The 140,513-nt window shown below is 48.0% G+C and overlaps 6 protein-coding genes and 1 pseudogene across 30 annotated transcripts; 3 read left to right on the forward strand and 4 right to left on the reverse strand.

The window, feature by feature from the left end:
- The first annotated feature begins 22,813 nt into the window (after positions 1–22,813).
- Positions 22,814–32,011, forward strand: LOC117979304 (uncharacterized). Its single transcript, XM_055108387.1, is given in 12 exon segments — positions 22,814–23,102; positions 23,876–23,971; positions 24,928–25,103; positions 30,209–30,317; positions 30,617–30,795; positions 30,797–30,871; positions 30,873–30,918; positions 30,921–31,000; positions 31,003–31,112; positions 31,114–31,172; positions 31,877–31,931; positions 31,933–32,011. Coding segments are annotated over 12 exon segments (1,353 nt in total).
- A 1,518-nt stretch (positions 32,012–33,529) lies between these two features.
- On the reverse strand, positions 33,530–41,828 carry LOC117978448 (coiled-coil domain-containing protein 74A-like). Of its 6 annotated transcripts, none has more exons than XM_055109365.2 (8): positions 38,965–40,565; positions 37,499–37,543; positions 36,363–36,475; positions 35,388–35,464; positions 34,414–34,606; positions 34,258–34,331; positions 34,127–34,183; positions 33,530–33,927 (listed from the first exon to the last, which is right to left on the reverse strand). In XM_055109365.2, the coding sequence occupies exons 1-8, from the start codon at positions 39,212–39,214 to the stop codon at positions 33,798–33,800; spliced, it is 939 nt and encodes a 312-aa protein (XP_054965340.1). In that variant the 5' UTR covers positions 39,215–40,565; the 3' UTR covers positions 33,530–33,797. The 6 variants fall into 6 exon arrangements, with proteins under 6 accessions (XP_054965340.1, XP_054965338.1, XP_054965339.1 ...); XM_055109363.2 differs by having other exon boundaries at positions 35,388–35,526; positions 36,363–36,611; positions 38,965–40,546; XM_055109364.2 differs by having other exon boundaries at positions 35,388–35,526; positions 36,363–36,413; positions 38,965–40,542.
- A 3,785-nt stretch (positions 41,829–45,613) lies between these two features.
- LOC117979357 (sphingomyelin phosphodiesterase 4-like) lies at positions 45,614–74,138 on the reverse strand. 6 transcript variants are annotated; one of them, XM_034954125.2, is made up of 19 exons: positions 74,000–74,067; positions 70,143–70,226; positions 68,482–68,568; positions 67,089–67,231; positions 66,867–66,942; positions 66,378–66,486; positions 66,216–66,268; positions 65,940–66,091; positions 60,698–60,828; positions 58,527–58,615; positions 51,357–51,502; positions 50,700–50,790; positions 50,151–50,251; positions 49,228–49,391; positions 48,535–48,740; positions 47,904–48,137; positions 47,521–47,652; positions 47,245–47,373; positions 45,614–47,086 (listed from the first exon to the last, which is right to left on the reverse strand). In XM_034954125.2, the coding sequence occupies exons 2-19, from the start codon at positions 70,179–70,181 to the stop codon at positions 46,757–46,759; spliced, it is 2,412 nt and encodes an 803-aa protein (XP_034810016.2). In that variant the 5' UTR covers positions 70,182–70,226; positions 74,000–74,067; the 3' UTR covers positions 45,614–46,756. The 6 variants fall into 6 exon arrangements, with proteins under 6 accessions (XP_034810016.2, XP_034810014.2, XP_054965334.1 ...); XM_034954123.2 differs by lacking the exons at positions 60,698–60,828; positions 65,940–66,091 and having other exon boundaries at positions 58,527–58,598; positions 74,000–74,138; XM_055109359.1 differs by lacking the exons at positions 60,698–60,828; positions 65,940–66,091; positions 74,000–74,067 and adding an exon at positions 73,766–73,965 and having other exon boundaries at positions 58,527–58,598.
- LOC100980778 (mitotic-spindle organizing protein 2B-like) lies at positions 74,059–97,379 on the forward strand. Of its 14 annotated transcripts, none has more exons than XR_010109442.1 (8): positions 74,059–74,148; positions 74,423–74,934; positions 75,120–75,268; positions 76,269–76,426; positions 82,919–83,173; positions 94,128–94,339; positions 94,931–95,045; positions 96,758–96,791. XR_010109442.1 is itself a non-coding variant. In XM_055109369.1 (8 exons), exons 2-8 carry the CDS (start codon positions 74,612–74,614, stop codon positions 96,783–96,785), a joined length of 1,164 nt encoding a protein of 387 aa, XP_054965344.1. In that variant the 5' UTR covers positions 74,059–74,148; positions 74,423–74,611; the 3' UTR covers positions 96,786–97,379. The 14 variants fall into 14 exon arrangements, 10 of the variants coding, with proteins under 10 accessions (XP_054965344.1, XP_063451431.1, XP_063451430.1 ...); XM_055109369.1 differs by having other exon boundaries at positions 94,204–94,339; positions 96,758–97,379; XM_034954139.3 differs by lacking the exon at positions 74,059–74,148 and adding an exon at positions 74,257–74,272 and having other exon boundaries at positions 94,204–94,339; positions 96,758–97,379.
- Positions 83,180–88,988, reverse strand: LOC129397330 (tubulin alpha-3 chain-like). 2 transcript variants are annotated; one of them, XM_055109367.2, is made up of 4 exons: positions 88,749–88,988; positions 87,679–87,827; positions 86,387–87,067; positions 83,180–84,592 (listed from the first exon to the last, which is right to left on the reverse strand). In XM_055109367.2, exons 1-4 carry the CDS (start codon positions 88,948–88,950, stop codon positions 84,296–84,298), a joined length of 1,329 nt encoding a protein of 442 aa, XP_054965342.2. In that variant the 5' UTR covers positions 88,951–88,988; the 3' UTR covers positions 83,180–84,295. The 2 variants fall into 2 exon arrangements, with proteins under 2 accessions (XP_054965342.2, XP_054965343.1); XM_055109368.2 differs by lacking the exon at positions 88,749–88,988 and adding an exon at positions 87,943–88,040.
- A 6,085-nt stretch (positions 97,380–103,464) lies between the features above and the next one.
- On the reverse strand, positions 103,465–106,128 carry LOC129397333 (rho-related GTP-binding protein RhoQ-like; annotated as a pseudogene).
- Positions 106,129–122,118: 15,990 nt separating this feature from the next.
- Positions 122,119–124,404, forward strand: LOC117979356 (nucleolar complex protein 2 homolog). The gene is given in 2 exon segments (XM_034954122.3): positions 122,119–122,488; positions 122,491–124,404. Coding segments are annotated over 2 exon segments (2,226 nt in total). The 3' UTR covers positions 124,347–124,404.
- Positions 124,405–140,513: the final 16,109 nt, after the last annotated feature.

The following is a 140,513-nucleotide window of genomic DNA, read 5'->3' on the forward strand; positions in this document are numbered from 1 at the left end:
CTGAGTGACTTCAACAATGCAGACACACCCAAAGTCAAAATACCACAGGGCTACCCAGTGCTGCAAGGCTGGGACTGGGTTCCCGTGACACTGTCTTAAGGCAGTGGGATTTCTGATGCAACTGTGGGCATAAGCATATGTCCCCATACCCCACTCCCACTACTCACTGTAGGAACAGCAGTGTAACATTTGTCCTGGCTAACAATGACAAACAATACCCAAGTCCCAATGGAAACCAACAGTGCTGGGGCCACACAGTGGCCTGAGCAACATACATATGGGTAGTAACTGAGAAGACATTTCCAAGGGATTGCCATTCCAACAGGCATGGGAAACGCTCAACATCACTAATCATCAGAGATGAGGTACCAGTGCCATCACACGCTGGTCAGAGTGGCCATTTGTCCTAAGTCAAAACATAACATGCTGGTGTGGCAGCAGAGAAAAGCAAACATGGCTATTCTCTTGGAGATAATGCAAACTGATCTCAAACTGTGGAAACCAGTCTGAAGATTTCTGGGAAAAAAAAAAAGGGATAGAAAGCAGAGCTACGCTTTGACACAGCAATCCCACCCCGAGCATCTACCCACGGGAAAAATACATGCGTCTCTCAAAAACACACAGACACTCACATGTCCACGGGAGTGTTACTGACAGGAATAAAGATGTGGAACTTACCTAGATGCCCACCAACAGAAAACTGGATTTTTAAAAACGTGGTTCCTATACATTACAGAATGCTAAAAAGCCACTAAGGAAAATCAAACACAGAAACAAAATCATGCCCTCGGTAGGAACATGGGTGGAACTGGAGGCCACTCTGCTAAGCAACTGAGGCAAGAACAGAAGACCAAACACTGCAGGTTCTCATTTATAAGTGGGAGCCCAATACCCAATACACATCAACATAACGATGAAATCAACAGACGTTGGGTACTTCCAGACAGAAAAAGGAGGGAGACAGGGAGCCTTGGAGGAAGAAAGACCCAACTGGTGCTGTGTTCACCACCTGGGTGACAGGTACGTTAGGACCCCAAGCATCAAAATTCTACTGTATAGCCATGTAGTGAAATGAACCGGCAGGCATACCACTCGATCACAATAAAAGTAGCTATCATTTTAGAAAACCCAGCTTTGGAAACAGAAATAGAAAAAAAGGAAGAAAATAAAAGAAAACACACAAAACAAAGAGCCTACAGTGGCCCAATCCATCCATTATGGCATGAACACAGAAAGATAACCGAATGGACACAATGAAGGAGCCAAATAATCAACCCACAATGACAAATGCTGAACCCATGGGATTCTTGCTTTTCTCCCAAAAGCACACCAAAGGCACAATGGTTGAGGGAACTGGGGGGGTCACGTGCAAAGGATCGAGCCCTTCCTTTACCCAAGACACAAAAAGCGACACAAAATCTACTGAACATCTTAAGTTCAATCCTGAAACCAAAATCTCCAAGGAAAACGCATAGGGTGTATGTCTACTGTGGGGAAACTTGAACCTCTGAACCTAAGCCACAAACAGAAAACACATAGGAATCAAATACCCATAGACCATACAATGGCTTCACCATCTCGCTTTTCTTCTCAAAGAGACACAGAAATCACCGCTAAGAAAACCTAATGTGACCATGTGAGACTAAGGACAACTTCAGAGCTTCACACAGCTTCAACACTGGAGTGAAAATAGTGAACCCAAATAAAAGGCATCTTGCAGACTAGAAGAAAATTATGGAAAACTGTGGATCTGGAAGGGCTTCTTATCTAACATATTCAAGAAACTAATGGTCCTAAGTGGACAAAAACCAATACACACACTAAAAATGCCCAAAAGACTGGCACAGGCATTTCTGAAAAAACCTGAAACAGACTCTCAGGTAATAGAAAAGTTTCTCTACATCAGTAATCATCCCCCAAATGTAAATCCCAACCACACTCAGATACTGCCAAACTCCCCAGAGAACTAGTATGACCAGGAACAGCAATAAAACTTTGTGAAGATAAGAGCAGTGTAGATTTGCAGACAGAGGAATTCCTACATACTACTGGTGAGAATGCAAATTCGTATACCCACTGGGAGAGACAGCTGGAGGTTTCTGAAACAATTAACAACACAAGTACCAGTTCCCTCTAGCCATCCCAACACTGGGCATACCTGCAAAGCCAAGGAAACCTACCTTAAGGAGGTATCTCCCTTCCTATGTTTCATGAAGTACTCTGGACAATAACTAAGGTGTGGAATCAACCTACTTGTCTTTCCACAGATGAAAAAATGCAGGAATTGAAGGATATATGCACAATGGTGTACTCTTCAGCCATCAAACTTCCGGACATCAGTTCACTACCAGAAAGATGGAGAAACCTGAAGGACATTAAGTTAAAAAACATGAACCAGGCAGAGGAAGACAAACACAAATACTGCACAATCTCATGCACGTGGAATCTAATAAAGCGAATCTCATAGAGTAGCAATGTCAACAGTGGGTACCAGAGGCTGGGGGGAGGATTGGAAATGGCTTCAAAGGGATGCTCAGGTGAGATGCAGGTACTCTGGTGTTCTGTGGCACAGCAGGGTGACTAGGCTTAACAATATCATAGCATAATATTCAATATTGCTGGAAAGGATTTGGAATGCTCTCTCCATCAAGAAATCCTCACTGTAGCATGAAACAGATGCTAGGTCCTGCAGTTTCATTGATTCATGTAAAAAAGTCCGTTGCACCCTTTAAATAAAAACATAGACCATTAATATTTTTGTTTTCCAAACAGGATCACAACACACTACTAAAAATCCCGTGGGACAATGAAATGCCCCGCATTCCCAAAGCAGTTCCTACACACACAAAGTCGGTGGAGTGCCATCACACTCTTCCACTTTACATTACTTCCCAAAGCTTTAGTTACCCAAGCCATTCGTGATAAGCATTAAAAGGGAAACACAGCCCAATGAACACAATGAGGGTGTCCAGCAGCAAACTCAAATGAAGGTCTCAGTTAATTTAGAAAGTTTATTTTGCCAAGGTTGAGAACACACTCGTGACACAGCTTCAGGGTCATGATGACATGTGCCCAAGGTGGTCAGGGCACAGCTTGGTTTTATACATTTTAGGGAGACATGAGACAACAATCAATATATGTAAGAAGTACATTGCTTTGGTCTAGAAAGATGTGACAACTTGAAGCAAATGCAGGAAGACTGGAAGCAGGGAGGGAGCTTCCAGGTCACAGATCAGTGATACACAAATGGTTACATTCTTTTGAGTTTCTGATTCATCTCCAAAGGAGGCAACCAGATATGCATCTATCTCAGGGAGCACAGTGGCGACTTTGAATAGAACGGGAGGCAGGTTGGCCCTAAGCAGTTTCCAGTCTGAGTTTTCCTTAGTGATTTTAGGGGCCCAAGATATTTTCCTTTCACATCTCCCCCCTTTTCTTTTTAAAAAATCGTTTGGAAAAAGCATTTTACAGGAAAATGAGTCTCTGGTCTCGGGTTTCATCTGATCTCTCATGGCTAGGAGGGTTTATTCCTAGATAGGTAGGTCCGAAAAGCTCATTTTTAGCAGGTTATGAAGTCTCACATCCTGTGAAGTTAAAATAGTGGGGAGGAAGGGAGAAAAAACAACAACAAACAAAAGAACAATCCTGGAAAAATCAATATAAGCCACATTACTCTGTAGTCCATACCTCAGTAGGAAGGTATGAAAGTGGCTTTTGTATGTAAACAGGTTGCTGTTATTTTCTTCTGAACTTTAAGTAGTCTGGCTTCAGTTCACAGGGTTTTAAGAAAGCACAGCTTCATTTAGGAATAATTGAAAAAAATTGAAAACATTACTTTGAAGACTTGTAGCCAAGAAAAATTAGAATTCGGTCCAAACTGTAGAAAATAATAAAAATTGAAAAAACATTAGGCAAGACTAGAATCTAAAAACAGGTCCACTGTAGTTTTGAAACATAATTTTTTCTCTCTCCAGTTTTCCATTTTTACTAAAGATAAATCATGTTAGAACTGATTTGCTTTATTATTCTTGGCCTAATTATTTGCATACAGTGCAACAACAATAATTATTTTTTACACAGGCTTTTAAATTGGCTTTGATGGAACTTTGTTTCATAGGAGGAATCTTAGATATCTAAGACTTTTTTAAAGCCAAGCCCAGCCATGGATTTGTGCCATCAAATACCTATGATTTCCATGAATTTCCTCTCCTCTTCAGGTTCCAAGATAAACCTGGGTCTTCTGCACCTGTTGGAAAGTGACATTCTTTATTTACCACAGGTCAAAACCCTGTACAGGCACTGTGTGCACAAAATATGAGGCCAGTTTTTCCAAGGGCTTTATTGGCTTCTATAAGTCAGGTTTGATTCCTAAAGGAAAGCACACCATTTCCGTCAAACCCTTGATAAAACAACCAAATTCTCCAACTGTGTCCTATTGCAAAATAAAACAGATTCTTATTACACTTATGTAAATAACTATATTGCCATAAATTAAGAATACCCGCAGTTTCCAAATTCTGGAGAAATTAGGTAGAGAAAAACAAAGATGCTCCAAATTTTGTTCACAGGAATATACTTTATTGTTAAAAGCTGTTACTAGCTTAAAAGAAAAGTTTTCTTGACTCTGAAAAACTAAAAGTATCAGCAATGTTTTAAGCAAAAAGTCAAAAAGATTACTTCAGTTTTCTATTGGTTCAGTTATTTCAGTTAAATCCTGTTCTGTTTGATAGTCATGAACATTTCAGCTCTCCATGAGAGTTCTGAAATTTTTTGCTTTATTCCAATTTAACAATTTCCAAAATTATCAGAAAACCTGAATTTAAGTGCACCTGTTAGAGTCCTACAGCTGATTATAAACCCACCTTATAAAGAGGGTTTAAAACAAGACAAAACAAGACAACTGTCTGTGGATGAAAAAAAAGTTAAGGCAGCCATAGTTAAAAGACACAATTGACAAGGGAATTTGTTACCTCCGTGGCATGCGATAATTTTAACATAACAATTATGACTATTACAAATAATGTACACTAAGTTATATCAGAATTACAGGAGTTTCCCATCATTTTGGAACACATATCAATAACATATTCATACAAATGGATATGAAAGAAAGCCAAACACCGTTTCTTATTTGACAATGCTTCTGGTATAAATTTTATGCCAAATAAGCCAAATTAAGTCATTTTTAGACTTTAGAGAACCTAATGTTCTATTTAGGATAGAAAAAGACATAATATATAATTTAATTTGGAAAGTTTGTCAAACATAAAATGTTTAAAACACTTGATATTAAAAATAGGATTACAGGTCATTGTAAAGTCATTTATTTCACCAAAGTGATAATTCAAGGATTTTTTAAAAAGTGAAAACCTTCATTATTTGAGACAGGAGACTTAATTTTCTAAACAAGAAGCCCTAATAAAAACAGCATGAAGCCAATTACATTTGTTTTTAAAAATTATTTAAACAATCTATAAAATGTCATCTTGATTATAAAATATAATTTCCATAAGCCTTTTATAACCTGTACTAAGGAGTTGGTTAATGCTTCAAAAAAACCTTGTTAATCTGACACAGGGGTCCATATACTGGTTTTGCATCAGTGTGCCTTTGACATTAATAATTAATGTACAGAGAAACTGAACCTACTTTATCTTTCAAAATCGGCCCTTACAATCTTATGCTCCCACCTCTTTCACAATAGTCCCTGGGTCTTGAGGAGTTGAATAGCTTTCATTTCTTGCCCTGTGTCTCAGGAATGCAGCAGTTTATTTAAATTGGCATCTTCTATGGGGCCTGAAGATGAGGCTTTAATTGCAGTGGGTGTTTAAGATTTAGCAGGACTTGGTTTTCGTTTTTAGACCTAGGAGTTAAAACCCCTGTAACTCAATGTTGCAAGGATTTTGAAAGCATATACAGGAAGATACATGGATGTAATAACCTCAATTTTTAAAAATCTCAATTTTTTTCCTAAGCAAACCAAAACTTAGTATGACAACTTTATTATATAAAAGTTTTTGGATTTTTTAAATATATAAATCCTTATTGTGACTTACACTGACTGTTCATGACATGGTCAGACTTTCTGATTTGTTCTGAACATTGCTTCTTTTTAAACAACCAGTTATTTTATTTTAGGACTAAACTTACTATACAGGATTCTTTCTTATATAGTTAATATTTCTCTTTAAGCTCTTTTTACCTCAAAAACTACCTCTTTACAACTTTCTTTACATCTTTTTTTTATGTCCTGGTTCCTTTTACCTTGTTTTATGCATGACTTTAAATAAGCTTTGAATTAGACAAAACGTGTTCATCTTTTTTTTTAAGAAAAAAGGACACACTTTATTGGCAAGAATGTTTTCCTACAATATATGTGTATTGGAAAATACCCAAATAATGAAATATCTATTATTTAACTTAACTTTACTCTAAATTGTGACCAGTTTGTCTACAAGTATTTATCCCATTACATTTACCTAATTATTTTAATTGTTTACCTAGATTATTTATGAAATCTGTGATAGTCATGATTTAAAGTTATGAAACCACCATTGCAAAATTATAACTGAGACAGTGAAAAAAAGATTTGACCTAACTGGCTCCATCTTGCTCATAACCTCCAAACCGTCCTTGTTAATTCCTGTGCATAGGCCGAACTAACACTGAGAGGAACCTGGTTTATAGTTTAGATTTGAAACAAAGGCAGTAACAGTCCTTTCCTTACTGTCTGTGGACTAGACTGCCAAACGCCACAGGATTAGAAGTTGAATTTAGTAATGTTACTAAATTCAACATGCAGCTGTTTTTATTAAACCCATTATCAATGTCTTAATTATTAAAAATTACACAAGTAAAGATCATTCTGTTTTGGGCTGGGTTTATACTTTTGAAACCCCAATGCCAAATTTTGACACCTTATAGTATTTGGCAGGAATATGTATGAAATTGGTTGATTACTAAATGTAAACAAAAATGTATGCTGCCAATTCTTAAGGTATGTCTAATATTATTTTACCAATAATTTTAAAGCTAGCTTATTTATTAAAGATTTTGCTTCAGTTACATAAAGTTGAAAAAGCATTTGACAAGTCTTTCTTAGCATCTAACTTAAGCGCCTTTATTTTTCTTTAAGCCAATTAATTAAAGCTTTTATATATTTTTAGTAGTTCAACATTCTGTACACAACACATAAATACATCTAAAAATCTATCAGGCATATCTACAGAAGTACTGAAACCGCCTTTGCAAAACTGTAACTAAGGAAATTATGACAGTGAAAGAAATCAGACCTAACCTACTCTATCTTGCTTCCAACCCTTAAGCTGTTCTTGTTCCTTCCTGGGTGTAAGCTCAACTAACTTTGGGAAGGAATTTGGTTCACAGTTTGACTCTGAAAGCAAACTGGTAATAGCCCTTTCTTGAAAAGAACCCCTTCTTGCCTGGGGAGCAGTCTGCCTTTGCAGGACTAACATATCAGCTACAAGATTAGAATGTACAGTTTAGGGGTCATGCAGTCTCTGGCTCCAAAAGTCTGAACCTCCCCAAACTGCTCCTGCAGGTAACATCACATCACTACTGTAAAACCTAAGATCAGGGCTTGTTATGTGTTGCAGACCCTGCCCAGGCCGGTAATCTGGCCCAACCAGTTGTGCCATCATACCCATGAATAGAAGACAGCAACAAAACCTCATTTTGACCCCCTATGATTCCATCTCCAACCTGATTAATCAGCACTCCCCACTTCCAAAGCCCCTACCCACCAAATATCTTTAAAAACTCTGATCCCCGAATGCTCGGGGAGACCGATTTGAGTAATAAACTTTGGTCTGCCACACAGCCGGCTCTGTGTGAGTTACTCCTTCTCCACTGCAATTCCTCTGTCTTGATAAATCGGTTCTTTCTAGGCAGCGGGAAAGGTGAACGCATTGGGCTGTCACAGTACATTTTATAGATTTAAAGACCTCCCCCCTTTTTTTCTATCTTAGACTTTCAGATTCTTGATAACTTGTTTCACAACCCTAGGCAGTTGTCAACTAAACAGCCTTAAATTTGAACATTAAAGGAAACAACTGAGGTGAAAATCAAATAGCAAAATTTACTTCATGAAGCACAGAAAGAAAAAGTCTGGTGGTGCTACAGGGAGACACTAATATTTTTCTTCTAGCCAAATTAAGCATAAAATTAAACTACACTCTTCCTTAAAAACCCAAGAGTAGCCTCTGTTGCAATAACTATTTTAGTCAAGAAAAATCAAGTGAAAACAATTCAGTCAACTGAGGAAAAAAAGACAAAAAAAAAAAACATGTTTGCTCAACAACAAAAAGACAAGGTCTTAGGATAGTAAAACAAACAAAAAAACCAAAAACATGAAGGCCTTTCAAACACAAACATGCACACATGCACACACATCTGGATGTTACCCTTTTAATAAAGCTGACTTTTACACAATTATGCTCCTTTAAACAAAACTCTTTTAATCTTATTACCATATTTCAGCTAGGATAAAATACTGCTAAATTAACCATGGTCACACAAATTATATGATTTCTGAGCACTCCAAGTGTAAGCAGAAATTAACACTGGCTGGTTGTTAAGTGTTAACTTTATTCTTTAAAAGGAATTTGCAAGACAGAATCCAAAACTAGTTTCTTACCTAGTGATGGGTCTCAGGCTGTAAACTGCTCTCTACCATCCTAGAAGCAGGGGGAAAAAAACAAAAAACAAAAAACAAAAATGTGCCTATTAGAAGTGAGCTCAAACTCCATAAAGGAGTTACCTGCCTTCCAACATCACGGAGGTACAAAAACTTGTCTTGTTGGATGGAAGTAAAACTCCAAAAAAAAAAAGAGGAGTTGTACAGCAAAATAAACTTTAGATCTTGACCAAATTTTTGGAGATGAGGGATTCTCTGGAGGGGGTGCTCTCAGAACTCCGCAAATTGTCCTATTGGTTTGGGTCATAAAGTGAGCTCACGCTGGTCCCAAGCACTGACAGGAGATTTGCCAAAGGTCAGGGGCATCTCCACTCAGAATTCCCCCGTGGTTACCAAAAGGTGAACCCTGAAAATCAGAAACAGGTATCAGTTAATTTAGAAAGTTTATTTTGCCAAGGTTGAGGACACACTCGTGACAATGCCTCAGAAAGTCATGACAACATGTGCCCAAGGTGGTCAGGGCACAGCTTGGTTTTATACATTTTAGGGAGACATGAGACATCAATCAATATATGTTAAGAGTATATAGGTTCGTTCTGGAAAGGTGGAACAACTTTAAGCAAAGGCAGGAAGACTGGGAGCAGGGAGGGAGCTTCAAGGTCACGGATAAGTGATACACAAATAATTACATTATTTAGAGTTTTTGGTTAGCTTCTCCAAAGCAGGCAAACAGATATGCATCTACCTCAGTGAGCAGAGGGGTGACTTTGAATAGAATGGGAGGCAGGTTGGCCCTAAGCAGTTTCCAGCCTGAGTTTTCCTTAGTGATTTTGGGGGACAACAATATTTTCCTTTCACAACATAACAGAAGGCACATGTTTGAAAAGAACCACAAAAGTCACCCTGGGAAGGGAGAGTCTGTCCAATACAGTGTTCGGGGAACTGGATATCCCTAGGCAAAATAACATAGGATACTTATTGTGCGAAATTCACAGTAATTCATTCAATATGAATGAAAGACCTAAATCCAAAATTGATAAAAGTCACTCTCTAAGAAGAAAGCATATAGTGTGCAGATACCAGGGTCAACCTGGATCTATGCTCACAGTTTGCAAAAAGGAAAACAGAAAAAATAAAGAAGACAAAAAAGAACACAAACAAGCAACAACCAAAACTCACTGGCAACAGACTGATATATATGCTAGTGAATTTCTCTAACTTCATCAGTCACCAACAAAACGGAAAACCAGAACACTGCACACACCTGAAACCGCATCAGACTACATGGCTTGTGGGCAAGAAAGAATGAAAAACATGAATGAAAAGAAACAAACATACAAAGGATCATAAGAAGCATTTGGAGAAAAACACAGCTGATGAGGCATTTTTTGGAAAAGGTGTAAGTAACTAACATTGCTAACTAGCAAAAAAACACCAGAAAACAGAAATTAATTACCAAACCAAAACTGGATAAAGAAACCAAAGAGGCTTTTCTGCAAATAACACATAAAACTGAAAACAAGTATGCTTGTTAACACCTGGTTAACATCACTAAGGGAACTGAACAATGAGAACACATGGGCACAGGAAGGGGAACATCACACACCAGGGAGTGTTGTGGGGTTGGGGGAGGGGGGAGGGATAGCATTAGGAGATATACTTAATGCTAAATGACAAGTTAATGGGTGCAGCACACCAATATGGCACATATATACATATGTAACAAACCTAAAACTTAAACATGTACCCTAAAACTTAAAGTATAATAAAATAAAATAAAATAAAATAAAATAATCACTAATCATGGCAAAAATGAAAATCAGAACAAGACTCAGACACTGTGTCTCTCTCGGTGGAATGAGTGTAACAAAGATCTTCATGTATCTTAAAAGGGAAACCACAAATACTGCTGTGAATTTCCAAAGAGGAGAGCTCTCTTATCCACAACTGTTAACAGGTATATTAGTACACACACGACAGAGGCAGGAGGTTCCTCAGAAAACTAAAAATATGACGACCATTTCACTGAGCTGTGCTGCTACTGGAATCACATGAATCAGTACACGGAAGACACATCTGCCTTCCCACGCTGACCGTGGAACCAGTCGCAATAGCCAAGATAAGGAATCAACCTACCTGTCCACCCGCAGAGGATGGGATCCAGAAACTGCAGTATCCAGTCACAACCAGATACTCTTCAGCCAGACACGGGTACTGAAATCAGGTCATCCGTGGCAACACTGTGGAACCTGGAGGACATTATGGTAAATGAAACACACTAGGCAAGGAAAGACAAACCTAGCATCACCTCACTCATGAGGAATCTAGGAAACTTTATCTCACACAGACCTACAAAGCACCATCGTGCTTGCCAGGGTTGGAACAGAAGGCTGGGCATGGGTGGGCATAGGAAACAGGTACAAAGTGACACGTTGAGTAAGAGGAATGAAACCTGCTGTTTTATTCCTCAGCAGGATGATTAGGGAAAATTTACCAAAGGGTAGTCTTCAAGACAGCCAGAAAAGAGGGTTCTTGCTCTCCTCACTCAAAAACACGAAAACTCTACAAGGCAAAAAAGGATGCTAAATACCCTGATTTCATCCCTATACGATGCATGCATGGACCCAAATGTCCCACTCGACCCTCTAGTTGTCCATCTTTAGGACAGGGCTAATTTTGTTTCTTGAAAGCAACATAGAGAAACAATGCTAAAATTCCCATGGGACCACAAAATGCCCTGAAACTCCAAAGCCATGCTGAAACACCAAAGGTCAGGACAAAAGGCTCACTATGCAGTGAAGGGCACTGGGCTAGGTGGCTAGACACATGCAGATAAACAACACTGGAGTCTTAACTCATCAGATGCAAAACTAACCCAAGGTCAATGAAAGATTTCAGCAGAAGACCTCAAACTATAAAAGTCCTACAAAGAAACCTAGGACATATCTTTCTCAATACAGGCTTTGGAAAGCATTTAGACAAAAAGCAACAGCAAGAAAAACCAAAAGGACAAGCTGGGCCTAAGAAACTATAACACTGCCAGATAGCAAAATAAATCACCGGCACAGTAAACATACAGGCTACAGGATGGGAGAAAATGTTCCCAAACTATGCTTCTCACCAAGGTCTGATAGCCAGACTCTAATATGACCTTAAAAAAATCAAGAGGCAGAAAAACAAACCATTCAAACAATGGGTAGAGAATATGAACAAACACCTCAACATCACCATCATCAGAGAAATGCAACTCTCACGCACACTGAGATACCATCTCAAATCGGTCAGAATGGCCATTTGTCCTAAGTCCAAGCATTAATATGGTGGCAAGGCAGCGGAGGAAACCAAACCCCGCTACACGCTTGGTGGGAATAAAAACTAGTTCTCACACTATGAGAAGTGGTTTGGAGGTTCCTCAAAGAACTTAGAACTACATCCAAATGAGCAGTCACATAACTGGGTATCTACACAAAGGAAAATAAATCATAAATCCTCCTTTCAAAATAACACAGGCATGGGTATGTTCTTGGAAGTGCTATTTACATGGAAATATAAAATAACATCGACCTATGTCCCTCCTTAACAGTTGATTACATGTTTTAAAAGTGCTGTACATAGATACTGCAACATCCTACACAGCTTAAAAAAAAATTAATGGCTTTGGCAGCAATAAGGATGGACCTGCAGGTCACTATGCTAAGCAAACTAACACAATAACAGAAAACCAAATACCACATGCTCTCACTTACAGGCAAAAATACCTATACACAATACAATGACTTTGTGATCTCTTTTTTCCCCTCTCTGATTGGACACAGAAATCCCTGCTGACAAAAGCAAATATAAACCTCTGAGAGCAACACTTCAGAGCTGCTGCACTGGGGAGAAAACAATGAACCCAAAGAGAAAGCATCTTACCTTGGCGGAAAGGACGATTGGGTTAAAATTGTGGAAAATCGTAATTTTGGAAGGGGTTGTTATCTAACATATTCAAGCACTAAAGCTACTAAGTGGAGAAAAGATTAAAAAAAATACACAAGCTAAAAATATGCAAAGGACCTGCACAACCACTTCTACAAAGGCCATGAAACTGATTCACAGGTGAAAAAAAAAGTTTCTCCACATCACTAATCACTCCAAACATGTGAGTCAGAATCACACTCCAACATCAGATACCATCAAACTCCACTGAGAATGAATATTACCAGAAACAGCAATAACATTTTTGGAAAGTAGCAGCCAATGTAGATTTACAGAAAGGGAAACTCTTATATGCTGTTGATGCCAATGTGAATTAGCGAATATACTGTGAAAAAGTTGGGATGTTCCTCACACTGCATATGCATTTAAAGCAAAGGAAACCAGTACCTTAAGGAGTGACCTGCCTTCCCATGTTTCATGACAGTATTCACAATATAGAAGATATGGAATCAACCTACCTGTCCATCCACAGATGAAGGGATGAGGAAACTGCAGTATAGCTGCACAACGCAATACTCTTCATCCATAACAAACTAACGTAATTTTCATTTCGAGCCATATGGATGAACCTGGAAAATATGTTAAATAAAATAAGCCAGGCATAGAAAAACAAGCAGACTCATCTCACTTATATGGAATCTAGAAAACTTTGCCTTCTATAAGTTGAAGGCACAGTAGCGGTTTTCTGAGGAGAGGGAAGGAGGGAATGGGAGGATTGGTTATGGAAACAAAGTTGCAGTTAGTTAAGACAAATACATTCTTGTGTTCTATACCACAGCTCGGTGATTCTGGTTAACAAAATACTATATTTTTCAGAAAAGCTAGAAGGGAGCAATTCCAATGTTCTCACAAAAGAAGAATACCTGTATGAGAGAACAGATATGCCACATACCCTGATCTGATCCTTATTAAAAACATATATGAATCAAAATGTCCCAGAGGAACAACAGTCCCAGCATACTGTCTAATTATATACTTTATTATGCACAGAAATTTAAGAAATGTGAATACACAGTGCTGATGATCACACGGAACCACAAATGGCCCTGAATGTCTAAGGAACCCTGAGAAATAGAAACTAAGTTGGAGGACTCACAATCCCTGATATGCCACTGTGCTCCAGCCTGGGTAAGAGAATGAGACTCTGTCTCAAAAAAATTGTTAGAAAATTTGAGGGAATCATAGAAGTGATAACTACAGGGACTCTGTCACTCAGGCTGGAGTGCAGTGGCATGATCATGGCTCACTGCAGCCTTGACCTCTCCGGCACAAGTGATCCTCCTACCTCTGCCTCCTAAATAGCTGGAAGGAACTACAGGCACACACCACCACGCCTGGCTAATTTTTTTGTATTTTTTGTAGAGAAGAAGTTTTGCCATGTTGCCTAGGCTGGTCTCAAATTCTTTGGCTCAAGTGATCTGCCCACCTTGGCCTTGCAAAGTGCTTGGATTACAGGCATAAGCCATCGTGCCTGGCCATAAGAAAACATGCATGGCTACATCAAAGTGAAAAGCTTTTCCAAGGAAAAGGAAAAAATGAACCCAAAAAGAAAGGCTGGGAGAACGTTTTGAGGAATCACCTATTGGCTAAGGGGTTGTTATGGAAAATACACAACACATTAACAGTACTAAGTTGCAACAAAAAAACCAATGATCCACCCAAAACTGAGCAGGGACCCTGAATAGACATTTCTGCCAAGAGGACAGTAAACCACATGCAAGGTCCCCTCCCCCAGTCAGCTGGCCATGACTAGAGGGACAGAGTTAGGCAGGCACTGCAGGGAGTGGAGAAAAGTGACCCCTATGTCCCGAAGTCAGGGACACAGATTTAAAAATTCACCAGACCAGGCGCAGTAGTTCACGCCTGTAATCCCAGCACTTTGGTAAGTTGAGGCTTGAGGATTCCTTTGAGCTCAGAAGTTTGAGACAAGCCTAGACAACATGGCGAAACCCCGTCGCTACCAAAAAAAAAAAAAAAATAGCTGGGCATGGGGCATAGGCCCAGATACTGGAAAGGCTAAGGCTGGAGAATCTCTTGAGCCCAGAAAATGGAGGTTGCAGTGAACTGAGATCCACCACTGCACGCCAGCCTGGGCAACAGGGCGAGACCGTATCTCCAAAAACAGGGCGAGACCCTATCTCCAAAATTAGCAAACCCTGGAGGCTAAGTTGGATCCTTTCCTTCCACCTGGGGCTTGAAAGCAAGGCAGCCAAACTGGGGCCTGGCCCCTACACCCCACCTGGGCCGGGCTTCCCCTTCCTCCCACAGCCAGAGCCTTCCTCTCTCTCCACCTACATGGGGAGTCTCCCTCAGAAACAGCCCTAAAGCCTCCTACACATTCCAACCTCAAAAGCCCTCAGGGAATGAGTACTACTGTAAAATTAATGGTAAGATATCAAGAGAGAAAAGAAAAAGAAGTGAAAATCTAGCAGAAATACACAAAACATTCCAGAAAACGAAAGCTTCTGTACTCACCATGAAAGAAAAATGCACCAAAGAAGCTGGGCCACGGAGAAGCCACGCCGAAGCGCTGTCCTCAGCAGTCAGCACCACGGACAGGAGGTGTTTCTTCCCCAGGATGCGCCCTCAAGTTATCCCAAAGCTGCCACGGCGCCGACTCCTGATAATTCTAAAATTCATATGGAATCAAAACAGAGCCCACATAGCCAAAGCAAGACTAAGCAGAAAGAACAAATCTGGAGGCATTACATTACCTGACTTCAATCTATACTACAAGGCCATAGTCAGCAAAACAGCATAATACTGGTATAAAAATAAGCACATAGATCAATGGAATAGAATAGAGAACCCAGAAACAAACCCAAATACTTACAGCCAACTGGTCTTTGACAAAGCAAACAACGATATAAAGTGGGGAAAGGACACCCTACTCAACATATGGTGCTTGGATAATTGGCAAGCTACATCCCAAGAAATGAAACTGGATCCCCATCTCTTACCTTATTCAAAAGTCAACTTAAATCTGAGACCTGAAACCATAAAAATTCTAGAATATAACATTGGAAAACCCCTTCTACACGTTGGCTTAGGCAGAGACTTCATGACCAAGAACCCAAAACCAAGTGCAACAACAAAATGAAGATAAACAGGTGAGACAATTAAGCCAAAAAGTTTCTGCACAGCAAAAGAACAATTAGCAGAGTAAACAGACAACCCACAGAAAGGGAGAAAATCTTCACAATCTATACATCTGAGAAAGGACTAACATCCAGAATCTACAAGGTACTCAAATTAGCAGGAAAAAAAAACCAATCCCTTCAAAAAATGGCCTAAGGACTTGAATAGACAATTCTCAAAAGGAGATACAAAAAATGGCCAACAGACATGAAAAAATGCTCATCATCACTAATGATCAGGCAAATGTAAATCAAAACCACAATGTCGGGCCGGGAGCGGTGGCTCACGCCTGAAATCCCAGCACTTTTGGAGACTGAGGCAGGTGGATCAGGAGGTCAAGAGATTGAGACCACCCTGGCCAACATGGTGAAAACCACACAAAAATTAGCCGGGCATGGTGGCAGGCACCTGTAGTCCCAGCTACTTGGGAGGCTGAAGCAGGAGAATCACTTGAACCTGGGAGGTGGAAGTTGCAGTAAACGAAGGTTGCACCACTGCACTCCAGCCTGGCAACAGAGCGGACACCATCTCAAAAAAAAAAAAAAAACAAAACACCCAATGCCATGCCACCTTACTCCTACAAGAACAGCCATAATCAAAATATCAAAAAATAAAAAATATTGGTGGGCATTTGGTGAAAAGGGAACACTTTTATACTGCTAGTGGTAAACTAGTACAACCACTATGGTAAACATACTTCTTAAAGAACTAAAAGGAGAACTACCATTTAATCCAGCAATTCCATTACTGGGTATCTACCCAGAAGGGAAAAGAAATCATTATATAAAAAAGATGCTTGCATATGCAAGTTTGTAACAGCACAATTCACAATAGCAAAAGTATGTAACCAGCCCAAATGCCCATCAATGAGTAGACTAAGAAATTGTGATATATATATATATACACATATACATACATACATATATACATCTTATGGAATACTATTTAGTCATAAAAAGGAAAAAAATAATGGCATTCACAGCAACCTGGATGGGATCAGAGACTATTATTCTAAGTGAAGTAACGTAAGAATGGAAAAGCAAACATCATATGCTCTCGCTAGTAAGAGGGCGCTAAGCTATGAAGATGCAAAGGCATTAGAATACTACAACGGACTTTGGGGACTTGGGAGAAAGGGTGGGAAGGGGTGAGTAATATAAGGCTACAAATTGTATACAGTGTATACTGCATAGGTGTTGGGTGCACCAAAATCTTGTGAATCACCCTAAAGAACTTACTCATATAATCAAACACCACCTTTTCCCCAAAACCCTAGGAAATAAAATGAAGAACTTTTTGTTTATGCATACCACATATTTTTTAACTTTTTTCACAGGTTCATTGAGATATAATTTATATATTATTTAATTCACTCATTTAAAGTATAAAATTCAGTTTTTTTAAGTATATTAACTGGGTAAACAATCACCACGATTTTAGAACATTTTTATGCTCCTTAAAAGAAACTTTGTACCCATTAGCAATCTTTCCCCATTTTCCCCATTCTTCCTTTAAACCCCTCCCAGCCCTAGGCAATCATCCATCTACTTCCTAAGAATTTACCTATTCTGGAAGGATTTGCCTATTCTGGACATTTCACGTAAGTGGAATCATAATAATATAGTTACGTGTGGCTTACTACTTTCATTTATCATGTTTTCAATGTTCATCCTTTTTGGAGCATGTATTAATATGTTTTTCTTTTTCATTGCCAAGTAATATTTTATTTTATGGACAGACCATATTTTATTAATCCACTCCAAAATTCATGGACATTTCTGTTGTTTCCTACTTTTTGTTGCTATAAATACTTGTATGTGTAAGGCATTTGTTTTAATTTATTTTTGGTGTATACATAGGAGTGAATTTACTGAGTCATGTGGTAATTCCGTATTTAACCTTTTGAAGAACGGCTTCATTTTTCTGCATGTGGCTTGCCAATATGCCAGCACCATATGTTGAATAGGGTGTCCTTTCCCATTTTCTTGTTTGCTTTGTCAAAGATTAGGTAGTCTGATGCCTCCAGGTTTGTTCTTTTTGCTAAAGATTGCTTTGGTTTTTCAGCGTCTTTTGTGGTTCCATTCAGATTTTAGGACTAATTTTTCTATTTCTGTGAAGAACGACATTGGAATTTGATAGTGGTTGTATTTAATCTATAGAATGCTTTGAGTAGCACTGAAATTTTGACAATATTAATTTTTTCAATTAATATAGGATTTTTTCTATTTGTCACTTTCAATTTCTTTATCAATGTGCTATAATTTTCAGTATACAAATCATTCACATCCTACATTAAAATTACTCCTTGCTCTTTGATTTATAGATTTGTTTTGTTGCTATTATAAATGGAATGACCTTATTTTTCAGATAATAGTTTGTCATTGGTGTATAGAAACCAATGTTAATTTTGTAACTCTCAACTTTATTGAATATAGTGTTTATCAGCTGTAATGGGTTTTTTGTGGAGTCTAAAACACAGACAATCTCACCCCTTCCTTTCCTATTTAGATGCCTTTCCTTTCTTTGCTTTGTATAATTACTCTGGCAAATCAGTTACATATAATATTCTCAGCATTTGTAATTTGACATCAAATCCATCTGTTGTAATACACTGATTGTTACTTTTCAACTCGAAAACATGGACATTTATCACTACTCTCCCTTTCTCTTGGTCTAGTTCTTATAAAAAAAAAACCTATCAATGCAAACCAGGATATTTTTCTACAAAACAATTTCAAACACACTAAAAGGTTTTAATCTAACAATTTTTAAACTTTCTTTGTCAATGACTTTAAACTGTGGTCTCTCAGAACAAATCCAACACCTTTAGTAGGAAAAATTATGTTAATTCCTACATTATCATTGGGTCTAGCCAAGAGTTGACCAAAGGTGATATTAACAGATATGCTTATTTATTACCTTGTTCTCAAAGTTCTAGCATAAGTCTTGAAAAATCTCGTAAAAATTTGTAAAGACTATAATTGCACAAACTCCCTCTCTCATGAGTCACACAGGTAATCCAGAATATTATTTGTAAGTTATTGTAAAGCCAACAAGTAAATATGATGTAGTGTATAAAAATAATCCTAATTTTATTGTATATTCTGTAAGTGAAACATGCAATTGATAATATTTATGAAATATCTCATAATTATATTTACATAGAAACAAAGGAATCAAAAGCATATCGATTATCTAACATTTAAATGATTAAAAATACTTGAGATAGCATTGCGACATAAATGCTATGTAAATGCTGACAAAAGTAAAAACATCATCCCCTACATTTGCTAAATATATTGTGACACATTATAAGCATTTTTAAAATATATCACTAATGGTTGGGCCAAGTCAGCAAAAATGATTCTAAGTATTTAATTGTGGAAAAATGTAGTATAGGGGATAGTATTCATGTGATGGAAGGATTTTAAATGGAACCCAGAGATTAGCAGCAGCGTAAGTTTTAATTGCATACCAGGCGCAGAGTCTAGGATACAAGACGGAACTGTAGATAAAATCTGACTCTTTCCAGCATAGCTAGGAGACATGGCTAACCCAACCTGTCTGGAGACCTTACCCAGAAATCTAACAGCTCCAAACCAGGTAAACAAAACTATTTTCCAAAGTCAAAGAATCAATTTATGACATTAAAGCACTTCTAAAACTTAACCTCTGACTTAAATTAGACCAAATGGATAAATTTTGAAGATATTTTTATTTTACCACTGATTTTTAACACCATCTTTATTTCCCAAAGATTACTGAAGTCACATGAAATAAAAGGCATTACAGCTTCTATTTTTCTGACAAAATATTTAAGAGCTTTCATTTTCTTTTAAGCTGAGCCATTATATATACACCACATACACAACACTTCTAGACAAGAAAAGATCTAGCAGTTGTTGTTTTTCTTTCCCATTTTATGAACCATAACACAACTTCCACAGACCATCTACGACATGATTAAATTTATCTGACCAGACCTGTATTTCCCTCTTTTGTAATTAGTCACTCTACTTTAGGACAACCATTTGCCATATAAGATCCTCTCTCATATAACATTTCTTTCCTTCATAACATTTCTTACAATAAATACATCTTCATATCCACAATTTTCTTTAGATTTCTCTCCCCTACTAATTTCCGATGCCCACCCAAACCAAAAAGGTCAGACAATGCAAGGCAAAACAGAGGAGAGCCTTAGATTTTTGAGAGGGACCTGTCTGCTTAAAGTTCTTGGGGTTCCATGAGGAAAACAGAGGTTTCTTCCTAAAATGGGGTTTGTGGAACCTTCTGTTTTTCCTTAAGGAGTCCCAGGTTGTCAGAAATTACCTTAGATCCTCTCATGTGGGCATCAAGAGTGGCAACAAGAGAGACTGGGGTAATAATTCAGACAACTGAGCAGAAAAAGAAAAACTTACTACTGTCCCCACTGTAATGATGGATAAACTGAGGCACCATGCAGTTGAAAAATTCATGTTCACATAATTAAGATCCACAGCTCACGCTCTTACATAATTCTGCCAACTCTATGCCCAGTCACTGATGCACCCGTATGATGATAGCTCATGGCCCCCTTGGAACTTAGAACCTGGGTTTCATTCCTGCTCTACAGCTATATAATTTAACAATTTTCCTTTGAATTTGTTGGATTCTAACCCTGTATATCTCAAGTTTTATTAGTATTACTGAATCTTAAAGGGAGCTGTGACGTCCTTAGTCTTTAGAAATATTAAACCTATAATCAAGGACTATATGAGGTTAAAGAGTATTCAAATTTCTATATGTTTTAAAACATGGACACAATGTATTGACAAACACAACTAACGAAACTGCACCCAATCAACTCTGGACAAAAATTGAGATATTATCTCTTCAATATAAGCTATCTAGTGGTATTTATACATATTCTTCCATGTATCAACAGTATACTACATGCTCATAACCTTAAAAACAACAAGTGTCCAAATTATAGGCCTTACACATTTCTACGGGCTTGAAAAATGATACAATATAGATTGTCTTTAAAGCAGTCAAGAAAATGCATAAACTTCTAGAGGAATCAGTAAAATAAAAATAAAAAGTTCATACCGAAAGTAGTAATACTAGGAATAAAAGAGGGCTCCACACTGCAGGTTCTTAGATACAAAAGTTAATAAAGCCTTGTTTTTGGTTGTGAATCTTTGCCTTAAAATACACACAGCCGGCCGAGGTGGGTGGATCACCTGAGGTCAGGTGTTCTAGGCCAGCCTGGCCAACATGGTGAAACGCCATCTCTACTAAAAATACAAAAATTAGCCGGGCGTGGTGGTAGGCACCTATAATCCCAGCTACTCAGGGGGCCAAGGCAGGAGAACTGCTTTCACCCAGGAGGCGGGGGTTGCAGTGAGCCAAGATCAGGCCATTGTACTCCAGCCTGGGGAACAAGAGCGATACTTCATCTCAAAAAAAAAAAAAAAATTTACACACAATTCTCCCCACTTCCTTTTTCTCTTGCAAAGAGGTGGTGATGAACCAGGTTTGCTCAGGCAGATGACAATACTCTTGAAAATGGTGGCAGAGAGCCAGGCGCGGTGGCTCACACCTCCAATCCCAGCACTTTGGGAAGCTGAGGCGGGTGGATTGCTTGAAGTCGGGAGTTCAAGACCAGCCTGACCAACATAGAGAAAACCCGTCTCTACTAAAAACACAAAGTTAGCTGGGCATGGTGGCACATGCCTGCAATCCCAGTTACTCGGGAGGCTGAGGCAGGAGACTTGCTTGAATCCGGGAGGCAGAGGTTGCAGTGAGCCGAGATTGCCCCATTGCACTCCAGCCCGGGCAACAAGAGCGGAACTCTATCTCAAAAAAAAAAAAAAAAAAAAAAAAAAAGGAAATGGTGGCAGAGAAAGAAAATGAAGGCAATACAGTTCACTTAATAATCCCATAAATTAGAACTTACCCCGTGACTCTTGCATAGCTCCAAATATGTGAGAGATGAAATGGCTGTTTGCCACCAATATTTTTATGTGATGCTTCATTTTTTGATTCTCTGAATAACTACTTATAACGCATTAGCCCATTTATGCCAGAGGCTGCAATTTTTTAAATTTTTGCATGAGTGAAAAATCAGACCTTTTCAATGACCTTGAGCAGTAGGATGTAATTAACTCCCTCAGGCTTACCATTCCAATAATGGAACACTAGGCATAAGTGGGTTAACACAATCGTGAAAGCATAGCTATTCAAGTAACTAATTATACAACTGATTTTTTTCCTCATCCCTAAAACATAGTAAAGGACCAGTTATTTTAAAAATACAACACAGTGACAATTTTGGCTTGTTGTTTGTTAAGGCCATTGCTTGGCATAAAGAAAACAAAAAGAGAAGGAGAAACAAGAATAGAAACATAAAATAGAAGCAGCAGCAAAAGAAAATGAAGAGGAACAAGAAGATGAGAAGAATATACAGACTAGAAAAAGCAAAAAGAACAGGTACAGGAATTAGAAGGCCTATTATGACACCTTTAAGCCCCTCCACAATTCACGAAATTTGAAAAAGTCTAAGACTATCACAACAAAAAAGAAGGAAAAAAATGGCTGGGTGCGGTGGCTCACGCCTATAATCCTACCACTTTGGGAGGCCAAGGTGGGCGGATCATGAGGTCAGGAGATCTAGACCATCCTGGCTAACACTGTGAAACCCCGTCTCTACTAAAAATACAAAAATAAAATTGGCTGGGCGTGGTGGCAGGTGCCTGTAGTCCCAGCTACTAGGGAGGCTGAGGCAGGAGGATGGTGTGAACCCAGGAAGCAGAGCTGCAGTGAGCCGAGATCGCGCCACTGCACTCCAGCCTGGGCAAAAGAGCGAGACTCTGTCTCAAAAAAAAAAAAAAAAAGCCACACAAACACACACACACACAATCACCCCCTAAATTTTCTTAAGAATGAGACAATGCTGCCACTCATGCCTGGGTCAGAAGGAGGGCACCCTCCAGAGATTGCAAGAGAAGGGAGAGGACTCCTTTCCCTAAGTGCACCTCCACCACTGCACCGAGGCCCATGGTACAGCACCGGCAGGTTCCTCCCCACCCCGGGTCGGGCTGGGCCCTGCAGCGCTCCTACTCCCCCTTCCCGGTCCCCAGACTTGCTGCCACTACCACCAGTAGCACCAATGCCAATACAATTGCTGTCGCCGTCAATGCAGCAGCCCACCCTACAAGGTTCCTACCACCTTGCCCCCGCGGGCACCCTCCTACCACTCCTGTCGAGCTGCAGTCTCGGTGGCTGCCATCAATCACACGAGGCGAGCTGCACAGTCACGCCATATGCAGGCTCCAGCGTACCACAGGTGATTCCTTCTCCTCCTCCTCCAGCCTGGCTTGGAGCAGCTAGACGGGCAAAGCCAGAAAAGCCTAGAATGGGATGCAGGGAGTGGTAACGTTAAAGCCTCACCTTGTCACGCTGGCCACTGGGTGGCTGGGACCAGTTTCAGCTAAGGCACTCACACCCACCCGCCAAAGTCCAGCCTCTCTTTCTGGCAAAAGCTGGCCAGGAACTGGGGCGGGTGTGAGTGCCTTCGCTGAAACCGCCCCCATCCAGGTGCAACTGGCCAGAAATTGCTGGGCCCACCAGGGCTGCACTCCTCAGGGAGCAGGAGTAGGAGAAACTCAGACCCAGCCAGCCCTCCCCACTCAACTGCTGGTTCCCGTTCCTGACACCTCCACCCACAGTGCCCTGTTCCCACAGTGCCCTGCGATGCCCACTAATCCCCACCCGGTAGTCCCAGGTGGTCTCCCCAACACAGAGCATGGGGTGTGGGCGGGAGGTGCAGGCCGGAGAACCGCAGTGGGTGTGGGGGCCCTGCCCTGCTCAAGATTGCACGAGCAGGAACTCTGGAGTCTGGAAAAGAGAAAGAGTCACCCGAAGGAGCAAGGAGACCATGGCTGTTGCTGTCCCCACCACCTCTGCAGCCGACCAACACCACTGGCAGTATAGCCCCCATAGCAACCCTAACTTGACCCCTGCTGCCGGCAGTGTAGCCCCAGGACAGCACACCCAACACACCCTGTGCCAGTTGCAGGCAGTGTAACCCCAATACCCCCCCAACCACCCCCTCCACAGGCAGTGTAGCACCCGATAGTGCCCACAACCTGACCCAGCCACAGATGTTGCTGCACAAGACAGTGCCTCAAAATCGCCGCCCCCACCCCACCACAGGTAGCGCAGCTCCTGATAGTGCACCCTGAGTAAGGGCAGTGCAGCACCCGACAACACTCCTAAACCACCCCCCACTGCCAGCATTGTAGCTCCAAATAACCACCCAAACCACTCCCTGCCCCGGGCAGTGCAGCAGAAAATAGTGCCCCTAACCCATCCCCAGCCACTGGCACTACACGTTAGTGCACACAACCTGCCTCCCCTCCACCACCCTCACCACCGCGGGCAGTGTAGCCCCCGATAGCCAGCGAACCCCCCCACACCGCCAGGAATGCAACCTCGGAGAGTGCCCCCAACCAGCCCCCTGACACAGGCAGCAGCCTCGGGCAGTGAGCCCCAACAGGACACCCAACCCCTGCCCCCACAGGCGGGCAGTACATCCCCGGATAACTCACCTACACCAGGACATTTCTACCACTCTGGCCAAGCTGCAGTGTCCCACGTCACCACCAACCACAGCAAGGCAAGCCCCAGGGGCTCAGGCTCCAGCCTCCAGCATGCCTCGGTGCCACTCCCTTCTACTCATCTTCCTGCCCGGCAGGAGAAGCTCCCGCTACTGGCTGCCCTCCTACCGCTCTGTCGACACCACCAACTGCAGTGAGCCAGTGTCCGAGGCTCCAGCCAGAAACAGGTAGCAGCCATGCCGGATACCAAACGCCCACACTGAAGAGCCTGAAATGACCTGACGCCACCTCCGCATGCTTTACGTACTGAGGTTAGGCACATGTGGTTCCCAGACTACATGTTCTGATTGGATGAGAGAAAAACCTCTAGGCCTACTCTGATTGGACTTTATTTTCATGCTGTGATTGGTTGTCTTAAGACTGGCTCTCATCCAATCAGAACATGATAATAAAGTCCAATCCAAGTAACCCTGGAGGGTTTTTCTCATCCAATCAGAACATGCAGTCAGGAATCCTCCTGTACATAACCGCGGTATACGACTGCTGCTGAAGGGAAGTCAGGCTCTTCCACGTTCCCGTATTTTCCTGTGGAGCTGCTCAGTGCCCGGCTTAGAGGACCAGGAATGGGTAATCACCAGCCGTACGCTGGAGGCTGGAGCCGCTACACCGTGGCTCGCCTCGCTGCGACTGGTGGTAACCGCGACCGAGACGGCAGTGCGGCGGAAGCGGTAAGAGGAGGAAAAGAGTTTTGGGATAGATGAAGGGGGTAAAGAGGGTGGTTAGTGCCAAAGGGAAAAGAGGATAGTGAGCAGGAGAGCACGTTGCAAAAAGGCGGTCGGGAAAAGAAGGTAGGAAAATAATGGTGGGAGACAAAGATTTGGGGTAGATTTTTTTAATCAAATTATTTGTATTTTTGCTTTTGAGTAGTTATTTATATATTTTGTGTATTAACCCCTTGGCTGATGCATAGTTTGCAAATACTTTCTTCCATTCTCTGGGTTGTTTCTTCGTTCTACTGATTTCTTCCTGTGCTTTGCAGAAGCTTTTAAGTTTTATGTAATTACATCTTTGCTTTTGTTGCTTGTGCTTTTGACAAGTTTAATGTAATTACATCTTTGCTTTTGTTGCTTGTGCTTTTGATGTCTATTTGAAAATTCCTTGTCCTAACCAGTTTCATGAAGGATTTATCCTATGTTTTCTTCTCTAGTAGTTTTATAGTTTCAGGTCCTACATTTAAATCTTTATTTTGAGTAGATTTTTGTATATGGTAAGATAACGGCCTAGATGTATTCCTGTACATGTGGGTGTTGAGTTATCCTAGCAGTTTATTGAAGAGATTGTCCTTCCCGAATGTGTGTTCTTGGTGCCTTTGTTAAAAATGAGTACACCATAAGTGTGTGAATTTATTTCTGATTTCTCTATTCTGTTTCACTTGTCTATGTCTGTCATTCCTTCGTTTCTCTGTTTCTCCCCCGCCCCTTTTTTTGATAGTATTATGCTGTCTTGGTATTACCATGCTTACTACAGATTTGTAGTATGTTTTGAAGTCAGGTGTGATGCCTCCAGCTTTTCTTTTTATTCCAGATTCTTTTGTCTATCTGAGGTATTTTGTGTTTCCATGTGAATTTTAGGATTTTTTTTTCTATTTCTCTGAAGAATGTCTTTTGTAATTTCACATGGATTGCATTGACTCTGTAGATCACATTGGGTGATATAGATATTTTAACAATATTCTTCTAGTGCATGGACATGGGATATCTTTCCATTTACTTGTGTCTGCTTTAATAGCTTTCATCTGTGTTTTATAGTTTTCATTGTGGGATCTTTTGTCTTTTCGGTTAAGTTTATCCCTAGATATAATTTTTTTGGTAATGAGATAGCTTTCTTGATTTCTTTCTTAGGTATTTCACTATTGGTGCATGGGTGTGCTACTCATTTTTATATGTTGATATTGTATCTTGCAACTTGACTAAATTATTTCTAGTAGGTGATTTTGTGGAATCTTTAGGGTTCTCTCTTTCTCTGTGTATATATATATATGATCATGTCACCGGCAAACAAACAGTTTGACTTCCTTTTTTCCAATTTGGATGCCTTTTATTGCATTCTGTTGTCTAATTGCCCTACTTAGGACTTCCAGTACTATGATGAATAAAAGTGGCGTAAAAGTAGCCACACTTGTTCCAGGCCTTAGAGGAAGAGTTTAAACATTTCCCCATTGATTATGATGTTAGCTGTGGGTTTATCATATATGACCTTTATTGCGCTATGTTCCTTCTGTACTCATGTTGTTCAGTTTTTGCCATGAACGAATGTTGATTTTTATTTTTTCAGCATCTACTGAAATGATTATATGGTTTTTGTTCTTGATTTGCTGAATGTGATGTCGCACATTTATTTATTTGTGTTTTATTGAATCATCCTCATATTCCTGGGATGAATCCCACTTGATCATGGCAGATCATCTTTTTATTGTGTTGTCAAGTGCAATTTTCAAGTATTTTGCTGAAAATTTTTTTGCATCTGTGTTCATCAGGGATATTTAAAATGCCTGTGGTTTTCTTTTTGTGTTGTTTCCTGGTCTGGTTTTTGTACCAGGGTCATGCTGTCCTCATAGAACAAGTTTTGAAGACTTCCTTTCTCTTCATTTTTTGGGGAATATTTTGAGTAAAATTGGTATTAGCTCTTTTAAAAACGTTTGGTAGAATTCAGCAATAAAGCCATGATTCTTGTGTTTTTGTTTGATGGAAGACTTTTTATTACTGCTTTAATTACATTACTCATTATGGATCTGTTCCGGTTTTTTGTTTATCATTCTATCTTGGGAATTTGTTATGTGTCCAGAAATTTATCACTTCTCCTAGATTTTCCAACTTGTTTTTATATAGGTGTTTTTAGTAATCTCTTATAATCCTTCATATTTCTGTGTTATCCATTGTAATGTCTCGTTTTTCATCTATGATTTTGTTTTCTTTTTCTTTTCCTTAGTCTAGTTAAAGCTTGTCAGTTTTGATTTTTTTCTAAAAAATCCAGCTCTTTGTTCCATTGACTTTTTGTATTTTTTGTTTCTATTTTTAAAATTTCTTCTCTAATCTTTATGATATTTTTGTGCTAATTTTAGCATTTTATTTTTCTCGTTTTTCTCATTACTTCAGGTGTACTGTCAGGTTGGCTATTTGAGATCTTTCTACTTCTCTGATGTAGGTGTTTATAGCTATACCCTTTTCCTCTTACAACTGCTTTTGCTGCATCCCACAGGATTTGTTATGTTGTGTTTCTTTTTTCAATAAATTTTTAATTTTCTTATTTTTTCATTTATTTATTGGTTGTTCATGAGCATGTATTTTAATTTCCATGTATTTGTACAGTTTTTCCTCCTGTTACTGATTTCTAGTACTATTCCACTGTGGTCAGAAAAGATACTTGATATGATTTCAGTTTTGTTTTGTTTTGTTTTGTTTTGTTTTGTTTTGAGACGGAGTCTCGCTCTGTCGCCTAGGCTGGAGTGCAGTGGCGTGATCTTGGCTCACACAAGCTCCACCTCCTGGGTTCATGGCATTCTACTGCCTCAGCACCCCCAGCAGCTAGGACTACAGGCGCACGCTGCCACGCCCAGCTAATTTTTGTATTTTTAGTAGAGACGGGGTTTCACTGTGTTAGCCAGGATGGTCTCTGTCTCCTGACCTTGTGATCCGCCCCCCTCGGCCTCCCAAAGTCCTGGGATTACAGGCATGAGCCACCGCGCCCGGCCATGATTTCAGTTTTTAAAAATGTGTTGTGACTTGTTTTTGGCCTAATGCATAGTCTGTTGTGGATAATAATCCATATTCTATTCAGTGGAATGTGCATTATGCAGTTGCGGAGTGGAAAGCTATGCAAATGTTAGGTCTATTCGGCATAGAGTACAGTTTAACTGGTGATGTTTTGTTGTCTGGATGATCTGTCCATTGACGATAGTGGGGTGTTGATTATAGCGGAGCATTGAGGTATTCTGTTATTGTATTGCAGTCTATCCTTTAAGGTCTGTTAATATTTGCTTCTGTGTTTAGTTGCTTGAGTGCTGGTTGCATATACACTTACAATTGTTATGCTGCTGTTTACTTTTTCTCATTATATAATTATCTTCATTTTTTTCTTTTTTTGACTGAAAGTCTATATAATCTAAGTAGAGCTACTCCTGCTTTTTTTGTTTCCACAGGTGTGGGATATTATTTCTCATGTCTTCACTTTCAGTCTATGTATGTTTATAGGTGAACTGAGTTTCTTGTAGGCAGTATATAATTGGGTCTTGTCTTTTAATCCATTCAGCCACTCTGTCTTAATTGGAGAATTTAATTCATTTATATTCAAGGTTATTATTAACGGTTAAAAACATACTACTGCCATTTTTTACTTGTTTTCTGGTTGTTTTGCTATTCTCTCTTTTTTCTTTTGTTCTTTCTCTCTTCCTTCCTCTTTCTCTTCTCTCTGATCTCTCTCTTTCTTTCTTTTCTTTCCTCCTTCCCTTCCTTCCTGTCTTTATTTGTAGTGAGTGAATTTTTTCTGGTAGTGTGTTTCAATTGCTTGCTTTTCATTTTTAGGGTGTCTATTATTGATTTTTGTTTTCTGGTTACCATGAGGCTAAACAACATAATTATAACAAGTTATTTTAAACTGAAGAAAACTTAACTTTGATTTGTCCCAGCTACTCTGGAGACTCAGGTGGGAGGATTGCTTGACCCTGGGAGGCTGAGGTTACAGTGAGTTGAGATCGCGCCACTGCGAATATAAATAAATAAGCAAACAATAGCTTATAATGAATTCTGATTGTAAATTTTGAGATGATGATTGATAAGGTATAAAGAAGAAAGTGAAAATCATTCATAATCTCATTACTCAAATATAATTACTCCTAATGTTTTGGTACATATGCTTCCTAATTCATAACTCTCTCTCTCTGTCTCTCTCTGTCTCTCTCTCTCACACACACACTCACACACATGTACACATAAAATAGATACATTTTATACACAGATACAATTTTATTGTAACATTTTAAGAAAAACAGCTTTGTAATTTTTTATTTAAAAATATTGGCCTGGCACGGTGGCTCATGCCTGTAATCCTAGCACTATGGGAGGCTGAGGTGGGCAGATCATGAGGTCAGGAGGTTGAGACCATCCTGGCTAACATGGTGAAACCCCGTCTCTACTAAAAATACAAAAAAATAAATGAGCCAGGCGTGGTGGCGGGCGCCTGTAGTCCCAGCTACTTGGGAGGCTGAGGTAGGAGAATGGCGTGAACCCGGGAGGTGGAGCTTGCAGTGAGCCGAGATGGCACCACTGAACTCCAGCCTGGGCAACAGAATGAGACTCCGTCTCAAAAAAAAAAAAAAAAAGAACTCAAGAATGACATGGCAGTGTTGAGTGGGATCCTGGGCATCCCTGGGAGAATTGGGGCTCCCCCAAGAGCTCCTGGGAGCACCGCTGGGAGGGGCCTTCAAGGTTAGGGTGGCTGGGTAGGGGCTGGGCCTGACCTGAGACCCTGCCCACCAGGCCTCTTCCAGGCCAGGTTTGCTGTGCTGGGTGGGAACGTGGGAGAAGTCACTCTCTGTTTGCGGCCCCCATCGGTGCCTCTGCCACCCGGCCCAGAGGGGGCAGGGACTCTGGGGAGGACAAAGCTGTGGGGGTAGGGAATATACCCTGCATCGGCCAACATTGTCTGCACAAGGGTGGAGGCTGAGAGAGAGGCCTCGGGAATCTGGCTGTGAGTGAGGACGGGCCTGGGGTGGGAAAGCCCCCTACATGGGGAACCCTCGGGTTCTGGGCTGCTGACCGTGCCCATCCTGCTCCAGCCCACTGCCCCACTGCCCCCGGTGCCACCGACCAAACAGCGGTACCTATGCCAGCTGCTCCTGGATGCCATCCTGGCCAACATGCGCTCACGCTCTTCAACCATTCCCTGTACCGCACAATCATTCCAACCGTGATTGCCATCCACAGCCCACCCATCACATACATCCAGCTGGGCTGGGCTTCGCGGAGGGTGGCTGCCTGGCCCTGGGCCATGTGTGCCCAGTGTGGTCACCATGGTGCCTCCCCAAGGCCCCAGTGGTATGCACCCGGAAGCACAGGCTTGAGGACGATGAGCAGCAGAGCATCCCCAGCGTGCTCCAGGGCCTGGTGGCCAGGCTGGAGCCCAAGTGCATGATAAACCTGGACTCTTCTCACTGCAGCAACAATGGCACCGTCCGCCTGATCTGCAAGCTGGGCGAGTGTCCAGGAGGGCCAGGCTGGCGCAGGAAAGCAACCCCCGACCACAGCCCCAGGCCTCTGCTGTCCAAGCTGGAGGGCACAGTGCCCAGACCCCATCCTGTGTTCACGTGCCGGCAGGCTGTCTGCTCTGTCTTCACATACACTGGGCCCAGGACAGACTGGCCATTGCCTCTGCCCCCACCCCCGGAGCCCACGCACCCTCACCTACCCAACACAGATGCGGCTCTGCTTGCCTGGGGCCTTAGGGAGGTGGCAGGCAGGACCTCTGGGCACCCATCTATGCAGGTCACTCTGGCTTCAGGTTTGGAAACCCGAGAGTCAGAGAGACATCCAGGCTTTGCCTCAAGCCTCATCAGAACCTCCTGGGGTGTGAAGAGTCCTGTTCGGGAGCAGGGCTGTGAGCCAGGGCAGGCCAGGGCTTGTCCAGGTCATAGGTACAGCCTTGTGTGTTGCAGACGACAAGGACCTCCCAAGTGTGCCACCATGTGCCCACCCACTACCCTACCCAGAGTCCACTGTGGATGGACCGGCAGTGGCTATACAGTGGGCAGACCCAGAGGGAGCTGTCTGGGGGCCCAGGGCAGGCAGGGGTCATTCTGGAACACCAGGCTTCCAGTGCTGCAGGGACAGCCTCTGTGCACTCCAGCCCCTCCCAGCTCAGGCCCCTCCCTCCCGTCTTCTGACTCCCCCTGCGCGGGCAGCAGTGGGTTTTCCAGTGGTCACCTGAGAGATAGGGGTCTCTGCTCTTCTTCTGTGTCCCTTTGCCCCTTCATCTTGTGTCAGGTCAGTTGTCCAGGGTGGCTGTGTTCAGTGGCTGAGGGGTGAGAAAGCCTACGGCTCAAGGACAGACCCTGCTTTTCCCAGAGGCCACCAGGGAGCTCAGCGGGACTGACAGATCCTACCAGTAGCTTGGGCACACAAGGCCCCATCTGGGCGATGTGGCTCCAGAGAGTCATGTTGATAGGAGTCAGTGTCCCTGAGCCCAGAGCTGGCACACAGCAGAGCCAGGGCTGGGTCCCCAAGGTTGTCAGAGGCAAAGCCCTGGGCTCCAAACCCCATTCAGATTCAGTTCTTCACTGACAATGAGGCTCTGGGAGGAGAGCCCGATGGCCAGGCAGGCAGCGTGCAGGGCTCCTCCTGGTGCTTCAGCCAGTCCTGGGGCTGCAACTTCCCAGACCACTGCCGGGTATGCAGGCCATGGGTGCAGCGCCGGCTGCCTCAGGCTCATGCCCATTGTTCTGTTGCAGGCACCAACCCCTTCCTCAGGTCGGTGCACCACTGCGTGACCTCCAGGCAGCCACAGCCTGGAAAAGCACTCGGTTACCACCTTGCTCAACACCTGTGCCCAGAGCATCCACAAGGCCTGCCTCTTGGCTGCTTAGCCAGGACTGCAGGGATGGCCCGCAGCCTCATCGGGGCCAAGGACGCATGCCTCCTGTCAGACACTTCTAGGTGTTGGCGTCCATGGAGAGCCTGGAGTTAGGTTAGCTTTCCTCCTTTTCTCTCCTGCCTTGGGGATCTGCCAAATGAAATCCCACACTTGTACAGATTGAGATGGGCGCGGTGGAGTGGGCTGCTTGCCGTGGCCTGTCCAGGGTCCAGGTCCATCTCAGCAGCATGAGGGTGCGCTCAGGGTGTTGTTAGAGCATCTTGTGTGTGCTCGACACACCCCTGCTCCTTTCTATAGGAGAACACAGAGGACATAGGAAACCCTTCAAACACACATCGGATTCTCTGCTCACAGTTTTGGGTTCAGGTTGTGCTGCTTTGGGCAGGTGGGGCACCCCCGAGAGAAGCCCCTAAGTCCAGGGCACAGGCTGCCTATCGGAGGGAGGGCTGGCCCATGGCTGCTGCCAGCTCCCCACCACCAGCTGGGCCTCAGCCCTCACGGCATTCCTGCTGAGCACTGTGGGGCCCCCAGGGAGCAGGGGCACGGGGGATCCTGCTGCCGGCACCCCTGTGTCACTCGTGTGTGGGCCGTGTCCCCATTGTGAAGGATGAAGAGCGAGGCCCTCTGGACCCGCGTCCTCAGAACACTACGCGCTGCCACCCAGAGAGAGCAGGCCTGGCGGTGGGTGGGTGCATGCAGTGAGCACCTCCCTATGTTGCCCACTGCCCTGGGCACCGGCCAGCAGCCCTTTGGTGACAAGAGTCGCCCCTTTTAATGCATACCACCCCATCATCTGTGATTGTTATAATCTTGTTATTCCTGTGTTTGTCAGGACTCGTCACTGTGTCCCCCGCTCCATGAAACTGGGCCTGCTGTCCTGTTAGGATACTGTAAGCCCCCGGGCCTGGGCTGTCCTTTCTGACACACTGTCCCATTCCTTGGCCTGGTTCATCCCCCAGTTTCCTGGCAAAGTTCTGCTCCCTGAAGCAGAAAGAGGCTGAGATTAATGCCAACGAAGTGGGGCCGTGGGCCTGGGAAGACTGTGTGGCTGGCTGAGGGTGGGCCCTAAGCTGGCCACCCCACCCCCGACATGGACATGTCTGTGCTGTGGCAGAAGGGGTGGTGCGGGCATGGCCACGGCACTGGAGACAGCCCTCCGAGGAGGAGGGCGAGCCTGGCTGGAACCCCTGTCTGCGGTGCTGTGTCAGGGCAGGAGAGGACAGCCTCTTGCCCCCAGGAGTGTGCAATGTGGGCAAGAGACAGAGTGATCATGTGTTTTGAACGCAGCTCCAGCCCAGCCAGGGGACCAGAAAAGCCCTCCCGCTTCCAGGGAGGATGTGCATGGCTCTGCCAATGCCTGTCTCCCAGGGCCGCTGGCAGGTCCCAGGATGCGCAAGACTGGGCTGCCCAGGCAGGTCCCTGCAGACAGCGGGGCCTGGGCTAGAGGCCAAGGGCTGGGACTGGGAAGGGACGCGACGCCTGATAGCCAGTGAGGAACCAGGCACACAACTTGGAAATAAACAAGCTTTATTTTCAGTTTCAACAGGTAAGGCGATACCTGCTTCATCATGTGCTTTTATGTAAATGGCAAATAGCCAAATAACAGCTAGAAAATAAACAGTTTGTCAGTTTGGAGATCAAGTACTTTATCTATCTTGAGTGTTATCTATCTTGGAATTTAGCCAGGCCTAAAAGTAGCGGAAATATCAGGAAATGCTATAGGGAGCCAGTCTCCAGCTGCAGGTTGGTGGGCCTGGCACTGAGCAGATGCGGGTGGCTCAAAGCACTGAGTGATGCAGGCGCCGTTTCTGCATTGCCTGCAGCCTCTTCTGCCTCTCGGCAAAGTTGTTCTTCGGGGCCTGCTTCAGTGCGGGCAGGATGGCACGCTCCGCCACAGGTGGGCTCAGGCTGGGGCGGGTAGAGGGACTGTCACCGTGAGCATCCCCGGGAGTGGAGTGTGTGGGGAGTGTGGCCTGCATGGCCCTCACGGGGGCACAGAGAGGCCTCAGCGAGCTCTGCTTCTACGTCGCCACCCTCCCTTCCCCGCTCCCTCCCTGGGGCCCAGGCTGCAGGGCTGCCCCACTGTCCCCATGCCTGTGGGACTTACCATTTCCTGGAGAGGCTCTTGGTGGAGACCTTGGGGAAATGCATGGCTTCTTGGTCCCTGGGTGAAGGAAGAGTCAGCAGTGAGCTGTGGATAGGCCCCCAGGGATGGGGCAGGGTGCACCAGGCACTCACCTGGGAAAGCTAGCTTCCTCTGGGGCTGCCTGGGGCCTCTGGCTCCCTTCCAGGAGGGACTTGAGGTGCTGCAGCTGAAAGGCAGGGGCAGGGGCATGGTGGGGCCTGTGGCGGTGCCAGACTGCCCAGGGCCACCCCCACCACCCAGGGCCTCACCTCTTGGGTCTGCAGGAGGTTGGTATTCCACAGCTCGCGGATGAGCACTTCGCACTGCCTAAGTGTGGTGGGCTTTCGCAGGGGAAGGGGCAGGATCATTGGGGGGTGTGCCCCCGCCCCCATCTGCCTGCCCTGGTGCTGGCTGTTCCCCATACAGGCAGCTCCTGCGTTAGAGGCCTCTGCTTTCTCCTTTCTGAAACAGTCATTGCAGCAGCCAGAGGTGACCTGCCCAGGTGCGTCTAACCACCCACCCAGCATACCTCCCCAGGCAGCGCCCAGGCCAATGTGGGGAAGAGGGCCTGGTTCCCCTCTCCCACTGAGCAGGGTGCTCTGGGCACCAGGTGGGGGTCTCTGGGACTGGGGCCTGTCCCTTTCTCCCCTCTGAAGGTGCCCTAAGGGTCAGATGGGCTTCAGTGGGTGACCGGCTAGCTGCCAGGCTGCTCTTGGTCATGACCCCACACGCAGTGGGGCATCTTGCTCCAGGCCTGGTCTCGGGATGTGCAGACGCAGGAGCCTGTCCTGCTGGTTGCGCTGCTGAAAGTGTGCACTCTGTAGCATCTCAGGGCAGTCCCAGAAACTCAGGGATCACCAGAACCTGTTCCTACTCTGACCTGCTGGCCTAGTGCCCTCCAAAGGCAGGCTGTGGCCAGGGGCAGCAAGCCTTCTCTTGGTAAGAATATTACTTTTCTCTGAGGAAGTGGTTTAGGGGCTGCTACTGGCCCCCCTTGTGTGCTCAGGTCAGCACAGGTACTCTGCAGGACCCCCAGGGGAGGGGAGGAAGACAGCGCCCACCGATGGGTAGAGCGTGGCCGTCATCTGCTATCATGAGCCCTGGAGACAGGCCCCTGGAGCTAGGGGCAGAGCAGTTGGCTGACTGCAGGGCGTGAGCCTAGTAAATGTAGTCATGGGGCCCTTAGGGTGCAGGCAAGACTTACCTGGCCTGCCCTTGCACCCCAGGAACACCCAAGCCTTACCTGGCCTGCCCTTGTACCCCAGGAACCTTGTCCAGCTTGCTGTTGTGAAGTAGGGGCTCCTCTTCCAGGTCCGCCTTCTGGGGGATGTCAGCTTTTGAATCTTGCTTGTTGAAGGAGCCTGGTTGGGGCCTGGCCTTGCCTTGAGAGTTGGCTGCAAGTCAGACCCTACAAGGCCGGTCACTGCAGGCACCAACAGTCACCGCCCAAGTTTTCCAGGAACAGCTGTGTGTACCCAAGAAGCCCCTGTCCCTGCCTCAGTTTCCTCCTCTGTAAAGGGAAGCCTGCCTTGGAGGGTTCTAGGGGGAATCAATGTGGTTCTGAGGGTGAAGCCCATGGGTGGTGACTGTGAACACTCTAGAACAATCAACATAGTGGAAGCTGGCCCCATCTTGGGTAAAATGAAACTGCATGAGAGGCTTGGGACCCAGCCTGCATGGGTTTCCTCGGCAAGGACAAGGCCCGTCTAGCACCTGGGCCCATCACAGGAATGGTGGGTGTTAGGGCTGGGCTGAGGAAAATGCCCGGCCTCACAGAGTGGAGAAAAGAGGCTCTCTGCTCCCAGTTCACTCTGCAGAAGGTGCCATGAGCCCAGGGCTCCGTGGGCAGTGCCATCCCTCCTGTGTCCTGCCTACTTGTGGCGGGGACACGGCCAAGCAGGGCTGCTGCTGGGCAGCCAGGGTACGTCCTCCCGAGAAGGCCACCCGGAGAGGCCCCTCCTGCCTGCTTGCTGCCCCACCCTGGGGTGCCTGCTGTGAGGCCTTACTGCCCTGTGACTGGTCCCTGGTCCTGCCCACCCCCCCTTAATCCCCTCCCGGTGGCTTCAGCTTGCAGGGCTCTTTTCAGCTGCACCTTCATCCCCAAATCCTGGAGCTTGGCCCAGCAGAGGGCGCCTGGTCAGCACCCCTAGAGGCTACCCAGGCTGGGGTCCCCGTGGGGCACTCAGCCCTGTGAGCACTTGGACGCCAGCCTGCTCACCTGAATTAGAGATGGACTTGACAGACTGGAAGCTTGACGTGGAGAGGCTGTCTGCAGGAGAGCGCACAGTGTCGGCGCTACCGGCCGCAAGACGCCCACGCTTGCCTCCTGGCCTGTGTGTCCGTGAGGAGCCCTCCTTCAGCCTGGCAGGGCTGCGTCCTCCCGGCTCTACCCACACTGCGTTGACGCAGACCCACCGAGTGCCCAAGGGAGCAGAGGCCCCGGAAAGGTGGTTTCCTGAAGGGCCATCTGGAAAGCAGGAGGGCTTGGGACACATGGAACAGCAGGTCCCGAGGGAGAGCATGGCCTCTTCCCGTGTCCTGTCAGCGTCCCCGGCACTGCAGGGCTGGGGCTGCCGACTTGGGCCACACTTTGCCCAGAACAGCTCACTGGAGTTGCCACAGCGGCTAGGGAAGGGCCCTCCCTCAACCCCCTTCTCCATGTCTCCCTGGGAAGGGAGAGCCCTAGGCACTGCCCCAGCTGCGATGTTCCCAGGCTGGCTCCATCCACCAGTCAGATGTCCTCCTGATGTCAGCCCCAGCCCCAAAGATAACGGGAAGTGAGCTCGAGACCACAACCCAGAATCCTGGGCTGGGTGGGGGCCGCTGTCAGGATGGGGAAGTGCCTTGGAGAAGTGGCAAGGAAACAGGACTCTGCTTCCTCCCTTTGTCCCCATGGTTGCTGCCCAGATGGCAGGAAGGGATCCCTGGATGGAGTGTGTCCAGAGCCCCTGGGCCCCCAGCATGTCAGGACTCAGAGCCATAGGGCTGGAAATCCTGGGCCTGGCCACAGCAGCAATCTGAGGCAAAGATCTAGCAGGGCAGGGGCTGTCCCAGGGGTTCCTTCCCATTTCAGCTCTACTTGGAGGAGGGAGGTCTGGGGAGCACCCTGTGCCCACCTCCCCACTGCAATGACCTCAGGCCCTGGGTTTCCCGAGAGCAGCACGTGCTGTGCTTGGCTGCGTAACATCATCCAGCCACGGCCAGAGGTAGCGGCATCTGTCCAGGTCCCCCAGAACCTGTCCCCACTGTGTTGGCATACAGGGGCCAGTGCAGCCAGGTGGGCAAGGACAGTCTGGAGGGGCTCCCCTGGGTGGCAAGAGCATCCCATCAGTCACTGAAGGGCCCAGTTCTCACCTTTCTTCTGTGATGTCTGATTCATTATGAGCTTGTAATGGAGATCTGAAAGCAAGCACATGCTCTCCTCAGCACTTGTGAAACCACAGCCATTCTGAGAGAAGAAGCCTGGCCTGTCCTCTCCTGGCTGCTGAGCCCGAAAGTCCTGCCCCCCCCACTGGCTGATGGGGCCCTGCCCCATGGATCCCGCTCTCCACCACGCCTTCGTCGTGGGTGTCAGGCCAGGAATGGCCCTGCCTGTTCCCTAGGCAGAGCCCACCCGGCGTATGGGCCTCATCCATCTGAGATGACTGGAGGGCATCCACACTGCCCAGGCAGGGCCTGGGCTCTAGGGGTACAGAGGTGAACTCCGGAACCCCTGGCTATGGCAGTGTCATGATCCCTTGGGGATCAGGGACTGCGGGGGAGGCTCAAGAAGACATGAGGAACTGGGCGTCCTGAGGCTCGAGAAGACATGGGGAAGGGGGGTCCTGACAAAACAGACGTCTGGTGATGGGATACTCGGCACTCAGGTAAGGCAGCACCAGGGAACGGGGCGGGAGAAGAGGCCACGGGCACTGGTGCCCTTGCTGGAGCCCTCCTAAAGCAAGAGCGAGGAGCGGAGCCACATCCCACATCCTGGCTGGCCCTCCTTCTGTTCGGGGCAGAGGGGTGGGGGAGGAGGGAGGGAGAAATGGGGGCGTGGGGGTGAGGAGCAGCTAAGGGTGCAGTTGGGAAGGCCCCGCCGGAGGACAGCATGGGCACAGGCGAAGCGGGGACGGGGTGGGGGGCGGGGGAATTCCTGCTCCTGATCCGATGTGTTTAGCTGGAAGAAATTCATTGAGCTGCGCACTCGCACTTGGGCACGTTTCCCTGTATAAAGTTTTTGTTTTTGTTTTTTTGAGACGGAGTCTCGCTCTGTCACGGAGGCTGGAGTGCAGTGGCAAGATCTCGGCTCACTGCAAGCTCCGCCTCCCGGGTTCACGCCATTCTCCTTCAGCCTCCCGAGTAGCTGGGACTACAGACGCCCACCACCACGCCTAGCTAATTGTTTTGTATTTTTAGTAGAGATGGGATTTCACCGTGTTAGCCAGGATGGTCTCGATCTCCTGACCTCGTGATCCGCCCGCCTCGGCCTCCCAAAGTGCTGGAATTACAGGCGTGAGCCACCGCGCCCGGGCCCCTCTATAGTTTTTAACAGAGGTGTGTCTGACCCTGCCTGGAGAGGGGAGGACTGGCGGAGTCAGCATCTGAAATGCTGCTGCCCTATGAGACAGGCAGACAGGGTTGGCACTGCCCGGGGGCCACGCGGGTCTCCCTCTAGGAGGAGGGGACAGCTCAGCGTGGCAGGGCGGGCTTACTGTCCTGTGTTCCCCCTGAGCCCAGGCGTGTGCTGGAGTTGATGGCTGTGTTTCTGTGCTGCGGGAGCGGTAGTGTTGAGTGTGCCAGGGGAGGCAGGGCCGGCCTAGGGCCCCGCGCCGGCTCACCCTTGTTCTCCCGCTTCAGATGCTCGATCTCCTCATGGAGCTTGGCCAGCATCTCCGAGTGCTGCTGCTGCAGGAACTGCAGGCTCTTCTCCAGGTCCAGGTTCCGTTTCTGCCGGTCGCTCTGCCTGAGCTGCGGGCTCTGCGGCCTAAAGGACTGGACGCCCACAGAGGGGCGCTGGCGCCGGCGCCGAGAGCCCGGGGTCGGCGAGCTGGGGGGCCGCGTCCCAGCCGCCACCCCCGCACCGCTCATATCGCCATCGCCAGGTACCCTCCCGCTGCCACTGCACCCCGGGTCAGTGGCCAGGCCGCCCTAGCCTGGCGCCCCGTCACCATGGAAACCGGGCGACGGAGGGCGCGAGGCGGTTGGCGGGGGCGGGGCCTGTCGCTGGCTCTTCCTGGGTGAGTAGTGATTTACAAGGCATCCAGGGCTGGGCGCCCGGGCTCACGCCTGTAATTCCCGAACTTTGGGAGGCCGAGGCGGACGGATCACTTGAGGTCAGGAGTTCGTGACCAGCCTGACCAACATGGCGAAACCCCGACTCTACTAAAAATACAAAATTTAGCCGGGCGTAGTGGCGGGAGCCAGTAATCCCAGCTACGCTGGAGGCTGAGGCAGGAGAATAGCTTGAACCCGGAGGCAGAGGTTGCAGTGAGCCGAGATCGCACCGCTGCACTCCAATCTGGACGACAGAGGCTCTGTCTAAAAAAATAATAATAAAAGGCATCCAGGCATCCTTTCCAGCCTGAATGGAAAGTGAGACCCCGTCTCTATAAAAATTAAAAGAAAAAAAACCCGGGCATGGTGTCTTGCGCCTGTAGTCCCAACTGCTCGGGAGGCTGAGGCGGGAGGATTGCTGGAACCCCGGAGGTCGAGGCTGCAGTGAGCTGTGATGGCACCACTGAACTCCAGCCTAAGTGACAGAGTGAGATGCTGCCTAAAAATAAGAGGCCGGGCGCGGTGGCTCACACCTGTAATCCCAGCTACTCCAGAGGCTGAGGCAGGAGAATCACTTGAACCCAGGAGGTGGAGGTTGCAGTGAGCCAAGATCGCGCCATTGCACTCCAGCCTGGGCGACAGGGTGAGACTCTGTCTCAAAAAAAAATAATAAAGTAATAATAAATAAATAAATAAATTTAAAAATAATAGAAATAAAAAGTAAGTCTTATTTTTTTTTACAAGGCCTGCCCTCAAAAAAAAAAAAAAAAAAATCACAGCCAGGCCAATCATAATTTTGCCAGATACCAGCAAACCTGGAGGAAGGGAACATAGCTAACCCCAGCCTGCTCTGGCTCTCCTTCCCCACATCTTACTGCCACGTCAGCGGGGCTCCTGTATAATAACAGGGGGTACAAGTGAAAGAACTGCTCATCTCAGAGCTTATTCGAGAAATCTCTAGGAAACCGTAAAGACAACAGGGAGACAAAAACTAAGACACTAGCGGAGGTTTAAGCCTCTGACACCTCCAGTTAACAAACAGCACACATGGCACAACCCCTAACCAGACCAACATAAAACTTCACACAGAAAGTCCATTTACTGGTTGAGCACGACCAGCCCTCAACAAAAACTTGCAAGGCATAATAAAAAACAACACAGTTCGAAGACACAGCAAACATCAGAGCCAGACTTAAATATGGCAGAGATGTTGGAATTATCAGACCAAGAAATGGAATACGACTATGATTAATATGCTAAGGGCTCTAACGGAAAAAGTGGACAACATGAGATTACAGACTGATAATGGGAACAGAGAGGTAGACATTCTAAGAAATAATCTAAAGAAAATGTGAAGGCCAGGCAGGGTGGCTCATGTCTGTAATCCCAGCACTTTGGGAGGCTGAGTTGGGCAGATCATTTGAGGTCAGGAGCTCAAGACCAGCCTGGCCAACATGGTGATACCCCATCTCTACTAAAAAATACAAAAATTAGCTAGCGTGGTGGCATGCACCTGTAATTCCAGCTACTTGGGAGGCTAAGGTGGGAGGATTGCTTGAATCCAGGAGGCGGAGGTTGCAGTGAGCCGAGATCATGCCACTGCCTTCAAGCCTGGGCAACAGAGTAAGACTCCATCTCAAAAAAAAAAAAAAAAAAGGAAAAGAAAAGAAAATGCGAGAAGTTGGCCAGGCACAGTGGCTCACACCTCTAATCCCAACACTTTGGGAGGCTGAGGTGGGCGAATCACTTGAGGTCAGGAGTTCAAGACCAGCCTGGGCAACATGGTGAAAACCCATCTCTACTAAAAATACAAAAATTATTGGGAGGCTGAGGCGGGCGGATCACGAGGTCAGGAGATCGAGACCATCCTGGCTAACACAGTGAAACCCCATCTCTACTAAAAATACAAAAAATTAGCCGGGCATGGTGGTGGGCGCCTGTGGTCCCAGCTACTCGGGAAGCTGAGGTAGGAGAATGGCGTGAACCCGGGAGGCGGAGCTTGCAGTGAGCCAAGATCGTACCACTGCACTCCAGCCTGGGCGACAGAACAAGACTCCATCTCAAAAAAAAAAAAAAAAAAGGCAGGCATAGTGGTTTATGTCTGTAATCCCAACTACTCAGGAGGCCGAGGCCGAAGAATTGCTTGAACTCAGGAGGTGGAGTTTCCAGCAAGCTGGGATCCTGCCACTGCACTCCATCCCGAGCAACAGAGTGAGATTCTGTCTCAAAAAACTAAAAGAAAATGTAAGAAGTCAAAAACACAACAGAAATGAAAAGTCAGGTGCATGGCTGATGCCTGTAATCCCAGCACTTTGAGAGGCCAAAGCAGGAGCATCTCTTGAGCCCAAGAGTTGGAGACCAGCCTGGGCAATATAGCCAGACCCTGTCTCCACAAGGAACTAAAAAATTTGCCTGCGTGGTGGTGCACACCTGCAGTCCCAGTTACTGAGAAGGCTGAGATGCAGCAAGCCGTGATTGCACCACTGCACTCCAGCTTGGGCAACACAGACAGACCTTGTTTCAAAAAAAGAAGGAAAATGATATAGGAAATTTGGATCTAAAAAAAGGGAAGTGCATTAGAGAAGGAATAAATTAAGATAAAATATAATCTTTATTATTATTTTTAACAGATGACAGTTTGCTCAAAAAAATTATGGCAACATGTATTCAGTAATTATGGTTTATGGACAGCTGGAATGAATGGCAGCAATATTATTGCTGGGAGGGAGGATATCCTGAGTGGAGAGAAATTCATCCAGGCAGGAGTGCAGTGGCGCGATTATAGGTCACTTGCAGCCTGGAACTCCTGGGCTCAAGTCATCCGCCTGCCTCAGCTTCCCTAGTAACTGGGATTACAGGCACACACCACGCCTGGCTAATTTTTTTTTTTTTTTTTTTTTGTCTTACTATGTTGCCCAGACTGGTCTCAAACTCCTGGGCTGAGGCTCTCTTCCTCCCTCAGCCTCCAGAAGTGTTGAAATTACAGATATTAGCCACTGTGCCTGGTATATGGTTGCTTTTGAATGTCCTAGTCCTAAACATCTGGTTCCCAAGAAGGAGAAAAGAAAAATGAAGGCAGGAGGAGGTGCTGATCCATAAAAACCTCCTGGAAGGTGTGTCCCTGGGGAGGCAGTGAGGGTTGAGGAGGGAGGTTGCAAACATAGCAGTGGAGATTGCAGCAGTGGCTGCCTGCCTCTTTGTCTGCATTTTCACAATCAACAGCAGCCATCATCAATCAGAGCACAGATCCCCAGTATTTGGAGGATGGGGCTCTTATTGCCCGCTCTGGTTCCTGCAAACTATAGGGAAGCTACTCCAGAAATGCATGCATGGCTGCTTGCACCACCAATTTAAATGCCACTTTCTTCTGAAAACACCCTTACAGACCTGCCAGGAAACAATGTGTAACCAGATATGAGTGCATCCAGTGGCCCAGACGAGTTGACATATAGAATTAACCATCACCAGTCCACCCCTTGTCAACCTGGCACCCATACACATCTCCTTAAACCATACTTACTCTCCAAATAAACACAATAACCCAGTGTTATTGTGTTAGCAGTGGAAGGTGTCCGAGTTAATAGTGTTAGCAGTGGAAGGTGTCCAAGTCACTGGCAGTGAATCTGGATGGGTCTTCAGCAACCACAATTCTTGGCTCCTCAGAAGACGGAATTCGACTGAGGGGCATAAGGCAGAAAAAGACCGAAGCAAGTTTCAGAGCAGGAGTGGAAGTGTATTTTAAAAGGCTTTAGAACAGGAAAGAAAGGAAAGTACGCTTGGAAGAGACCTAAGTGGGCACATGAAAGTCAAGTGTGGTGTTTAACCTTGATCCTAGGACTTTCTAGACTGGCCCCTTTCCCATGATCCTTCCCTTAGGGTGGGCTGCCCACATGTACAGTACCCTCCTTACCCTTGGGAGTTCCTAAAGACATGCAGTGTGTTTAGGAAACTGTATGCATGCCCATCTGAGGTTTTCAGGTGGGGTGCCCCCGGAAGGTCATACTCCACCACTTTGTCTCTTAATACACATGCCTGGGAAGTTGCTTCTCCCTGGAATCTGCATTCAATTAACACTTTAGTGAAATAGGTGTGGCCCATCAAGAAATGGCCTGTCCCTGGCGCCAGCTGCCAATTTATCACTTTTATTTTTTATTTATTTTTTGAGAGGGAGTCTCTGTCACCCAGGCTGGAGTACAGTGGTGCGATCTCGGCTTACTGCAACCTCTACATCCCAGGTTCAAGCGATTTTCCTGCCTCAGCCTCCCAAGTAGCTGAGATTAGAGGCATGCGCCACCACACTAGCTAATTTTTGTATTTTCAGTAGAGATGGGATTTCAGCATGTTGGCCAGGCTGGTCTCAAACTCCTGATGTCAGGTGATCTTCCTGCCTCAGCCTCCTAAAGGGCTGGGATTACAGGCGTGAGCCACCGCGCCTGGCCAAAAGTAGGAATTCTTGACTGGGAAATAATTTGATATATTTCGGCACCTTGTGACTTGAGAAAATTATGCTAGGAATTCTGGTTTTGGGAGTCAAGGGAAGCTAGCTTAATTTTTACAGTGAAGGCTACATAAGAGGCCTCTCTCCAGCGTGGTGGCTCACACCTGTAACCCTAGCACTTCAGGATGTGGAGGCGGTCCCATCACTTGAGCCCAGGAGTTCAAGATCAGCCTGGTAACACAGTGAGACCCCGTCTCTACAAAAAAATTTAAAAATTAGCAGGGTGCGGTGGCGCATGCCTGTAGTCCTGGCTACTTGGGATGCTGAGGCGGAAGGATTGCTTAAGCCCAGGAGTTAGAGGCTGCAGTGAGCCGTGATGGTGCAGTGCACTCCAGCCTGGGCAATATAGCAAGACCTTGTCTCAAAACAGAGTGTTCTCTCTCATTTATATTGGAAATGTCAGGGTTATTGGTGAGAGCTGGCCTTTGGGGGATCTAACTTGCTGTTGGATGTCCAAGGGGAAAGGTATGGATTTCTCCTGACTGCACAGGGCCTCTGCTTGTGAGTTGCTTGCACAAGATGATCAGAATCTGACTTACCTCGGATCACAGGGGCGCTGGTATATCCTAGCGGTAGATCATGGAAGGGAGTGGGCCACGAATGGGATCCAGGGAACGGGATTGCCTCGGGGCAAGGAGGCCGATGCGGAGGTGCAGGGGGCAGGGGGCAGGGGTGGTGTCAGGACAGCCTGAAGCTGCGCTGCCAGGGGCTCTGGGCCACGTGGTCAGAAAAGCATCGGATTTGGCCTGTCAGCAGGGGAGTGTGGCCCAATGGCAAAAAGTCAAGGGCATCCTAGGAGCTGAGGCGGTGGCAGTGGCAGTTAGGGCAAACCACTCTGGAAGCATCCAGGGGTGGAGACGAGAATGTGCAGGAGCTCCTGCCTCCAGCCTGGCCTCCCTCCTCCTTGTGCCCCAGACAGAACTGCTTCCCCTCAGTTGCTCCAACTCGTCCTTCCCCGGAAGTCCCTCACAAGTGCCTCCTGGCCGGGCCCCCCCAACTGCATTTTGCTGTCGTCCCAGCAGTCCCATTTTCTCTACAGTGAGAGTTCTTGGCAAAATTTAAATCCCATTTTATTGGCGAGGTCCCTACCCCCCACCTGGAAGTGGCTGGAACCCAGCTGCCCGCTGCTGCCCTCACTCCCCAGGCAGAAGCCACTGAGCACCAGCTGGCCTTATGGCCATCGCTGTCCAGGTCCCAGCCCCCAGGACCCTGACCCCTCACTCAACTTTGCTGTTCTCGGTTCTCAATGCATTTTTGTCTGCCCCCCGCTCCTGGCCAGACAGTTCAGCTCCCAGCAACTCCCGCAATCCTCAGAGCTTCTGGAAGCCATAGACTTGGCAGCACGTTCCCGGTGGTCAGCTTTTCTTTGAGAACAGGGTCTCACTCTGTCACCCAGGCTGGAGTATAGTGGCGTGATGAAGGCTCACTACAGCCTTGATCTCCTGGACCCTGACGATCCTCCAAACTCAGCGTCCCAAGTAGCTGGGACCACACATGTGAACCACCATGCCTAACTGTTTGAATCTTTTGTAAAGGCAGGGCAAAGTCTACTGTGCCTCTGAGAGAGGAAAGCATAGGAAGCCAGAGGCCCAGGCCTGTGGACACTGTGGGGGAGGGGCCGACAGGGTGCCCAACAGTTGTTTCTGCAGCCCCCATGTGCTCAGGGACTCTGTACAGGTGAACCTCCTAGAGACTAAGCCCAGGTGCCAGAAGACTCACAAGCAAGGACAGGTTTATTCAGATCCATGGTCGTTACAAGCTTGACTTTTGGTCACAGGCCCTAAAATGCCATTATTCTCAGTTTACATCAAAATACAAAGCCCAACATTTACAATTTTAAAAACATTAAAGCAAACCCCCAAAACCCCACACCGAAAACAAAGGCTTGGTTTGGAAATCACCACTGAGATGCTGTTCTCCCTCGCAGGTCGTCTGTGGGGTGAATGAAGGTGAAGACCCCGTGCTGGTTTCTGTCAGAGAATCTGTAGTTGTATATTTTGAATACTTAAGTACCATTGAACGGTTGCCATGTCTTTGAGCACTTGATGTTACTGAAGTGACAATGCTTCTGACCATCTTTGGCTGCAGAGCAGAAACTGGCAGAATCCGACCCCATCGACCCAGCAGTGTCCCCAACGCCTGAGGACCAGCACCCATCTGTGACAAGGCACAGGGGTCCGCGACGTTGGCCACTGCTTTGGGTGATGTGCTCAATGGCTTGGGGTCTGTGGTGAAGCACCTGGGCTCTGGGAGGGTCTTAGGCTCCTGAAACATGGAATTCTACGGCCCAGTCTTGGAACAGCTGGGAGAACATGAAGAACGCCCCTCACAGTGAAGAATCAGGACAGCCACTCTCTAGTTTTCTCACAACTCTAGAAACTTTGATTCTTTCCTGGAGTGGAGACTTGAGCCACCGTCCTGGTCCCACACAGAGGAGGCGCCACAACCCACTCTGCCCACCTCAAGGCCAGCCAGTGGGGAGGCCAGGCCCAGGCGGGTGTTGGCAGGCTGGCTCCCAAGCTTGGTGCAGCAGAGTAGCCAAATGGGCACTGGAAAAAAGGCCCCGAGAGCTGGCTTGGGCATGAGTCCTTGGCGGAGGGAGGGAAAGGCCGGCGCTGAGCTCTGCACTGTCACAGAGCGTGGCTGTTGAGCCCTGGTAGCCACTCCTTTGCTGGGGCCCACCTGCCTTCCCTTCTTGGTTGCGTTTCCTCCAGATGCCTCTGTGGCTGCAGGAACCCCGCTCCAGAAGCCCGAGGATGACCGTGTTCCCTCCTGGAGGGGCTTCCCAGGTCCTCTCAGCCCAAGGGTGGGGCTGTGTGGCAAATCCCTCCAGCCTGCTCTGAAGGCAGCTGACACCTTCAGGGCTGGTGCAGTTTCCCCTGCTCGGTCAGCAGTGGCATGGCAGAGGTGTAGAGGACGTAGCCCAGGGTGACCAGCAGCGTGCATGGGAGGGGCCCGACGCAGAACAGAGAGGCCACGAAGAAGGCCAGCAGCAGCGAGACCAGCGTCCGGTAACTGCCCAGGAAGCGCAGGCTGAGCCTGGGGCCGCGGGTGTGGCCGGCCACCTGCCTCCGCCCCACAGGGCTCAGCAGGTGCCTGCTGGCCAGCCCAGGTTCTGTGAGGTGGTAGCGACAGAAGCTGCCGAGGAAGTCATCCCGGGAACACAGAGCCGCCATCTGTCCTGCAAACTGAAGCACAGACAGAGGCACGGGGGTGTGGGGTGGTGGCACCACAGGCCTCAGGACAGCAGTACCCCACCCTCACAGGCCACCCCAGGACTGCACCCCAGGCAGGAGCATCGAGAACCCTCTCTGAAGACGCCAGGCCAGCCCTCCTGCCCACTCACTCTGTGGTTGATGGCAGACGACAGCCTGAAGAGCGTGCGGACCAAGCTGGCGATCTCATAGCTCTGGATGGGCTGCAGTTCCGCATCCCCCTGGTACTCAATTTCAAACCTTCGCAGCCCACTGATGATCTAGAAAGCCAGGCCATGGGGACGGGTCAGAAAACACAGCCCCGCACACAACTCAGAGAAGCCTGATGGCCTCTGCTCACGAGGGAGGAGGGAGCTGGGGATGGGTCAGGGCCCAGCCCATGCGCCTCTGAGACACGGGCCTCTCACCTGGTACCGCCCCAGGGGCGTAAGGATGAGTCCGTTCTCACCCACGATGCAGTCAGGCAGCTGCTTTTTTCCATTCTCATCCTGGGTGGTGCCCAAGGCGAGTGTGAACTGCCTAAGCTGCGCTTCGCTGAGCTGCCAGAGAGAAATGCCACTGCCCTCAGCATCAAGATGAAGAGAGGGGACCAGTCTTCACCTCACCAGCCTACAACAGTGGCAACAAGGGGACCCAGATATGCCGCTCGGGGTGTGGGCCTGCCTCCCACAACACTGGGTCCGTATGTGTGGGGCCTGGGACTGGTACGTGGCTGACCACAGGCTGGGTGGAGTGGATCCTTCAGGGAAGGGGACCCTGATGGCGGTGGGGCAGGCCCCATAGCTCGTACCCGGAATATCTGGCGCAGGTACTCCAGGGCCTTCTCCAGGTATTCATCTGTCTTCCGGACGCTGTCTTGCCCCATCTCGTCCAGGTCGTTGGCTGTGTAGGAGCCGTTGGTGTCCATGGAGCTAAAGCCCAGCCATGAGAGGAAGGAGTGGCCAGCCGGGGTCTCCGCACACTGGTCGGAGATGGACTTGGCTGTGTGTTTGGCCTGTGTGATGAGCTGAGCCAGGCGCAGGACCTGCAAGGGAGGCGGGGGCAGGTCACCAGCAGGACAGGCCTGTGCTGCCACAGGACCTGCAAGGGAGGCACAGGCAGGTCACCAGCAGGATAGGCCTGTGCTGCCACCCAGGCAGCCCCAAGAGCAATGCACAGCCAGACTGCTGAGCGTCACGAGGAGTGGCTTCTGCCAGAGGACTTTTAAAGACTAAAGGATGATCTTCTACATTTGAAATTTCCCAACAAACACTGCCTTCGTTATCAGGAAAAAATTAGACTTTACTAAAAAGGGGGAAGGAGATGTGGCATCAAATCTACACCCAGCCTCCCTCCTTCCTGCCGGATCATAGCACTTCCCGGGTTCTGCTCAGCCCCATGGCTCCAGGGGCCCTGAGGACAGGCACCGCCGACCCACTCACCAGGGTGCGGGCCTCGGGCCCAAACATCGGGGTGTACTTGCAGTCCTGGCCCTCCAGGCTGTAGACGTGGCTCATCACCTTGAAGGAGGCATCAGTGACCGCTGGTGGCCAGGGTGACAGGAAGCTCCCAGTGAATGTGGGGGCCGTGAAGAGTCGGTGCTGGCGGTGGGGGATGACCAGCTCTGGCTCCAGGAATAGCTGCTCACCTAGAAGGCAGGAGACGAACCTGGCACCCACTTCCCGGGGGCAGAGTACCCGACTGCTGCCCTTAGGATTCTGGGGTGTCTAGCAGTGTCTGCAGGAGATAAACAACAGGAGGATCGACAGAAACCAACGCCCAACCCAGCCAGGATGAATGCAAGGCAGAGACCAGGCTCACCTCCTGAATCGGCCACCACGAGTTGCCAGGGAGAAATGGCGGGGTCACGGGGCCGCAGCTTGGACCACGCAGCCCCGCTCTGTGGGCACACCTGCGATCCCCCACCCAGTGCCTGGTGGCTGCAGGGCAGGCAGGATCCAGCCAGTTTCAGACTTCACCGCACAGATGTGTCCCAGGAGTCTCCACAGCACCCTTTGCCGGGGCCCACTCTGGGCATGTGGGTCCCTCTTAAAGACCAGCCACCCCCAGCTAAGGGCCTGGCCCTGGTCTGGCTGGGCTGACGTCTACCCGGCTGGCCCAGGCTGTGGACTTACCTTTCTGAATCATCTCAGCCAGGTTGGACTGGGCAAAGACTTTGGCCACTCGGAACACCATGAGCGCGTGCTTGGGGCTGACCAGGTCTGTGCGGAGCGCGCGGTTCAGGAAGCCCACAAACAACTTGGTGTACATCAGCAGGTTCTCCTGGACAAAGGGCGCCCTGGGGACCAAGGTGGCAGGTTGGCGCCAGCCTTCCAACTGGAGGCGGGGTCTGCGCCAGTCCATGCCCCTAATGCCCTTGCTCACCCTTGGGCTTTCAGACTCTCCCTGGCCAAGGTGACAAGCTGTCACAGATGACAGCTCAGGGGGCCACGGGCAGGCAGGGAGGGCAGGTAAGACCCAGGCCCTCTGAGGACGCCACATCCTTAGCAAGGCTGAGGCCCCTTTCCAAGTGGATGGAGGCCACCATGGCAGAGGCCAGCCCAGAGCCTGAGGGGGCTGAGGGAGGATCCCCCAGAGGGTCCAAAGGGGAATGCCTTGGGCAAGGAGGGGAGGGGTCAGTGGCCATGCCAGGTGCCACGGAAGCCTGGGGTCTGCTGTGAGAATCAAGCAGGAGATGAGGGGAAGACGGCTTCCCTCATCCCCTGCTTGATCACTGCTGCTCTGCTCTGTGCTGATGAAAATCAAGGGATAGTTTCGGGGTGGCTGAACACTCATCTGGGACAGAAGGGAGAGGGGACAGGGCAGGATGGGTCACCCACAGCTTCCATGAGAAACCAATTCTAGGGCCTGGCAAAGTTGAGCCTAGAAAGGGCTGGTCTGTGTTCCATTCGGCAGGGGCTGGGAGAGGACTTCAGGAGGCCACGGGGGCCAGGGCCAGGCTGACCCCAGCACAGGCCGCTGGCTTGGCCTCCACCCACTGGAACAATATCCACCTGGGGGAGCCGGTGGCATGTCTGTGAGAGGAGCTGAGGCTCACCATTTCTCCAACACACACCAGGGCTGGGAGTCGCTGCCCGGAGCCTGCTTGTCAGGTGCGTACCGCCACGGCTGCAGGTAGCTCAGCCACATCTCCAGGACCTGTGGGGAAGGTGTGTGCTGAGGGCTCAGTGGCTGGGGGCCAAATCCTCCGGTGGCCTGGAGCCCAGATACCAGGCGGCAGCTGGGTGGGACTGACTCTTCCCACTTCCTCCAGAGGGCGCAGGAGAGACATGCACAGCCCTGTGAGGTTTGGCTCTCTTGCTGGCCCTCCAGAAGCCAGGGTGGGCTTTTCCCAGCCCAGGGGTCAGAGTACTCCCTGGTCAGGTAAGCGTAGGAACCTGCCCTGCACCAGACAGGTGGGACAGGGCAAGCCTTTCCTGAGAGTTGGATTTGGAAACTCAAACAGAACAATGTGGCCCTCCAAGACCCCGTCCTTGCCAAGGCCTCTGTGATAACACTTGCTCTCCTCCTTTATCTGCCCCAGAGGACCTCCCACCTCAAGGCACACAGAGGACACAGGCACATGTGTGACGGAGCCAACACTCACAGCTCTGAATGATGCGTCCAGGGGCCAGTGGCCAAAGCAATGCTCCAAGAAGAGGTAGAGTTTCTGCTGGACGAACCTCGGGACAGCGGCCCTGCAGGGGATGGGGAGGGTCACCTGCTGCTTGCCCAGTAAGGAGGCCCTGCTCACAGATGACCCCAGGGCTCCCACCAGTGAGGGTTGGCTCCGCCGGTGGAGAGCACTGGGCACCTCCGGGAGGTTCAGCCCCATTCTTTAGAGGAAGAAACCAAGGTTCAGAGAGGCTAGGGAACATCCCAAGGACACACAGCACGCAGGCAGCCGAGTCAGTGCAGCTCCTGCACACACCTCACCCTCAGTCCCATACAGACAGCCCACTCTGCTGGCCCTGGTAGTCAGGGCCACCCCAGCTCTTCTGACAGGGTTGAAGAATATGAGATGCAAGAGATGGCAGCACAATGGGGCCTCTCTGGCCAGTCTAGAGAGAGAGGCTCTGGGAGCCAACTGGGCGGGGCGAGAGGACACCTGCCTAGGCCTGGAGAGGCCTCACGTGCTCTGTGAACAGAAAGGGACTCCCCTCACCCTGCCCTCCATGCCCTGGGGAGAGGTCGCTGTGGGCGACACCTTAGGAGGGGAAAGTGGGGGAGACGGCAGCGGTGGGAAGTCGCAAGGGCCACCCACCGTTTGAACTCCTCCAGGGGGCTGGTGGCGTGGGAGTGGGCGGAGGGTGACGCCTGCTCTGGCTTCAGGCTGTTGGCAAAGGCGTGCAGGTGCTTCAGCAGCAGGCGCACCACCAACACATGCTCCTCAGTAGGCGTGAACGACTCCTGGGTGGAGAAGGAGGGGTGAGGGCCTGGGAAGGAGCGCGGCACCCATAGCACTCGGCCTCCAGGTCTGACCACATCCCGCCCCGAGCCAGTTGCTCTGCTTCCCCACGGGAGGCACGAGCCAGGCCGGGAGTGGGGCCACCCCATGGGGCACCACTGTGCCTGGCACCCAGCAGACATGCCTTGCACTGCTTGGTCTGAACTGTGACCAGCTTGTGGTATGGAAGTGCTTGGCCCAGCGCCCACACAGCCCACCCTGGGGAGGCCTCACTAAGACAGTCACATCTGCAGAGGGCCTCCCAGCCCTGCTTCTGCACCGCTGCAAATCTGCAGCGGGTGGCACAGGCTGTGCCCTTGGGCACTGGTGCCTGTCTTGATCCCCAGGGCAGGAGAAAGCCAGCATCACCCACAAGCTCTGGATCCAGGGTCTCCCACCTGCCTCCCAAGTGTATGCAGAAAGCACATGGAACCCAGGTGTGGTGCCTCAGACCTGTAATTCCAGCACTGTGGGAGGCAGAGGTGGAAAGATCGCTAAGAAGAAGTTCGAGATTAGCCTAGACAACATAGGGACACCCTGTCTCTACAAAAAATTTTTAAAAGTTAGCTGGGTGTCGTGATGCACACCTATAGTCCTAATGACTCAGGAGGCTAGGGTGGGAGGATCAGTTTAGCCCAGGAGTTTGAGGCTGCAGTGAGCTAGGATCGTGCCACTGCACTCCAGCCTTGGTGAGAGTTAAGATCTTGTTCAAAAATAAGAACCCCACGGCTTCACTTTCCTCCCCAATTCCTTCCACCTGCTCCTCATCCTGGACACAGCCAGATGAGAACTCGGCCCAGTAGAAGCCCCGGGCTTCACTTCCTCTGTTGCCCAGGGACCTGTGGTCAGGAAAACCCCAAGACAAAAGCACAGTCAAGCATATTAGGCCAAACTTTTTTTTTTCTTGAGACAAGGTCTTCTTCTGTCGCCCAGGCTGGAGCACAGTGGCGCGATCTCAGCTCACTGCAACCTCCGCATCCAGGTTCAAGCGACTCTCCCGACTCAGCCTCCTGAGTAGCTGGGACGACAAGTGTGTGCCACCATGCCCAGCTAATTTTTATTTTTCATAGAGATGGGGTTTCACCATGTTGGCATGCCCAGCTAATTTTTATTTTTCATAGAGATGGGGTTTCACCATGTTGGCCTGACCTCAGGTCTCCCAAAGTGCTGGAAATACAGGCGTGAGCCACTGTGTCCAGCCTAGGCCAAACTTTTTGATTTGTAACATACAAGCAGGATCCTGGAGATCTAGCCGGAGAGGAAAGCCTTTTTGGTGGCCATGGGCTTCCTCTGGTTGCTTAGCGCTGGGAGGGCAGGTGGGAGCATCGAGAGTAGACAAGGGCAGGGAAGTGGGGGTGCTGAGGGCAGGACCCTGAGTCTGAGTGGACACGCTCGCCTCTCCACACTTGTCCGCTAGCCCTTTGGGCCTTAACACATCTGTGCTGCTGAGGCTGATGCAGGGCCCAGCCTCTGGGTATATCCTGGGATGCTGTAGACCCCACACGGGCCACTGCCCATATTGCTACCCACTCAAGTCTCCCCGTCAGGAAACTGTCCCCACAGGTCCAAGTGACACACCCCAGAGATCAGTGGCTGAGTCTGAAGATGGAGCTATGGGGTGGGAGGCATTCTGTTTTTTGAGACAGGGTCTCACTCTGTCACCCACGCTGGAGTGTAGTGTCGTGGTCTGGGCTCACTGCAGCCTCTGCCTCCAGGGCTTAAGGGATCCTCCCACCTCAGCCTCCCGGGTAGCTGGGAACACAGGCACACACACCACCACACCAGGCTAATTTTTGTATTTCTTTGTAGAGACAGGGGTCTCGCCATGTTGCCCAGGCTGGTCTCAAACTCCTGAGCTCAAGCAGTCCACCTGCCTCAACCTCCCAAAGTGCTGGGATTACAAGCATGAGCCATCGTGGCTGGCTATTTTTCTCTATCTGTATCGTTAAGTCTTTGGGCAATGAATTTGCATTGTTTTGGAAGAAAGGGCCGGGTGCAGTGGCTCACACCTGTAATCCCAACACTTTGGGAGGCCAAGGCAGGCGGATCACTTGAGGTCAGGAGTTTGAGACCAGCGTGGCCAACATGGTGAAACTACGTCTCTACTAAAAATACAAAAATTAGCCGGGTGGGTGGCACATGCCTGTAATCCCAGCTACTCAAGAGGCTGAGGCAGGAGAATCACTTCAATCTGGGAGGTGGAGATTGCAGTGAGCCGAGACTATGTCAATGCATTCCAGCCTAGGCAACGGAGTGAGACTCTGTCTCAAAAAAAAAAAAAAAGATGGAAGGAGAAAAGTATGAGACATAATACCTGTACCTATACTGCCCAACTAGTAGGGCACCAGTGGGGTGGGAAGTTAGACCAGGATCTTTCTCCTCCTCCAGTCTCAGCCCAGGCCCTCCCTCCAATCCTGGCCTGGGATCCTCAGCCGTAACATCCTCCCTGCAGCTCAGGGGAGGGGAAGACCTCCACATGGGAACTGGAAAACTGCCTTACCCTGCTGGTGCACTTGACCCACCTCACCTGGTCCTTCTGAAGGGTCTGGAGGGCCCACTGTCCACCCCTGCCGCCGGCAGTCACATGGAACCCTCTCAGGCTATTTTCCCACAGGTTTGCTGAGCCAAACTTCTCCCTCAGCTCTGCACCCCTCCTGGGCCATGTTCCCACATGGAGTCCCTGGCCACAGTCACCTGCTTGCTTCTTAAGGATGTGTCCCCAAAGCCGCACATTTCCCACTGGGCTGAGACTCACAGCACCTCAGCTCACCCCACCTGGGTCTCGCTGGTCACCCTCCCACCATGGGGTTTGCCAGATGCTTTCTGGACACTGTCCTCCCTCCCTGGCACAAGCCCTCGGGTCCCTCCTCTCCTCTGCAGTGGCTCCTGCGGAATGAGGTGCCCCCGTGTGCTGTGGCCGCCATCCAGCCCACCAGCGCTAAGGGGCCAACACATTTTCTCATCTTGTGCTCAAATTCCTGTTCAATCATGTGTGCTCCTTCCCAGGTGAACGGGACAGATCACTGGCTGTGAGCACAGCCCATCTCCCCCGGCTCTCACAGATTCCTCTGTCATCCCTGAAGTTCCCTAGAGGTCTGAACTCTGCTTCACTGACCTCAAATCCATCCACACACTTGTCATTTCTGCCTAGGCAGCTGCAACCTCTATGAGGTCACCACCCACTCTAATCTGCCTCTGGAGGTGTGTATGAGCGGCCAGGGCTCCCCAGGTGAAGGCCGGGTCCTGGCTGGGCTGTCAAGGACTGACAGCTTCTGTGGGCTATAGGGTCAAGCCCCAGGTCCTTCCCACCCCCCTGCCTCACATGCAGGCTCTGGGTCACAGCACCTCCAGGCTGGGTGACAGTTCTGAACAAGGCAGAACCCACACCACCCGTTAAGTCCCAGGCCTCTGCGTCTTCAGCTCCTTCCTATGCGCCAGACCCTGCAGAGTGCAGTGAACCCAGCCACTGCTGAGGCCTGAGGACTCCAGCTCTTCAAACCAGGGCCAAGCACGGGGCCTCCAACACTGGAGAGCTTGTGACACCTCCACTGGCCGGGAACCTGGACAGCCAGGGCCACATGCCCACATGCCTCGTTCTGCCACACAGTCACCACCCCCACCCCCAACCAAACTAGTCTACAAAGCCAGGGGCCAAGCCAGGCTGGAGGCTGACCCCTGCCTCCCCCCGACACAGGGGCTACGCTCTGCTTGGAACTAGCCTCTGAGTCACCAGCAGCCGGCCCCGGCGGCCCCTTGCTTTGCCAGGCATGGACATGCACTCTGGGCAGGGGGAAGGGAACGAATGAGCCAGTACTTAGTAGGCGTGGAGGGCCTGGAGGCTGGGTTGGGCAGGGCTGTAGAGGGCGCTGGAGACACTGAGTCGGTAGTTGAGACAAGGAAGAGAGAGATGTCAGAAGAGGCAGAAGAGCAGAGGACAAGAGGGCGGGGTGGGGAAGGGGAGAGATAGGACCAGACACGGGAGGGGGAAGCGGAGAGAGAAAGAAAGCAATGAGAACGAGCCCAGGAGTGAGGAGAAAAAAACAAAAACAAAGCACGGTCAGTGAAAATCTAAACAATTGCAGTCCCAGCAGCCGCGGGCCAGCGCAGCACCCGCCTCCGCAGCCAGGCCAGGGCTGTGGCCACACTCTCCTCGCTTTGGAGGCCCGGGCAGAGGGGCCTCCAGGTCACCTGGGTGGCCCCTCAGTATTGCTGGGGCCTAAAGGCCTCTCTAGCTCCTTGGAAGGGCCCAGCTCACTGCCCTTCAAGATGGGACCCACTCTCCCCAGTGACTCTGAGGTCACACTACGTGTGGCACATGCAAACCAGAGCCCTCCAAGAGCCCAGGGCCCTCGCTGGGACATGCTGCCAGCCACCAAGACCTCAAGATCCTGAGGCTCAGAAAAGAAACCAGCAGAGCATGTTCCAGGAGGAGGACTCTGCCCAGAAAACACATGTGGAATTGACTGGATTTCCCTGGGTTGTCTTAAGAAATTTACCAAATTGGTATAAGACATGATCAATTCCTCTGTGTCTAAAACTCAATCAATGTCCCCTCCATGACTGGCTCTCTGAGAACTGAGGGCGAGGACAGGTCCCCAAGGGTAGCACAGAGACGAGGAGCACAGGCTCAGGCCACCAGGCCCTGCCCTCCACCCTCACAGTGCGGACGTCAGCTAAGGTGGTGTGCACATCAGCTCTGACTCCTGGAGGCAGCCTCTCCTACCGCACCAGAAACTCCCACCCTCCAGATACAGCGGGTTCCCAAGGGCGGGAGCCCCTGAGGATCTGGCCACAGCCACACACACCCAGAGGCAGCAAGAACCTGAGGCTGAGCTGGCTCCTAGCCAGGACCCTCCGACCTGCTGCCCTGCAGCACCACGGCCTGCCGAAGCACCCCTTCAGCCCAGTGCAGCCACAGCCGGCCTGGTGCACATCCTGCCCCGCCAGCAGCATGCCTCCTGCCCAAGCAGCACACCCACTGGGCTCCACACAGGAGAAATCAGAACACACGCCAGTCGCCATGACACGCAGAGCAGGGAGTGAAGGAGCAGGGCAGGGAGGTGTTGCCCTCCACAGCCTTCCTCTGTGCCAGACATGGGGCTCAGGGAGGAATCAGACACATAGAGTGTGGCTCTGCCCTTGCTTGCAGGAACACAGTGGCCTACAGTGCCATAGCCATCCTTACTGCCCACAGGGCCACTGGGGAGCAAGCACGCATCCTGGACTCAAGCAGGGTGAGGAGGATGACCCCAAGAGCCTCACTTCCTGCATCTGAAAATAAGGGCTAGTGGGGACGGACAGGGATTTCTGTATGGCAGTACGTGTAGCACAGGCCTGGGCAAGCGACAAGAAGCCTTAGGAGACACAGACCTCCACAGCTGCCTTTCTCTGACTCCCACCCACCAAGTTTTCTTGCGTTTTGTGTTTTGCCTGAACTGGAAGAGGCGAAGAGTGGAGCGTCTCTGGGTACTTGGTCCAGCTACTGCAAGGTATTCTGGGCAGGGCCCACCTACCCCAAGGTCTGGCCAAGAGGAAGCAAATGTGGGGAAGAAGGGAACTGCACCTCCTGCCCTCCACAGGGACAGCCCCCTGCCCTTCCTCTGGCCCGTGAGGACACAGAATCCTCACAGGTGACAGCCCAAAAGAGCCTTTCTGGCTGACTCTTGAAAGTAGGTGTGCTTACTACACTCCCTCAGAAGGCAGAAGGAGCAACAGGAACACAATGCAGTGCAGTGGCCCCTGCCCCTGCCAGGCCACGCCACGCCACATGCACGAGTGCTGAGTGAGTGTCCCAGAGCCCTGTGGGAGGAGCGGGCCCGGGGAATAACCAGGCCCCCAGGCACCAGCCAGGGACATGCAGCAAGTCTGCTCTGGAAGCAGGAAGGGCACTACAGGCTCTTCGTGACTCAGGAGGCCCAAGATGGGGTCCTCAGCTTTTCCCCACTCTCCACCCATGTGATTCTGAGGGTGAGGATTTGGGGGACCCTATGCTCTGAGAGAGCCTCCACATGGCAAAGCATGGGGCCATGGAACTGGCTGCAGACTGTGGCAGAAGCAGACCCACAGCTCTTTGCCAGAACCAGAGGAAAAGTGACAGGATGCTCTTCTGAAGTTTAACTCCATCACCCACATTCTGGAGGAAGCCCTCAATAATTCTGTCAGTGACAAAGCCAAAGTTTCCCAAGTATACTGATGCACAGACGCCATGGGCACCAGACTACGTGGCTGATGCCACTTCAGGCAAGGGCACGGATGGGCATGAGTCAAGCTGCTCCATGGAGATGACTGACTGGAGATCTAAGGTTCACCTAGCTGCTTTCTCACTCTGACCGGTCCAGGGGTGGTGCTAGCTCCAGGAACGGCAACAGCAGGAACGACCCAGGGCCTCCGCCACCTCCATGCATCTGAAGGCAGCATGCTGCCCAGAGAGAGAGTGGGGAGAGGCGAGGAGGAGGGAGAGGAGGCAAGCCAGGCTGCATGCAGGAGGGCACCAGGTGCCACTCGCCACGAGAAGGGCTGCTTGCTCATGCTCTCTGGAGGAGGTGGGGGAGTAGGGGGAGCAGGCAAAGAAGGCTCCAGGCCACCCCTTCATGGGAAAGCACAAAGGCACCGCTGATGGTCGAGGAGACAGACAAGAAAGTGGCTCCCAGAGGCATCGCAGCTCCCCCACCCCCCGAGCAAGAGCACCACAACCTCATCTGTTCCTGCTGCCAGGGAGGGGGCTCAGGAAGCTGCACAGGGAGGGCCCCAGAGAGGCCAGACTTCCAGGCCTCAAGTGTCTACACGTCAGTGTGCAACGCCCCCTGCCCGCCACCGGAAACTAGAGAATGATGCCCACTTCTTACTCGGCTTCTGAGTGACAGGTGGGTGGTGGGTTTCTGCTTCCCACCATCCAGCCTGTGAAAACTCGCTCCGAGGCAGGATAAGAAGCAGCAGGCTGAGCAGGGTCAGAAGCAGGAGGTGGGAAGAAAAACTGTGGAAACATACCTTGGTGTGAGGGGACTGCATTTTTTGATACATCTCCAAGGAATAGTGATGAAGCGACATTTCAACAAAAACCTGCAAAAAAGCATTAGCTAGTCAAACCATTCTTGACGATGGTGCCAGACCATCCAGTGGGGAAAGGACAGTGTCTCCAACAAGCAGAGCTGGGAACTCATTCCATGCGCAGAGCAGCGAAGCTGGGCCCTTCCTTCACACCATCGCCAAAAAATAACTCAAAATGGGTAAGCAACCTGAGGATAAGCACTAAAACCATACACTCTCAGAAGAAAACATGTGAGAAAACTTCATAACACTAGATTTGGCAATGATTAATTAGATATGACACCCAAAGCACAGGCAACAAAAAGGAAAAAAAAATAGACAACTAGACTACATTAAAATCAACACTCTTGAGCATGAAAAAATACTATTGTTAGAGTAAAAAGGCAACCAACAGGCATGGTGGCTCAACCCTGTCATCCCAGCACTTTGGGAGGCCGAGGTGGGTGGATTACCTGAGGCCAGGAGTTCAAGACCAGCCTGGCCAACATAGTGAAAATCTGTCTCTACAAAAAATACAAAAATTAGCTGGGTGTGGTGAGGCATCACACCTATAATCCCAGCTACTTGGGAGTCTGAGGTGGGAGGATTGCTTGTGCCCAGGAGTTTGAGGCTGCAGTGAGCCAAGACTGTACCACTGCACTCTAGCCTGGCAACAAAGTTAGACTCTGATTAAAAAAAAAAAAAAAAAAAGGGCTGGGCACAGTGGCTCACGCCTGTAATCCCAACACTTTGGGAGGCCAAGGCAGGTGGATCACTTGAGGTCAGGAGTTCGAGACATGGTGAAACCCCATCTCTACTAAAAATGCAAAAATTAGCTGAGCATGGCAGTGGGCACCTGTAATCCTAGCTACTCGGGAGGCTGAGGTGGGAGAATCACTTGAACCTGAGAGGTGAAGGTTGCACGGAGCCAAGATTAAGCCACTGCACTCCAGCCTAGACAACAGAGGGAGGCTCCATCTCAAAAAAAAAAAAAATGCTTTGGTCCAGGGAACAGCAGAACTTTCCAGTTCTGCCCTATAAGCCCTGTGTCATGATCTTCTGCCCTCTTCATGGCCAGCACAGCCCACGGTCTACACAGCCAAGAGCCATCTGGGCATCATGGTCCCCTCTGTGAACAGGGGCAACGGTTCTTACCATTCCACCCTGCGAGGATGCTGTGAAATGGTATGGAGGCTTCAAAAAGTGTAGCACCCCAAATACTAGGAGTTATATACAAGATGGGAGATAGAATCCTATCTTATCTACATGTCAGGCTGTAAAGCAAGGCTGTGGCTACCAAGTCAGCCCCAGAATCCAGCGTCAGAAGCAGCACCTGCTGAATCTCTCTGATGTGTGCCTAGAAGATACAGCCAGGACCTGGGAGTTGGCCAGCACTCAGGAAGTGAGCCAGCCCATACCATCCTGACAGGCTGGAGCCCCTCTGGGCAGACAAGGAAATCTGTCACCTACTACTTGGATCCCTTGAATCAATGGAAGGCCTGTGGAGGCTGCACAGACCCCTCACCATTCAGTGTCATGGAAACCAAAAGACTCTGCAACAATTATATCACCACAGGCAAAACGAAACAACTTCCATGGACAGGGGATCCTGGGGTGAAAAACACCATCAATGACATTCAAGTTAAAAGGGTGGGCAGATTTATTTTCATGTTTTCTAAATGTCACAGCAGGAAAATACCAACAATTTAGAATCAGCCCCAGGCTGAGGGGCCGCCTCTGGGACTCTGCCCCACATAGTGGAAGGTGGCTAAACAGTTTCTTTTTTCTTTTCTTTTCTTTTTTTTTTTTTTTTGAGATGGAGTCCAGTTCTGTCACCCAGGCTGGAGTGCAATGGCACTATCTCAGCTTACTGCTGTCTCCACCTCCTGGGTTCAAGTGATTCTCCTGCCTCAGCCTCCCAAGTAGCTGAAATTACAGGCGCCTGCCTCCGTGCCCGGCTAATTTTTGTATTTTTAGTAGACACATGGTTTCACCATGTTGGCCAGGTTGGTCCCAAACTCCTGACCTCAGGTGATCTGCCCACCTCGGCCTCACAAAGTGCTGGGGATTATAGGCATGAGCCACCGTGCCCAGCTGGCTGAACAGTTTCTTTTGACCAGCTCAACTCTCACCTGGAGCAGTTTCTGACCTCCAGATCTCGTGGGAGGCGGGGTCTGCATTCACAGACCTCTGATGAGAGATGTGTCGCTTCAGGAGGCTAGTGTGGTGGAGGCCATAGGAAGCAAAGGGCATGGTTGGTGTCCTGAGGGAGACACAGAAACAGGCCCGAGTTTACAGGCTCCCGCTGGCCTAGCCAGGGGCAATCTGGATATCAAAATCAACGAGAGCAGGGACAGATTACAACTTGTTCAATAGCACAATGCATACCTCCCCACCAGCCCCCTGATCCACACTGATATACCTGAATAAAGAGCAAAGAGAGAAGTCTTCCTTACCGCAGAGTGACCACTGACCCACTAATCAATGAAGGAGGGATAAGTTAGAGAACCACCATTTGGTAACCGCCCTATTAATAGCTGATTTGGTCAAGAATCAATAGTGAGGTTGGGCATGGGGGCTCACACCTGTAATCCCAGCACCTTGGGAGACCAAGGCAGGAGGATTTCTTGAGGCCAGGCATTTGAGATCAGCCTGGGCAACAAAGTGAGAACCCATCTCCACAAAAACATTGAAACATAAAACAGCTGGGCCTGGTGGCATGTGCCTGTAGTCCTAGCTACTTAGAAGGCTGAGGAGGGAGAATGGCCTGGGCCCACGAGTTGAGGCTATAGTGACAAATGATCATACCAACTTCACTCCATCCTGGGGTGACAGAGCAAGACCCTGTTTCTAAAAAATTAAGAAATTTCCAGCCTGGGCAATAGGACAAAACCCTGTCTCCACAAAAAAATATATAAAAATTAGCCAGGTGTGGTGATGCCTGCCTGTAGTCCCAGATACTTGGGGGGTTGAGACGGGAGGATCTCTTGGGCCCAGGAGGTTGAGGTTGCTGTGAGCAGAGATCGTACCACTGCACTCCAGCCTGGGGTAAGAGAACAAGACCCTGTCTGCAAATAAAATCAATTTGAAAAAAGGGGAGAATCAAAAGTGGATGTTAATACTACTGAAAATTACATGGTCTCCATACATCTTCCTGGTAAATTCTCATTATCAATTTTTTTTTTTTTTGAGACAGGATCGTATCCTGTTGCCTAGGCTGGAGTGCAATGATGCAATCACAGCTCACTGCAACCTCAACCTCCTAGACTTAGGCCTCCCAAGTAGCTGGGACCAACACCACCATGCCTGGCTGATGTTTTTCTTTTTAGTAGAAACAAGGTCATGCTATGTTGCCCAGGCATTCACTATTAATTTTTTGTTTTGTTTTGTTTTGTTTTTTGAGACGGAGTCTCACTGTTACCCAGGCTGGAGTGCAGTGGCACGATCTCGGCTCACTGCAGGCTCCGCCCCCCAGGATTCTCGCCATTCTCCTGCCTCAGCCTCCCAAGTAGCTGGGACTACAGGCGCCCGCCACCTTGCCCGGCTAATTTTTTTCTGTATTTTTAGTAGAGATGGGGTTTCACCGTGTTAGCCAGGATGGTCTCGATCTCCTGACCTCGTAATCCGCCCACCTCGGCCTCCCAAAGTGCTGGGATTACAGGCGTGAGCCACTGCGCCTGGCCAATTTTTTTTTTTTTTTTTTGGTTGAGATACGGTCTCTCTCTGTAGCCTAGGCTGGAGTACAGGGGCATGATCTCGGCTCACTGCCACCTCCGCCTCCTGGGTGCAAGCAGTCCTCCCACCTCAGCCTCTCAAGTAGCTGGGATTACAGGCGCACACCACCACACCTGGTTATTTTTAAATTTTTGGTAGAGATGGGATTTTGCTATGTTGCCTGAGCTGGTCTCACACTCCTGAGCTCGTGATCCGCCCACCTCAGCCTCTCAAAGTGCTGGGATTACAGGCATGAGCCACCACGCCCAGCCTCATTACTATTTAATCTGGGCACAAAGTAATTATTTTACAATGGAAAAACCTGACTGGCACCTTTTTAACCCAGTGATAAAAGGGCACCTGGCAAGAACCAGGTGTCCCACTACAGTGCTCCTCCCAACAAAGCCCATGCTGGGCCTAGTCACCAGCAAATACCAGACAGCCTAAGGGGCGGCCACATGCTCTGGAGGGGTCAAGGTCAGGAAAGACAGAAAGGCAAGGGACCATTCCTGACTGAAGGGGACTAGAAATATCACTATATACAGTGGGTGAGCCTGTGAAACATCACTGCACACAGTGTGAGGCCTGGTGGCAATACTAACTTCCTGGTGTGGTTACAGGCACTGTGACTATATAGGATAATGCATTCGCTTCTAGGAAATACACTGAAATATTAAGAGGTCAAGGGGTGTCATATCCTGTAGCTTACTCATATTGGCTTAGAGAAAAAAAACACATACAATAGAGGTGGAAAACAACAGATGCAGCAAAGTGTTAACCATTTGGAAATCTGGGTGAAGGGTCTATGAAAGTTTTTTTTTTTTTTTTTTTTCCCTGAGACAGGATCTTGTTCTGTTACCCCAGGCTAGAGTGCAGTGGCACACTCACAGCTCACAGCTTATTGCTCCTGGGCACAAGAGATCCTCCCACCTCAGTCTCCTGAGTAGCTGGGACCATAGTTGCACATCATCACACTTGGCCTTTTTTTTTTTTTTTGTAGAAACGAGGTCTCCCAACGTTGCCCACGCTGGTCTCGAATTCCTGGCCCCAAGCGATCCTCCCGCCTTGGCCTCCCAAAGTGCTGGGATTACAGGCGTGAGCCACTGTGTTCGGCCTGCAAGTTATTTTTATTATGTGTGGAAACTTATCTGTACGTCTGAAGTTATTTCAAAATAAAAAGTTAGGTGTGGTGGCTTGCACCTGTAATTCCAGCTACTTGGGAAGCTGAGGCAGGAAGATTGCTGAGGCCAGGAGTTCAAGACCAGCCTGGGCAACACAGCGAGGCATCCCCATATCTCTGCAAAAAAAAAAAAAGTTAAATTAGCTGGCTGTGGTGATGCATGCCTATAGTCACTGAGGTGACAGGCTGGCTTGAGTGATGATTGTGCCACCAAGTGATGATTATGACACTGCACTCCAGCCTGTGTGACAGAGTAAGACTGTCTTTAAAAATACATAATGGCTAGGCCAGGAGCGGTGGCTCACACCTGTAATCCCAGCACTTTAGGGGGTCGAGGTGGGCAGATCACTTGTGGTCAGGAGTTCAAGACCAGCCTGCCCAACATGGTGAAACCCTGTCTCTATTAAAGATATAAAAATTAGCTGGGCGTGGTGACAGGCACCTGTAGTCCCAGCTACTTGGGAGGCTGAGCCAGGAGAATCACTTGAAGCAGAGACAGCGCCACTGCACTCCAGCCTGGGCAACAGAGAAACACCCTGTCAAAAAAAAACCAAAAAAAGCCCACAATGGACCAGTACGGTGGTTCATGCCTGTAATCTCTGAACTTTGGGAGGCTAAGGCAGGAGGATCGCTGGAGCCCAGGAGTTCTAGAGCAGCCTGGGCAACACAGCAAGACCCATCTTACAAAAAAATAAAATAAAAGCTAGGTGTAGGGGTGCATGCTTATAGTACTAGCTACTTGGCAGGTTGAAGTGGGAGGATCACTTGAGCTCAGGAGGTTAACGTTGCTGTGAGTTGTGATCACAACACTGCACTCCAGGCTGAGCAACCCAGCCAGGCCCTGTTTCAAAAAAAAAAAAAAAAAAAAAAAAAAAAAAATGCTGGGCGCAGTAGCTCACACTTGTAATCCCAGCACTTTCGCTGAGGCCGAGGTGGATTGATTGCCTGAGGTCAGGAGTTTGAGGCCAGCCTGGCCAACATGGTGAAACCGCGTTTCTACTAAAAATACAAAAATTACCCGGGCACGCTGACCTGTGCCTCTAATCCCAGCTACTTGCAAGGCTGAGGTGGGAGAATCGCTTGAACCCAGGAGGCGGAGGTTGTGGTGAGCCAAGATCGTGCCACTGCACCACTCCAGCATGGGCGACAGAGCGAGACTCCATCTCCAAAAAATAAATAAATAAAATAAAATAAATAAACCCAAACCATACGTATGTGATTTCTCTTCTGTGTGTGTGTGTGTGTGTGCGCGTGCACGTGCGTGTGCAATGGTGTGATCTCAGCTCACCACGACCTCCGCCTCCTGGGTTCCAGCGATTCTCCCGCCTCAGCCTCCCGAGTAGCTGGGATTACTACTCGGGCATGGGTGCACCACCATGCCCAGCTAACTTTTCTATTTTTAGTAGAGATGAGGTTTCACCATGTTGGCCAGGCTGGTCTCGAATTCCTGACCTCAGGTGATCCCTCCACCTCGGCCTCCCAAAGTGCTGGGATTACAGGCGTCAGCCACCACTCCCAGCCCACATATACAATTTCTAAAAGAAAAAATTAAAATAAAAAATGCAAAAAGTTAAAACAAGCAAAAAAACCAGGCATCAAAAACTGCTTGGCAGCTGAATTCTGCATCTAAGAAGGTGTGAATCTGCCTCACCTCCAAGTCCTCCACAGGATCAGCGACATTTCAGGGTCACTGATCACTGCCGCCACCTGGGCAGCATCTCCTCCCTGCCGCTCCCTTTCTCCACTCCACCCTCTGGGGAATCTGTCCACACGTGAATTTTAGGTAAAGGCCTGGCCTGCCTTACACATGCCAGCAGATCTGGGGTGGGCCAGCATCTGCAGGAAGGGGCCTGCATGCAGGTTCCTGGGGAAGGTGATAGGCCAGTGAGATTAAGGAGGGTCAGAGGTGCACAGGCAGCTGATGCTGGGGCAAGAGGGTCTCCTGGGAAGTCGGCCAAGAGGCCCTGCATTAGTGCCCACTGAGGACCCAGGACAGCCAGGCATGAGAGCCCCTGGTTTACACTCCCGACCTGTGCAGGCACGCATCAGGCTCAGCCTGTTTGGACTGGCAAAACAGGCTCTTTGGCCCAGGGCCTCCCCTTCAAGACCTGCTCCAGGGGCCCATAGAGATTTCCATTTTTTTTGCTCATAGGACAACCTTTCCACCCTGCTCACTGCCTCAGACACCGCCTGTGGGGAGGGCTGCTCCACACACAACACAGCCCATTGCCATGCAGGCCGTGGAGGCCTCCAGGGACCTGATAGCTTCAGTGATGGCCAAAGACACTGAACACTAAGGACAGATTGCCCTCCACACCCCACCCTCCAGTCTGTGCTAAGACAGCTGGGGATGGGGAATGAGGCATAAGAAAAATTGGGGAACCCTGGACAAAGGGTGGCAACATTGTCCCCGTGGGCGATGCAAGTGACCAGGCCACTCCCTTATGGAAGGGCCAGGTCTTAACAAAGGGCAGCCTTACCTAGGAGGTGGTGAGGGGCTGGTCCCCCCTGGGCTGGAGGAGAGTGGTGGGGGCACACTGCCTTCGGTGGGCAGGAACCATGACAGGTACCTGTCCACCAGGATGAAATAGGCACAGTCTGAAGTACGGACGTGGAGGGACACAGGGAGTGGCTGGAAAACCAAGCTAGTTGTTAGCGTGGGCTCTGGACACTGCCAGGCCACCAAGCACCAACAAGTGCAGGGAAGCCCTGGGCCGTGGCCCCACCTCTCCCAGCAAAAGGCATCCCTTCCCTACCTTCTGAGTGATGAGGCTCAAGGCAAAGAAGAATATGTAATACTCGAACGGATCTGAGAGCAGCGTCAGGGGCAAACACGCAGGGTTGATGAGCCACCCCCTGCTCAGTGTCAAGTGCTGGGCCACCCACAGCCTCCCTACCTCAGGGCCACCAAAGGATACTCAGGGCCAGGTTCAGACCAAGGGCCCCAGTAGGGGTGAACTGGACCTTGTTGTGGTACAGAGGACTGTCAGGGAGGATGCACTCCTGGATGGACACCTTCACAGGACCCTGCAGAGAGAGGCAGTGAGGCTTGTGGGCAGGTGCTGGCACGTAGTGCCCGATACGCAGTGCCCCACATGCACGGCAGCACTTTGGGAAGGCTGCTGGGGAAGAGACCCACACACAGAACCCACCTGTGGGGACAGTGCCCTGCCTCTGAGCAGTGCCTGAACAAGAGTCTTTGCTTAGAACTTCTCCTACCATCTCATAAAGAGCTGCAGACAGCAAGGGTAGCAGCCATGCAATACCCATTTCCTTTGCCTCTCATATCCCCAGAACAAATCGCTCCTCAATTTGCCCTCAGAGGACTAAAGGAGATTGCCCATCACCACAGGGCTGTGCAAGGCCCACTGCCCCGAGCACCACTCCTGTCACTGTGGTTTACTTACAGGCAGGTAGGAGACAGGAAAGTCAAATTTACAGTCTTCAGCTTGAAGCTTATAAACCAACTTCATCATTGGGCCACTGAACATGAAATTGAACAAACAAACAAAAACAGGGCAAATGAACTGCGAATTATCTTGCTTTGATTGTTTCTTAATCTTAAGAAATTCAGAGAGTGGTTTAAAGGTGGAATCACCCAGCCTCTCTCCGGTGACCAACCTACCTACCCAGGGTCAAGAAATTCCATCACGATGCTGTACTCCACAGGATTCACACGCCCCTGTAAGCAGCTGAGGTTCCAGCCAACGAGGACACCATCTAGGCTGCCGAAAATGCTCTCTACCAGCCATGGGAAGATGGTGTGCAGCTCCTGAAACAATGTGTGGTGAGGCCGCGGGCAGGACCAGCACCCACTACTGCCCCGGCTCTAGTCCTGCACCACCTGCTGCCCAGCTCCTTCTGAGGAGGCCACTCCCTGGCTGAGACCTACGAGATCAGCCCTGCACCCAAAGGAACCCTGGTGCCATGGTGCCAACGACAAGAGCAGCTTTGGGTTCTTCCAATGGGGTACATGGCATACCAAGCAGTGTTGCTTTAGGCTTGGGCCAGCTAAGTAAGTCAGCCTCCAATCAAAATACATTTTTTGTGTGTGATAGAAGACTAAATTAAGAGAAATAAATAAACATAAACAATGAAGAAAATTAAAAAATATAAAATAAAAAAATACATGAAATACATATTTTTTGAGACAGGGTCTCACTCTGTTGCCCTGGCTGGAGTGCAGTGATGCAATTATGGCTCACTGCAGCCTTGACTTCCTGGGCTCGAGCAATCCTCCCACCTCAGCTTCCTGAGTAGCTGGGACTATAGGCACACACCACTACACTCAGCTAATTTTTAAATTTCTTGTAGAGATAGGTTCTCAGTATGTTGCCTAGACTGGTTTTGAGCTCCTGGGCTTAAGTGATCCTCCCACCTCGGCCTCCCAAAGTGTTGAGATTACAGGCATGAGCCACCACAAAAAAAGATTCTTTAAAAAGTGATGGAAACTTCTGACTTGAAGGATGCTCTATCAGAAAGGAAAGCAACATCCTTTCCAGAGTGAAGCCCCTGAAACCTAACTGACCTATTGCCATTTGGTATTAACTCCTTGTCTAGGCCAGCTTCCTGGGCTTGACAATTCCAGGTGTGATTTAAATACATATTTTTAGTATTTACGTTAGGGTTTCTGAACCTTGGTGCTATTGACGTTTTGGGCTAGATACTTCTTTGTTGCAGGGAGCTGTCCTGTGCTTTGCAGAATGTTTCCAGCAACCCTGGCCTCTACTTCCTAGATGTCAGTAGCACACACTCCCCATCTACCTCCAGATGTGACAACCAAAAATGTCTCTGACATTGCCAAGTGTCCCTTGAGGGACAGAGCACCTGTGGCTAAGAACCCCTGATCTACAAGTTCACATGTTTAAATGTGTCCGTAAACATAATGGTCATGATAATGGCCAGGCCTCTGTGCCAGGCAGTGCTCAGGGTTGGGGTGGGGAGGGAAATTAGGAATTATAATAAAGTTCTTTAACGAATGTATAAGACATGCTCCAAAGAGAGACATTAGCAGAGCTATACCTTTGCTGGAAAGTCCTCAATGACTTTAATCAAGTCTTGGCACTGCTGTGCAAAGGGCTTATTTATAGAGTCAGCTTTCAGGCTAGCCTAGAAAACAGAACAAAGCAAAAAAATCATGAGGACATTCACTCTGCAGCTTTTAGTGATACTCTGGCTTGAGTCAAACTGTGGCTTGAGTCAAACAGAAATCCAAGCAATAGGTTATGAGTCAGACCCATAACCACTGGCCTGGTTCCCCAGCCCCTCATGTGTGTCAGTGGCCCAAAGAGTACTCCTAGGAGAGGCCGTAGTTCTATGCTCTCTGGACCAGGAACTATCAGCCTTGTTTCCCAGTACCCCCTCAGAGTGCTGCACATGATCAGAACAGGATTGACTTCTACCAATCCATAAGTAGGGGCTGGTCCCAGAGTCAGCCCCAGAGCCAGAAGAGGATCTTGATTGTGTAAGGGCACCCCTCACAAACCACAGAGTACCACTGAGTTTGTATGCATCAACTGGAAATTTCCAGCCTGATGGACCACCGTGATTACACCGTTGTGATCATCAGTAAGAACGCCCAACAACATCACGGCTATGGCAGAAGCTCTCTTAAACGAGCTGTCCTTTATTCAATAGACACTGAACCTACTAAACCAATGATCTTAAAACACAGGGCAGACAAAAATTATAGACCGCTTCAGCCAAGTAGACACTAATCATGAAGGCAATGGAGAGGCCAGAAAAGACTCAGGACAAGGACTAATGAAATCTACCTAGTCGTGGGATGTGAGGAAAGCACCCTGACTACAAGGAGAAAAAGGGCATCTGTGCGAATGGATTAAGATCAGGAGAAACAGCTAGAATTTCAACCTAGAGAGCTTTGCCAAAGGATATCTAAGGCCTTGTCTACCTCCAAACGAGGGTGGATTTCACAGTCATTGAGACAGAGATGGAGACCTGAGCTGTCTGGCCATGGGCCAGACCTGTTGACTCTAGTGGGGTGCACTGAGGAAGAATGTCCTTCCACATAAATGTTTACAAAAACACCTCCTAAGAACTAAAATTAGGAACTTTCATCAACAATACTTGCCTTATATCTAACTTCTCACCTCTCAGTATCATTTTTCTTTTCCTTTTTGAGTCTTTACTATGTTGCCCAGGCTGGTCTCAAACTCTTGGGCTCAAGTAATCCTCCTGCCTCAGTCTCCTCAGTAGCTGGAACTCCAGGCATGAGCCACTGCACCCAGTTCTCAGCATCATGTTTAATACTTAAAGTGCAACCTAGCAGCCCCCCGCACAACAGTGTCTCCATTTTTCACTGATGACAGTTATGACTGATTATTAGAATGCTTCGTATCTATTTAAGAATTTACAAGTTATGAACATTCTGATATACATCCTTCTCACTTGCTCCTCCCCCTCGTACCCTTGGGAAGTAGAGAAAATAGAATTTGAATGAACTTGTCTTGTATGAGAAAACCCAGAGCCCAGAGGTTGAGTAACCCCAAGGTCCTGTAGTAATAAGGAGGCACAGTCAAGTTAAGGAGTCTGCCATTGTTTCCATCACATGCCCCTAAAAAACAACCACTACAGAGTTCTTCAAGTCAATGGGAAGAACACTCAAGTCCCACAGCTACAGAACTATGGCCACACTGACACTCATGCAAGCAGTTGATATTTACCAGTAGAGAGCTGGGCTGCTGCAGGTGAGGGAACGCCATAGCAGCCTCCAGTGGAGAGTTGAAAATGGCCTTCTTACCAAACCACTGTGGAAAAACAAAGACAAAATCTCAACATCTGCAACACAGCAGAATCTTTTTATATTTTTCTTTAGAGACAGGGTCTCGTTCTGTTGCCCAGGCTGGCATGCGGCAGCACGATCATAGCTCACTGCAACCTCAAACTCCTGGGTTCAAGCAATCCTCCCACCTCAGTCTCCTGAGTACAGGCACATGCCACTATGCCTGGCTAATTTTCCTTTTTTTTTAGAGACAGGGTCTTACTATGTTGCCCAGGCTAGTTTGTCAGGCTGTGATGCCCAGGATCCTGGCCTCCACTGATCCTCCTGCCTTGGCCTCCTAAGTGTTGGGGTTACAGGTGTGAGCCACTGCACCTGGCCCTAACAAAATATTACATAGTTTCACAATGCCCAGGAGAATATCACACATTACATTACCAATTCGCAACACACATTACATTGCCAATTCTCATGTCTTACTTATTGATTAGAGACAGGGTCTTGCTTGCTCACTCAGGCTGCAGTACAGTGGTGCGATCATAGCTCATTGCAACCTCAAACTCCTGAGCTCAAGTGATTCTCCTGCGTCAGCCTCTCAAGTAGCGGGAACTACAGGCAAACATCACCAAGCCCAGCTAATTTTTGTACTTTTTGTAAAGATGGGGGTTTCATCATGTTGCTCAGACTGCTCTTGAACTCCCAGACTGAAGTGATTTATCCGCCTCAGCCTCCCAAAATGTGGGATTACAGGCGTGAGCCACCACGCCCGGCCAGCAATTCCCATCTTTTATACAAATGCTGTTCTCAACCGGGCACGGTGGCTCCTGCCTGTAATCCTAGTACTTTGGGAGGCTGAGGCAGGAGGATCACCTGAGGTCAGGAGTTCAAGACCAGCCTGGCCAACATGGTAAAACCCCGTCTCTACCAAAATACAAAAATTAGCCAGACATGAGGGTGGGTGCCTATAATCCCAGCTACTCAGGAGGCTGAGACCCGAGAATCCCTTGAACCCAGGAGAAGGTGGTTGCAGTGAGCTGAGATCACGCTACTACACTCCAGCCTAGAAGGCTGAGCAAGACTCTGTCTCAAAAAAAAAAAAAAGAAACACTGTTCTCCTGCAGCCCATAGTGGCCAGCTTCAGAGCCAAGTTTGTGGTACTGAATCCCTGGTAATGCTTGTACAGCATTTGTTATATACCAGGACTCGCTCTAAATGCTCTCTATATATCTCCTCATTTAATCCTCAGTGGTAGGCAGAATTCTAAAGATAGCAGCCCAAGATTCCCGACCCCTGTTTGTTCAATCAAATACTCATCTAGGTACTGCTGTGACGGCATTTTGCACATCCAATTAGAGTCCTAAGTTAGTGGACCTTAAGTTACAGAGTAGTCCCCAGCTGACAGCCAGCAAGGAAACAAAGACCTTAGTTCTACAACTCCAAGGAACTGGATTCTGCCAGCAACCTAAATAAACCTGGAAGCAGCTTCTTCCCTGGAGTTTTCAGATAAGAGCAAAGCTGCCAACACCTTGATTTTAATCTTGTAATGCACAGCTGAGCTTGCCTGGACTTCTGCACACATAACTATGAGATAATAAAAGGGTGCTGGTTTAAACTGCTAAGTTTGTCATACAAGAATAGAAAAACCAACCTCACAACAACCCGATGGGTACAGATGTACTATGACTGCAGGTCAGTACAGATGATGAAGGAGAGGCAGAAATGGGATAACTCACTTACCCCCACCCAGCTAGTAAGTGGCAGAACCAAGATTCCAATACAAAGACCGCCTCACAAAACTGAGACAGGGGCAAATCCCCTCCATATTACCCGTGCACTATGCAATGAACAGAGGGGAAGAGCAAGCTCTGCCAAGGGAGCCTTTGAATAAGCCATCAGAAAACTAGGATCAAAGGCCGGGCGCCATGGCTCACACCTGTAATCCCAGCACTTTGGGAGGCCACGGTGGGCAGATCACTTGAGGCCAGGAGTTCGAGACCAGTGTGGCCAACAAGGCAAAACCCCATCTCTACTAAAAATACAAAAATTAGCTGGGTGTGGTGGCGGGCACCTGTAGTCCCAGCGACTCGGGAGGCTGAGGCATGAGAAATGCTTGAGCCCAGGAGGCGGAGGTTGCAGTGAGCCAAGATCACACCATTGCACTCTAGCCGGGGTGACAGAGGGAAACTCTGTCTCAAAAAATGGAAGAAAAATAAAAGAAAAAAAGGAAAGAAAACTAAGATCAGCTTTCCAGATTCCTACCTCTCAGCTCACCCAGGTCAAAAATAAAAAATGCTCAGACCTAGACTTCACAGACAGGAAGTCTGCCAAGTCCCACTGGTGGCCTAGTTACAGTTTTCCTGGCCCAGCTCTGCCCACTGCACAAGTAACAGCACTGGGGTGGCACCTGGCAGTCTGTGGAGGAAGAGAGGCTGGGTGTAAAGACGCCATGTAGGCAGTTGTAGAGTGAGAGGAGACAGGAATCTCTGCCTCTCTGCCACTTGGCAATAGGAACATCTCCCAAGTTTTTTCAATTTTTTTTTTTTTTTTTTTTTTTTTTTTGAGACGGAGTCTCACTCTGTCGCCCAGGCTGGAGTCCAGTGGTGCTATCTTGGCTCACTGCAAGCTCCGCTTGGGTTCACGCCATTCTCCTGCCTCAGCCTCCCGAGTAGCTGGGACTACAGGCGCCGGCCACCACGCCTGGCTAATTGTCTTTTGTATTTTTAGTAGAGTGGGTTTCACATGTTAGCCAGGATGGTCTAGATATCCTGACCTCGTGATCCGCCCGCCTCAGCCTCCCAAAGTGCTGGGATTACAGGCGTGAGCCACGGCTCCCGGCCTCAATTCTTAACCTAGCTATCAATTGCAGTGTTAAAGAAAAACGCCTCAGTCCTAAGGCACTTGGTCAAGAAAACACTGCACTACTGCATAACAATCAAAGCAGCATTAAACTGTGGACTGCTGGGTAAGTGCGGAGCTCTAGAGATGATGAAGGGGAGAGCATCTCTGCTCAGTAAAAGCTTTCATGGGCAGCGACTGAAAGAATGAGGCCCAGAGGAATTTCTAGGAACTTTCAAAGAGAGGAAATTCAAACCCGAGAACTCCCAAAAGGTGTCTCCCACACCCCTGTTCTCTGACCCTGCCATGGCCACCCTCCCCCGTCACAGGTCTCTGCGTGCCATGCACCTAGAGTCCACTTCGTCGCGACTCTCCAACACCTATTTTCTCCAGGAGCTGCTTCGGACCCGTTTGTTTTTTTGTTTCGTTTTGTTTTGTTTTTCTGACAGCGACAGCCCTTGGGCAACGCTAATCATTCCAAGCAAATTCTGTCATGCCAAAACCTCCCTTAACAGCACGCGCCCACTTGTTTCCAACTCTCCTGCGAATTGGGCTTCGGGAGCCTCCGAAACCAAGGCTCGGAGAAGCGGAGCACACAGGGGAAGGGTCGAGCTGGGACCCACACCCGGCTCTTCCTCCCACACCGCCTGTTGAGCCCAAGGCTCAACTTCAACACAAAGCTCTCCTTCCCTCAATTCCTTCAACGACGGGTAACCTTCAACGAACACCTACCGGACCGGAACAGAGTGTACGAGCCGCGCGGGAAGGTGGCACAAAGGCATGGCCCAGAGGGGTGGCAGGAAGACTCAGCCGGGGCCCTCCACTCCCCAGCCTGCCCTGCCTGGGCAGAGCCGCCGGGCCGCCCGAGTCCTGGGGCTCGCGGAGGAACGGAGATGGCCTCGGCAGGGGCTCGGGGAAGCCCCCAGGGCGCCGGACCGTCTCACGCGCGCGTCCCGCGCCACTCACCTGTGGGACCCATAGCGTCGCCCGCCTCAGAGGTGGAAGCCGCCATTCCGCCACCGCGCCAAAACGTCGTCATCAAGCTGCGCGCAGAGCCACGCCCCGCGGCCGGGCGGGAAAAGCGCTTCTACCTCTTTGGGCCTTTACCTCAAAAGGCAAGTGCGCAAAGCGAAGAAGGCCGGCCGGCCGTGGAGGGGAAATGGCTAGGCAGGAGTGCGGGGGGAGGGAGTGGTCCTTAGCTGAATGCGCCTGCGTTGTGGCGGCCTCTGGCGCCCCAAGGTAGGGCTCACGCACTTTCTCCCTAGCAAGGAATGTGCGTGCGCGTAAGCAGGGTTGTTGATTAGTGCCCCCCACCCCCCCGACCCCCGAAAAGCGACCCCTAGTGGTGCACCGGTGCGGACCAGAAAATGGCACGCTTTCTTGAAACAGGTATTGACTGAGCGCCCAATGTATGCCTGGTACTGGGCTGGGTGCTGCCACCTAAGCGAGCACGACCAATGCAAGTCTATCAGGGACGCCCTGACCGCCAAGCAGCTGGCCCCTGCAGTCCGCCATGCCACTCCCGACGCCTAGCGCGCCGCTCAGCCACCGTGAGCGCCCACTAACTGTTGGGCTCCAATGACGCCGCGGAGGCGGCCCCGTCCCCGCGCTCCCGCCCCTCCCGCCAGGGCAGCCCGGGAGGCCAGACGCTGGCGCTGCACGGAGAGGGTGGTGGGCGCATCCGCTAGGGGGCGCGGCGGGGCGGGGCGCACCTTTCGGCGGGCCGCGGGGATGGCGGCGCAGGGCTTAGGGCCTGGGCCGGGGTCGGCGGCGCCCCCGGGGCTGGAGGCGGCCCGGCAGAAGCTGGCGCTGCGGCGGAAGAAGGTGCTGAGCACCGAGGAGTTGGAGCTGTACGAGCTGGCTCAGGCGGCGGGCGGCGGTATCGACCCCGACGTGTTCAAGTGAGCGGGGCGGGTGGGGGCCGCATGCTCGCCAGACACCCCCGACCTCTGCTCTCCGGGTACGCCCGGCCCGCTGGTCAGGAGGAGCCCCCGCCCCCGCCCCCGCCCCCGTCCTTGTCCGGTCTTCAGGGAGGTGGCCGCGCCGGGCGGAGAGGGCTCACCGGCCCCGCGTCTGTCCCCGCTGGGATCCTGGTGGACCTGCTGAAGCTGAACGTGGCCCCCCTCGCCGTCTTCCAGATGCTCAAGTCCATGTGTGCCGGGCAGAGGCTAGCGAGCGAGCCCCAGGACCCTGCGGCCGTGTCTCTGCCCACGTCGAGCGTGCCCGAGACCCGAGGTCAGAGCTGGGCCCGCTGTCCCTGCCCCAGTGGCGGGGGTGGCGGGCGGGGAGGGGGCAGGCGCGGCACAGCGGCGGCGTGGCCCTGAGTGGCCAGGCCTGTCTGTCGGTCTAGGCCCAGCACCTGCAGGGCCCATCCGTGGGCTCTGCTCCTGGGCTTCGCTGCCAGCCTTAGGAGGCACGTCCAGGTCAGGTGGACGCAGAGTGCGTGCCCCAGGGTGGTCCAGGCTGGGTAGGGCTCCTCCGCTTAGCTCCTCCCCACCTCTTCACTCAGGCCTTCATCCTAAAAGTCGGGAATCAAGACGGTTTGGGGCTGGGCGCTGTGGCTCACGCCTATAATCTTTGGGACCCCACGGCGGGAGGATCCTTTGAGGCCACGAGTTTGAGACCAGTCTGGGTGACAGGGTGAGATCTTGTCTCTAAATGTTTTTCAAAAGACAGTCTCGATCTCTGTCCTGTGGTATACAGCATCCAGGGAAGTGCCCAGGGAGCAGGGCAGGCAGAGGTCTTCCTGCCTTTACCCCACCTGGGCCCAGTTCCTGCCTCTGATGATTGCAGGAAGAGAGTCAGACGCGGAACTCCCAGGGTGCAGAGGCCTGCGGGGTCTGAAGGGCCTCCTCCCTCTCCAGTGTGGTGACTGGGCTGAGGAGATGCTGGGACTGAGAGTGTCATGGTGGAGCCTCTGTCCCTGCTCATCCTCTCCGCATGTTGCTTCTGCTCCCGATGGCTCTCCCTGAAATGCAGCACAACCTCCCAGGCCAATGGAAGGAGGCCCAGAGCTGGCTCCCTGCCTGGAAGCACGAGGAGACCCGCACAGGCATCCTGAGAAGGCGTAGAGAGCAGGCTGCCTTCATGGGGGGAGTGCCAGGGCCTGGGCACCCACGCCCGCTGACCCAAGAGGGCCCGGGCACCTGCATGCTGGCCTCTTCACTGACCCTCGCTCTGTCTGCTCTCTTTGTGTCTCTCTCTGACCTCCAGAGGCCTCCTTTCTCTCTGCCAGGAACAGTAGCCCCCCTGCAAGGCCCTCGTTTTCCTCCAGCCCGCAGCCTGCGGCCTCTCCGGTTCTGCTCCGCAGCCCAGCTGCCACACACTCGCCTCTCTCTCCAGGCCCCCCGGGTTCCCTCCGCCTCTCTTGCTGCCTGTTCTCTCCTTTTGCAGGTTGCGTTTATTGGCTTATCTCTGGGGGTTGGTGCTCTCCCTTGTTTTCGTGGAAACTGCATGGCCCCAAGAGGCCCAAGCAGCTTTGAGCTGCAAGGGCAGGATCATGCAGGCCACCACTGCCCCGCCGCTTAGCCACAGGGCACTATTTCTGACTCGGTTTCTTAGAGACATGGTGTGGCAGTCTCTAGACCCCACAGTCGGGCTGGCATCCGGGGACAGGACCGACACCCCCACACCCCAGAGGCGAACTAGTGGTGAGTGTAAAGAGCCCCTCTCCAGGGTAAGACAGCCGGCCGGGTGCAGTGTGCTCTGCTGGAGAGCACAGCCCCAGGCGTGACAAACACCTTGGCCTCTTAGAAGTTGTCCCCTACCTGGACAGGAAGTCTGGAGGCTGAAACAGAGACTCCCACCTTCCCAGAGTCTCCTGGGCAGTGCCACACAGATGCCATGTGCTGGTCCCATGGCCACACTCCAGCACTCAGCCCCCTTGCCCGCCTCACTCCTGAGTTGGGACACTTTCCAGGTGTCACCAGGTGTGATCAGGGGCCCAGAGCCAGGGGCCTATGAGAGCCCAGGGGTCTTTGGTCGCGCCTCCTGCATGCGCCTCCTGACAGCGGCCACCTCCCTGCCACCCAGAGCTCTGGCCCAAGAGAGGGTGGAGAGGGCCTGAAGGACAGGCCTGGAGTAGGGGTGTATGGACTGTAGGCTGAGATGAGCAATTGAGGGGCAAGTGTCCAGCAGGAGGGAGAAACTGGGAACAGAGTCCTTGTCACTCCAGGAGACGTTGCTGCTCACTCAGCACTCACTCAGGGCTCTGGGTGCCAGGCCTAGCTCTCAGGGCAGAGGGCATGGCAGGGAAGTGAGATGATCACACTCAGTCCAGTGAGAGGCAGTGAGGAAAACCACCAGCAAGACCAGTGTGGTGGCTCACACCTGTAATCCCAGCACTTTGGGAAGTCAAGGCAGGTGGATCCCTTGAGCTCAGGAGTTCAAGATCAGCCTGGGCAACATAGCAAGACCCCATCTCTACAAAAAATACAAAAACTAGCCAGGCAGGGCCCAGCGCGGTGGCTCACGCCTGTAATCCCAGCACTTTGGGAGGCTGAGGTGGGCGGATCTCGAGGTCAGGAGATCGAGACCATCCTGGCTATCATGGTGAAACCCCGTCTCTACTAAAAATACAAAAAAAATTAGCCAGGCATGGTGGCAGGTGCCTTTAGTCCCAGCTGCTTGGGAGGCTGAGGCAGGAGAATGGCGTGAACCTGGGAGGTGGAGCTTACAGTGAGCCGAGATCGCGCCACTGCACTCCAGCCTGGGCGACAGAGCGAGACTCCGTCTCAAAAAAAAAAAAAAAAACTAGCCAGGCGGGCGTGGTGGTGGCACCCATCTGTAGTCCCAGCTACTTGGGAGGCTGAGGTGGAGGATTGCCTGAGCCTGAGGGGGATGTTGCAGTGAGCCAAGAGCTTGTGACTGGACTTCAGCCTGGGCAACAGAGCAAGACCCTGTCTCAAAAAAAAAAAAGAAAAGAAAAGAAAAACCGCTAGCAATGTAGTTGGGAGGAGGCTTCAGAGCCCAGAGAGCAGCAAGGGTTACACAGGGTGGAGCAGGAAGGGTCGGCAGAGCCCCACAGGTGTGAGCTGGGGCAGTGGGAGGGCGTGGGAGAGGCAGAGTGCTGTCCAGGTGCTGGTAGGCCCAGGGCAGGAGGAGGCAGGTGGGGGGCACAGTCAAGATGTATATGGGGGTTGTGGCACTGGAAATGCAGGCATAGAGGGGCCGGGAGGATTAGGGGGTGCCGTGTGAGCGAATGGGGGCTCCAAGAGAATTTACCAGAGGACAGGAGTGGCCTGGAGTGCTGGGCCCCTCAGGGTCATTTGTTTCTCGAGGGCTGTGTCCTGGAAGCATAGCCCAGGTCCTGTAGGCTGGGTGGCAGAAAGCCATGACATGAGGGCACCGAGGCCCCGTGGGGATAGAGTGGAACCTGAGGAGGAGGTGGAGGGAAATGGGGCAGACTTGTGTTGCTGAGTGAGAGGCAGAGGCCACAGATGGAATGCTGAGAGCTCTCTGAGGCCCACATATTACAGCATCTGACCACACAGAGCTCCAGCTGCCCTGGTAATGGCAGAATCTGGGGTGGAGGATTCTGCCACCCCAGATGGCAGGGGGGGTTGTCGGAGTGATCTGGCTGGGGGGCATGGAGGCCATAGGTTTCCCACAGGACTCGGGTGTGGAGTTCTCCAGGCTGTGGGCCAGGCCCTCTTGAGCTTGCCTCTGTGAGCCGCAGCAGGCACCCTGGGTCCTCTGGATGCCTGTCCCCCAGCCATCCAGACGGCCTGTGGGGACAACCACCACCAGATTCACTCATACCCACAGGGAAGGGGAAATAGAAAACCCTAGAAGCACAGAGGGGCGATGCTTGTCTTGGTAAGAGTCTGGAGTCATTGAGGGAAAAATAAATTCAGTCAAGCATTATACTTAAGTTTAGGGAAACTATACGTTTTTAAAGTTGTCCAGAGCATGCGTGTAAGATGACGTTTGGAGTGTGGAAGCCGTGAGTCTCACCTGAGCTGTGCTGCCTGATTACAGGAACCTCGAGCCACACATGGCTGGCGTGGTCATTGCACTGCGTGTGGTATGCACAGCAGATGCCAAAGGACCGGTACAAAAGGGAATGCAAAAAACCCACCACACCTTGGGAGGCCGAGGCTGCTGGATCTCTTGAGCTCAGCAGTTCAGGACTAGCCAGGGCAACACAGGGAGACCCAATCTCTACAAAACATACAAAAATTAGCAGGGCATGGTGGCACACATCTGTAGTTCCAACTACTTGTGAGGCTGAGGTTGGAGGATTGCTTGAGCCTGGGAGGTTGAGGTTGCAGTGAGCTGTGACTGCACCACTGCACTCCAGCCTGGGTGAGAGAGTGAGACCCTGTCTCAAAAATAAACAAAAAACCCCAAAGTGAATGAGGCTGGGCATTGGTTCACACCTGTAATCCCAACATTTTGGGAGGCTGAGGCAGGAGCATCACTTGAAGCTCAGAGTTTGAGACCAGCCTGGGCAAAATAGCAAGACCCCACCCATTTCTACAAAGAAACAAGAAAAAGAACAAAGGTGAATGCAACATCTTATGAATAACTTATGTACTGACTACATATTGAAATAATATGTTGGATATTTTAGATTAAAGTATTTGAGCTAATTCTGCATTTTCTTTTACTTTTTATTTATTTATTTTTTAGACAGTCTTGCTCTGTCACCCAGGCTGGAGTGCAGTGGCACACTCATAGCTCATTGCAGTCTCAACCTCGTGGGCTCAGGCAATCCTCCCACCTCCTCTTGAGTAGCTGGGACTACAGGTGCACACTACCACACCTGGCTAATTTTTAAATTTTTTGTGGAGATGGAGGTCTCACTATGTTGTCCCAGCTGGTCTCTAGCTCCTGGCCTCAAAGGATCCTCCCACCTTGGCCTCCCAAAGCACTGGAATTACAGGCATGAGCCACTGACCCCTGCTGAGCCAGGCTGTTTTTAACATTCAGTGGTCATTGACTATCTTTGGCGTTTAGGAGGGCCCTCCAGGGACCAGGCGTAGGGGCATCAGTCACCCCGCCCTCACACCCCAACCTGCAGCCACACTTGGTTCAATCCCACTGTCTAGCCCGTCTGACTCAGTAGCCCCTCCTGAGGGAGCAGGGCTAAGCAAAGCTGGTTTTGCCACTGCAAGGCACTGCAGGCCATTCTATTCTGGGCCTTCTCATCCTTCATAAAGTGAGGAGGCCTGAACAGGGCTCCCCACTAGCCCCGAGAGCACGCAATTCCTGAAGATTTCCAGGATTTTCTTAATATCAGTTATGGCTTACAGTTATGTTGGTTTCACATTTCCAGGGTTTGTCAACCCTGTCAGATTTAAAGATAAGCATTATTAGCTAGGTGTGGCCCCATGCTTGTAGTCCCAGCTACATCGAGGCTGAGGCAGGAAGATCCCTCGAGGCCATGGGCTCCGGGCAGCAATGAACTGTAATTGCATCACTGTGCTCTAGCCCAGGTGACAGAGCAAGACTCAGTCTCTAAATCCCCCTCCCCCACCACTCTAAAAAAAAAAAAAGCATTATTTGCTCTTTTCTGCTTCGCTCTCATCCTTGTTTCCAGAAGGGACTGGGTCACTACTGAGGGGAGGAGAGGAAGCTCAGATGGCAGCAAGCTGAAGGGAAGCCGACTCTGAGTCAGGCCTAGGTCTGCGGCCTGCCATGCCGTGTGCTGTGGGGAGCTGAGAGCACATGGGCACCTAAGCACCCAGATTAGGCTGCGGCTACAGAAGATCTGACTCTGTCTGGCCTGGCCTGCGGAGGGACTGTGGCCTCAGAGGAGGATGCTGGCTCAGTGTGGGAGCTGCTGCAGGGTGGCGGGGCCCGTCTGCTCATGGAAGACAGAATCCTTGCCCCTTGACCAGTCAGTGGGGACTAGAATTATGGCAGTTTGTACCACAAGAGATGCGTGGTGGCCATTGTCTGCTTTGTGCCTTTTTCACGAGTCACTGCTGGGCTGAGGTGGCCAATCATCACCCACCAAGTGTTCCTGACTGCGCTCCTCCTTGGCTCAGGGCAACCCTGACTCGATCTTTGTTGAGTCAAGTGTGACAAGCTGACAGAGTTCCCAGCATGACACCGCTGTAACCCTCACCACCACCAGGCAAGAATGAGCAAAGATCTCATTCTCTGAGGAAGAACTCCCCGGAAACTCATAAGGAGGGCCGTCCTATCCCTGCAGGGTATGGGGAGAATTTTGTGGTATTAGCATAGAAAGGGAGCTGGAGGTACCTCTGGAAGAGCGGGGGTCCACGGCATCTCAGACACAGGAGTCTCTGCTTGTTCAGGGTGACAGATGGTGAAACAAATGACCTAATGGATCCCTAGACACCCGGTTGCATCTTTTCTCCAGGAATCCAGTTTCCCTTTGCAGGGTATTTGACTACACTTGATAAGAGGCCAGGGAAGGACCAGGATTGAGGCTGGGTGTTCTGTTGGCTGAACCCTTGTCTGGAGTCACCCTAAAAGTGATGGCAGGGGAGTTCCCGCAAGAGACTGCCCCAAACCTTTCCAAGATGAGAGCCAGTTGGGATTCCAAAGGAAGAAACACTTAATGCCAGGGAGGTCAGTCCAAAGCATTTGTTAGGGAGCTTACATACAGAGGGGGCTGCAGCGTGCCCTCACGAGGGACAGCCAGGAAAGAGGTTGTGCCTAGGCACACCGCACTGAGGGGGTGGGGTGTGGAGTTTCTATGAGGGTGCAAGGAATTTGGCTGGGGTGGGACCAGTTTCCACGTGCTTAGCAACATGTCAGATCTTTCAGTGTTCCAGGCAACAACCTAAACGTGTATCAGTGTCTGGGAACATGCAAGCCCCAGCCAGGGTTTGAGCCTGCAGGGGGAACATGTAGCTGATTAGGTTGGAGTGGTCAAGGCACTTCCTCAGTCAGGACAAAGGAAACGCTGGGGGGATGAAATGGGGGACCCAACACTGAGTCAGGCAGGGGACACATGCCCTGTTTAGAGCCCACGGGCCAGACCCCACCAGGCCAGAGCAGGGGAGAGCCCTGGCCAAGGCACTCCGCATGGGGGGCTGTGACCCCACGGGCAAGCCTGCTACCCGGGCATGTTTGTACCTTGGAGGGTCCTCTCAGTCTTGCCGATGCTGTCAACACCCTGAGCCCAGGGAAATCCATCCCATTAAAATAAAGCTCTGGCCCAAGTGTGGTTGCAGATTTTTCTTGGCTATCTTAAAGAGTAAAGTAAGCAAATTGCAAATCAAAGAAACTCTGAACCAGTGGTCTTCATCCAAGAGAGCCTCTGGTGGTCAGAAGGAAAGTCTCAAGCATTCAGACTGTGGCAGGAACCCTGTCATGGAATCTGGCAGCTAAACCCGAAAGCAAGAGGCTTGACCACTGCAGAACACTCAGGTAGGTAGGAAACAATGAAAGAGCTACCAAAATCAAAATCAGAAACCCAATTCCAGGACTTGGTGACTGCAGTACTTCCTGCCTGTCACCATCTGGGGCAGCTCAGATGTGCAGTCCAGCATGAACACACCTTGAGGATGAGGCAGCGCGTCCCTGCTGCTGCCGCCGCTGATGGCACCATCAGGGCAGACTAGGTTTGCTGACCAGGCTAGGTGTGGACCAGCACACCTACCTTTCCCTAAATGGGCCCGTGGCATGTGTCCTTTCAAAATGTTCCCGTGGCAGTGTGCTCCTTGCGTGGCTTCGCTCCTAGGACACATCCAAAAGGGTCCCCTGCACACTGCGAAGGGCTTCTGGGATGTGACCTGTCTTTAGTGGTTCTGAGTCTCAGGACTTGAGGCTGATGCAGGGCCTCTAGCTGAAGCGACTTTGATGGAAATGTGTAGACACAGATGTTGGCCAAGGAGCACGAGTACAGCAGGTGCTGCATTTACAGGGCACGTCCATTCCTAATCATTGTGCTCTGTGTCTCCTTAGGGAGAAATAAAGGCAGCGCTGCCCTCGGGGGAGCATTGGCCCTGGTGGAACGCAGCAGCCGCGAGGGATCCAGCCAGAGGATGCCACGGCAGCCCAGCGCTACCAGGCTGCCCAAGGGGGGCGGGCCTGGGAAGAGCCCTATGCAGGGCAGCACCTAGGATGGCGCAGAGACTTGTCACATCTTTGTCCCCAGCAAAGGCTACGTGTTACCTCCTTCAGTTGATAATAAACCTTTCTGAGATGCAGAGGGTCCAGGTCAGATGCTCTCTACCGTTTTTTTTTTTTTTTTTTTTTCATATTAAGGCACACTTAGAATGAAGTTTCTGTGCTGGTCCTGGTTGTGCCACAGTGAACTAACCAGGTCCCTTCACCATCGGTCAACTTCCTGAACCTGATTTGGGTTCTGAGAAAAGGTGTCTGGATTGCCAGGTCTTTTATAAATAGACATCAACAAGCTTCACTTGGAGTGAAATGTGGGAGGTTTTTTTGTTTTGTTTTGTTTTGTTTTTTTCTGAAACGAAGTCTTGCTCTGTCACCCAAGCTGGAGTGCAGTAGTGCGATCTTGGCTCACTACAAGCTCCGCCTCCAGGTTCATGCCATTCTCCTGCCTCAGCCTCCCAAGTAGCTGGGCCTACAGGTGCCCACCACCACGCCCGGCTAGTTTTGTTGTATTTTTAGTAGAGACGGGGTTTCACCATGTTAGCTAGGATGGTCTCGATCTCCCACCTCATGGGAGGTTTTCTACCAAGACTGTTGACAGTGCTGAGGGACAGGGTGGCTGTGTGTGTGCACAGAGGGCGAACGCTGCCTTCCAGGTTACCGTGGAGCACTGGGGTCAGCATGGGTGTGTTGTAACCTTCTGTGGGTCACGAATGCTGTGCGGAACTCGGTTAATATTCTTTCCCCCTCTAAAATGTCCTGACCTTACACATTTGACCCACAGCTTTAGAGACTTCATGGACAAGCCCCATCCACAGACCTCCAACACTTCTAGTCTCCCTTTTAGCCAGCATGACCCATCAATAAAGAAGCCCGAAAAATCACAGATTCAGTTGAAAACCCTGACTCTGCTTTCCTAGAATTTAGGAAATCTATACATTGAACGCCTGGCTTTGAAGAAACACTGTTTTCCCCTGGTCAGGTTACTTCTGTGGCAGCTGCTTATGTACAGACCTGCTGCCCCCAACCCCACGCCAGCAGGGCAGGCTGGCACCCCACCGCTGTCCATGCAGGCTCTGGGGTCCCACTAGCTCCTGTAGGCAGAGCTAAGCTGCACGACACACAGAGGTCTTGGTTTTTATACAGAACCTTTAATTGCAAACAACTTGGAAGCAGCCATCCCGGGGGTGGCAGGGGAGAACCCACCACACCCTCCCATCAGTATTCTTCGCCTTCTTCAGCCTCAGCTTCCACGGAATCCACACCCACCTCTTCATAATCCTTCTCTAGAGCTGCCAGGTCCTCGCGGGCCTCAGAGAACTCTCCCTCTTCCATGCCTTCGCCCACGTACCAGTGCACAAAGGCTCGCTTGGCATACATGAGATCGAACTTATGGTCCAGGCGGGCCCAGGCCTCCGCAATGGCCGTGGTGTTGCTCAGCATGCACACAGCCCGCTGCACCTTGGCCAGGTCTCCCCCGGGGACCACTGTGGGGGGCTGGTAGTTAATGCCCACCTGCCAGAGAAGGGAAAGAAAGCAGTCCGTGAAGCTTATATCAAACCTAGAAATGGTAGCTACTTTTCCTCAAACAGAAGACACCCTGTAGGTGACACGGAGAATGCTCAGTTCACCTCACAAACATCACTAAGCCCTTCTCTGCACCAGGCAGGGTGATAGTTCCAGACGAGGAATAGAGAAAGGAACCTTGGAGGTAGCCACCCTGGTGGGATCCCAAGCTACCTAAAGGGCTGTGTCCTAGTACCTGTGACATGTGATAGGTGCCCAGGTGAAGACAGTCTTCCCTCTGAAAATGTATGCTGCTTGTCTTCTTTGTAGATTACAATTAAATTCTGTAGCTAAACTTCTTCCACCCAGATAGATTCAGAGTACACAACTCTTGCCCATGCTATCACAAGGAACATCATACCCACTTCTGACCCACAAAACAAGCCACTGTGGATATGCAAAGGTAGCAGATCCTGGGTCAAGAGTCATATGAATGCTGCTACCACAGCAGCAGGAAGTGGTCAAAGTGGTCCATGTGCCTGCCTAAGTAGGGGGTGACATTCCAAGGTGGTAACCAAAGGGGAAGCATTCCAAGTTTCAGAACTCGGGAATAGCATGACCTGAGGTCCTGGCAGCAGTGCACAGGGTCAACTAGAGCAGGGATCAGCAAACTTGTTCTATAAATGACAACATCAGGCCAGGTGTGGTGGCTCAAGCCTGTGACCCCAGCACTTTGGGAGACAGGCGGGCAGATCACGTGAGGCCAGGGGTTTGAGACCAGCCTGGCTAAAATGGCAAAATCCCATCTCTACTAAAAATACAAATATTAGCTGGGTGCAGTGGCTTGTGCCTGTAATCCAGCACTTGGGCGGCTAAGGCGGGTGGATCACCTGAGGCCAGGAGTTCCAGACCAGCCTGGCCAACATGGCAAAATCCCATCTCTACTAAAAATACAAAAATTAGCCAGGCGTGGTGGCAGGTGCCTGTAATCCCAGCTACTTGGGAGGCTGAGGCAGAGAACTGCTTGAGCCCGGGAGGTGGAGGTTGCATTGAGTCGAGATCACGCCACTGCATTCCAACCTGGGTGACAGAGCAAGACTCTGTCTCAAAAAAAAAAAAAAAATTACCCGGGCATGGTGGTGCATGTCTGTGGTCCCAGCTGCTTGGGAGGCTGAGGTGAGAGAATCGCTGGAGCCTGGGAGGCAGAGGTTGCAGTGAGCCAAGATCACACTACTATACTCCAGCCTGGGGGACAAAGCGAGACCCTGTCTCAAAAAATAAATAAATAAATAAAGCTCACCACAGATATATAGTGTGATGACTCAGAAAGAGAGTTCAAAAGACATCACTGAGCTGGGTGCAGTGGCTCACGACTGTAATCCCAGCACTTTGGGAGGCTGAGGCAGGCAGATCACCTGAGGTCAGGAGTTCAAGACCAACCTGGCCAACATGGTGAAACCCCATCTCTACTAAAAATACAAAAATTAGCCGGGCGTGGTAGCGGGTACCTGTAATCCCAGCTACTTGGGAGGGTGAGGCCAGAGAATTGATTGAACCCGGGAGGCAGAGATTGCAGTTAGCTGAGATCGCACCACTGCATTCCAGCCTGGTTGACAGAGCAAGACTGTCTCAAAAAAAAAAAAAAATCACTGAATCAATTATCAACTCTGGTTCACTAATTTATGCCCACATGCCTAGCCCATGGAACAGGGATAATCTCCCCAAAGGACGTGGGCCTTCAGGGCCAGTGTTATTTTGTGCATCTGCTGCTTGCTGAAAGGCCTCCACATCACCCAGTCATACCTTAAATCCAGTCGGGCACCAATCCACAAACTGGATAGTGCGCTTGGTCTTAATGGTGGCGATGGCCGCATTGACGTCTTTGGGGACCACGTCCCCCCTGTACAACATGCAGCAGGCCATGTACTTGCCATGGCGGGGGTCACACTTGACCATCTGATTGGCTGGCTCGAAGCAGGCATTGGTGATCTCGGCCACAGACAGCTGCTCATGGTAGGCCTTCTCGGCTGAGATGACTGGGGCGTAGGTGGCCAGGGGGAAGTGGATGCGGGGGTACGGCACGAGGTTGGTCTGGAATTCCGTCAAGTCCACATTCAGGGCCCCATCGAATCGCAGGGAGGCCGTGATGGAGGACACGATCTGCCCAATCAGGCGATTGAGGTTGGTGTACGTGGGACGTTCAATGTCCAGGTTGCGCCGACATATGTCATAGATGGCTTCATTGTCGACCATGAAGGCACAGTCAGAATGTTCCAGGGTCGTGTGGGTGGTCAGGATGGAGTTGTAGGGCTCCACCACGGCTGTGGAGACCTGGGGGGCTGGGTAAATGGCAAACTCTAGCTTGGACTTCTTGCCGTAATCCACTGAGAGCCGCTCCATGAGCAGAGATGCGAACCCAGAGCCAGTGCCGCCCCCAAAGCTGTGGAAGATGAGGAAGCCCTGCAGTCCTGTGCACAGATCCGCCTGAGAGAAACCAGACAACGTGAGCCAATGCCCGTGGAAGCCACACCACCAACCTCCAACAAGCCAGGGCCGCTTCTCTTTGCTTCTAAAGAGTTGATATGGATTCAAATCATCCATAATAAACACGCAGTACACTTTGAAGCAAAGAAAAGCAAAGATCTACGGACAAATCACCATTGCAGACTCAGTAGGACTCAAGATGCTGGTCTAAGTTTTTGTTTGTTTGTTTGAGACGGAATCTTGCTCTGTTTCCCAGGCTAGAGTGCAGTGGTGCAATCTCAGCTCATTGCAACCTCCGCCTTCCGGGTTCAAGCAATTCTCCTGCCTCAGCCTCTCAAGTAGCTGGGAGGACAGGTGTGTGCCACCACACCCAGCTAATTTTTATATTTTTAGTAGACATAGAGTTTCACCATGTAGGCCAGGCTGGTCTCAAACTCCTGACCTCAGGTAATCCACCCGCTTTAGCCTCCCAAAGTGCTGGGATTACATGTGTGAGCCACCGCGCCCGGCCAAGATGCTGGTCTAAGTGTTGATAAAATGACTTCCTTTCACATTCCAAGAACTACCTCTCCCATGCAAGACAATGGCCACATGAAACCTTCTCTTCTTACCAGTTTGCGGATCCGGTCCAGGACTAGGTCAACAATCTCCTTGCCGATGGTGTAATGGCCCCTGGCGTAATTATTGGCTGCATCTTCCTTCCCAGTGATCAGCTGCTCCGGGTGGAAGAGCTGCCTGTAGGTCCCTGTGCGCACTTCATCTGCAAAAGAGACAGTGTGTGCTGTGAATTTTTAAGGCCTGTACTCACCAAGATGGACACATTCCAGGAGTGTTCACTTCTACAGAGCACATGCTGTTCAAAGTACATGACCTACATGTCATAGGTCAACAGTGGCAGTGTCTGGTAGAAAATGTCTCTGTGTGATAACCAAACTGCATATGCAATTTATGACTCTACAAAGTTAAACTCAGCTTGTTGTATAAATGTCAGCACAACCAGTTCCCAGTGAAAGGAAATAAGCTCTTGCACTCCTACGCAGGTACATAATTCTTTCCTACGTGTAGCTACATCAAAGGCTGTAAGTTAGAAACTCTTACAACCTGGGCAGTCACCAGGTCAGTGTGACTTCTGCAGGGCAGTCCCATCAGGGCACCCTGGATGACCTGGGTCCCACAGGCTTTCAGGTGATGCTGTCATCTCCTGGGGGGCCACTGAAAGGTGCTGCCTCTTTGTAGCTCTCCTTGGAAACTACCTCAGGCTGCGAATCTGAAGGAAGCAAATGACTGTTCTGTACTTACCTTCTATGCCTAAGATGCAGGTCAAGACTCTCATGCACCAGCATAAGAGAATGCACAGCATTCGGGAGGGAACCAATGCCACTGCACCCTGCAGGCAGGGCCACCTGAGCAGGGCTGAGGCACGCACAAGGGAATCTCTTCACAGCCCATCTTACTGCTGGCAAAGCAGCTTTTCCCTGTAGGTCAGGTTTTCCTAAATTAGGAGCCGAGTCTCACAGACACTTTCATTACGAACCTTTCAGTTTCTCTCCTAACAATGCCATGGGCATATGCCTGTCTATCCCATCCTTTCAGCAGGAGGATTCAAAGGAGCCCACACGGGGCTTTACCAATGCTCTCCCACCCTCTCAGGAAAGCTGCCATCCAGTGCCCAGGCACCTACCGACCACAGTGGGCTCCAGGTCCACAAACACTGCTCTGGGCACGTGCTTGCCAGCTCCAGTCTCACTGAAGAACGTGTTGAAGGAGTCGTCCCCGCCACCAATGGTTTTATCACTTGGCATTTGGCCATCGGGCTGAATTCCATGTTCAAGGCAGTACAGTTCCCAGCAGGCATTGCCGATCTGGACACCCGCCTGCCCCATGTGGATAGAGATACACTCGCGCTGTGAACAGGAACATAAAAGTGAACCCATTCATTTCAAGGCAACTTGAAACTATATGGCATGCAAAATATTCTAATTTAATATTTATATAGTGCTTCAGTATCTGGCGCTTTCACAATCGATATTTCCTAGGAGGGTTAGTGACTGATCCCTTTGTCGCTGTGAAAACTAATTGCTGTAAACCATACTAGCTAGTAAGTTCTAGAGGTAGCCCTAGAACCTGTTTGCCCCTACACAAAACTTAGGTTATTTTAAAACTTGGAAGCCATGTAATGTCAATAATCAACCCCACATTATAGCCCGTCACAGTAATTCTCTGAAGAATATGTAGCAGTTTTTGATTATGTCCTGATCAAAGGATAAGGTAGTCGGGTTGGGTAAGGAAATAGAGAGTAGGTCCCAGGTCACCATGGTCCAAGCCCAGGTGCTCAGTGTGTGTCTCTCTGCCCCCCAGATCTACCCCGTCCATCATTCACCACCTGCTCTGTGCTCTCGAAGGCTGACCCTTGAGAACAGCATCAGAGGCCTTCCTCGCCCTCTGGCTTCTTGCTGGTTTGGTCAATGGCAGGCAGCAGTGGGATACTGGGGGGCTGGAGGAAAGCAGTGCCAGGGTACTCCCTCCTTGGCCCCTTCCTGCTCAACTGCTGTGGGTGACCTGAATCCCTCTCAAGGCCACACTTTTGGCAGGCTGCCCTCTTCATAAAACTACCCTCCCAATTTCTTGTAACCACTCCCTCTCTCTACCCCTTGAAGCCTGTAATGGCTCCCAGACGTCATCAGTGCTGGGACACTGCACTGTCCTTTGGTGGTTTCTTTAAACCCTGCCAAGCTGGGTGTGGTGGCTCATTCCTATAATCCCAGCACTTTAGAAGGCTGAGGTGAGAGGATCACTTGGGACCAGTTTGAGACCAGCCTGGGTAACATAGTGAGTCCCTGTCCCTATGAAAAATTTACAAATTAGCCAGGTGTGGTGGCACACACCTGTAGTACCAGCTACTCGGAAGGCTGAGGTGGGAGGGCTGCTGGAAGCCAGGGGTTCAAGGCTGCAGGGAGCCGTGATCTTGCAACTGTGTTCCAGCCTGGGCAACACAGCATTTGTTGAGTGCTGTCTCAGAAAGAAAAAGAAAGGAAAAAAAGGATAACTGACAAACCACAGCTATTCAGACTTGGGACTTGGGAATCTGCTATGTTAATAGGCTGCTTTTTTTGTTTGGTTTTTTGAGGCAGGGTCTCTGTGGCCCAGGCTGGAGTGCAGTGGCGCCATCACGACTCACTGCAGCCTCAAAGTTCCAGGCTCGGTTGATCCTCCCACCTCAGCCTCCCGAGTAGCTGGAACCACAGACTCGCATCACCATGCCCGGGTAATTTTTGTATTTTTTTGTAGAGACTGGGTTCCGCCATGCTGGTCAGGCTGATCTTGAACTCCAGACATCAGGGGATCCGCCCGCCTCCACCTCCCCAAGGGCTGGGATTCCAGGCATGAGCCGCCGCGCCTGGCCTAACGGTTGCCTTTAGGTGAACGAGGCAATGTTGCAGCAGCGTCTGAGCCTTAATTCCTCATCTGACCAATGTCCACAGCCCCAACCCCCGTCAGCGAAGGCTCCTGGGGCTCCTCAGTTGTTTCCAGTAGCACAAAGACGTGTGAAGTGGGAGCAGCGCCCTCCCGTCTTCAGGAGGCGACGCCACTATTTGCTCTCTGGGGGACGGGACACCGTCAATGCTCCCGTTCACTAAAGGCCGGCAGCTTCATCTAAAACAAAAGCCGCCGTCCCTGCTCTGGGACCCAAAGATCCAGGAAACGATCCCGTGTCCTCCTGTCCCGCACTAGACCCTGCGTCCTTCTCTGGCCTCCTGTCAGCGCCCAGGCCCGCAACAACGTCCCTCTGTCCACCCGAGGCCAACTTCGTCTGCCTGGGCATCTGCGGGGCGGGAGTGACCCGGGTCTTACCATGGCGAACTCCGCTGCTTCAGCCCAACGCTACTTCCAGACCTCAACCGGCTGCCACAGCTGCTGAGCGCCCAACTGCAACCTCCTGCCCGTGCGCGCTGCACGGGATTGGCCCGCTGGTGCCAGGCCGCCATTGGCTTGGAGATCCTGGGAGGCGGGCTGAGGGCTGGATCCCAGTTCTGATTGGCCATTGCTCAACATGTGTACTGGGGACGCTCTCTGATTGGATGTAGGATTGGCGGGAAGGCAGCGGGGTCATCAAAGGCTGCGCGGTTGCTGAGGCATTTCCGGGGTGTCTTCTGACCAGGGTTGGAACAGCTACTGCGCTGCCTCTGTGGGTCGCGGAACATTGCCTTGCTCCCAGTGTGCCACTGCCCCTCCCTGATTGCCCCAGGCCTGCTCCTCTCCCTGCCTAATTCAGATCTTTGCAAACAAGGCCACCTCTGAGAGGCCTTGCCGCCATCTACCCAAGTCACAGCAGCACCGCAATTATCCCCCTCTTCCCTGTTCCCACCCAGCACCCGGGAAGTGGCAGGATTCAATCACTTTTGTGACCCAAAAGGAGAAAACGGGCCGGGCGTGATGGCTAACGCCCGCAATCCCAGCACTTTGGGAGGCCGAGGCGGGTGGATCACCTGAGGTCAAGAGTTCCCGAGACCAGCCTGGCCAATATGGTGAAAACCCGTCTCTACTAAAAATACAAAAATTCCCCGGGCTGGTGGTAGGCACCTGTAATGCCAGCTACACAGGAGGCTGAGGTAGGAGAATCGCTTGAACCTGGGAGGTAGTTGTTGCAGTGAGCCGAGATTGGGCCACTGCACACTCCAGCCTGGGCAACAGAGCCATACTCCGTCTCAAAAAAAAAAAAAAAAAAAGGAAGAAAGGAGGCAAAATTAACGTAAGTGGAGAGGTTGGGTCAGGCACACCAGCTCATGCCTGTAATTCCAGTGCTTTGGGAGGCCACAGCAGGAGGATTGCTTCAGGTTAGGAGTTCAAGACCAGCCTGGGCAACGTGGTGAGACCCACCTTGCCCGTTTTTACAAAAAATACAAAAAATAAAATAAAATTAGCAAGGCATGGTGGCTCATGCCTGTAATCCCAGCTACTCAGGAGGCTGAGGCAGGAGAATCCCTTGAACCTGGGAGGCAGAGGTTGCAGTGAGCTGAGATCACGCCACTGCACTCAAGCCTGGGCAACAGAGCGAAACTCCATCTTGAAAAAAAATAGAGTTTATTTGGGCCAAGCTTGAGAAGTGCAACCCTGGAGATGCAAGTTGTCTTAATATATTGGCAGCAGTTATACGTGGGTTTTATAAAGGAAAAGAAGAGGCAGTTCCTAAGTTGTTTACCAAGAATTTTGAAATTAGAGAGGAAGTCTTGCTGTGTTGTCCAGGCTAGTCTTGAACTCCTGACCTGAAGGGATCCTCCCACCTTGGCTGGCCTAGCCTGAGGAATTTATATGAAAATAACGTAAGCTATTTATTGGGTCAGGCGTGGTGGCTCACACCTGTAATCCCAGCACTTTGGGAGGCCAAGGTGGGAGGATCACTTGAGGTCAGGAGTTCAAGACCAGCCTGGCCAACATGATGAAACCCTTCCTCTACTAAAAATACAAAAATTAGCCAGGCATGGTGGTGAGCACCTATAGTCCCAGCTATTTGGGAGGCTGAGGTAGGATAATCACTTGAACCTGGGAGGCGGAGTTTGCAGTGAGCCGAGATCACACCATTGCACTCCAGCCTGGGCAATAGAGTGAAACTCCATCTCAAAAAAAAAAAAAGAAGAAGACTGGGCGCGGTGGCTCATGCCTGTAATCCCAGCACTTAGGGAGGCCAAGGCAGGCGGATCACAAGGTCAGGAGATCGAGACCATCCTGGCTAACACGGTAAAACCCCGTCTCTACTAAAAATACAAAAAATTAGCCGGGCATGGCGGCGGGTGCCTTTAGTCCCAGCTACTCTGGATGCCGAGGCAGGAGGATGGCATGAACCCGGGAGGTGGAGCTTGCAGTGAGCCGAGATAGCACCACTGCACTCCAGCCTGGGCAACACAGCGAGACTCTGTCTCAAAAAAAAAAAAAGCTATTTATTGTCTCTACATTGTCTACATTGTCTTTGGTATCACAAATTCCAGGAACAGGAAGATAATGGGTTGAGCTAGTCAGGAACAAAATGCCTTTAAACAGTCACCCCAGGGCATGAGTACAAGGCGTGTGACTGAAGTCCATATTCCTGTCTCTCTGGGCCTGATAAATTCTGCACACCTCGCATAACTCAAAGTGCTGTGAACACTTTTTCTTTTCTTATTTCTTTGGTGAGAGGGAGTGGGTTTATGGCCAACAAGAAAGGGAAAGGCACACCCCTGTCCCGGGAAGAGCAGAGTGGGGACCCAATACCCATTTTGGAGGAGTTTGGAACAGTCACCTGATTCTTCCTTTTTATTTATTTATTTTTTTGGCATGGTTCTCACTATGTTGACCAGGCTGGACTCAAATTCCTGGGCTCAAGTGATCCCCCAGCCTCAGACTTCCTTGTAGGGTGGGACTACAGGTGTGTGATTCTTCCCAGTTTGATTCTTCCATCCCTAAAGATCATCTTAGTGTGTATTCAGTTCTGGGAAAAGCCCTGGAGGAGACGTGCTGGCTTACCCCCAGCTCATCACCAGGATGCAGCATCCCACCATGGCATCTCCCTGGAGGGTGGCCAAGCAGGCCCTTAACTTTCCCTCCTGAGAGGAGAGCAGAGAAGAGAGAGGGAGCTCCCCCAGTGGGATGGGACTCGTGAGGTCCAGGAGTTGAGACTTTTCTGTGGCCTTTGGGGACCTCTGAACAGTGCAATCAGGTCTTCCCTTAGAAAGATGCTTTGGCAAAAGGAGGAGGGGCAGGGACGGAGTTCTGCGGACAGCCGAGAAAATCAGAGGAGGCCACTGGCCCCTTCTCCCCAGGAGGGTGAATCCTTCTGTATTAGCCCCAGGCACCCTAAAAAATACCACTGACTGAGTGGCTTAAACAGCAGGGTTTTATTTTCTCACAGTTCTGGAGGCTAAAAGCCCCAGAGGCCTCTCTTCCTGGTTTGCACACAGCCACCTCTCACCATGTCCTCCCACAGGGAGGTAGCACCCAAGCTCTCTGGTCTCTTATAAGGACACGAATCCTGTTGGATCAGGGCCCACCCTTATGACCTCACTTAACCTTCATCATCTCCTTATAGGCCCTGTCCCCAACTACAGTCACATTGGGGATTAGAGCTTCAGCGTCTAATATTGGCTGGGGGGGACACCATTCAGTCCATAGCCCCCCCTTCCTCAGGGCTCCAACCACATCATGCACAGAACTCAGCTGTAGCCGGCATCACACGGTGCTCTTCAGTCCAGCCACGCGTCCTTCAGCGGCTGGGATACGTTCTCGACAATGCATCATCAGGTAATTTCGTTGACGTGAGAACATCACAGAGTGTTCTTAGACCAACCAAGGTGGTGCAGCCTACTGCACACCTAGGCCACATGGTATAGCATATTGCCCCTTGGCAACAGACCTGTACAGCAAGGATTTATGTATCTAAACACAGAAAAATGTATCTAAACAGGAAAAATATGGTATTATAACTTTATGGGACCACTGTTATATATATGCTGTCTGTTGTTGACCGAAACATCATTATATGCTACATGGCTGCAATATTTATTTTTCTGATTATAAAAGTAACACATATTCCCAGTAGACAGTGTAGAAAATTAGCAACAAACTATTTATTCTACTGTAAATGACAAAAGAAAAATTGAGCCTTGGACATGCCCATTTTTACTGTAAGTTATGATTCCATAACTGACTTGTAGTAAACAGTGTTTCTGGCCCCTAAGTATTGCTGCCTTGTGTATTTTATTTAGTATACAGAACTAAAAAGAGTCCTGTGAATTATTAAATCATTTCAATAAGTCAGCTAACAACGTTTACATATAGTTGCTACACAGAAAGGAACACAAATTATTTCCTCTTTTGCTCATATTCAAACAGGCTTGAGTGACAACTTGAGGACAAGGCGGTGCCTCGACAAGATTTCACACAGCAGCTACGCGGGCCAGAGAAGCAGCACCACATGGTGTGGCAGGAGAAGGAGGACATGCACAAGGTAGGCAGTTCGGTTCTGGGTGAGAAAGGCTTAAGAGGCTTTGCAGAGTTTTGTAAGGTTCAGTTCATACAGATGTTTAAAGACCTCCTTGGGACTCCCGCTCATGGACTGTCCCTGCTGCACGCAGGACACCAGGGCCAAGCCTGGTTCCAGGGCCCCTGCTGTGCCCAGTTGCTACACAGCCCATGTCAGCTAGCTGGGCTTGGCTCCCTGCCATGGGTGCCTTTCAGCATGCTGCCTGCAGCAGGCACCCACTTCACAGTCATCATCTGCCATCTCCAGTTCAACCCCGCAGAGTAAGCAGCAACTCCCCCAGCCCCGCCCATTCTGAATGAGGAACGATGTCCAGAGGGCACTGTGTTATCTGCAGTGACACGCTGCGCCTGACACCAGTGACCTCGTCCTTCTGTCTACACCATGCCCCCTGCTCTTAGAAGGGGCATCTTAGTAAGGACAGGGAATTGCAAAAGAGGACATATGTTAAAATGTGGCTGATTCCCCCGTAACTCCTTTATAAATTTGGTTTTTAGTAAGATATGTGAACTTTATATTCAAATGCCATTAAGTATAGTAATAACACAATTAGGTTCTTTTTTCTCTTTTTTTTTTTTGAGACAGAATCTCTCTCTGTCACCAGGCTGCAGTCATGCGATCTCAGCTCACTGCATAGGCTCTGTTTTCTAAAATACATTCATTTATACACTGAAGTCCTTGGACCTGTAGTTTGTGATCTGTCCTCTAAAATGGGGCAGATTTTAAACCCAAATTGCTTCTTAAGATCATCTGTGGTATCATCCCCCTGCATGACTTGTCTGGGATTGCAGTGTGGGCTGGGTGGCATCTCATTGCTTGACACAGTCACAGTGACTCTGAGCTGGACCCAGAGAGGCCTGGGGAGGCCTTTCCTCCCCATGTGGGAGCCACCCTGCCAGCTTGCTCCAGGTCTCATCACTTCCAGTCTTAGTCCAGCAAGTGTGACAGTGACTAAACAGCCAGACTGTTGGCCAGATCAGCTGCAGGGAGGTCAGGGTCACCAGTGCAGCAAGTGGTAAGGTTGGGTTGTCAGTGCAGCTGAACTTGTGGTAAGTCCTACTTGTGGCCCTCCACCCAGGGAGTCTTTGATTTAAATCTCTTTCTTCTTAATTTTCTTTTCTTTCTTTTTTAGTTTTTTTAAGAGATGAGGTCTCACTATTTTGCCCAGGCGCTGGTCTTGAACTCCTCGGCTCAAGTGATCCTCCCACCTTAGCCTCCCAAAGTGCTGGGATGACAGGCATGAGTGCCTGGCCTGATTTAAATCTTCAGCACTTTGCCTATGTATTTTTTTCTGCTTCTGCTTCTTCTTGTGTTTAAGTAACTAGATTGAGTGCCCAAATGCTTTATTCACCTTTGCAATTGTGTAGAAGACCTCGGGCAGAGGTTGGCATTACAGAGCCAGCTGTCCTGCTGTAAGTTACTCCATGCAGTTGCAGGGTCTTTCTTGGTGTGGGGTTGTTGCTCAGCACCTGAGCCCAGGTGGTCTTCCCATTGAATGTTTGGCTGGGGTGAGGTGAGCACAGGGCTTTTTCCAAGCAGGGGATTTCTCCCATCTGTGGCTTTAATCTGTAACCAGCATTGGCTGTCACTTGTAACTCTTTAATATAGTGTAAGACTAAATGTACAGCCTTCCAGACCTTTGTTAAGCAAACATAAAACATCTGTAATTTTTTTTTCAGCAATTGGTTGAAGCTTCAGAGACATTGAAATCCCAAGCCAAAGAACTGAAAGATGCCCATCAGCAGCAAAAGCTGGCCCTGCAGGAGTTCTTGGAGCTCAATGAGCTCATGGCAGAGCTCTACTCCCAGAAGCAGAAGGTGTGGGACAAGGAGGAGGAGATGGAAGTAGCCATGCAGAAAGCTGACATGATGTGGCAGGAGATCTGAAGATCCAAGAAGCTCAGAAAGAGGATGCTGTTTAGCCAGATGCGGTGGCTCACGCCTGTAATCCCAGCACTTTGGGAGGTCGAGGCGGGCGGATGGCCTGAGGTCAAGAGTTTGAGACCAGCCTGGCCAACATGGTGAAACCCCGTCTCTATTAAAAATGCAAAAATTAACCAGGCATGGTATTGGGTGCCTGTAATCCTAGCTACTTGGGAGGCTGAAGCAGGAGAATTGCTTGAACCTGGGAGGCGGAGGTTGCAGTGAGCCAAGATCATGCCACTGCACTCCAGCCTGGGCAACAAGAGCAAAACTCTGTCTCAAAAAAAAAAGGTGGGGGGGGGAGGAAGCTATTTAGATATTTCAGTGATGGTATTGACTGGACTTTTGTATGACCTTAATAAAACATCTTTGAAAACTTGGGCTGTGTTATGTAAATTACTTTAAAATCATCTTAAGTTTTATGTGAACCCAAGTAAGTTGATCTGCCAAGCATTTATTTTGTGCTCATCCCTCAATATCTATTTGTGAAATTATTAAAAGAGGTTCCTAGTCCTAAGTTTTTAAAATTCCCTTTTAAGTAAGTAGAGGGTATTTATGCTGAGCTGTGATATGGCCCGGCTTAATTGAATAAGAGCACCTGCAGTCCATAAAGGGCCAATGGCAGTAGAAAGACAAATCATAGTCTAGGACGCTTCAAGCCACTTGCTTTAGACCAGTGCTTCTGAAGCGTCTTGGCCTAAGCACTCCTTTACACTCTTGCAAATTACTGGGGATCCCAAAGAGCTTCTACTTAGGTAGATTACAGCTCTCAATATGCACCACAGCAGAAATTAAAACTGAGAATTCTTTCAATACAACAAAAACCCATTACATGTTAACGTAAAGTTTGTAATGAAAAGTAACTATTTCTTTAAAAATCTAGTGAGAAGAATGGCATTTTTACATTTTTTTAATTTTATTTTAAGATGGAGTCTTGCTCTGTCACCCAGGCTGGAGTGCAGTGGCACAATCTCCGCTCACTGCAGCCTCTACCTCCCGGGTTCAAGCGATTCTCGTGCCTCAGCCTCTTGAGTAGCTGGGATTACAGACATGCACCACCATTCTCGGCTAATTTTTGTATTTTTAGTAGAGATGGGGTTTCACCATGTTGGCCAGGCTGGTCTCGAACTCCCGACCTCAGGTGATCTGCCCTCCTCAGCCTCCCAAAGTCCTGGGATTACAGGCGTGAGCCACCACACCCAGCCGCATTTTTACATTTTTTAATGTTTCTTTAATATCTGGCTTAATAGAACGTGCTCGGGTTCTCATGTCTGTTTCTGCACTCAATCTGTTTGGATACACTGTTCCGGATGAAGTACATGAAGAACTCCTGGTTCCCACAGATAGCTAATTAATTATTAAAAGAGATTCCTGTGGTGCTAGGTTTTACAAATTCCCTTTTCAGTAAGTAGAGGGTATTTATTCTCTGACAAAGTCTCAGGATCCCAAGGTTCTCAGCCCACAATTTGAGAACTGCTGCCCTAGGTATTCTGAATGTTCTGCTGTTGATGAGTGACATGTTTTAAGCAATGCTTACTTTAAAATTCGATTAAAGGCCAGGGGCTGTGGCCCACACCTCTAATCCTAGGTCTTTGGGAGGCCGAGGTGGGCCGATCGATTGAGCTGAGGAGTTCAAGACCAGTCTGGGCAACATAGTGAAACCCCATCTCTACCAAAAATACAAAAAGTTAGCTGGGTGTGGTGGCATGCACATCTAGCATGAAGTACTCAGGAGGCTTAGTGGGAGGATCACTTGAGCCTGGGAGGTGGAGGTTGCAGTGAGCCGAGATTGTGCCACTGTACTTCAGCCTGGGTGACAGAGTGAGAATCTGTCTCAAAAAAATTCTATTAAAATTTACTTAACGAATCCCACAAATGAGAAGGTCTGAAAGCACATGCTCAAGTTCAGGGCTCTTTGCTGTTTAGCCACAGGATATCTGTTTGTTTTCTTCTTAGTTTATTTTGCAACCTAAATATATTTGTAGTTGCAGCCAGTTACAACTCAAGTTAATGAAACCCCTAACTAAGGATTACCATTCCACATCGGATGCAGTGATACGTTGCCTGGGATTTGTTCTCAAGCGGTTTGTGCGTAGGCAGAGATGAAGCAAGCTCAGCTCAAGCTGCTCACTGTCAGCCGACTACGGTGGCTTGCCTGTAATCCCAGCACTTTGGTGAGGCTGAGGTGGGCGGATCACCTGAGGTGGAGTTTGAGATTAGCCTGGCCAACACAGTGAAACCCCATCTCTACTAAAAAAAATACAAAAACTAGCCGGGCGAGGTGGTGTGTGCCTGTAATCCCAGCTAAACTGGAGGCTGAGGCATAAGAATCGCTTGAACCCAGGAGGTGGATGTTGCAGTGAGCTGAGATCACACCACTGCATTCCAGCCTGGGCGACAGAGTAAGACTCTTGTCTAAAAAAAAAAAAAAAAAAAAAAAGGTCCTCTCCTCACTGTCAAAGCTGGGTGCCAGGCACAGGAGATTCATTACTCTCTCCTGTTATTCTGTGTGTGTGTCTGAAATTGTCCATTTAAAAAATGAATCAGTGTTTTACAGAAATCAGAAGTACTTGTTTTCACAAATCAGTACCCTTTCTTGAAATCTCATCTCAAAATATCAACTTAAATTCAAATTTAAACTTGTTTTATTACTAACCAACCACTTCAGCTGAGCCCTGCGGTGTATTTCTGAAACTTTAATTTGTGATAAGATTTGATAAAGGGTGAAAAAATACAAAGGTTCTTTAAGGTCTTGCTCTCTTACAAGTCCTTTGGGGAAGATGTAACTGGTAAGGCTGTGCTTCCTTTGTGTTAATGACAAGTGTGTGTTCGTTTTGTAGCTGGAAGCTCAGCTCAAGGACACTGTTGCTGAGGCCTCAAAGGAGTGCAGACTTCCTGAGCACATAGCAGACTTCAAGCAACAGAAAGTGAGCCTGAAGCCCTCGAGGTGGTGCTGGGTTAGAGTCTTTACTCTTACCCCAGACAGAAAGCTCATCCTTGCTGATCCCGGCACGTGGACATTACCTTGTGTAATGTGCTGGTCCCGGCTGAGCGTTACCCAAGGCAGCTCCAGACAAAACAGGGATGTGGGGAGGTAGGGAGGGACCCTGCCTTCGTGATTGTTTTATTTTCATAGCCAAGTGTATTAGTCCATTCTCACACTGCTATAAACAACTACCTGAGGCCGGGCGCGGTGGCCGACTCCTGTAATCTCAGCAGTTTGGGAGACCGAGGCGGGTGGAGCACCTGAGGTCAGGAGTTTGACACCAGCCTGGCCAACATGGTGAAACCTCGTCTCTATTAAAAATATAAAAATTAACCAGGCGTGGTGGTGGGCGCCTGTAATCCCAGCTACTCGGGAGGCTGAAGCAGAAGAATTGCTTGAACCCGGGAGATGGAGGTTGCAGCGAGCCGAGATTGCGCTACTGCACTCCAGCCTGGGTGACAGAGCAAGACTCCATTTCAAAAAAAAAAAAAAAAGAACTACATGAGACTGGGTAATTTATTAAAAAAAAAAAAAAAAACCAACAGGTTTAATTGGCTCACAGTTCTGCAGGCTGTACCGGCTTCTGTTTCTGGGGAGGCCTCAGGAAACTTAACAATCATAGCGGAAGGGGAAGCAGGCACATCTTACATGGCCAGAGCAGTAGGAAGAGAGAGAGCCGGGAGATGCTACACACCTTTAAACAACCAGATCTCATGAGAACTCCTGACCTCGGGTGATCCACCTGGCTCGGCCTCCCATAGTGCTGGGATTACAGGCGTGAGCCACCATGCCCAACCCTATATTTTAATTTTCAAATGAAGTAATGTATTTGGTATTTTATATAGGATGTTTTTATTCAGTTAAAAGATGCTAAATAGGCCAGCCCGGTGGCTCACCCCTGTAATCCCAGCACTCTGGGAGGCCAAGGCAGGTGGATCACCTGAGGTCAGGAGTTTGAGACCAGCCTGGCCAACATGGTGAAACCTTGTCTCTACTAAAAATACAAAAATTAGCCGGGCTTGGTGGTGGGTGTCTGTAGTCCCAGCTACTTGGGAGGCTGAGGCAGGAGAATCACTTGAACCTGGGAGGCAGAGGTTGCAGTGAGCCAAGATTGAGCCACTGTACTCCAGCCTGGGTGACAGAGCGAGAGTCCATCTTGAACAAAACAAAAACAAAAACAAAAAAGAATTAATCACCTGAAATCATTAGGTCTATCAGTTTTAGATTTAGATTTGAATTGAAATGTCGCTTAAATTAGATACAATTTAAAAATCCATATCATGAACTTAGTTTGGAAAAATCTCATGACAATTAAACTTTCAAAATCTTCAAAAGAACTTCCAGTGTTAATAATGCTAGCATACCACAGGATGCCGCGTGAGCAAGTTATGTAGTGAAATTGTCTCATCTCAGCTTTGTTCCTTGTGGATAAACTCACATGCCAGAGGGTGTGGTCAGGGCTGTGAATTACAGGTGAGGCCAAGTGACCTCCCACTGCTAGTGGTCACTGTGACTTGTCAGACTCCACCTGCCCATGCAGTCACCACTTTAGCCAAGGATGCCAAGGGCAGTGGTGCTTGGGTAGGCGGCCAGCTGGGAGTGGAGTAGGGGTCTGTGTAGAGACAGGAGGGGTGATAGGATCCAGGAGTAAGAACCACGGGAACCTCTAGACCAGACAGAGTGCATTTTTTTTTCTTTTTCTTTTTTTTTGAGACAGAGACTCACTCTGTTGCCCAGGCTGGAGTGCAGAGGTGCTGTCTTGGCTCACTGTACCTCCCAGGTTCAAGTGATTTTCCTTCCTCAGCTTCCCGAGTAGCTAGGACCACAGGCACGTGCCACCATGCTCGGCTAATTTTTTGTATTTTTAATAGAGACGGGGTTTCACCATGTTAGCCAGGATGGTCTCGATCTCCTGACCTCGTGATCCTCCTGCCTCAGCCTCCGAAAGTGCTGGGATTACAGGCGTGAGCCACCGCGCCCGGCCCAGAGTGCGCTTTTTAAGTAAAGAACTTGTAAGTAGAGTCTGAATCCTGTGGAATATGTCTTCACCCCACTATTCATTTCTTTGTTATTACAGACCAGCTGAGCTAGTGAGCAAGAAACACAAGCACTGAAGCTGGAAGCGTCCCCATCCATTTCTGTGGCTGCCAGCACAGAACCGCAGGAAGTAAGACAGCGTTGTCCTACTGATGCTCTCACCTGGGATCTGCCCTCATGTCCAGGTGACACAGCTGCCCTTGGTGACCAGAAGCCACTCACCTGTTCCCTGCATGCCAGCTTGCAGTGAGGACATCTGTCCAGGCACGAGAGCCCACCTTCCATTTTGAGAATTACTGTCAGTAACTCAGTTAGATAAGCTAGGCTTCTGCAATCATACTGAAGTGTAACATCCATACAACAAATTGCACAAATCACAGCATGTAACTTGGTGAATTTTTACACAGTGAATATGCCCCAAAAACCAACACCCAGTTCTAGAAATAGAACATTAGCAGCCCCTCAGAAGCCCCTCAGAAGGCTGCTTTCTCCTTTCCTGACACTAGCATTCCTTGACTTTATTCTGCTTTCTAGCACTGTAGGTTAATTTTACTTGTTTTTAAACTTTATGTAAGTGGGGTTGTAAATTGTATGTTCTGTGCCTGTCTTCTTTTGCTGCAACATTAGGAGTCATCCACATTATTGTATCTGGCAACACTTTGTTCATTCCCGTAACCTATGGTATTTTACTAGATAAATATGCTACACTTTACTTATCCATTGTACTTCTGGTGAATATTTGTGGCATTTCAAAATTTGGGATATTACAAATAATAAAGGAATAAGCATTTTTACATGTCTTTTGGTGGACATATGCAGGCTTTTCACACACTTTTAAAAAACTGTTTAATAAACACCCTGTTTTGCAAGAAGTTCACATGCCAATTCATGTAGAGTTGCTTGAGTCTGTAACAACTGAATAGAGGTTAATTGTATGATGTCTTGTAATATGTTTCCCTGTTGGTCATTTAGTCATGTGGCAGAAACCACTAGTTGTTTGCTAAAATTCATTCTCTGTTTCCTCTATGGTAAGGACCCTCCACATTTTAAGCTAGGCAGATGGCTGCCCAGAATAAAGACTACCAATAAAGGTGCAATCATGTTCCTAAGTTCTTAGTAACAGGATGTAGTAGAAATACGGCATGGCAGATTCCAAGATCTTTCCTAAAGGGACACACTTTGCTTTCCTATCTCCCTTCCTCATTGCTGTGTATAAACACATACTGCCATCTTCCACCTTGGGGTTGCGGCTCATACAGTGGCCACAAGACAGAAGGAACCTGGGCCCTGATAAAATCAAGCGTTATATTTACCTTAGACTGCCTATGCAGGTTTTGACAAGAGCTACAATGGTTTTTCTACCACTCATAACTGAAATAAATTATAACATACAAGTTAGTTTCCAATTTTTGATATTGTACACTATATAGCAGTGAACATTGTGCAATATATCTTTTTTTTGGAAATGTATAATAGTTTACTGTTGTAATTCATTTATAACATGTGTTGGACAACTTAGCTAATATGTTAATTGATTTATACAATTCCTTTCAATTTTATCTAAAAGTAGCAGACCAAAATTAAATAAGAAAGTTACATAAGATTCCATTTGAGCATACATAAGGCCATGATACTTTAATGTGAACCACCATTTCTTGGAAGAAAGAAGACATCCAAATGTCTGATTCAGAGAGAAAGTTCCTGGCCAGTCATCCAGTAGACTCTCTCCACTCTTCAGTGAGAAGGTGATGCTTATATTTTTAAAAATCTCTGCAAAGCTCACATACAACAAGACAGTACATCCTGGATTTGTGACTGATATGAGCATTTAAGCCTGTCATTTTCAAGTATAAAAGTTTAGTGTTCCATTACCCAATCTGTGCAGTAGACACAGCTATAAACTCAAGTCATGTGAATTAACAGAAGCCCACCAAAGACATTTTAAAAATTATGATTTAGGCAACAGCAAGTTTAAATGTAGGAAAGCCTAGAAAAAAATGTGTAGATGAGATTGTTTCTCTAAAATGCATTAGGTTGTTCACAATGAAGCTTTGTCTAACACCATTATCTGATGCATGGCATATGCAATAAGGCAGATCCACAGCAGACCAAACAAGGAAGCTGAATTAGGTAATAGAACTAGTAATTAAGATGGTTCACCTCTAACACAGTTCTGCGGCCTGTTCCCCCCAGAGAAAGATTAGAAAAGGTTCCAGTGTACCAAATAAGCTTCACAGAAGAACATGAAAATTTTTCTCCAACTTTTTTTTTTGAAGCAGAGCCTGTCACTTAGGGACCAACTGCTTGTAGATGAAATAAATCAACATTAATTACTTCTAGCCTAATGTAATATGGCTGGAGAAAATGGGTCTCCCGAAGCCGGTATTTTGTTTAACTTACATTCTAGGTGTGTATGTAACTATAACTTCTGCTGTGGTTCCAACATCTATATCTGAAAGGTGGAAGCAGCTGCTCTGTTACAATTTTCATGTAACATGCTTGGATTCTAGGTCTTTCCTCTTTAACACAACTTAAAGAAAGTTTCTCGTGGTTTAGTCAGCATACACACTTCTCATTTCATTTGATGTACACAGCCAAAGTGGGAATTAAAAAAAAATTACCATCTAGTTCAGAGAGCTAAATTGAGTCCAGCATTATGGCAAAGTCTGACCCAAAATTTTAATTTGTAATTTTAGCATGTGTCTCATGCACTTTGGGGAGCGTCAAACTAAATCTACAATTGCCCGAAGCCTTGTTACAGTTTAATGCACATGAACTAAAATGTGTACATTTTTAGTGTTCATGATAAATGCAGTTATGACCTTATTACACTTCAGCATTCTTTAAGAAAGCACATTAAGCTTTAATATAGAAATATTTAGGTTACACTTGTGCTCAAGTAATAATAAAACATTTGTTCTTTTTTGATCTCATACATTCTCTCCTCAGGTATGGCCCATCTCCTGTACGCTTGGAGCGACCTTTGGCTATGTGGCTGGCCTTGTTATTTCACTACTCTGGATATACTGGAATAGAAAGCAACTTACATACAAGAACAATTAACCGGAACAAAGGGAGATATTTCTTTGTGCAGATTCTGTAAGGGCTGTGCAGAAATGTATATGGTCAAAGCCAAGCAGTTCCATTTACAGCTCTGTTTTTTATGTAGTTACAACATGATGTGATTGTAGCTTTTTAAACTATGAAACTTCTGAGAGATTGTACCTTCTAGTTGAAATAAAGTATTTATAATAGATTGTGGCTTCAGATACTGCTTACTGCTTCTTAAACCTTTAAGGAACATTCTTAATAAACTTTATAGAATTCTGAGGACAGGTTTTGTTTTCTTTCAAGTTTTGAACTGCTTCATTACCTATAAATGGTCTGGGTATAGCTGTAGCATTTCATTTGCTTTCTCAGAGAAATGGCCAGTTTCCTTGGCCACTGAAGATGTTTCTCACGTAATTAAACAACAGTTTATACATCTTGATCCTATTCTTTTTTTTACAGTGTGTTTCTTTGGAGTTAAAATGGCTATGACAGCCTCATCAAAAACAGTCTTCAATCCCTTCTGGGTTAAAGCTGAACATTCCACATAGCAGCATGCTCCTGTCTCTTTTGCTAGTTTCTGTCCTTGTTCCACACATATAGGTTTTTCTTTCATATCCTTCAGTCTTGCTAAACTTTTGGGGTCATCTCGGAGATCAATCTGAGTTCCTATTAATAAAAAGGGTACATTTGGTGCGTATTCCTTAAGTTCCGGTACCCACTCCTCTTTCACATTTTGAAATGAGGCTGGATTTACCACCGAGAAGCATATAAGGAAGACGTCGGTCACTGGGTAAGATGAAGGCCTCAGACAGTCATATTCTTCCTGTCCGGCCGGCCGTGTCATAGAGTCCTAGGAGGTACTGCTTGCCCCCCACGGTGACGCTGACTGCTTAGTGGTCGAAGACGGTGGGCACGTACTCCTCCGGGAAGGCTTCGTTGGCATAGCTCATGAGTGGGCACGTCTTGCCCACCGCCCCGTCGCCGACCACCACGCACTTGAGCATCAGCGCGCCGGGCCCGTGAGCCATGCTGCTGCCCGCCGGCCTCCGGGCATGGTCCCCCCGGAGCCCCCGCCCCGGCCCCGGGCTCAGCCCCGGCCCGCCTGGGGGGTCCGCCGCCGTCGCCGCCGCTCTGCGCCGCAGGGCCGCCCCCCCGACCGGCCCCATGCAGCGGCTCCCCTCGCCGGAGGGGAGGGGGCGGCGGGCCCGGGGCGGTGCCGCCTCCGCGGTCGCCGCCAGGATCCCCGCCCCGGCCCCGGTCGCCGCGCCCGCCCGCTGCCCCCGCCCGCTGCCCCCGCCACTCGGCGCCCGCGCCCTCTCCCCGGCCTGGCCAACCCAGGAGGATCCGCCGGATCATAAGCATCTTTTTTTTTTTTTTTTTTTTGTGGCGTTTCGCTCTTGTTGTCCAGGCTGGAATGCAATGGCACAATCTCGGCTCACCGCAGCCTCCGCCTTCTGGATTCAAGCGATTCTCCTGCCTCAGCCTCCCAAGTAGCTGGGATTGCAGGCATGCGCCACCACGTCCAGTTAATTTGGTATTTTTAGTAGAGATGGGGTTTCTCCATGTTGGTCAGGCTGGTCTCAAACTCCTGACCTCAGGTGATCCGCCCACCTCAGCCTCCCAAAGTGCTGGGATTACAGGCATAAGCCACTGTGCCCAGCCTATCTTTTATCTTTTTATATGTCTATTTTATATAAAAAAAAATTCTACAGGTGGAATTGCTAGGTCAAAAACTAAGAACACTTTTGGCCAGGCACGGTGGCTCACGCCTGTAATCCCAGCACTTTGGGAGGCTGAGGCAGGCAGATCACCTTGAGGTCAGGAGTTCGAGACCAGCCTGGCCAACATGGTGAAACCGTCTCTACTAAAAATACAAAAATTAGCCAGGCGTCAGGGTGTGCGCCTATAATCCCAGCTACTGGGGAGGCTGAGGCAGGAGAATCGCTTGAACCCGGGAGGCGGAGGTTGTAGTGAGCCGAGATCGTGCCATTGCACTCCAGCCTGGACAACAAGAGTGAAACTCCATCTCAAACAAACAAAAAAACTAAGAACACTTTATAGATACAGCCCAATGTTTGTTCCTCCAAAATTACATTAACACTGACATAAGTGACATTTCTGTCTTAAAGACACTGGGTGTCAAATTGTTAAACCTCTTATATGTAAAAGAGAAACCAACAAAACAAAACAAAAGAACCAATGATCAAACCCTAATTATCTGTTTCACATCTTTGTTGTGGGAAGAAAGTTGAGCAGCTTTTCATTTGAAGAGCCTACTTTTCTCTCTTTTTTTGTGACTTGTCTGTTGAAATGCTTTGCCTACTATTCCATTGCAGAAGGTTTTTATAATGATTTTAATCAATATTTATAATATAGCTTTTCCCTTAATTTTGTTTTGATTAGCTTTACATTTTTTGATACATAGTAGAGCAAATCTTTTCACATTCTTATCGAATATAAGGTATTCATATACATTTTTCTTTCAAAAGAAATCTGAAGTCAAGCACTGACGTTCCAAAAAAAAACAATAATTTGATTAAAATTTTATAAAACATATTTAGTTTGGAGGAGGCTGAGATAATCAAGATATAAATAATGCTGGATATTCTCATCTAGTCAGATGATGTCTCTCCATTAATTAACTCTTGTAGTCCAAGTAACATTCTGTAGATTTATCCGCATAGGGAATACTCACTTTTTCTAAGTGTATATCAAGATATTTTAGAGTTTTCAATGTGAATAGAAACTTTTTGCTTGTACAAATTCAATTTTATTCAGTTTGATTCATGAGAATTCTTTTGAGTTTCACTTTATCTTTTATCTGTCCTCTTAACTCATTGTTTTTATTAATTTTTAATTTCATTTTCTGAAAATTATATCAGTGGCTGTGTAATTGATGTTTAATTCTAATATGTATATTTCATTTTTCCTGTCATATTGCACTGGGAATAAAACCTGAACAGTACTGAATACTCTCAGTGAAAGTAGTCATGCTTTTTCTCTTACCAACAGAAATTCCTTTAGTAATTCATCAAGATGTTTGATGTAGAATTCTTTAAAAAACCAAAACCACAATGAGATACCACGTCACGTCAGTTAGAATGGCGATCACATGGAGAGGATGTGGAGAAATAGGAACACTTTTACACTGTTGGTGAGGCTGTAAATTAGTTCAACCATTGTATAACACAGTGTGGTGATTCCTCAAGGATCTAGATCAAGAAATACCATTTGACCCAGCAATCCCATTACTGGGATTATAAGGATTTAAATTTCCAAAGGATTATAAATCATTTTACTATAAAGACACATGCACATGTTTGTTCATTGCAGCACTATTCACAGTAGCAAAGACTTGGAACCAACCCAAATGCTCATCAATGATAGACTGGATAAAGAAAATGTGGCACATATACACCATGGAATACTACACAGCCATTAAAAAGGATGAGTTCATGTCCTTTACAGGGACATGGATGAAGCCGGAAACCATCATTCTCAGCAAACTAACACAGGAACAGAAAACCAAATACTGTATGTTCTCACTCATAAGTGGGAGGTTAACAATGATAACACATGGACACAGGGAGGGGAACATCACACACTGGGGCCTGTCGGGGGTGGGGGGCTAGGGGAGGGATAGCATTAGGAGAAATACCTAATGTAGATGATGGGTTGATGGATGCAGCAAACCACCATGGCACATATATACCTATGTAACAAACCTGCACATTCTGCACATTTATCCCAGAACTTAAAGTATAATTTTTAAAAAATCAAATTAAGATATTATAAAGTTTTTAGATGTTTGTCTTACTTCAATACTTTTTTTTCTTTAGTTTAGCATGTAACCATCCAAAACTAAATAATCCCCCACCTCAGTTAGGCATCTTAGTGTAAGTCCAGTTACTCAGAAGTCTCAGTTTGCTTCCTCTTCCCCTACAACCCACTTTTAGAATGTAAGCAAGTCCTCTCCTGGTTTTCTTTTCTCCATTCCTACATCTTAGTTAAAGCTTTTACATCTTCACCATGCAGACCACAAAGACCACTAAAAATGAGATAGATAATAGACACAGGCTCCCATTTCTGGGTTCTGGGACCAAAGTTGAAATCAAAAGCGCAGCATAATGCTATTAATTGGTAGTGTGTTTGGGCCTTATTGAAAGAGCCTAACTCAAGTCTTGAGACAGAAATTGAAAATAATCATACAGGAAAATACTGTAGAACTCAGTAGTCCAGAAAGCTCTATTACAGGCTGGGCACTGGCTTATGCCTGGCTCATGCCTGTAACCCCAGCACTTTGGGTGGCTGAGGCAGGTGGATCATCTGAGGTCAGGAGTTCGAGACCAGCCTGCCAACATGGTGAAACCCCGTCTCTACTAAAAACCCCAAAATCAAGCCAGGCATGGTAGCGTGCACCTGTAATCCCAGTTACTCTGGAGGCTGAGGCAGGAGAATCACTTGAACCCGGGAGACGGAGGTTGCAGTGAGCCGAGGTAGCATCACTGTACTCAAGCCTAGTCGACAGAGTGAGACTCTGTCAACAAAGAAAGAAAGGAAGAAAGGAAGGAAGGAAAGGAAAGGAAAGCTCTATTACAGAAAGCAATGTGAATTGGAATTGCTTTATGGTCATAAAGGAAATATTTTGGCCACTCTGAGGGATGTTCCAGGCAATAGTTTCAGTCTTACTCTACCTATATAACCCTTTCAGGTCAGCAAAAAGGGTCAAAAAACCAGCCAGTGTTCAGAATGAACATGCATTTGAGATTTGTGAGAAGGAGAACTCACATCTAAAGTCTAGAAGAACAGGTCCTAGGTGTTCTGGCCGTAATTCATTGGTTACTGATACCATATGATTGCAATGACATTCTATGTTGTAAGGGCAATGCTTGCTGCCAAGACACAAAACCTTGTACAAAGCTTTCTGGTTTTGGCCCCTCGTTTAACAAAGATATAATTCTGGTTATTTTCTTTCGTTTTGTTTGTTTTTTTTTCTTTTTATTCCTCCCAGAGCCTTGCCATTTCTTCCCCCACCCCCGTCCCCGTCCCCCGCTTTTTTTTTTTTTAAGATGGAGTGTCGCTCTGTCACCAGGCTGGAGTGCAGTGGTGCGATCTCGGCTCAGGGCAACCTCTGACTCTCTAGTTCAAGCGATTCTCCTGCCTCAGCCTCCTGAGTAGCTGGGATTACAGGCACACGCCACCATGCCCAGCTAATCTTTGTATTTTTAGTAGAGATGGGGTTTCACCATGTTGGCCAGGATGGTCTCAATCTCCTGACCTCGGGATCTGTCTGCCTCGGCCTCGCAAAGTGCTGGGATTACAGGCGTGAGCCACTGTGCTCGGCGGCCATTTCTTCCTTTAATCTCCAGCTGTTTCACCCCAAGATGGTCAAGACAACTTTTTTATTTTTATATTTTATTATTATTATTTTTGAGACGGAGTCTCGCTGTCGCCGAGGCTGGAGTGCAGAGGCGCGATCTCGGCTCACTGCAAGCTCCGCCTCCTGAGTTCATGCCGTTCTCCTGCCTCAACCTCCGGAGTAGCTGGGACTACAGGTGCCCGCCACCGTGCCCAGCTAATTTTTTTGTATTTTTAGTAGAAACGGGGTTTCACCGTGTGAGCCAGGACGGTGTCGATCTTCTGACCTCGTGATCCGCCCGCCTCGGCCTCCCAAAGTGCTGGGATTACAGGCGTGAGCCACGGTGCCCGGCCAAGATTGCAAGAAGACAGGAAGTAACACTTTGTCCTCTAATTTATCTCATAGGTGAAACTTTCTTTCTTTTTTCTAAGAAGTACCACTAGAATATAATCCTAAAATTTAATGGTTGAGAGACTTGACTATAGAATTTGCTTTCTGTTGATGTTATAGGGGCTTCCTTCTAACTCAGTTGAATTTACTCTGAAAATGGCAAATGGTTCCCCCACCTACCCAAGGATGGAAGAATAGGTTATAAGTTGCATTCACTTGCTGAAGATAACTTAAGTATTTAGAATTGCGATGATGTGCTGAACTCAAATAGTTGAAACAAGTAACTTCTGGGGCAGCAGGTACTTATGTCAGCCATTGGCTTATTCCTTGACGCCAATGTTTTGGCTTTGTTTGGTGAATTGGTGGTTGACTTGATCCTTACTTGCTATTCAGACTGCCTCTGATCTTTCTGAGAACCAGAACCATCTGGATGGCTCATTTGACATTGGTCAGAAAGGTCCTTAATCTTTAAATACACCAGTTCAAGCACAGAGTCATAAGATGAGATGGGGAGGTGAAAGGTGGCTCACTTTGGGAGGCTGAAGTGGGTGGACAGCTTGAGCCCAGGAGTTCGAGACCAGCCTGGGCAACATGGGGAAACCTCATCTCTATGAAAAACTACAAAAAATTAGCCAGACTTTGTGGTGCATGCCTGTATTCTCAGCTACCCAGGAGGCTGAGGTGGGAGGATCTGAGCCTGGAAGGTCGAGGCATCAGTGAGCTGTGGTTGCATCACTGCACTACAGCCTGGGCAACAGAGTGAGACCCTGTCTCAAAAAAAAAAAAAAAAAACCAACAAAACAAAAAAAATTCAAATAGGCCCCTCCAAGGATCAACCATTTGTCTACAAGGAGTAAGGAGACTTCTACATCTTAGCAGTACTTGATGATGGTGGGAAATTATCACGTCACATTCTGTTACAGTTTGGGGGCTACTCCAAAAGAAATTTCTTAATGCAACACTTCCACAAGAAAAGATAATGTGCTCCTAGTGCTACCATTGTACGAGTGAGAGAAGGGGAGTGATTAATGTGTTACAGCTCTTCTCACTAGTATCTAAGAACGTGAAATCTATGCAGCACACCCTTCCCTCTCCCAGCCACTTGGAATCAGTCCTTCACCATGTCCTTATTCACTTCACAAATTATCCATATGCATTGTGGTTACAACAGAAAGTGTAGATAAGAAAAGATACTTTACTGATGTCATAACTCATATAATTTCAAGTGTCTTACAGGGTCAAGTGTTCTTGTTCCAGTTATAATTGCTGCATAACAAACCACCCCAATCTCAGTGCCATACAATTGTATTAAAATAACAACATTTGTATTCCCAGATTTTATGGGTCAGGAGTTTAGTCTGGACACAGGGCAGACTGCTTATATGTCTGCTATGTCACATCTGGGGCATTTGCTTGGAAGACTCAAAGTTTAGGTGTGACAGCAGCTGGGAACAGGAATCACCTGTGTGTATCTTCATTCACATACCTGGTAGTTGATGCTGATTATTGGCTGGGACCTCAGATGGACTACAGGCCAAACTGCCTCTGCACAGCCTCTGCACACGGGTTATTCTGTCCTCCTCACAGCATGTATAGCAGATGGGTTCTAAGAACAAATGTCCTAAGTAGGCAAGGCAGAAGTGCAAGGTGTTCTTACCATCTAGCTTGGAGGGCACCATGGCATTACTTCCATTATACTCTATTGGTCAAAATAGTTACAAAATTCTGCCCAGCATGACACTACAGGTTTTTCTTTGGGGGCTCAGAATAAAAAGGCAGAACAGCCTCTGCCTGTTTATCTCTTATTCTTTTGCAGGAGTTTTGTGTTACATACAAATAAAAATTTAGAGATATTGTTGTATTTCCCAGCTACCGAAGTCAACTGTGAAGAAGAGGCATTTACATCCCTCTATAGCAGTACTAAGAAGAGAGGTATCCTTGACTAAATAAGCAAGGCAAGATTACTCTTTCCAGACTCTGATTTGGGAGTTAGCAGATAGAACATCAGGCAGAAGTTCCTCTGTTGGTGTCACCTACAGAGCAACAAGCTTGAGAACTCTGTGTTCCAACTTGGGAGCTAGTCAGTCTCCCAGAGTGGGGGTATTTGGAGAGCAGGCTTGTGAAGAAGGCCAAGGAAACAGAAAGGACAGCTCTTAGGATACACTTTACTGAAGATCTATCACTCAGACAAGATGCCCAGAAAGTTCAGGATTAACAAAGGTCTAGAGTCTTGTAACTCACTTCCTGTGGAAGTTTATTGTGAACAACAACAGTAACAAAGCAGCCTCAATTCTCTAATCCTGCAGAGGGCTAAAGAACACCTATTACTCCCTGGAGCTTAATAGAGATGAAATCTTAGGATATAACTGCAGTATACATGCTGAGGATGACCAGGAAGATGGTTATAATTGTTATACCCTAGTTTAGGTGAAAACTACATGTAAGATATTGTGAGGTCCTTGAGTGGTATACCTTGACTAAGGTATTAGTCATCCTGGAAGAAAATCTGGATCGATTAAATGTCAGATGAATTAGATGCACTAAAAATAAAAAGAGAAGCCAGAAAGTTGTCCTAGTAATAATCAGTCCATCCTTGCTTAGCACAGCTCCAATATTACGCAGATTTCAGTTACCACAGTTTAGTCCAATGACACCAGTCCCCCAACAACACAGTTCTGATATCAGTTGCTATGGTCTATTAACTATGAATAATTGCATAAAGGAGAAACTTCACTGCTAGACCTTCAACCCATAAATTGCTGCATGTATACCAGAGGCGCATTATGATCAGTGACCAATCATGTCACTTCTTTCAATATCTATTGGTGATTGGTCACCACACATCTTTTTTTTTTTTTTTTTTTTTTTTTGACACGGAGTCTTGTGTCTCGCTCTGTCACCAGGCTGGAGTGCAGTGGCGCAATCTCGGCTCACTGCAACCTCTGCCTCCTGGGTTCAAGTGATTCTCCTGCCTCAGCCTCCCAAGTAGCTGGGACTGCAGGCAGGTGCCACCATGCCCAGCTAATTTTTGTATTTTTAGTAGAGACAGAGTTTCACCATGTTGGCCAGGATGGTCTCGATCTCTTGACATCGTGATCCGCCCGCATCAGCCTCCAAAAGTGCTGGCATTACAGGTGTGAGCCACCGCGCCCGGCCCCACATCTTTTATTCAATTCACACACTGGCAGCAAACCATGCAGCTGTGTTTTTTCCTTTTCTTCCAATGATAAACCTGCATAACATTTTCAATAATGGCTAATCAAAAGAGAAAACTGGCCAACAGTGAAGTGTCAGAAAGATAAAAGCACAGCAAATAAACAAAAATAGAGAACTCTGAATGCTAGTTAATTTTATGCATTAACTTGGCTAAGCTAAGGGATGTCCAGACAGCTGGTAAAACATTAGTTCTGGTGTGTCTGTGAGGGTGTTTGCAGAAGACATTACCATGTAAATGAGTAGACTGAGTAAAGATCAGATCACCCTCACCAATGTGGGCATCATCTGATAGAACAAGAAGGTGGAGGAAGGGCAAATGTACTCCCCCTGTTTGAGCTGGGACATCCATCTTCTCCAGCACTTGGACACTGGCACTGTGGTTGTCCAGCCTTGGACTTGGACTTTGGACTGAATTATTCCACTGGTTTTCTTGGTTCTCCAGAATGCAGATGGTGGAACTTCTCAGCCTCTCTAATTGTGTAAGCCAATTTCCATAATAAAATAAATCTTCATGTATACCTATATAAATCTTTATATATCTTATAAATCTTCATATATATAAGATGAAATAAATATTTATGCCTCTGTGTGTGCGTATACTGTTTTCTGGAGAACGCTGACTAATATACTCTGAAAGTGAAATTCAAATTGAGTGTAAATGGAGTTATGGAAGAAATAGCTATTGGAGGTAATTTGCCACTGTTTGAGGCATTCCGGAGGAACTTAGGGAAGGCAGACTTAACAACATAAATGAAAATAGATGTGTTCATTCATTTTAGGATAAAGATGTCCCAAGAAAGTGACACTGGCAAAACAAAACAAAACAAACAAAACTCACATTAAAGGAATTATCAGAGGTATTTCATGACATTGAAAGCACAAACAATAAATAGTTGGAAGCTGATTCAAACTTAGGAGAATGACAGTTTGTCAAGGTATAGCTCACTCTGCACTGTAAGTACTACAAGAAGAGGAGGGCCAGCTTCATTCAAACTATACTCCATTAAGATTTTTACAAAGAAATAAAATATTGATTCGTGTTTCTGATGTTTTAAATTACACTACACTAAATATTAGTGTTACTATTTTTGAAAATGTTCCTGTGCATTTATAACCTACAATAGTTTTTAATGTTTTGACAAAATATTTTTAAAAGTCACAGAACAGTCAGAACATTCCCCTTTGAGGCACAAGATCGCGTTCCATTTTCTGTTTGCAGTCATTTCTGTGGTCCCTCATTAGCATGCAAAGCAGGGCCTCCCTCTATATCTGTTCTAGGAAGTGACTGTGGGAAGGGAAATGAAATGGTGTATGTGGAGTGAAGCAAAACTGCAAGGACCACGATTGAGTGGCTGTGAAGAATAAGGCTGGAGATGGTAATCATTGTGCCTAGCAGAGAGAAAGGTAAAAAAGCTCTGAATCTTTCAGATTGTGCTGATTTACGCATGATCTTTCAAAGACAGGTTAATCCTCACAAAGGAACAGTATAATTATTTAAGAAAAATCAGATGTGTGACAAATGGGATGCGACGGTGCACCAAGATTTGATAATTGGTGATATGATTGGAGAGGCAAGCACACAGACCATTGTGGGTCTGCCTCAAAGGAACACTTCTTAGTCTCATGCCATCTCATATGCCAGTCACTCATGATCTTTTAAAGACAGGTTAATCTTCATTGAGGATTTGCCTCTGATGACAAATGTCTTCTTTAGGAGATGTTAGTTCAGTGATGTTATTTCAGCATTCAGGCCAACAAAGGCAGTCAGAAGAGGAATGCATGTCAGGTGTCCTAGAGGTCAGTAAAAAAGAAGAACTTGGTCTAGGGGAAGAATTATGAATGAGAGACTGCAGCAGAGCTAGAAGATGGTGCCCAGCAGAAGAGAATTGGAGCAGATAGATTCCTGCTCTTTTAGAGCTTCAACGATGAAGCCTATTGTTCTGTGGTTTGAGGAATGCTCATCATTCACCATAGCTGGTTAACATAATTTATTAAGTTGAATCAAGTACAAAAGGAAAAAGTTCTTTATAATAGGCCATATTCCATGAGTGGTAATTCCTTGGAGTCAAACAGGGAGAAAATAAGCCGCATTGTTAAAGACTTTCCAGAGACTTCTTCTATTCCACTTTCCACCCCTCCTTAAATCACTCGCCAAAGAAATGCTTTGCTGGACACTAAAGTGGCCACAAATGTGTTCATAAGAAAACATCAGAATATAAAATTAATCATTGTCTCTTTTAGTTAACTTTTTTGGAGTGTGTGTGCAGGGTTAAAGGACAGATGCTATTAAGATGATAAACATCAGCCAGGTGCGGTGGCTCACGCCTGTAATCCCAGCACTTTGGGAGGCCAAGGCGGAGGGATCACCTGATGTTGGGAGTTCAAGACCAATCTGACCAACATGGAGAAACCCCGTCTCTACTAAAAATACAATATTAGCCGGGCATGGTGGCACATGCCTGTAATCCCAGCTACTCCAGAGGCTGAAGCAGGAGAATTGCTTGAACCCAGGAGGCAGAGGTTGTGGTGAGCCAAGATCGCGCCATTGCACTCCAGCCTGGGCAACAAAAGCAAAACCCCATCTCAAAAAAAAAAAAAAATGATAAACATCACTGAAAAGTTTGGAAGTACTACCAGTTTCTATGACCAATAGCTTTCCAAACAGCTGCAATTATTTGAAGGTCAATGAACTAAAAATGTCCATGTATCGGCTTTAGGCAAAAAGGTCATTAATGCTTTAGGGGACTGTAATAAGTCTGGAAGAGGCTAACTTGACTCTCACCTTCTGCAGTTCTCTATCTGATCACCCTGAGATCCTCTTCAACTGCCAGGCTCCTGGAAGGTCAGAGTCAAGCCAGTGACTGACTCCCTGACCAGCCATACAGAACCTAAAGTTACAACCTACCTGGATTGGCAAGGTCTTCTATGACTTATGTAGCCCCTCCTTGGATGAGGTTGCCACCCACCCAATCCCCCCCAAAAAGATCAGTCTTCTATGCTAGCTATGAAAAAAGAGAGACAATGACAGTATTTCATTCCATCAGTGTTTGAAAAAAGTCTGCAACTTCTATGCAGGTATCTCAAAGCATCTAGGATTCCAGGGATGGACAGAAAGTCCTTCAATCACAACAGAATTCCTGTTTTGCTCTTTAAAAAAGGAGAGAGGACAGGCTGACGGATGCTGTGGGTGCATAGACTCACATGTTGTCCATGAAGTGGGGACTGTCCTCTAATTCTAAAGGAATAGCTTTGGTGACCGTTTTGCCATTGGTGCCATCTCTCAGGAAACTGATGATAAACTACAATGTTTTAAACTTGTACTATATCCAGGAGATATGTAGATACATAAAATATTTTGTTATTTAAATTCCACAAGCGTACAATGTAGGTATTATTTTCATTGCACAAATATGATAAATGAGACAATAATTTTCTCAAAGACACCCAATTAAGCTGCCTGACTGCAAAGAGTTTCAGGCAATGATTTAGATTCCTTTCGTTCACCATCTTCTAAAGATGATGCTTTAATCATTGTTTAGCTGGTTACTGATCATACTCTTCTTAAAGCCCTTCCCCATGGGATTTGAAAAATCTGCTTCTAAGCATATCTGAAAGTTTTTTTAATTTTCAATTTTTTTTAGAGATGGGGTCTCACTATGTTGGCCTGGCTGGAGTGCCACGGCCATTCACAGGAGTGATCATAGTGCATTATAGTGTCAAACTCCTCAACTCAAGAGATCCTCCCGCCTCAGCCTCCTGAGTACAGGCTACAGGCATGTGCCACCATGCCCAGCCATAGCTTGAGGTTTTCACCTACAATAACTGAAGTTCCTACCTTGCCACTTCAGACCATCTACTAAGAAGTCATAGATATTACTTCAGGGAAAAAAATGCCTGGCTGCAAATAATTCCCTTTAACGGACTTGAAGATAGTTCTGTTAGTGTCTTCCATAGTTTTCAACTCAGATCCAGTGCTCATGCAATACTCCTTATCTACTGTGTCTTTGTTTCCAATAGCAATAACACATGAACTTAATAAATATGCTGTCTTTTTAAGAATTTACGGTCGGGTGTGGTGGCTCAAGCCTATACTCCCAGCACTTTGGGAGGCCAAGGTCTGTGGATCACGAGGTCAGAAGATGGAGACGATCCTGGCCAACATGGTGAAACCCCGACTCTACTAAAAATTATCCGGGTATGGTGGTGGGCACTTGTAGTCCCAGCTACTCAGGAAGCTGAGGCAGGAGAATCGCTTGAACCCGGGAGGCGGAGCTTGCAGTGAGCTGAGATCGTGCCACTGCACTCCAGCCTGGGCGACAGGGCGAGACTCTGTCTCAAAAAAAAAAAAAAAAAAAGAATTTACATTGGTGTATGAATACAAAGACTGAAAAATGTATTAGAAAGATTTATTATTTAAGAGATTCCTTATGAAAGAGTTTAAAGATGAAAGAAATTCATCAAAGGGCTTGTATATTTCAAGAAGAAAGTATGACATCATCTAAATACATATTGCGGGGTTAAATGTTCTTTCCACCATAAGAGAAAAATCTATTCTCTTTTGTCCTAGTGTAAAACTCAGGACTTCTGCAGCTGCCCTTGTCTCTGAAATCTTCAACTTGCAGAGTTCTAAACACACACCCTACCTCACACCCCACGCAGAGTTACTCTGCGTCCACACAGCTGAGCTCCGTGTGTTTTAACAGTCATAGCATTTAATTCCCACATCTTGTTCTGATAGCTGAGATTTATAATTTCAATAAAGATTTCAACAGAAAGATGGTAAATAACTCAGAGGAACTTATTTATTTATTTATTTATTTTTGAGACACAGTCTGGCTTTGTCGCCCAGGCTGAAGTGCTGTGGCATGATCCCGGCTCACTGCAACCTCCACCTCCGGGGTTCAAGCGATTCTCCTGCCTCAGCCTCCCGAGTAGCTGGGATTATAGGTGTGCACAACCACACCCAGCTAAATTTTGTATTTTTAGTAGAGACGGGGTTTCATTATGTTGGCCAGGCTGGTCTCAAACTCCTGACCTCATGATCCACCCACAGCCTCCCAAAGTGTTGGGATTACAGGTGTAAGCCACCACGCCCGGTCCTTCATAACAATGTATTACCTCTGAAATTCCCATTCACAACAGTGACCTTGATTTGAAATTTTAAAAAAATCAGGCAAATCTATTAAGACATAATAAATAGAGAGTGGCTAAGACACTCTGAAAACAGATATCAAGGACCTCAACTTCTAATGTTTACTTTTAATCATTTTAACAAATAAGCAAACTTTACAAGATTAGTGAGGTTCTGGTGTAAGAGATGTTTTCATAGTCCCTGAATGAGCCTCACCAGGCTTCCCACTAAAATGTGGCAGGGATGAGAGTGCACCTCACCACTGCAGAGCCCAGAATGGAGGCTCCCCTAGTTTCAGAACTTGGGAACAGTTTCCACCACTTGGCCTATCAAACACTCAGACTCAACGAAGAAACCCAATTGGTGGCTCAGACCTAGAAATGGAGTAAATCTGTTGGCCTGAATAAAAGGTCAAAAACATTTTGTACATTTCTGCAGAAAACTGGACTTTTCATCTATTGCAGGCATTGTTTTTACAGGCAAACAGAATGAGGTCTTCTATCTCTTTCTGTTTCCCCACTCACCTCCCCAAATCCTAAGTCCTCTCTCCTACATTATATGTTCTATTTTTCACCCCTCTGTAACAGTCTAAAAAAGGATAACTGTGGAAGTAAGATATGCCTATTAGGGAACATCCGGAAAATCAGAAAACTACAAAAAAGAAATAATCACCAGAGACACCTGATGTTCTTATTTCAGCCACTTCACTGCTCGGGCTGTTCAGCAGCCCTTGCACTGCCTGCCAGTTCTGGTCTCCTTGCTTGCCCATCCTCCTAGATGACCGTTCTGTATTCTTCTCTTCTTCAAACCTCAACATTTCTTCTCTGCTTCTCACTCTCAGCTGAAGGCTTCAATTTTGATACAGGAGAAATCAGAATGGATCATTCTACAACATGCAGCAGGCACAGACATCTGTCTCCATGCACTCGGCTTTCCCTGGCTCCTAGGGCCAACCCCCCACTTTGCACTGGATCCTGTTCCCCACTCCTCCTAAAGGACTTTGCTCCTGGAATTATTTCCATTCCTGCCTCATTAGTTTTTTCTTCTTTTTTAATGAGTCATTGCCAAGAAAAATGATGTACCGTAACATCTTGAATTGCAACTTCTAAAAACTTCCCATTTTCCTGATTCCTCAGTATCTCCACAAACAAGCTGTGGGCACCTTTCCCAGATGACCAGGTACACCAATGTGACAAGGCTGGTCCCTGTCACAAGTTCCCCTTCTTGCTCTCCCCTGACCATGGCCTAGTGACATTTAAGCACACCCATGATATCCCCTCCTGCCTTTGCTGGTGAACCCCACCCTGATGCCCAATAAGGGTAACTGTCCACAGGAACCTGTTTGCCCTTGGCTCCCCACCTGCTTGGTTGAGCCCGCTTTGTTGGTGCTCTGCCCAGGTGATCCCCACAAGGTATGTCGTGCCTCCCTCTTTGGAACCTGTGAGTACAGTAAATCCTTTATTCATATGCCTTCCCAATGTCATCTCCACAGCCTATTGGAATGTTCCTTAAGGACTCCACAAGGGGTACTTAATCCCTCATTTATAACACATACCTCCATCTTAAAAAAGCCCTCTCTTGAACCTGTATCTTTCTCAGCTCCTACCCAATTTTAAGCTTCCCATTTCCAAGAAAAGTGACTGCAAGAGTTGTTCACATTCGCTCGGCACCGCCCGCCCGGCCTCCCGAGAGGCTTCGGGGACTAGACCTTGGACGCGGATCCTTCCAGCGCTGAGCCCCGGGTCTGCCTCCTCCTCCGAGAAGCCCCCCAGGCCCCGCCATCCTCCTTCTCCGGGAAGCCCCGCCCCCAGGCCTACCCCTCCTCCTCCTCCGGGAAGCTCCCCCCTCAGGCCTAGCCCTCCTCCTCCTCCGGGAAGCCCCCCTAGGCCTCGCCTTCTCCTCCGGGAACCCCCCAGGCCTTGCCGTTCTCCTCTGAGAAGCCCCACCTAGGCCTCGCCCTCCTCCTCCTCCGAGAAGCCCCCCAGGCCTCGCCCTCCTCCTCCCCCGGGAAGCCCCCTAAGCCTCGCCCTCCTCCTCCTCCGAGAAGCCCCCTAGGCCTCGCCCTCCTCCTCCCCCGGAAGCCATCCCCGCTCCCCCGACCCCCTAACTTGCTCTCCTCTGGGGAGCCATGGGGCCCCGCGGCACCAAGAGGCCAAATGGGACCCTGAGGCCACTCTGCCTGCGTCCGCCTCACGCGCCCCTTCAGCGCCAGGTCTGGGGGATCCACGCCTGCGCCCCGGGGCGACCCTGTCGCGGGGTCTGGCTGTCCAGGCCCGGGGGCCCGGGTGTCAGGCTGGTAGCAGGAAGGAAGGCGCTGGCCTCCCCACCGCCTTCGCCCCATGCGGCGTCCCCGGGAAGGGTCGCGGAAGAGCCGCCGTCCGCACCCAGAGGGCCATGGACAGGGAGCGCCCTGCGTGGTGTTCGTGGCGCTGGCCTGGTCTCTGCGGATCGGAGGCGAAGCCAGCCTGGCTCTAGGGTCGCCCGTCTTCTGTCGAGCTGGCAACATCAGTGCGGTTCCCACCGCCATTTGCGCTTTCTACTGGACCCTCTGCTTTTTATTGTTGATTTGTGGGAGCTCTTTGCATAGGGGCCCCGCCGTCACAGCCTTGCGTTCTCGCAGGCGCGTGCCCTCGGAACGCCGGGTGGGCTGCGGGCGCGGCGGGACTCCTGGTCTCTCTTCCCCAGGACGGACACCGGCGTCGCCGCGTCCTACGAAGCCGGGCGCCGAGCGGGAGGCGCATCTGGGCCCCACCGGGGCTGCCCGCACCGAGCACGCGAACGCGCCCTCCCGCCCGGAGGCCGCGGGCGCTGCGGTCGGAGAACCGTAGAGCCACTCGGCTGGGTGTGGCGCGGCGGGGCGGGGAACGGGGCGGGGCCTGGGCGACGGAAGTGTGCAGCCGCGCGGCATTCTGGGGCCGGAAGTGGGGCGCAAGCTGCGGGCTGGTATCATGGCAGGTGCGCGGCGGCGCAGGAGGCGCCTGGCGGAGCTGACGGTGGACGAGTTCCTAGCTTCGGGCTTTGACTCTAAGTCCGAATACTCTCCAGAAGCGGAGACGCGGGAGGCACGCGAGGCTGCCCGGAGTCCGGATGAGCCGGGCCGGAGCCCCTCGGCCAGCCGGCGTAAAGGCTGTGCCTCTGAGCACAAAGATCAGCTCTCTCAGCTGAAGGACAGAGACCCCGAGTTCTACAAGTTCCTGCAGGAGAATGACCAGAGCCAGCTAAACTTCAGTGACTCGGACAGCTCTGAGGAGGAAGAGGAGCCGTTCAACTCCCTGCCAGATGTGCTGGAGGAAGCCAGTGAGGATGAGGATGGAGCGGAGGAGGGGAAGATGGGGACAGAGTCCCCAGAGGGCTGAAGGGGAAGAATTGTGTTCCTGTGACCCTCGCCATGGTTGAGAGATGGAAGCAGGCAGCAAAGCAACGCCTCACTCCAAAGCTGTTCCATGAAGTGGTACAGGCATTCGGAGCAGCTGTGGCCACCACCCAAGGGAACCAGGAAAGTGCTGAGGCCAACAAATTCCAGGTCACGGACAGTGCTGTGTTCAATGCTCTGGTCACCTTCTGCATCAGAGACCTTATTGGCTGTCTCCAGAAGCTGCTGTTTGGAAAGGCGGCAAAGGATAGCAGCAGGATGCTGCAGCCGTCCAGCAGCCCGCTCTGGGGGAAGCTCCGTGTGGACATCAAGGCGTACCTGGGCTGGGTCATACAGCTGGTGTCCTGTGTGTCGGAGACGATGGTGTTGGCGGCCGTGCTGTGGCACATCAGCGTGCTGGTGCCCTGCTTCTTGACCTTCCCCAAGCAGTGCCGCATGCTGCTTAAGAGAATGGTGGTCGTATGGAGCACAGGGGAGGAGTCCCTGCGGGTGCTGGCTTTCCTGGTCCTCAGCAGGGTCTGCCGGCACAAGAAGGACACTTTCCTTGGCCCCGTCCTCAAGCAAATGTACATCATGTATGTGAGGAACTGCAAGTTCACCTCGCCTGGTGCCCTCCCCTTCATCAGTTTCATGCAGCGGACCCTGAGGGAGCTGCTGGCCTTGGAGCCGGGTGTGGCCTACCAGCACGCCTTCCTCTACATCCGCCAGCTCGCCATACACCTGCACAACGCCATGACCACCTGCAAGAAGGAAACGTCTGTGTACAACTGGCAGTACGTGCACTGCCTCTTCCTGTGGTGCCGGGTCCTGAGCACTGTGGGCCCCAGCGAAGCCCTCCAGCCCTTGGTCTACTCCCATGCCCGGGTCATCATTGGCTGTATCAAGCTCATCCCCACTGCCCGCTTCTACCCACTGCGAATGCACTGCATCCGTGCCCTGACGCTGCTCTCGGGGAGCTCGAGGGCCTTCATCCCAGTGCTGCCTTTCATCCTGGAGATGTTCCAGCAGGTCGACTTCAGCAGGAAGCCGGGGTGCATGAGCTCCAAGCCCATCAACTTCTCCATGATCCTGAAGCTGTCCAATGTCAACCTGCAGGAGAAGGCGTACCAGGACAGCCTGGTGGAGCAGCTGTACAACCTCACCCTGGAGTACCTGCACAGCCAGGCACACTGCATCGGCTTCCCGGAGCTGGCGCTGCCTGTGGTCCTGCAGCTGAAGTCGTTCCTCCGGGAGTGCAAGGTGGCCAACTACTGCCGGCAGGTGCAGCAGCTGCTTGGGAAGGTTCAGGAGAACTCGGAACACATCTGCAGCCACCGCCAGAGGGTTTCCTTCGGCGTCTCTGACCAGCAGGCAGTGGAAGCCTGGCAGAAGCTGACCCTGGAAGAGGGGACCCCCCTGACCTTGTACTACAGCCACTGGCGCAAGCTGCGTGACTGGGAGATCCAGCTGGAGATCAGTGGCAAAGAGCGGCTGGAAGACCTGAACTTCCCTGAGATCAAACGAAGGAAGGTGGCTGACAGGAAGGATGAGGACAGGAAGCAATTTAAAGACCTCTTTGACTTGAACAGCTCTGAAGAGGACGACACCGAGGGATTCTTGCAAAGAGGAATACTGGGGCTCCTGAGCACTCGGCATGGGGTGGAAGAGGATAAAGAGGACGAGGAGGAGGGCGAGGAGGACAGCAGCAACTTGGAGGATGGAGACCCAGACGCAGAGGCGGGGCTGGCCCCTGGGGAGCTGCAGCGGCTGGCCCAGGGGCCGGAGGATGAGCTGGAGGATCTGCAGCTCTCAGAGGAGGACTGAGGCAGCCTATCTGGGGGGCCTATAGGGGCTGCCGGGCTGGTGGCCAGTGTTTCCACCTCTCAGACCTAGAGGCTGGCGTCTGTGCAGTTGGGGGAAGCAGTAGACAGGGGACAGGCTTTAATATTTATTTTTCAGCATGAACGGCCAAACCTACCGAGAGCTAGGCTGGGCTGGCGTGGCTGCTGAAGCCCCACAGTTGTGGGCTGTTGAAGTCAGCTCCGCGGGGGAGCTGACCTTGACGTCAGCAGACGGAGACCAGTCCCAGTTCCAGGGGGAGGCCTGCAGGTCCCTGGCCCCTTCCACCACCTCTGCCCTCCGTCTGCAGACCTTGTCCGTCCGCACCAGGCTCTGCATTCACTCCCCCAAGTCTTTGGAAATTTGTTCCTTTCCTTTGAAGTCACATTTTCCTTTAAAGTTTTTTGTTTTGCATCTAAAACTGAAAGAAATAAAGCTGTGGGAGGCAGGGCCATTGTATATATATAAAAAAAAAAAGTTGTTCACATTCAACATTGTTTCGTTTCTTCTCTCTTCAACCCACTCCAGCATGGGCAACAAGCACACCCAAGTTGCTAAATCCAATGGTTGATGTTCAGTCCTGAGGTAATTTGACCTTGCAGCATCTTTTTGAGTCTGTGGGTCATGCTGTCCATGTCACACAATTTACTCCCTTGGCTTTTATGACACCTCCTCACACTTGCTTGGTTTTCGGTCTACTTCATTGGCTCTTTCTTTGGCTGGATCTTTATGTTCCCAACTAGAACCCGTTGCATAATTTGCAGGGTGCAGTGCAGAATGAAAATGCAGGGCTCTTATTCAAAAATTATTAAAAGTTTCAAGATAGTGAGAGCAGAGCACTCAACAAAGCATGGGGCCCTTCTGAACAAGAGGTCTTGCGTGATTGCAAAGATCTTGTGCCCGTGAAGCCCTGTTCCCATCCTCAGAATGCAGCAAAGCACCTGCTCAGTGCTCATCTATAAATGATCTCGTCCAACCCAATTGGCTTTAGATGCCACATTCAGCAACAAGCTTCACATCTTACCTTCAACACCAATCTCTCCATTTTACTTCAGATTCAAATATTCAACCCTCTATTCTCCATGTGCACTGAATATATGAAATGCACTCAAACTTAATATGTCCAAAATGGGACTTTCATTTCCCACCCAAATTCTTCCCATAGTTTTCCCCATGTCAATAAATATCAACTCCATTTTTCCAGTTATTCAGGCCAAAATCATTATAGCCATCCTGAACTTCGCACTTTTCTCTCACATTCTACATTCAATCCACCAAGTCCTGCAAGCTCTACCTTCAAAATATTTCCTAAATCCGACCAGTCACGACCTTCACTACTTGCAACCCCGGTACAAGTTTCTGTCCTGAGTCACCTAGTCTTCTAGTGTCATAGGCCTCTTGGCTTTTACTTCTGCCCTTGACAGTCTATTTGCCACACAGTCATCAGTTATCTTTTTAAAATGTAAGTCATAGTTTGTCACTTTCAAATCGCGAAGTTGAAACCTTTGAATGCCTTCCAACCTCACTCATAATTTTTTGTTAAGTCTTCAAAATATGGCCTAAAAAACTCTATGTAGCCAGCTTCTGGCTACCTCTCCACCTTCAGCTCCTATCACTACCCCCTCAGTCACTTCATCAGCCACATTGGCTTTCTTGCTGCTCCTCACTTTCCTTTGTACTGTGGTTTTCTCTGTCTGGAACACTTCACTCAGATATTTGAATGACTCACTTTCTCAATTCAATCAGAAATTTGCATGGCACCTCCTCAGAAAGCCTTCTATACTGAACATAAATCTCAGCTTCCCTTGACTGTTTCCTTTGTTTAAAAGGTGGCACCCCTCTTCTGAACGTGGACCATGCCACACCACTGCCATCTTTGTTGAGTCCCCAGAACTGTCAGTAATCTGCAAAAGTCCCATTAGTTCCAAGTCTCCACTCACTTCTGATGAAATGTCCCATAACAGAGAATGGGATCTGCCCTCCTGGCCCACCGTCTAAAAGCCCAACAATGTTTTCCTAAAGAACAGGGCATTCGCTCTTCATGAGCAATAGAAAACAGGAGCCACAAAGAGCCAAGCAGCAAAGGGCAGAGAATAGATCTAGATAGATGATGAAGAATAACCAGTATACACTCTGTCCTCTTAATCTGTTTTGTTGCAGACTGATGTTTTACTGTATGTCTATGCATATGCACATATGCATGTACGTATACATGCGTGCAACTTGATGGCAAAGACCCCATCTTGTATGTTCCTTGTCATATCACCAGCTCCTACAGCAGTAACTGTCACATAGTAAATATTCAGCAAATATTCTTTTGAGAGAACGAATGAAGATGCAATACTATTAAATACATTCACAATTTCTCACCTTGTTCTTTTCACTCAACACAATCACTTTGGGTTGTTTTTTGGTGTGTGTGACAAGTATTCTTCTAAAAGAAATTATGATTTCTTTAAGGAATCTAGTCTAAATACACATGAAAGGAAAGGGACTACTGAACTAAATTATTTCAGCAAGACATTTAGAGAGTATTAGTGATTTTATAATAAATAATGCTATCGTGATTTAAGTGTTCAAAGAAAAAAGATGATGATTTTCCCATTTGTAGTTCAAAAAAAAGATTTCATTAATCACATTATGAGTCAAACCCAAGGATGATTATCGATGACTAGAACTATTAGAAAAAGCATTCGACAGGTAGGCAGTAAAGAAGGGTGGGAAGTTCAGAGTAATCACATAAACAAAGAAAGGAACTATCTAGAAGGCAGACCCATCAGGTGGAGGGAAATTTCAAGGGAAGAAGACTGGACCTACCACCCTGTTACCTGGGAAATAAGTAAGGCCACAGTGCGGGGAGAAAAAAAGGCTTGATACTTTTCAGAGAACAAAAAATCTGTCTTTGTTAATGCAAATGCATGTAATGCACAGTAGTTTGAGAGAGGCTAATGGGTTTTTTTTATTGCTTTTCTTTGTCAATTACAAATTGCTCATTCCTGAAGATGAAACTAAAATGAGCCATTGAGTAAATTACTTCCAAAAGAAGCTGGTGGAAAACGTGTAAACCTGTAAGTGAGTAATATTAAATCCTTACATGTTTTATAGGAATTTAGACTCCAGGCACATACAATGTTTTATACCGATAATGACTATACATTTTTTAACTTATTACATAAAATTATATATGTTATAGTCCAGGCACAGTGGCTCATGCTTCTAGTCCCAGTACTTTAGGAGGTCAAGGCAGAAGGATCGCTTAAGGCTGTGAGTCTGAGATCAGCCTTGGCAACATAGCAAGACCCTATCTCTACAACAAATAAATAAATAAATTAGCCAGGAGTGGTGGTACACACCTGTAGTCCCAGCTACTTGGGAGGCTAAGAGGAACACTTGAGCCCAGGACATCAACGTTGCAGTTAGCTATAATCATGCCATTGTACTCTAGCCTAGGTGACAGGGCAAGATCCTGTCTCTTAAAAAAAAAAAAAAAAAAGTACTGGTTGGGCGCAATGGCTCAAGCCTGTAATCCCAGCACTTTGGGAGACCTCATGATCTCTTGACCTCTTCAACATGGTGAAACCCCGTCTCTATTAAAAATACAAAAATTAGGTGGGCGTGGTGACACACGCCTGTAGTCCCAGCTACTCGGGAGGCTGAGGCAGGAGAATCGCTTGAACCTGGAAGGTGGAGGTTGCAGTGAGCCGAGATCACACCGTTGCACTCCAGCCTGGCGACAGAGTGAGACTCCATCTCAAAAAAAAAAAAAAAAAAAGTGTTATTAAAAGTTTAGAACATAGCAACTTAGCAATAAACAAAAGAAGAAAATATAAATCAAAACAAAAACAGCCACTGTAAATGTTTTAGTTTATAATATTTCAGATTTTTTCTACTAAGTAAATATATGATTATGAAAAGTTGTACTCATTACTGCTTAATATCCTGTTTTGTTGATGAAATAATTTTTCATGAATATTTAGCAGTGTAATTATATTGTTGTCTCTTTTAAGCCAATACTATAACATAAATAACACATTATTAAAAATTAAACCATCACTGCAGTTTAAAAGTTAAAGAAGAAAAAACAAAATTCAATTTGGTCATAGCGTATTAGTATTTTAATTTGAGACTGGATGGATTTGCTAATATTTTACTCATAATGTAATTGTAGGTTTCTTATTGTGGGGTATTTGTCAAGTTTTTATTTCAGGACTAAGCTAATTTATAAAATAAATTAGGATATTATACGTTATACATAAATTAGGATTGTTTTCTATGCTTTAAAACAATGTTTTTCAAATTATCTGTGTGAAATCCTTTTTTGCAGTTTCCCATCCATCATGTACTGCTATTTTGGTTAAAACAAAACAAAAAGAAATTAGTAGAAAAGTAAAATAAGAAGCCACAAACAATCGAAATAAAAGTTTAATTTCTTTATGATTACATTCAATAGACACTAAATTACTCTACCAAATTGCTGTAAAAGTCTCTAAATGCTGACTCTTATTGCCATATTTATCATGAACTTGTAACAAATAGTTCATGACCACCAGAAGCCCATGGACCACACTTTGAATAGTGCTGCTTGAAAGAAGACGCTTAATATGTTTAATGATGCACATTTATCAGCCAAAAACAATGCTGTTGAAATATTACCACAATATGTGAATGTTCATTTATTTACAAATGATATCTCTAATTAAATTTATTTTAATAATATTCTGGATGCTTAGATTTTAAGTACTCAGCATATTAAAGACCTCATCTTTTTTTTTTTTTTTTTTTTTTTTGTGACGGAGTCTTGCGTCTCGCTCTGTCGCCCAGGCTGGAGTGCAGTGGCCTGATCTCCGCTCACTGCAAGCTCCGCCTCCCGGGTTCACGCCATTCTCCTGCCTCAGCCTCCTGAATAGCTGGGACTACAGGTGCCTGCCACCACGCCCGGCTAATTTTTTGTATTTTCAGCAGAGATGGAGTTTCACCGTGTTAGCCAGGATGGTCTTGATCTCCTGACCTCGTGATCCGCCCGCTTCAGCATCCCAAAGTGCTGGGATTACAGGCCTGAGCCACCGCGCCCAGCCAACCTCATCCTTTTATTAGTTAATTCGCAGGTACAATATCCAATTAAGATAAGGTTTGCTATTGCTGATACTGTGTATGGATCTCTATTTTCCGGTAACATTTCTGATCACTTAAAATTACTGAGCCAATGCTTTTCATATCTGATTAGATCATCCTTGTGTTTGACTCATAATGTGATTGATGAAATCTTTTCCTTGAACTACAAATAGGAAAAGCATCATCCAGTAGTGCTCTGTCTTCAATCTGTGGCTTCTCTTCAGGAATATAATCATGCCACTTGTTCATTTTGTGAGGATTCCTTTAGTGACAACTATATTGTATAACCCACATAATTAGAAATTGCCATGCAGCGTTTAAAGAGCAAACACACTGGTGAGGGGACCAGGTGGCACCTACGCTTTCTTTCAAGAATATCTGTTGGAGGCAACCTACAGAATGGGAGAAAATTTTTGCAATCAACTCATCTGATAAAGGGCTAATATCCAGAATCTACAATGAACTCAAACAAATTTACAAGAAAAAAACAAACAGCCCCATCAAAAAGTGGACGAAGGATATGAACAGACACTTCTCAAAAGAAGACATTTATGCAGGCAAAAAACACATGAAAAAATGCTCATCATCACTGGCCATCAGAGAAATGCAAATCAAAACCACAATGAGATACCATCTCACACCAGTTAGAACGGCGATCATTAAAAAGTCTGGAAACAACAGGTGCTGGAGAGGATGTGGAGAAACAGGAACATTTTTACACTCTTGGTGGGACTGTAAACTAGTTCAACCATTGTGGAAGTCAGTGTGGTGATTCCTCAGGGATCTTGAACTAGAAATACCATTTGACCCAGCCATCCCATTACTGGGTATATACCCAAAGGATTATAAATCATGCTGCTATAAAGACACATGCACAAGTATATTTATTGTGGCACTATTCACAATAGCAAAGACTTGGAACCAAGCCAAATGTCCAACAATGATAGACTGGATTAAGAAAATATGGCACATATACACCATGGAATACTATGCAGCCATAAAAAATGATGAGTTCATGTCCTTCGTAGGGACATGGATGAAGCTGGAAACCATCATTCTCAGCAAACTATCGCAAGGACAAAAAACCAAATACTGCATGTTCTCACTCATAGATGGGAACTGAACAATAAGAACCCATGGATACAGGAAGGGGAACATCACACACTAGGGCCTGTTGCGGGGTGGGGGGAGGGGGGAGGGATAGCATTAGGAGATATACCTAATGTTAAATGATGAGTTAATGGGTGCAGCACACCAGCATGGCACATATATACATATGTAACTAACCTGCACATTGTGCACATGTACCCTAAAACTTAAAGTATAAAAAAAAAAGAATATCTGTTGGACCATGCATGTGAATTGGCCATTTGACATAAGAACTCAGAGAGGGGGCCAGCTCAAGCAGTTAAATGCTATTAAAGTGAAACTGAAATTTATTATTTTATTAGGAAAAATAACTAAAGTTCTATTTCTTTAATCCATTCTAATGAATTGTTTGTGCAAACTTCGTATTTAAAAAGACTATGGCTTTAGAACAGGTTTCTCTAAGGACAGTATGGTTCTCTAAGCATCTGTTTGTTTAAAATTCAGATTCCCAGATCCCATCCCATAACTACTATATCAAAGTCCCAAAGAGAAGATGGGGAGAGAGGAGAAAGGAATTCATATGTTTAATAAACTCCCCAAGTGATTATTGTGCAGATATATATTTATTTATTTGAGACAGAGTCTTGCTCTGTTGCCCAGGCTGGAGTGCAGTGGCGCAATCTCAGCTCACTGCAACGTCCACTTTCCAGATTCAAGCAATTCTTGTGCCTCAGCGCCCCAAGTAGCTGAGACTACAGACCCAGCTACACACCCAGCTGAATTTTGTATTTTTAGTAGAGATGGGTTTTCACCACGTTGGCCAGGTTGGTCTCGAACTCCTGACCTCAAGTAATCTGCCTACCTTGGCCTCCCCCAAAATGCTGGGATTACAGGAGTGAGCCACCATGCCCAGCCAATATTTTGAAAACCAATGCTTCAGAGCAATTTAAAAAATAATCATAGGCATTATATATAATCCTCAAAGGCTACATGCATAAAACTGGGCATCTCTATTATGAAATAGTTGAGGACTTTGACATCCTTTTCAGCTTTTTTTTCTATCATTTGAATTAGCCTTTTCTTTTTTCTGTTTCTTCTTGAGTCCATTTCAGTAATTTTTATCCTCCTAGGATATCATAATTTTAGTTAGCTTTTAAAAGAATTATTGTAATAAATTATATTTAGAAAATAATTTAGTATGCTTTTCTTTTCCATATCTGTCTGATCATGTATGTCCCTATAGAGGGATACAAACTGCTAGTGATATCTTTAGTTTAAGAGAAATGAAAGAAAAGAAGTTTAAAATTTATTTAACTCAAACGCAAAGAGAATGCAAACTGTTAAGAGAGATTTTTAAGGGGAATGTGAGAACAGAGGTTTAAAACTTATTTAGTCAAACACAAAGAAAAAGAGAGTCGGCCGGGCGCAGTGGCTCACGCCTGTAATCCCAGCACTTTGGGAGGCGAGGTGGGTGGATAACTAGGTGAGAAGTTCCAGACCAGCCTGACCAACATAGTGAAACCCCGTCTCTACTAAAAATACAAAAATTAGCCGGCATGGTGGCTCACGCCTATAATCCCAGCTACTTGAGAGGCTGAGGCAGGAGAATCGCTTGAACCTGGGAGGCAGAGGTTGCAGTGAGCAGAGATCGTACCATTGCACTCCAGCCTGGGCAATGAGAGCAAAACTCCGTCTCAAAAAAAAAAAGTAAAGAAAAACAAAGAGAGTGAATTTTTTGAAGTCCACATAAAAGATGATAGTTTGGAAAGCTGTTAGTTTATAAGAACCAAGATTTTTGAAAGAACAATTTTTGAAAATCAAAAGGCAAAGATTTCAAAGATAAAGGTATAACATTAGCCTACAAATAAACAATTAAGGTTGCGGTTTTCCAGGGAGTCAATAGGATGACAGAGAACCTGACAAGAACGAGGTCAGGGTGACCTGCATGGCTTCCAGGGATCACACAGAGAAGAGTAGAGATCATACTTGGAAAGAACTCAGTTTCTGCCCTAAAGAAGACCAATACAGCCAAACCAAGGGCAGTCGGGCAGGTGATGGAACCAAGCCACGCTGAAGTCTGTCCACCACCGTTCAGGGGAGTGCTGTTCCCCGTCCCGCCAGGAGAACTGCTAGCATTGCCTTCATTGCCCCCCGTGAAGGTCTTCCTCTGATCGCTGCTTGCACCTCACTCCATGAGCACCCAGGAGAAATGTGACCCGTATACATCCTGATGTTTCAGTCAGCCCATCTCGACTCTACTATAAATATTTTTCAATAACCCAGCACTTTTTAAGGCCCCTAAAAGAAAGGGTAGAACCGTGGATGCCCGACGGGACTGGGTAGTGCAGAGAGAACCAGCAGCTCAACTTGGGTGGTTTCAGAAAAACAAAAAACAAAAACAAAAACAGTTCAAAACTTCACTTTGAGCCAGGACAGTGGAAAGAGCCACAGCTGTTCTATTAGTATCAGTATTTTTAGCAGAGTCTACTTTCCTCAGGCTGCAACTTTTCTTACTGGAAAAGTGCAACCACCTCTTAACTGATCTCCCTGAAACTGTTCTCTCCACCCTCCAGTCTTTTCTGTACATTGCTTGCAACAATTACCTTCCAAAAAATAAAAAAAAAAAATTCCTCTCTAGAAATCTTTATTATCCTGTTGTTGCAAACATGAGGAAGGCCAAACTCAGCAGCATTAACTGGACTGCCCTTCAAAACCCAGTCGCAGTCAAAATTTTAGCCTCAACCTATGCCTCTGCCAGTGTTTGAACTTAAATGTTAGCCATTTCAAACAGGGCAGAGCTTTTCCATACGGTTGAATATTTACTCACTGGTTCTTCCTCCTAGATTATCATGAACTTGGTTCTCTGCCCAGCAAACTCCTTCCCAACTCAAATCCTATTATGACCCTGTAAAAAGTTACTTGCTTTCTCTCTCATTTACCGAGGTGCTTTATTCAGATTCATCTAAAAGCATCCATCAGATTCTTTTTTTTTTTTTGTGAGACGGAGTCTCACTGTGTCGCCCAGGCTGGAGTACAGTGGCATGATCCCAGCTCACTGCAAGCTCCGCCTTCCAGGTTCATGCCATTCTCCTGCCTCAGCCTCCCGAGTAGCTGGGACTACAGGCTCCTGCCACCACACTCGGCTAATTTTTTGTATTTTTAGTAGAGACGGGGTTTCACTGTGTTAGCCAGGATGGTCTCAATCTCCTGATGTCGTGATCCACCCACCTCGGCCTCCCAAAGTGCTGGGATTACAGGTGTGAGCCACCGCATCTGGCCATTTATTAGCTTTTTGTCTTCTTTTATGGATGTCTCCTTGTATCTTTTACCTATTTTTTTAATAAGCTATATTTCAATTGCTTAGTAAAATGTCATGTTATGTAGGAAATACATTATAAGATTTTTCTCCAGTTGTTTTTAATCTCCTTTATTTTTATATGTATATGTACATATAGACAGGTTTATATTGTCAGTTCTCTTTTTTCCTGTGTGGTTTCATTCAATGCTTTCTTTTTTCTTAAATTTTTTCAAACCAAGATTAGGTTATGTTTGCCTACTTTTTATTTTAGCAGCCTTAAAAAAATTCTGGAGTGGTTTCATATTGTTTTCACATCTATCTGTTTAATGTATGACAACTTATTCCAGTGTGTGGTATGAGTTAAGTCTCCAATTAGACTTCTTTCCTGAATGAAATAGATGACTTTCCACATACTCTTTGGTAAGAAAGCCTATCCCTTACATGGCTTTAGGATGCTTCGCTATGAAATGTTAAATTCATGTTTCTGTTTTAAGATCATTGTGCTCAGTGGTTTATCTGTGAATTGTAGAGTCTGTGCAGCTTTCTATGAACACTTTGTTTCGTACATAGCATTTCACAGGGAGTGTCCACAGCTCTGCTTCCTTTTTTCCCACTAATCTCAACTGTTCCTTTCTCCAGATGAACTTTGAAATTATTTTGTCAAATTGCAAAGAAAATCCTTTTGGGATTGGAATTAGATACTTTTAACCCTTATACTCAATTGAAAAAACCATATTTCTGTAAACTAGTAGATAGATTTAAAAATTGGTTAAAAATCATTACATATTGCTGTGCATTTATAAAGTGTATGTATTTTTTTAAGTAGAGGTTTCACAAATGTCTTGTAAGGATTATTCCTAACATTCTGTTTTCCTAATGATGGTGTAAATAGAATTTTTTGGTTTTATTTCTAATTATTTCTCGTATTTAGGAAACTATTGATTTTTAAAATATTTATCTTCAAATTTTTTTCTGTCTAAGCAGATGCTCAAGTGAGTAGCAAGATGCTAGTCTCGCCAGAGGACAGACAAACATACTCAGTTTCATGAGTAAAGTGGGCCAGGGATGGCAGATCTGCTGTTTGGAAGCTGTGCACACCCAGTGAGACTTCTCCCTTCACGGACCTTGGCTTATAGGAAGGGGGAGGAGATATATGCAGGAGTTAGTGGTAGAGCCAAATCTTCATTAATGCCTTTCAGTAAAAGCAAGATGTGGCTGGTCTCCTTGGCTTTGAGCCATGAAAACGGAAAAAAATCTATTTGATATTCTATTACATAGCATCACAGACAGACACAAGCATGAACATATACACATTATTTCATAATTAATAAAATTTTCTCCATAGTTCTAATAGCACACACACACATTAGTCCACTAGATACTAGATTGAGAGGTTTCCTCCTGCCACTGTTATCTAGTTTTCTGAATATTATGTAAATTTCATCATGACCAACACTAGGCTGGATTTCGTCAACTCCTTCCTCCCTCACCTTCCACAGTTAATCCATCAACAAGTCCCACCGACTCTTCTTCCAAACATACCCTGACCTCTCACTTTCTCTCTCACACCCCTACCATCCATTTCCACAAAACAGGCAGGAAGATCTTGTAAAATATAAATCCGATCTTGTGAGTCATCACTGAAAACCTTCCAATGACTTCCCATTGGCCTTAGAAAAAGATCAGACTCGCTGTGGCCACTCCAGCATGTGAGGTCTGGCCCTCCCTGGTCTCTTTTGCCTCATCTGGATCCGCTCTCTTTGAAGGTCTCAGCCACCAAGCTCCATCTACTTGGCCTGTACAGTTCCTCAAACGAAATGAACTCCTTGCAGCCACAGCCTTTGCTTCAACTATTCCCTCTACCTAGAAATGTGACCCATTGGAACTTCTCCTGACCAGCTTCTTCCCGATATTGGAACCTCAAATTAAAAGGCACCTCCTCAAAAAGGCCTTCCCTGACTACTCTCATCATAAGGAACTATTTATTCACTCCATTCCATCCACTCTGGGTAGTTCTTTTCACTCTCTGGTTTTTTAAATTGTCTGTGTGTTGTCTGTCTCCCCCTCAGCAGAATGCAGGCTCCCTGAAGGGAAGATTTCGACTGTCTCCTTGACTGTATCCCCAGTGCCTAGAAGAACGTTTTGCATGTAGGAGGGCCTCAGTAATAATGCTCAATAAATGAATGCTCAACAAATCTGAATGAATACAATGGGTTATCTAATTAGCAATCAGATATTTTACTCATTAATGTCATTAATTATCAGATTTGTGTAAAATGTAAGCTACTTTTAGTTTTTAAAGAAGAAAAATAGATCCATAGTATTATAAAAAACAAACGGTTCCTAATCATTTGGAGCCAGTGATACTTCTTTAGCCTGAAAACTACAATCCTCAGATCTTTTTCTCTCTTTTGCAGACTTCATGAAATGTTAACAATGGCCCCATTACCTATCCTATTCCACTCTTGGATGCTGCTACAATTTGTATTATCTGACACTGATTCAGGGAAAGAGGTGCTGTTGAAGAGGAGTGGGGTGAAAATTGAGGATAAAGGGGTGGCTTCAGCTGCCACGAATACAACTCTCTCTCAGTAAAGGAGATGACTGCTGGCTTTCTGATTGATGGGCCAGACTTTTGGCAGAAGTGGGTGGCAACATTTTTCTACCTTACTCCTGCATGCCCTGGAACCTCTCAGTGACTGCCTGCCGAGGCCCCCTACGCCGTGCCCCTGGCAGCGAGAGCTCATCCACCGGGGTGTCCCCGCAGCGAGCGGCCGCCGAAGGCTCCCCGCGCCCGCTCCTCGCCGCCGCCTGACACGGCTCCCGGGCGCCCTCGGCCCTGTCCGCGCCCACCGCCCGGCTGGCGCGCAGACCCGGTTCCCCGCCCGCCCGGCAACCCTGTGATGAAGCTTTCACATACGTTCATTTCATTGAAACAAAAGTCTTGTAGGCACCATTGGCAGGGGCAAGAAACAAGCACACAGGTTATTTGCAGAAGACCACAGAACTGGCAAATGACAGAGCCAGGATTCAATTATAAAATGGGGGATTCTTTTTCAAGAAAAATTAAAATGTCTAAAAACTAAATTGAAAACCTTTGATGAGGAGAAAACCAAGTAAGATAAAAGCTGTTTCTAAAACACTTCTGTGATCACATTAGTTGACGGGCATGTACGGGAAGCAGTTGCAATGTGGTCTCTTTTTAGAAGAGCCCTTGGCTTTTGCAGAACTTTCTGATTCTGAAGTGTTAGGTGACCTTTTCTCAGTAGCTGTGGCATCTCTGAGGGCTTGGGGATAATAAAGTGAAGATGTAGACTGGTCTGTCTTGAATGATCTTAGGACATTTTAATAACCTTAAAGTGGACATTAGAATAATGGGAGTAGGCAAAGTGTGACATCTCAAGCCCAGCATAAGCGTATGCTTTTGGCTGGCGCGGTGGCTCATGCTGTAATCCCAGCACTTTGGGAGGCCAAGACAGGTGGATCACCTGAGGTCAGCAATTCAAGACCGGCCTGACCAACATAGCAAAACCCCACCTCTACTAAAAATACAAAAATTAGCTGGGGGTGGTGGCGTGTGCCTGTAGTCCCAGCTACTTGGGAGGCTGAGACAGGAGAAGTGCTTGAACCCAGGAGGCAGAGGTTGCAGTGAGCCAAGATAGTGCCACTGCACTCCAGCCTGGGTGAAAGACTGAGACTCCCTCTCAAAAAAAAAAAAAAGTGTGCTTTTATGTTGTTTCTTATAACTTAAACCTCCCTGTACTTAACACCTTTCATAATTTCCTCCCAGAAAGCACACGTTCCTATCACCATAACTGTTGTCACATAAAAAATAACTAATAGTGCTGCAAAGATGTTTAAGATGGATTTCAAAGCTTCTAATATCTTGGCACTGAAGACATTACTTAGATCCATATATGTCTTATCTTTAATACCAACACATACCATGGTGATAGCAATCCTATAACCGTATCTAGCTCAAATGGTCTAACTATATCCCAAGCAGCAAAAAGAGGCGGAGAAAGAAGGGGAGGAGGAGGATGAAAACAAGAGGAAGAAAGAGAAGGAGGAGGAGGAGAAAAACAAGAGGAAGAAAGAGAAGGAGGAGGAGTGGAAGAAGAAAAAAGGAAGAATGTAGGGGAGGAGGAGAAAGCATTTATCAGCATAAACTCTCAGTCCAAAGGGCTGTTGATACATACTGATGAATAAACACGAGAACGGTGTAAGCCACAAGGAAGCAGCACTTTAGAGAATTTCAGTTCAGATGCCTCCCCTTTATGTTTCTCTAAATTAGAGAATTTCCGGACTAACCGTTCTTTCCTGAACCATGAACCATTGGCCCCTCCTATCAGAAACTTAGAGCTGTTCCCCGCCTGTGCATCTCACAGTAGATGCTGCCGTTCAGTGAGAAAGAAAAATAGCCTTAAAGAGAAAGCCTGCTGGTTTGGGGAATAATTTCTCTGCTTTTCAGTTAAATAAATTTAAAATGAGTTTTATTTTGTCTACTCATAACAACTGAAGTTCTGCATTGTGGTATATTCAAGTGTGTAGAAATTGAACCTCAAAGGACTCTTTCAGTTTAACTTTGTATGGAAATTATATTATTATGCAGGTAGTCATTGGATAATAATGGATTATCAAGTAATTTTGAAAGCTGTCAAGTCCATCTTATTCTTTCTAAACCCAATCCTTACCTTCCCAGTTCAGTCATTAGAACTCTGTATTTCCTGAGTCAAGAAAAACAGAAACAGCTTTATTCAGATAATTCAAATAGCTCAGATAATACAAGAACAATAGTCTATTATGGCATTTGCAGTAGATGTTCTGGAATAGAGATAAGTAAAAATTTTCCCCAGACTCCTGCCATATGTAATCATTTAGTACAACCAGTCTGCTCAAAAATAAGTTTGTTGGCTGGGTGCGGTGGCTCACGCCTGTAATCCCAGAACTCTGGGAGTCCTAGGCAGGTGGATCATGAAGTCAGGAGTTTGAGACCAGCCTGGCCAATATGGTGAAGCCCCGTCTCTACTAAAAATACAAAAATTAGCCAGCCGTGGTGGCGCATGTCTGTAATCCCAGCTACTCAGGAGGCTGAGGCAGGAGAATCGCTTGAATCGGGGAGGCGGAGGTTGCGGTGAGCAGAGATGGCGCTGCTGCACTCCAGCCTGAGCGACAGGATGAGACTCCATCTCAAAAAATAAAAATAAAAATAAAAGTTTGTTAAATTTTCCGTTTAGATGAATCCATGTGTCTCTAGAAGAGTGGAGCAGCAAATCTACTTAACAAAATCAGACATAAATGGGCTAAATTTAGGTGCCCCAAACTTGGAGATAAGATTAAGCTCTGTGATTGGAAATATGAGAACAATACCTAATGAATGAGTAAATTAGCGATTTAGAGATATACACCACAGAAAGAGAAGGTCTTCAAGTTTTGGGCTAAAAAACTGGAGAAATTATGAAGTCCAATGAAGGCAAGATTGCCATTGAAATGCAGCCTCATCAGTTTCATCAGAATTGGGCAGATGTAAAAAAACACTGGATGTTGTCATTTTGTCCGAAGACAGTGTTTTAGCAGAAGGAAGTTGGTTTACATGGAGTTTAGTTAGGGAATCTAAAACCAAGGATTTGGCAGTGTTTATCTAACTGTGTCCAAGAGAGGAAGATATGGAATCTGGCAGTCACACACAGAATGTTCGGGACAATTAGGAGATCAAAGTGATGTGTTGTTATTTTGGCTGAGATTTAGGAATATTTCATTTCCCTGTCCCTGTCAAGGATCCACAATGGAGCAAGCTCAGGAGACAAAGCAAAGCAAGTCATCACCATTACTAAGCTGGAACTCTGGCCCCGAGCACTTCTGTGGACCTCTGGTCAATCAGGCTAGACCAAGTGGAGGAAGTGGAGGCCAAAGTAGCCACAGGCCAGAGCAGGCGAAATTACTAGTTCTGTCCATTCTACTGCAAGTCCCAACACAAGTAGGTTTTACCACTCCCAGTTCAGCAAAAGGGCACACAGAGTAGACCCACCGGCAACAGAGGAAAAGGAGCAAGGACAAGGAAGGAAGTTTGTGCCTTGGTGCACGGTGCTGCCTTCCCCAGACCTTGGCTGGTAGAGCAGTAGCCGACCTGCATGGGAGGAACACCCAACACAGACAGAGAGATTTAGCCAGGCAGAATCCAATAAACTCAGAATGATCCCTCCAGACTAGGTGGATTTTGTTCTGATTGGAAATTTTACTTCTCAAGTAATTTTTAAATCATAACTGAATATCCAAAATGGCAGATTTAAGTATTCCACTCACTGGAAAGGTTTGAAACACATTGTGAAATAACGCATGGCTTTTCTGGTTTACTTCCCAGTCTCCTAAATTAAATCGCTTAGTGCATGTCAGCCTGTGAGGAAGGCTGTGCCATGTAGTAGAAAGGATGAGGGTTTGAAATCATATGTACCTGAGTTCAAATGTGATTCAATCCCTTATTAGCATTGTGTGACCTTCAAGTCATTTGAATAGTCTATGAGCCTAAGTTTTCTCCACTTCTTACAAACAGGCAGTGTATGGGGGTTGTTAGGGTTAAATGAAACAGCATTTGTAGTGTGTAGCACACAGCTTTGCAAGCAATAAATGCTCAAAATGTTAGATGCCTTCTACCT

The sequence above is a fragment of the Pan paniscus genome, chromosome 13 (assembly GCF_029289425.2).
Source record: "Pan paniscus chromosome 13, NHGRI_mPanPan1-v2.0_pri, whole genome shotgun sequence".
NCBI classification, from domain to species: Eukaryota; Metazoa; Chordata; class Mammalia; order Primates; family Hominidae; genus Pan; species Pan paniscus.

What these genes read in the sequence shown, in the direction of transcription:
- LOC100980778 (XM_055109369.1), top strand. Translation starts at nt 74,612, where the DNA reads ATGACGCCGCGGAGGCGGCCCCGTCCCCGCGCTCCCGCCCCTCCCGCC. An exon ending in GAGCGTGCCCGAGACCCGAG is followed by an intron (nt 75,269 to 76,268) that starts GTCAGAGCTGGG and finishes TCTCTCTGCCAG; the next exon opens with GAACAGTAGCCCCCCTGCAA. An exon ending in CTGAGATGCAGAGGGTCCAG is followed by an intron (nt 83,174 to 94,203) that starts GTCAGATGCTCT and finishes GACACCATTCAG; the next exon opens with TCCATAGCCCCCCCTTCCTC.
- LOC117979357 (XM_034954125.2), bottom strand. Translation starts at nt 70,181, where the DNA reads ATGGCGTTCCCTCACCTGCAGCAGCCCAGCTCTCTACTG. An exon ending in ATGGAATTTCTTGACCCTGG is followed by an intron (nt 66,943 to 67,088) that starts GTAGGTAGGTTG and finishes TTTCATGTTCAG; the next exon opens with TGGCCCAATGATGAAGTTGG. An exon ending in TTCCTGTCTCCTACCTGCCT is followed by an intron (nt 66,487 to 66,866) that starts GTAAGTAAACCA and finishes CTCTCTCTGCAG; the next exon opens with GGTCCTGTGAAGGTGTCCAT.
- LOC129397330 (XM_055109367.2), bottom strand. Translation starts at nt 88,950, where the DNA reads ATGGGGCAGGCGGGTGTCCAGATCGGCAATGCCTGCTGGGAACTGTAC. An exon ending in CCTGGAGCCCACTGTGGTCG is followed by an intron (nt 87,828 to 88,748) that starts GTAGGTGCCTGG and finishes TCTCTTTTGCAG; the next exon opens with ATGAAGTGCGCACAGGGACC. An exon ending in GGTGCCCGACTGGATTTAAG is followed by an intron (nt 84,593 to 86,386) that starts GTATGACTGGGT and finishes CTTCTCTGGCAG; the next exon opens with GTGGGCATTAACTACCAGCC.
- LOC117978448 (XM_055109362.2), bottom strand. Translation starts at nt 37,212, where the DNA reads ATGGGAAGGAACCCCTGGGACAGCCCCTGCCCTGCTAGATCTTTGCCT. An exon ending in CAAGTCCATCTCTAATTCAG is followed by an intron (nt 35,527 to 36,362) that starts GTGAGCAGGCTG and finishes CCAACTCTCAAG; the next exon opens with GCAAGGCCAGGCCCCAACCA. An exon ending in GGGGTACAAGGGCAGGCCAG is followed by an intron (nt 34,607 to 35,387) that starts GTAAGGCTTGGG and finishes TGACTGTTTCAG; the next exon opens with AAAGGAGAAAGCAGAGGCCT.